This window comes from Aricia agestis, chromosome Z (genome assembly GCF_905147365.1).
Source record: "Aricia agestis chromosome Z, ilAriAges1.1, whole genome shotgun sequence".
Classification (NCBI taxonomy): Eukaryota; Metazoa; Arthropoda; class Insecta; order Lepidoptera; family Lycaenidae; genus Aricia; species Aricia agestis.
This window is the reverse complement of record NC_056428.1, coordinates 8,938,235-9,082,413: the sequence shown is the minus strand read 5'-3', so window position 1 is coordinate 9,082,413 and position 144,179 is coordinate 8,938,235. Positions and strand designations below refer to the sequence as shown.

At 37.3% G+C, this 144,179-nt stretch overlaps 17 protein-coding genes and 1 long non-coding RNA gene across 18 annotated transcripts in view; 10 read left to right on the top strand and 8 right to left on the bottom strand.

Annotated features, from left to right (window-relative positions):
- The first annotated feature begins 6,543 nt into the window (after positions 1 to 6,543).
- LOC121739540 lies at positions 6,544 to 28,170 on the top strand. The gene is made up of 6 exons (XM_042132057.1): positions 6,544 to 7,072; positions 13,444 to 13,858; positions 17,933 to 18,625; positions 20,963 to 21,427; positions 24,710 to 25,197; positions 27,421 to 28,170. Exons 1-6 carry the CDS (start codon positions 6,596 to 6,598, stop codon positions 28,168 to 28,170), a joined length of 3,288 nt encoding a protein of 1,095 aa, XP_041987991.1. The 5' UTR covers positions 6,544 to 6,595.
- Positions 13,207 to 13,864, bottom strand: LOC121739045. The gene has a single exon (XM_042131359.1). It carries the CDS (start codon positions 13,846 to 13,848, stop codon positions 13,276 to 13,278), a length of 573 nt encoding a protein of 190 aa, XP_041987293.1. The 5' UTR covers positions 13,849 to 13,864; the 3' UTR covers positions 13,207 to 13,275.
- A 3,099-nt stretch (positions 28,171 to 31,269) lies between the features above and the next one.
- Positions 31,270 to 32,056, top strand: LOC121739539 (cuticle protein 16.5-like). The gene has a single exon (XM_042132056.1). It carries the CDS (start codon positions 31,270 to 31,272, stop codon positions 32,044 to 32,046), a length of 777 nt encoding a protein of 258 aa, XP_041987990.1. The 3' UTR covers positions 32,047 to 32,056.
- Positions 32,057 to 38,514: 6,458 nt separating this feature from the next.
- Positions 38,515 to 46,100, bottom strand: LOC121739538 (calphotin-like). Its single transcript, XM_042132055.1, has 2 exons — positions 45,272 to 46,100; positions 38,515 to 39,146 (listed from the first exon to the last, which is right to left on the bottom strand). Exons 1-2 carry the CDS (start codon positions 46,088 to 46,090, stop codon positions 38,589 to 38,591), a joined length of 1,377 nt encoding a protein of 458 aa, XP_041987989.1. The 5' UTR covers positions 46,091 to 46,100; the 3' UTR covers positions 38,515 to 38,588.
- Positions 46,101 to 48,262: 2,162 nt separating this feature from the next.
- LOC121739034 (neuropeptide-like 3) lies at positions 48,263 to 56,956 on the bottom strand. Its single transcript, XM_042131349.1, has 3 exons — positions 56,901 to 56,956; positions 49,237 to 49,446; positions 48,263 to 48,499 (listed from the first exon to the last, which is right to left on the bottom strand). The coding sequence occupies exons 1-3, from the start codon at positions 56,910 to 56,912 to the stop codon at positions 48,413 to 48,415; spliced, it is 309 nt and encodes a 102-aa protein (XP_041987283.1). The 5' UTR covers positions 56,913 to 56,956; the 3' UTR covers positions 48,263 to 48,412.
- A 5,783-nt stretch (positions 56,957 to 62,739) lies between these two features.
- LOC121739537 (calphotin-like) lies at positions 62,740 to 71,071 on the bottom strand. The gene is made up of 4 exons (XM_042132054.1): positions 70,936 to 71,071; positions 70,326 to 70,631; positions 67,050 to 67,313; positions 62,740 to 63,028 (listed from the first exon to the last, which is right to left on the bottom strand). Exons 1-4 carry the CDS (start codon positions 70,945 to 70,947, stop codon positions 62,777 to 62,779), a joined length of 834 nt encoding a protein of 277 aa, XP_041987988.1. The 5' UTR covers positions 70,948 to 71,071; the 3' UTR covers positions 62,740 to 62,776.
- On the top strand, positions 64,696 to 65,265 carry LOC121738980 (cuticle protein 38-like). Its single transcript, XM_042131278.1, has 2 exons — positions 64,696 to 64,713; positions 64,795 to 65,265. Exons 1-2 carry the CDS (start codon positions 64,696 to 64,698, stop codon positions 65,263 to 65,265), a joined length of 489 nt encoding a protein of 162 aa, XP_041987212.1.
- Positions 71,072 to 77,992: 6,921 nt separating the features above from the next.
- LOC121739536 (proline-rich receptor-like protein kinase PERK2) lies at positions 77,993 to 79,158 on the bottom strand. Its single transcript, XM_042132053.1, has 2 exons — positions 79,147 to 79,158; positions 77,993 to 78,970 (listed from the first exon to the last, which is right to left on the bottom strand). The coding sequence occupies exons 1-2, from the start codon at positions 79,156 to 79,158 to the stop codon at positions 77,993 to 77,995; spliced, it is 990 nt and encodes a 329-aa protein (XP_041987987.1).
- A 3,582-nt stretch (positions 79,159 to 82,740) lies between these two features.
- Positions 82,741 to 83,570, bottom strand: LOC121739535. The gene is made up of 3 exons (XM_042132051.1): positions 83,551 to 83,570; positions 82,955 to 82,998; positions 82,741 to 82,858 (listed from the first exon to the last, which is right to left on the bottom strand). Exons 1-3 carry the CDS (start codon positions 83,560 to 83,562, stop codon positions 82,741 to 82,743), a joined length of 174 nt encoding a protein of 57 aa, XP_041987985.1. The 5' UTR covers positions 83,563 to 83,570.
- Positions 83,571 to 86,472: 2,902 nt separating this feature from the next.
- LOC121739534 (cuticle protein 16.5-like) lies at positions 86,473 to 86,922 on the bottom strand. Its single transcript, XM_042132050.1, has 2 exons — positions 86,882 to 86,922; positions 86,473 to 86,769 (listed from the first exon to the last, which is right to left on the bottom strand). The coding sequence occupies exons 1-2, from the start codon at positions 86,891 to 86,893 to the stop codon at positions 86,473 to 86,475; spliced, it is 309 nt and encodes a 102-aa protein (XP_041987984.1). The 5' UTR covers positions 86,894 to 86,922.
- Positions 86,923 to 91,024: 4,102 nt separating this feature from the next.
- Positions 91,025 to 91,760, bottom strand: LOC121739243. The gene is made up of 2 exons (XR_006037415.1): positions 91,657 to 91,760; positions 91,025 to 91,261 (listed from the first exon to the last, which is right to left on the bottom strand). It is a non-coding gene; the product is annotated as an uncharacterized LOC121739243 (long non-coding RNA).
- A 1,270-nt stretch (positions 91,761 to 93,030) lies between these two features.
- LOC121739232 (pupal cuticle protein C1B-like) lies at positions 93,031 to 93,586 on the top strand. The gene is made up of 2 exons (XM_042131584.1): positions 93,031 to 93,073; positions 93,374 to 93,586. Exons 1-2 carry the CDS (start codon positions 93,062 to 93,064, stop codon positions 93,584 to 93,586), a joined length of 225 nt encoding a protein of 74 aa, XP_041987518.1. The 5' UTR covers positions 93,031 to 93,061.
- Positions 93,587 to 95,971: 2,385 nt separating this feature from the next.
- Positions 95,972 to 96,751, top strand: LOC121739231 (pupal cuticle protein C1B-like). Its single transcript, XM_042131583.1, has 2 exons — positions 95,972 to 96,012; positions 96,503 to 96,751. Exons 1-2 carry the CDS (start codon positions 96,001 to 96,003, stop codon positions 96,713 to 96,715), a joined length of 225 nt encoding a protein of 74 aa, XP_041987517.1. The 5' UTR covers positions 95,972 to 96,000; the 3' UTR covers positions 96,716 to 96,751.
- A 5,203-nt stretch (positions 96,752 to 101,954) lies between these two features.
- On the top strand, positions 101,955 to 102,795 carry LOC121739234 (pupal cuticle protein C1B-like). Its single transcript, XM_042131586.1, has 2 exons — positions 101,955 to 101,966; positions 102,582 to 102,795. The coding sequence occupies exons 1-2, from the start codon at positions 101,955 to 101,957 to the stop codon at positions 102,792 to 102,794; spliced, it is 225 nt and encodes a 74-aa protein (XP_041987520.1). The 3' UTR covers position 102,795.
- Positions 102,796 to 105,950: 3,155 nt separating this feature from the next.
- Positions 105,951 to 106,959, top strand: LOC121739233 (pupal cuticle protein C1B-like). Its single transcript, XM_042131585.1, has 2 exons — positions 105,951 to 106,069; positions 106,747 to 106,959. The coding sequence occupies exons 1-2, from the start codon at positions 106,058 to 106,060 to the stop codon at positions 106,957 to 106,959; spliced, it is 225 nt and encodes a 74-aa protein (XP_041987519.1). The 5' UTR covers positions 105,951 to 106,057.
- Positions 106,960 to 109,261: 2,302 nt separating this feature from the next.
- Positions 109,262 to 109,968, top strand: LOC121739229 (elastin-like). Its single transcript, XM_042131580.1, has one exon. It carries the CDS (start codon positions 109,274 to 109,276, stop codon positions 109,895 to 109,897), a length of 624 nt encoding a protein of 207 aa, XP_041987514.1. The 5' UTR covers positions 109,262 to 109,273; the 3' UTR covers positions 109,898 to 109,968.
- Positions 109,969 to 111,409: 1,441 nt separating this feature from the next.
- LOC121739230 (pupal cuticle protein C1B-like) lies at positions 111,410 to 112,589 on the top strand. Its single transcript, XM_042131582.1, has 2 exons — positions 111,410 to 111,438; positions 112,316 to 112,589. Exons 1-2 carry the CDS (start codon positions 111,427 to 111,429, stop codon positions 112,529 to 112,531), a joined length of 228 nt encoding a protein of 75 aa, XP_041987516.1. The 5' UTR covers positions 111,410 to 111,426; the 3' UTR covers positions 112,532 to 112,589.
- Positions 112,590 to 141,745: 29,156 nt separating this feature from the next.
- The window catches only part of LOC121739531 (vitelline membrane protein Vm26Ab-like), an 8,481-nt gene continuing 6,047 nt past the window's right edge, over positions 141,746 to 144,179 (top strand). Inside the window, exons 1-2 of the mRNA XM_042132048.1 lie at positions 141,746 to 141,785; positions 143,323 to 143,601. Of these exons, the coding sequence (XP_041987982.1) occupies positions 141,774 to 141,785; positions 143,323 to 143,601 (291 nt within the window). The 5' untranslated portion in view covers positions 141,746 to 141,773. The remainder of the gene's footprint in view (positions 141,786 to 143,322; positions 143,602 to 144,179) is intronic.

Here is a 144,179-nt window from a genome sequence, read left to right as displayed (position 1 = left end):
CCACGGGGATTTGCTTCGGTGGATGGAATCTTACCTATCGAATCGATCCCAGGCTGTCGTAATGGGCGGTTATCGCTCAGACTATATCGAGATGCCCACTGGAGTTCCACAGGGCTCACACCTGGGACCATTGCTGTACAACGCCTATTTGTACGATATTGGTTCGTGCCTCCAACATATTTTGTACTATCTCATGTATGCGGATGACAAAAAAATCTTTTGCAAGATTAATTCGATCCAGGACTGTTTACAGCTCCAAGCAGGCCTTGACAGCTTGTTCAATTATTATACTCGCAATAATATCACTGTCAATTCTACTAAATGCGAATGTATTACATTCACTCGGAAACCAAAGCCCATAACCCATAATTATTACATGAATGGTGTATTAATTCAAAGAAAACGTATCGTTAAGGACCTCGGTGTATATCTGGACAGTAAAATGACTTTTTCGGACCATGTTGAAAACGTAATTTGTAAAGCTTACAAGAATATGGGCTTTGTTTTTCGGACGTGTAAGTCATTCTTAAGCATCTCAGCACTCAAAATCGTTTATTCCGCATACGTGAGGAGCGTTTTGGAGTACAATAGTCCCATATGGTCCCCTCATTACATCATATATAAAAGTCGCCTGGAACGCATTCAGAAAAAATTTATAACTTACCTGACTTACCGCTGTGGTAAAAGATTTGATTCCTACGCCGAGAGCTGCGCTGAGTTTGATCTCTTGCCCCTGGAGCAGAGACATACTGTTTTTGACTTATGTTTACTGTACGACATCGCTAATAGTAAAATAGATTGCCCTGATCTCGTGTCAAACCTTACCTTCCGCACGCCGAAATTCCGCACTAGAAACACCCCCCTACTGCACATACCTGCATCAAACACTAGTTATGGACAGAACTCTGTTATATCACGTATAAGTCGCTCATACACAAAAAATTTTAATTCTGTAGACCTATTTGCTTACAATACTAAAACGAAATTCAAGAGTGAAGTTATAGAAATATTAAAAAATGATACTTAATTAAAGAAAAAAAAAAGAGGAATGAATTTGCATAAACATGTTGTATGTACAAACCTTACATGCGGTACCCTAGTGGTATTTTTCACTGATCCCAAGACTTCGTGTCGTAGGGCTAGGGTGCCGCACATGCACACACACATACACACTTACTTGCACACAAACACACACACACATACATTATATTAATATAATTAATTAGCTAAGACAAAAATATTTTACATTTTATTAAAACCACAATACTGGGAGTTGACTAGCTTATTAAATAGTAACCATGTCAAGACCTTATTGTGTCGATAATAACGATGACGGTCTTCTAATTTTAACTAAATAGTTTTTATTATAATGTTAAATACATAGCACTACAATTTGACAAACAATGTAATACCTGTTACTGGCCATACTAATTGTTACATGTTTAGTGTTAAGCTCCAAATTGTAATACGCTGTTGGTATTCAATAAAGAAAAAAAAAAAAGAAAAAAAAAATAATAATAAAAAAACCCTGGTACCCCTTAAATCAATACAGCTGTGCAGTGTGCACACAATAAATATTTCATTTTTTTATATTAAACTTTATATTTTATGCCAAATTTTAAAGCTCATTTACCCCCCCAATTACACAACTTTACCCATAAACTATTTATCATTGATAGGTTACGTCACTGCACAGATAAAGTTCTGAGTTATTTAATACCGTAGAATAGATATAACAATCGAAAAAAATCGAAACCTAAATGTAAGATGATACCACCTTTTATAGAAAGACTTTTGAGCAAGCGTCAGCGCGATGTAGAAGACGCACGGCGCCATCTATTATGAATTTTTGGAACTAACTTAATTTGAACAAATTTACGCATTTTCACCCCCTGACAACCCTTTTTTCCAGTAAAAAAGTAGCCTATGTCCTTTCTCAGGCTTTAGACTATCTGTATACAAAATTTCATTACAATCGGTTCGGTAGTTTTGGCGTTTGGCGTGAAAGCGAGACTGACAGACAGACAGACAGACAGAGATACTTTCGCATTTATAATATTAGTATAGATTATGTGCACACTGCACAGCTGTTTTTGGGTATTTTGATTAATTAAGGGCCGCGCTACACCGGAATGGCAGCGGCGAGGCGAGCACTTTCAGTGCTGCCATTCCGGTGTAGCGCGGCCCTAAGAGGGGTACCACTTACCAGGGTTTTAAAAAGTTTTTAAATTTGACACAAATTTTGTTGACACCGCGCGCTATAAACTAAAGTACATGCGGACGAAGTCGCGGGCAACAGCTAGTCTATATATATAAAAATGGATTTTCAATAGTGTTAGTAACGCTAAAACTCGAAAACGGCTGAACGGATTGGGCTAATTTTAGTCTTAAAATATTCGTAGAAGTCCAGGGAAGGTTTTAAAGTGACACGAAGTTCACCGGGACAGCTAGTATTATATAAAATTCTCGTGTCACAATGTTAGATAGCGTACTCCTCCGAAACGGCTTTACTGATTTTAACCAAATATGCATATTCAGTGGGTCTGAGAATCGGCTACTGGGTACTTACTTATTATATTGATAAGTGCATTTGTTGAATAAATAATAGTAAATTATTACAACTCGAGACTGACGGCGACCATTGTTTGTGCGACGGGATAGCGATGGACGTTGCCATGGTGACATACTTATTTAGTCACTTCAATAAAACAATACGGGCGAAATACTTTATTTAAATTATGGCAAAGAAACGTTTGCCGGGACAGCTAGTATTTATTATATTATGTACTAGCTGTTGCCCGCGACTTCGTCCGCGTGGACTTCAGTTTATAGCGCGCGGTGTCAATAAAATTGGTGTCAAAAGCTTTTTAAAACCCTGGTACCCCTTAAATCAAAATACCCAAAACAGCCGTGTAGTGTGCACATAATATGATTTTTTTTTAATTAAACTTTTTTATACCTTTTAAAGCTTATTTACCGCACACAACTTAGCTGCATAATGCATTACACAACTTTAGCTTTGCCCAATAGTTAATACCCATAGGCCATAAACTATTTAGTATTTATTATTGATAGACTGTTGTTTCTGATTTCTATGTTGGTACGTGAGTTATTTATTAACATGTACAACAATCGAAAGAATCGAATTATTAACTCAACATGGTACCACCTCTTATAGAAATACATATGAGCAAGCGATAGCGCGATCTAGGCGACTCTTGGCGCCATCTGTTCCAGTTTTTGGAACCAACTTAATTTGAACAAATTTACGCATAAACACCCCCTTACAACCCCTTTTTCCAGTAAGAAGTAGCCTATGTCCTTTCTCAGGCCTTAGACTATCTGTGTACAAAATTTCATTACAATCGGTTCAGTAGTTTTGGCGCTGTTGTTTTTGAATTTGATATCTAATCTAAGTTGGTAGGTGAGTTCTTAGTTAGTAACGTGTATAACGATCGAAAAAATCGATAAGCATAGCTTAACATGGTACCACCTGTTATAGAAATACGCATGAGCAAGCAATAGCGCGATCTAGGGGACTCTTGGCGCCATCTATTTTGAGTTTTTGGAACTAACTTAATTTGACCAAATTTACGCATTTTCACCCCCTTACAACCCCCTTTTCCAGTTAAAAAGTAGCCTATGTCCTTTCTCAGGCTTTAGACTATATGTGTACAAAATTTCATTACAATCGGTTCAGTAGTTTTGGCGTGAAAGCGAGACAGACAGACAGACAGACAGAGATACTTTCGCATTTATAATATTAGTATAGATTAAAATCGATAGACAATCTACAGAATAATGATCAAAAACATCAGTCTCGATCTATAAGACTATGAAAAGTACCAATAATAGAGTCATAATGTGATGATGCATGGTGTAGGGATGATGATGATGATGATGATTAATGTAATCAGCATAGTAGCTTATGCTTTTGGTTCTTTAAACAACGCCGAAGCCCCCAAAAAATAAGGAATTGGGTGTTCTGTTCAGCACCTTCGGATCCATGGTATACCATGGTGTAAAATCTTACTTTTTGGTAGCATAATATGATCATATTGCATCAAATAAAAAAAAAAAAAATTATACGTTCTCATTTGAATTTCAAGAAGTCCCCTGCATTCCTCATAGTTGCCATCATCAGACCACCACTTTTGTGAACACGGTACCAACTCGGAACAGTACCACATAGAACAATAGAAAAATTTTGAAAATCGGTTCACAAACGGCGAAGTAATCGTTGAACATACATAAAAAATATATATCCACAGCCGAACGTATTACCTCCTGTTTTTTGGAAGTCCGTTAAAAATATACATCATTTATTTTTATAGTACGCCATGTACTTTGTACACATCATTTTTCATATTTTTATAGTTACTGCACTTTTTCTGTGAGTGGACTTCGTTACATGGTTATATTTAAAGACATTACATTCCATAAAGTACTCCGGTTAAGGCAGGGAAAAAACTGATAAGAGAGTAAGCCTTTTATGGGCTTCATGTATGATTGAAAGAAGTATCTCTTGGCCTCAATCATAGAAATAGACCATAGTGTCTTGTTTTGTTCTTCGTAGATTTTAATTATATTTTTAGATTATCAAAAAGATAGAGATAAATAGAGAATAATATATTTTCAACGAAAAAATTTAATGCACAGCAAACATTTTATACCACTCAAGGCTGTATTTGTATTTCGAATTTTACGTCACACTACTTCAAAGCATTTTAAACATATTAAGTATTTGACAGAGTAGACAGAATGATATGTCTATTGTGCTTATATTAGCATCTAATTGTCAGCTGATTTGCATACACTTGATTATAGCCCAGTAGCACAATCAGTAGAGTTAGTTAGCCTTGTATCATGTATGGGAATCTGTAATTATTAATTATAGTAATTTTTTTTGCACCCGTGCTTAGAGGAGGTCTTAAATAGCTTAAATAAAAAAAAACTCGACCAAATCCGACGTGTGCGTTAGCCGCCATAATATTGGTTTGAAGATTAAATCTTTTTTTAGACATATCTCCTTTATTTTTTATGTTTTTACGAAAATGCTAGTGACTTAATTTGTTATAAATTTAATTTTCTACATTTTGAGTTCTTATAATTTTCATTGTAAAATCAATATTTACAGAGATAACTGAAAAAAAACAAGTCAAAGTATAATTTCGCTTGTATGTCATTTATTATCGAACTTAGCGAAAATAATTGTAGAAACAAAGTTGTAGGTGATACCTAGATAATTAAATTTCCTACAAATTTAATTTTTTTGACTTTTTTAGAAATCAATATTTAAGCTCCTACACCTATAATGGTAAACGTACCGGGACCCAAGCGACTGGATAAAATTGAATATTTCTGATCTTGAATTAGATCCTAAAACAATTACGGCACAACGTACTTTCACCTGAATCATTATTAAAAAAATAAAAAAAAATAAAGGAGAGAATATAGATAACAAAAGATTGGACCTTCAAAATTAGGGCGGCTAACGCACTCATCGGATTTGGTCGAGTTTTTGAATTTAAGCTTTTTGTGATCTCCTCTAAACACTGGTGCAAAAAAATCTGACTATAATTATTAAAAAAACGAACTCTACTGGGGTATTATGTTTATGGTGAAAGCGATAAAAGTTAAATTAAAAAAAACCAGAGTGTTTCAGTATATATACCTACTTCTGAAGTAAATAGTTACAAAGTCAACATTTGGTCGGAAGCGCGGCGAACTGTACACCAAGAATATTATATTTCGATGACCAAGGTAAATATTTGCTTCTCCTATAGGCACAGAATACATATCTATAGGTAACTCAGAAAGTAGTATATTGTTTAACAAGGAAAATCAAAGGGATGCAGCAAATAAGTTTCCTTTTAGCGAAAAGGGTGCGTTAGGAAACTCAATTTGGGAACGGACATGTATTACTCCAATTTAAAGATCACTGACTCCGTTTAAACGTGAGCTCGCTGTCTATTTTAATCTTCGTTTTATATGTGGAAAGATATCCAATGAGATACTTGTTTGATTGTTTTGGCTTTGAGACTACTAGGTCATTATATATTTTTTGTATCCCAAAAGATACTGAGCCTTAGATATCCATAATCATACGATGTTATGGAGCTATAAATTGACATAAGAAGATATTTATATTTATGCAGGGTTATCTAAATCAATAACATACTCGTACTTGTATCTCATGAGATAGCGCAGAAAAACGCAAGAATTGCAGTACCGTAAGGGCACCGAGCATTATAGTTATCTTTTAGGGTAATATTATTTATTATTATCTACGAGTGAACGGGCTTTGTCACCTAGTCCAAGGCAAACTCGGTATAATAATATTTGATATATCAATTGAAGTCAATTTCTAGCCGGCTAAGGTTCAAATTAGATCTAGCGGGGGTCAGAGCGGCTGCGTCGCCGTCCTACCCTTGCGTCTATTTTCTTTCCGAGTATGATGGTCGACCAACGCCCTATTGCATAGATCTGACGTCACAAAGGCATCTGGAATAACGCCTCAGTGCTTGTATAAAAGGCTAATCCCGACCACCACAGCCAACAGTCACAACTCGAAGTGATAACAGCACAGACCACAATGTTGAAGCTGGTGGTGTTGTGTATCGCGTTCGCCGTCGCGGCGGCCAAGCCCAGCGTGCTGGGAGGCTGGGGCCTCGGCCTGGCCGGCCTGGGCTGGGGCGGAGTCGCCGCTCCGCTGGTGGCACCCGCCGTCGCTGCCGCGCCCCTAGTGGCTGCTCCCAACTACCGCGGACCGCTCTCCCTCGCGCCCGGCCAGCCCGCCAACATCCTGGCCGCCGACGGCAGGCCCCTGGACACCCTGAGCGTGAATCTGGACCGCGCCGCCCACCTGACCGCCCGCGCTCTAGAAGGTGTTCACGTACTGAAGAAGAGGTCCATCCTAGGAGCCCCTCTGATCGGTGCCCACCTGGCCCCTGTGGTAGCCGCCCCCGTGGTGGGTGCCCGCCTGGTGGCGCCGGCCCCCGTCAGCGTGTCCGCCGCCGGTCACATCCTGCCCCTCGGCCTCGGCTGGGGACACGGAGTAGTTGGACACATCTAAATAATTGGCTCAATTAATCTTTAGGACTTGTAAAAATCTGGTAAATAAGAGAGTTACAAAACAACTGTTTTTGGTTTAATTTTTATTCCCCTCATAATCTGGAGGCACGAGAGTGCCCCCGCCAAGATGAGCCAAGCGAAGCGCGCAAGGGCACTACCTACCTTTTCTCGAAACGTTTCGTCGTATTTTTGAACCCTCGTAACTTTGGTTTGGTTTCTCGAGGCTCAGGAGTGCCCCCGCCAAGATCAGCCAAGCGAAGCGCGCAAGGGCACTATTGGTTTCTGGAGGCACGAGAGTGCCCCCGCCGAGATGAGCCAAGCAAAGCGCGAAAGTGCACTACCTACCTTTTCTCGAAACGTTTCGTCGTATTTTTGAACCCTCGTAACTTTAGTTTGGTTAATGCCAGATAGTTGAAATTTTCAAGATATTATGACATGTGTATAATAATTAAATACAAAATGTTTGAATAATGTTACTGTCATAATTATGATTTTGTAGGTGTCCAAAAACCCACAATTTTGGCACTGACTCACCGATCATCAAAACTGCTAGGGTACTTCCTGAAGTCTGAGAAAGCTGAAATTTGGTATGTAACATACTATTAGTACAGAAACAACAAAAAGTATCAAACTCAACCTGAGCTATCCCATCTCCTTAATTGAGCAAAATTAGGTAAAAAATCTATTTTTTGTATGGGAGCCCCCTTAATTTTTAATTTTATTTTAATATTATTATTAAATATTAAAGTACACAATACACATATAACTAACGACTTTGAGAAAAATTCAAGTACCTACCTGTTGCCATTATTGATAAAGAGCAAAAAATGCAAAACGGAAGACGGACGGACGACCGACGCACAGACAACGAAGTCTTAGTAATAGGGTATTTTTTGAATTTTGTTATTCGTCAGTCTTTGAACATAATATATTACTTTTCTGTGGTACTTAACAACTTCTATTTTAAAATAGCCAGGCCACCATTTGGACTAATGTGTAGAGTTTTTAGATTCTTCTCGTACCGCTGACACATTATATTATTATTAAGTATTTTGGCGCGTTTTAGTGTAAAATTAAGGGCTGAGTATGTAAGGTAAGAAACTTGGCTCTACATGATATCTCACTCCTTTTGGCACCACGAACTATATTATGTTCTCATCTTGGCAACATTTTTACATGAAAATGTTTTTGGTGGGATAGCATTAGGCAAAAATATATTTTGCCTTCCTGGCGCTAGAAGAACACACAGATTTACTTTCATCATTCGCAAAGAAGTGGACACAACGATTACAAATCAGACTGAGTGATATTAGATGTTTTTGTATTATTCGTGTCGATCGGCCCAAAGGCAAAATGTCTTGAATTTCTTAGGTAATCGTTTAAACAACCAGCGCAGAACGTAGGGCCGGAATAACGGACTATGTCGCACTATGTTGTGCGAAGTTCATAAAATCATAATTTACATTATTAATTGTATATCCTACAAATTGTCATTACATACATTGCTAGCTAAAAGCCGAGCTTTGTGAGGGCTCGCGTCGTTTTCCTGCGTGGTTATTAATCTTTAAGGCAGTTTTGTTTTACATTTTAATATCATCATGGGTGCCCCGAGTTGGGGATGTGCCTCAGTTAGCTGAAGCACCCCGGGAGTATGTGGGACTCTTACCCACTAAAACCACCTGCGGTTTTCCTTCAGCCGTATACAGAGAGATGTCCTGGATTTGTCTAACACAGAACTCCCTCCACGACCGGCCGGTCTACCTCACAAGGGACCGGACTTCCACCACAGGTAGGGAACGCTTAGGCAAACTGAAGCGTTCCCCTCGGCGCCGGGGCTAGCTAAGTCGGGCAGGTTCCCATCCTGACCCGGAGCCCCGTGGGACGGAAGTTATTGGAGGTTCGAGTTCATAGCGACGTCTCCCGTCCGACGCCGGTGGAGCGGAATGGAGGATGGGTCATCCTCTCTGTTCCGCTCTACGGCCACAAAGAGACCGCCGCCTGCCAGGCCTCATCGCTCTCGAGCATGCATCGAACCATGCTCGAAAGCGAGAGGTCCTGCCCAAGCACCGCCATGAGATCATGGCGCTGTACGGCCCAATTATCGCACACTTCGAGGGTGTGTTGGGCCGTATCCTCCGCAGCGCCACAATCATGGCAGGCTGGCGTAGGCTCCCTCCTGGTGACCTTACACAAATAGTAACCAAACCTTAACTGACCGATTATAACACATCTATATTATAATAAATAAAGATTACTATGTTAAAAGCACAAATCAATAGGCGTGATAGATTTTCCGTAAAGTGTGTACCACAAAAGTGTTCGGATTGTGGGATGTACTAGGGCTCGCTTCGCTCGCCCTGATGAACCAATGAACAATAAAATCTGCGGTTAGTAATTATCAATAATCATTTTTTATGGCCAAGCGATACGATATGTTGTCATAGGCAGTCAATGATTAAACCATACATTCTGGAGGACAAGTATTTTTTCAAATAATTTGCATTGTATGGTTAGTGTCCAAAAGTAATTTTAAATACAAGTTAATTCAAATATGCGTTTAAAGTTCAACTCAATTAGGATTTTAACTTTCTTTTAAAGAAAACTTACGTACAGCTATTATAATTTAAAATAGATTGATATGCTGATTATTAATTTATGGAGGATTTCTAATACATTCTGTTTGTATGCTTTTTTAAGTACATAATAATATTATATACTTACCGTAAATAACTTGGATTATGTTAGTTGGTACGACGCGCGACGGTACCAACTCATTCTTGATTAATCTATATATTAATACGTGAGCCAAAAACTTTGTATCCCTTTTGACGAAAAATGGGGAAGCGTAGGTGAATTAAATTTTGCACAGTTATAGTTTATATGGTGAAGGAGTGCATCGAGCTAATATTATTTTGAAATTATGCTTTTATCATACATTTTTTTTAACTAATATCTATATATTAATACGTGAGCCAAAAACTTTGTATCCCTTTTGACGAAAAATGGGGAAGCGTAGGTGAATGAAATTTTGCACAGTTATAGTTTATATGGTGAATGAGTGCATCGAGCTAATATTATTTTGAAATTATGCTTTTATCATACATTTTTTTAACAAATAAAACATTACACACACTACAACACACACACTAGGAAAATGACAGATTTTTGAGTTATAAGTCTATACATACGAATTATACTCTTTTATTTATGGTTGAAGTCTGTTGACAACAAGGTGACAAATTGAAAATAGATTATAGTTTTTTTATTGAATCTTAAGAGCCCCGGAGACGATCAAACGGTTTGATTCAAACCTTACGTGTTTGATGCAACCGTTTGATGTCAGTTTGAACGGTTTGTCACACGACACTGCGCAGTTTCATTCAATACGTGCTGTCGAGTACACGTCTTGTGATGCAGAAGATGCTCTAGATTCTAGAACGAGGATCGCCATTTTCTTATCTTATGTTTATAACGTTAATGTCCTCTGTCAGAAGAGAAAAAAAAGATATACGTGGGAGAGTCATGCTTTTGCACGAATGGGCCGGCTTGACCGAAGAAATACCACGTTCTCAAAGAAAACCGGCGTGAAACAGCGCTTGCGCTGTGTTTCGCCGAGTGAATGAGTTTACCGGAGGCCCAATCCCCTCCCCTATATCCTTCCCATCCCTACCCTCCCCTATTACCCTATTCCCTCTTAAAAGGCCTGCAACTCACCTGCAGCTCTTCTGATGCTGCGAGTGTCCATGGGCGACGGAAGTTGCTTTCCATCAGGTGACCCGTTTCCTCGTTTGCCCCCTTATTTCATAAAAAAAAAGACTGGTCCAAAGAATGGTATGGACTAACATAATATCGTTTTACCCACGAACATCTACAGAATTCTTTTTTTCTTCTTCATAATCCAGCACTAAACTAAGCCGGGGCCGGGTTTGATCAAACCTTCAAACGCGTCGGAACACGATCAAACGGCGCGTCAAACACAACGAAAATATGAAATTTCATCAAACAAGCTTCAAACACGTAAATGTATGTCAAACCGTTCAAACTAGCTTTGTAAACGATCAAATCGGTTTGAGTCAAACCAAAATTTACGTGTTTGAGTCAAACCGTTTGATCGTCTTCGGGGCCCTTTAGATACTATTAGACAATGCTTACGCGGCCAGTCAGAGATCAGCTGAGTCCCAGAGACAAGAGTTGAAAATAAATTATAAACAAAAAACTTTTTGAAAAAAAGCTTTTATTTAAATAAGTAGTCTAAAGAGAAGAAAATAAATTTCTTCTTAAAAATTTTAACTATTAAGTTATAATCCTCAATATATTATACAATTTGCATGATAATAAAAGCTTGTCGCGCGATTTGTAAATAAACTAGTACCAATTTATATATAACTATATTATAACTGAGTAAATTGATATTATATTTTTATTTTAATAAATTTATCAAGTACTGATAGATTGTTAAGTCTCGCGACAAGCTTTTATTATCATGCAAATTGTATAATATATTGAGGATTATAACTTAATAGTTAAAATTTTTAAGAAGAAATTTATTTTCTTCTTTTTAGACTACTTATTTAAATAAAACCTTTTTTTCAAAAAGTTTTTTGTTTATAATTTATTTTTTGTTTTTTAGTTATCTCTGGCTAGATTTCTGCATGACTAAAAAGTTAAATTTCATTTAACAAAAGTGACCGGATTCAACCGGGCATTTTATGAAACCCGGCTGTCAGTCACGTCATTTCACGTCACGTCACGTAACGTCACCTAAAGTCACGACACGACACGTCACGTCACGTAACATCACGTGACGTCACGTAAAGTAGCACGACACGTAACGGCACGACACGTCACGTCACGTCACGACAAGACACGACATGACACGCACGACACGACACGACACAACACGACTTGAATATTATTTTTCAATTTACTCTCAATGAGCCCTTTTATTTGATACCCATATTGCAAAAGTGCTTTAAAATACCTATTCCCCTATCTCGGCTAAGCTGCCATATTGGAATTTGGATATAGAATGGCATTGCATTCGTTTCCGAGTTACTCTCAGTAAGTCCTTTCATTTAATACCCATATTTCATTTAATATCCATCTATACGTGGGAGAGCCATGCTTCGGCACGAATGGGCCGGCTCAACCGGATAAATACCACGTTCTCACAGAAAACCGGCGTGAAACAGCGCTTGCGCTGTGTTTTGCCGAGTGAGTGAGTTTACCGGAGGCCCAATCCCCTACCCTATTCCCTTCCCTACTTTCCCCTATTCCCTTCCCATCCCTACCCTCCCCTATTACCCTATTCCCTCTTAAAAGGCCGGCAACGCACCTGCAGCTCTTCTGATGCTGCGAGTGTCCATGGGCGACGGAAGTTGCTTTCCATCAGGTGACCCGTTTGCTCGTTTGCCCCCTTATTTCATTAAAAAAAAATTGCGGAAGTGCATTAAAAATAACTATTCCCCTAACTTGGATGAGCCGCCATGTTGGATGTAGAATGAAATTACATTCGTTTTCGAGTTACTCTCAAAAAGCCCTTTCATTTAATATCCATATTGTAGGACTGCATAGAAAATAATTATTTCGCCATCTTCGGCCATATTGGATTTAGAGTGATGTCACATACCATATCGTGCATGGTCATCCAAACTTAACGCGTATGCAAAATTTCAGCTCAATCGGTTAAATGTATCTACCTAAAAATTTAGTTCCAAAATTCCACCGTAACATACATACTTATATACATACAGAGCAAGTTAAATAAAAGCTTTTAAAAAATGTGATAAAGTCAATATTTTTTACAAAATATAGGTAGTAGTCCTAATGTCGTTGAAGCTAAGGTCGAATTTCGGCCATTGGGCGATCTCTAGTTCTAATAATTATGTGAAAGTGTTTCAGTCAGTCTGTACGTCTTAAGAATTTTTTACGCTCAACCTATAAGGGTAAATTATTGTCCTCAAAACGTTTTCAGTCCCAGTAAAGGACATATTATTATGATAAATAGTTTTTGTTGCAGTTAAAGATTCATGACAAACGAGTTCGGACAACTGAATATTATATCTCATATTATTATATAATATTAGGCTTACAAAATATATTAAAACGTTTAGGATGAATAAAATTTTAGAGATCATCAGTTGGAGCTTTATTTACATCAGGTATTTACATCGACAGCTACAGTATGGTCAGGGTGTCAATTCACTTCTTGAGGAAGGTGGCGATAGATGCTGGGTAGGCGGAGTAGGCCAGCGGGCTGTAGGCTGAGTAGGCGAGGGTGCTGATGGGCGCGATAGGGGCAGAGTAGATGGACGGGATGAAAGTGGAGCGGGTGATGACTGGAGCGATCACTGCCGAGCGCTTCTTCAGGATGTGGAGACCCGTCTTGGCGGCGAAGTGGGCCGCGCGGTCCTCGTTCACCTCCAGGGTGTCCAGGGGCCTGCCGTCGGCGCCGAGGATGTTGGCGGGCTGGCCGGGGGCCAGGGACAGGGGGCCGCGGTAGTTGTAGGGCTGCCACAGCGGAGCGGAGTACGCGAGGGGGAAGGATGCAGCGTAGGCGGCGATCGCTGGGGCGGCGATTGGGCCGAGAGCCTTGGCGGTGAGGTGGGCGGCGCGGTCCAGGTTCACGTCCAAAGTGTCCAAAGGCCTGCCGTCGGAGCCGAGGATGTCGGCGGGCTGGCCGGGAGCCAGGGAAAGCGGGCCGCCGTAGTTGGACTCGAACTGGTCAGCCGAAGCGGCCGCGAGCAGGCAGGACAACACCACCAGTTTCATCATTGTGGAAGAGGTCTGTGTCGTCTGAGTACACTGATGCTCCAGTGAGGATGTTCCGCCTTATATACTCGCAAGGACTACGTTGGCCGTGAACATACAACTTTTGATAAGAAACTAAAGTTCAGGCACATAGCTTTCTCAATTATCTTTTTGTTCCTCATACCGCAGGCGATGTTTTTGAACCAGTTCTTATTTTGCCTATTAGTCTCAAGGTACAACGGAGACAGCGAGTAAGCAAAATTGTTTTGTTTAATGGACCTCTTTCTGTACAAATATTCTGAAGATGTTCTACTAGTATGTATTACCAATAAATAAGATTTTAATGTGCCGAAACATTTTTATTTCCCTAGCGAATGCAAATGCACTAAATTAAATTTTTCACATTAGTTAATTAATTATTATTTAAATTTAACAAACACAATACCTAATATTATAAAGTACTAGGAGACACCACGAAGCAATGTTGCTCTAAAATTCGTTTGTAGCGCGGAAACCGTATATTTTTCTGGCATAAAAGGTCTATCCTATGTCCTTTCTCGGGACTCAAAGTATCTCCATAAAATTTCAGCGAAATCGTTTCAGTGGTTCGGACGTGAAGAGGTAACAGACAGACAAACGGACAGATAGAAAGACACACTTTCACATTTATAATATTACTAGCTTTTGGCTGCGGCTTCGCTCGCGTTAAAAAGTATTATTATATACAATCTTTCATCCCCTATTTTATTCCCTTAGAGATCGAATTTATCAAAATCCTTTCTTAGGGGATGCCTACGTCATAACTTCTACCTGCATGACAAATTTCAGCCCTATCCTTCCAGTGGTTTGGGTTGTGCGTTGATAGATCACTATGTCAGTCAGTCAGTCAGTCAATCAGTCAGTAACCTTTGAGTTATATATGTCGTAGGATGATTTGATAAATCCGTGTTTTCGCGAAATCCCTAGAATTTTCGCGAAAATTCGATTTATCAAATCATCCTACGATGTCGTAGGATGATCAAATCATCCTACGACATATACAATGTGTCCCGACACTGGAGTCCTTGAATGTATGAATGTAAGGCATATTTTATTGACAAATTGGCTCTCAAAAATGTTTTCTCACACTTTTGAAAAAACAATTTTTTGTCTAGCTATGAGAGCTAATCTGACCAATATTTCATACGAAAATCGTTATAACTTCTAAGCTATCTGACTTATCATAGAAGTAAAGGAATTTATTTAAGACGAAAACCTCCCCTATCTTTTTAAAATAAAAAATAACCAGTTTAATGCGCTAGGTTTTTCACAAAAAGACATTATTAATAAAAAAATACACGATTTTTTTTCCTTAAACTTTGGTTTTTCTATGCAGTTTATTTCTACGAAATTTATAACATATTGCCTGTGTAAGCGTAGTCCACAAGTTTAGTTATCAAGTATTGGTCAGATTACTTTAAAAACTAAAATGGCTGCCATTTTACAACCGTGAGAGAGAGAAAAAATTTGAGAGCCAATTTGTCGATTAAAATATGCGGTAGATCATAACAATAAAGGATCGGACACCGGTGTCGGGACACATTGTATATTATAATTTAGAAATTTAGAATTTAGATTTAGAAGTATGGATATTATTATTACGGTCGAACAAATATCATCTTCGGTACTTTCATTGGAATATTCGTATACCTATTCGGCGCACAAAAGGTTTTATTTGCCTTTATAATTTTCCATCAATATGACGCGGTTTTCGCTCAATTTGCTAGTTCGTGCGTACATTATACCCATTTATAACAATTTATACTGCGCAGTTACGACGAGGCTGGAAAACATTTCGACGGCGCGTACTATGACAACAACATTTCTGAATGTTAATTATTGAGATAATGATTACAATATTGTATCGGTGAACTGATTTCATGCTGTAACAGCCGAACTCAGAGACATTCACGTTATTGATACGTGGGAGAGCCATGCTTCGGCACGAATGGGCCGGCTCGACCGGAGAAATACCACGTTTCGCCGAGTGAGTGAGTTTACCGGAGACCCAATCCCCTACCCTATTCCCTTCCCTACCCTATTATCCTATTCCCTCTTAAAAGGCCGGCAACGCACCTGCAGCTCTTCTGATGCTGCGAGTGTCCATGGGCGACGGAAGTTGCTTTCCATCAGGTGACCCGTTTGCTCGTTTGGCCCCTTATTTCATAAAAAAAATAACATAATCTATATTTAATTAAAGTTAAGTAATTTAAAAATCTATATATATAAAAATCAATTGCTGTTCGTTAGTCTCGCTAAAACTCGAGAACGGCTGAACGGATTTATCTTATCTTGGTCTTGAATTATTCGTGGAGGTCTAGGGAAGGTTTAAAAGGTGAGAAAAATTCGAATAATTGCCGGGAAAATCCTCAAAACAGCATTTTTCTATTTCCCATACAAACGTTTTCTAAATAAAATGGAGAGTCAATTTGTAATTTATTACCGCTGCATAAAGTTCAAATTCGCGTGCGCGTTGGAGGACCTAATATCGCGTTCTGAAACTCAACAAAAGTGAAAGTGAATCGCGAACGCGACAAAATTGCATAGTCTCAAAATACATAGTACATAAATAAACACAATTTTAGCTAACTTCAGTTGTTACTCTGTCCGATTATTTTTTTATTTTAGCTAACTTAAGTTGTTACTCTGTCCGATTATTTTTTTAATAAGACTATATAGAAATCGAAAGATAAATCTATATATATATAAATCAATTGCTGTTCGTTAGTCTCGCTAAAACTCGAGAACGGCTGAACGGATTTATCTTATCTTGGCCAATTTTGATGAAATTTTTTGTGTGTGTTCGTGGAGATTCGAGAATGGTTTAGATTTACAGTTTGGTCTACTGGAAAATGTTTTTTCAATTAATTTCTTATTTATAAGGAGTTGTTGATTTTGGAATGTTTTACATTAGATCCGGCGGACGGCGCTATCATCGCATTCAATATTATTCTATTTCAATTTTAGTTTGTCCTGACAGATGGTGCTACGATTAATTTGAAAAAAATTTTGTTATTCAATTCATGTGCTGATTAAAATATTAAATAAATAACACATAGGCTACAATTTTAACCGACTTTCAAAATGGGGGAGGTGTTATGTTCGTTTTCTTATATTCAACGATTACTCCGCCGTTGGTCAACCGATTTTCAAAATTTTTCTTTTGGTATATAGGGTATCATCCCAATTTGGTATTATATTCAGAAAAGTGATGATCTGATGAAGGATCCATAAGTAATCGAGGGAACTCCTCAAAACTTATAGGGAAACATATGGTGACTTCGGTTTCGTGAGAAGTATTCTAAGCATATGCTACCAACAAGTAAGATTTTGCACCGAGATATACCTGGTATACTGTGGTTCGGAAGGTGCTGAGAGAATTCCTGATTCTTTATAGATACAAGTTTGGGAGTTTCGGCGTTGTTTTAAGAACAGAAAGCATATGCTACTATGCAAATTACATTCTTCATCATCATCATCATCATCATCATCACTACCATATCATAGTCTTTTAGATCGAGACTCGAGTTTGTCAAGCGATAATTAAAAAAAATCTATATCTACCTAATATTATAAACCTGAAGAGTATGTTTGCTTGAACGCGTCAATCTCAGAAACTACAGGTCCGATTTAAAAACTTATCTCAGTGTTAGATAGATCATTTATCGAGTAAGACTCATCATTTATCGAGAAGGTTATATTATATTATTACTCTAAGACTAATACGACAGAAGAAACTCAGGAAAATGTGGGAAAAACGGGGGAAATATTTTTTATGGGAAAATGTACCTACGGATTCTGTAAAATTTCTAATTTACGCGGGCGAAGCCGCGCGGGACATCTAGTCAAATTAATAAAAATATGGCTGCTGTTAAAGCAGTGATAAATTCCATTGAATTCCTGAATTCGATTTCAAAGTGATCTGCAAATATCACACAGTATTCATTAATTATGCGGAGGAAGAAAGTAAAAGTTACGTAGCAATGAATTCACCAAAACTTGCCCATGGTCAACACGAATAAAATTGTTTCCGATACGATTATAAAAAGCTGCGTGAATATTTGTTCAGCATCAGTGTTCAATCAGACGACACAGACCTCTTCCACAATAATGAAACTGGTGGTGTTGTCCTGTTTCCTCGCGGCGGCGGCGGCGTCGGCCGTCCCGGTGCTCAACTACGCCCTGCCCCTCTACCAGCCCTACAACTACAGGGGGCCCCTCTCCTTGGCGCCCGGTCAGCCCGCCGACGTGCTAGGAGCCGACGGCAGGCCCCTCGACACCCTGGAAGTGAACCTGGACCGCGCCGCCCACCTCACCGCCAAGGCCTTCGACGGCGGCTACGCCGGATACCACCTGCTCAAGAAGCGCTCCGCCGCCTTCATCGCGCCCATCGCCCCCGTGGCGGCGTACGCGGCCTCCTACCCCCTGGCCTACTCCGCGCCCCTGCTGCAGCCCTACAACTACCGCGGCCCCCTGTCCCTGGCCCCCGGCCAGCCCGCCAACATCCTCGGCGCCGACGGCAGGCCCCTGGACACCCTGGAGGTGAACGCTGACCGCGCGGCTCATTTCGCCGCCAAGACCGGTCTCCACATCCTGAAGAAGCGCTCCGCCGCCTTCGTCGCCCCCGTCAGCAACATCGCCATCGCGAGGACCCCACTGATCACCCCCGCCTACTCCTACGCCTCCTACGCCCCCTACGCCTCCTATGCCTCCTACGCCTCCCCCATCATCGCCTCCCCCTACTCCCGATTTGCCTACACCGGTCTGCCCATTGCTGGAATCTACAAAAAGTGATTTGTTGCTGTTACTACCGACGGAAATGTAAATAAATAACTTCTACCCTTAATATGTTTTTTTTCTTCATAATTATTGAGTTGTTATTATTGAATCATAATCAATCAGTGCAGTTGAAACATCCTAAAGATTTTTAGAACGATAATGTAAAGTTGAGAATTAAAAACAACTCCCGAGTCAAAACTCCAAAATCTAAAAAGTAGTGTTTAATGATAGATGTAAACTAAACTTTTTAGCACTGAGCGGGCTGATGACATTGCTAAGAACACTCTTTATTATTCAATTTTGAAACAAAAAAGAAGAAACTACATCAAAATCAGTTCACCCGTTATGATGCCACGACACCACGACAAACCCTCTGTTTTCGTTGGGGCTTATAAAAGTTATACCTACAATAAGTAAAATTCCATAGCGCATGATTAACATCATCCTATTCTTTATATTTCATATTGCGGTTAACCATACTTCCATACTAATATTTTACAAATGTGAAAGTGTGTCTGTCTGTCTCTCTGTTTCCTAACCAAACCGCTGAACCGATTTTGCTGAAATTTGGTATGGAGATACCATGAGTTCCGGAAAGGACATAGGATATTTTTATCCCCAAAAAAATTACGGTTTCCGCGCTATAAACGAATTTAGGCGCAACAGAGTTGCGGGCGTCATCTAGTTTTAAAATAACTTCCATATTATGTGCCCTTACTATAGGGTTTAATAAATCAAAGTTTTTATTTTTCATGAATAAGCTACTTATAGCTTATTCCTACATTTTTCCATTGCATTTTTCAGTCTAGACTAGCTATTATGTAATTTTACATTAACTTTAACAGCTCAGTAGAGTAAACTAAGATTGTGTAGGTCATCACTTCCTTAAACTCCTTAAGAAGGACAATGCACAATAAAATAAATAAATAAAAATATAATACTTAGTAGAGACCATGACTACATCCCCTTAAGTATTATTATCACAAAACAAAATGATAATAATATTTTTTGTATTGGCAAATTCAAGACATTGGAGTATTTCGCATAGAAACATCTAAGTAGTTGGGGAGGGGAAGAGGGGATTTCGGGAGTAGCTCGAGCGTGTAAGATTAAGCTTGTATAGGCTTCCGACATATGTCTAGTTATCATGGTATAGAAATCAGATTTCTCACATGGTGGGTTAAAATTTTTTTTTCGAATATTGAAATTTCATCGGATCTTTCAGATTAAGATAGCTTCCATATAAAGCACTGACGATTCAAAGGTTAGGTAAGCCTGTAGGGACGTTTTAAAATATAAAAAAACAAAGCTTCATATTATTTTCCTAACTAAGCTTCGCAGATATTTTATTTTGCACTAAACTAAATGATTTAGTCCTTGTTGTCTAAAATATATTTATAATAAAACTAAATAAGCATTTTTCTGAATATATTTTCTTTTTCAAAACTTTAAAATGGCTGCAGTTTCTGAACCCACCACTAAAATAAAAAAGGCTCTTATTTTTTCAATCAGTTTTAGCTAATGTAAAAAACCGACTAGGTCTCCATGACGCTCGAGTGACTACAAAATTAGCACCTTCCCCTCCCCTACTGTAGAAGTCAAAATAAGTAACTCAATCATCACTGCTACATCTGATAATTATCAAACATCCATACTTATAAATTATATAATATTATAAATGTGAAAGTGTGTCTGTCTCTCTGTCTGTCTATTTGTTTGTTACCTCTTCTCGCCTTCACGCCACGCCGGTGAACCGATTTTGCTGAAAATATGTATGGCGATACTATGAGATCTGAGAAAGGTCCATACGTAGGATGCTCTTTGTCCAGGATTTTTTTTTATGTCTACTAATAATTTAACACTTTTAGCAAATTGTAATAGCAAAAATAGTATTACAGCTGTAAAGCTCTTATACTTAATGTAGTAATTATTGTACTGCAAATATAAAAATGTGTTCTTGTCTGACACGTTAAAAAAGTGTTTTATAACCACGGACAATAACATTTTTATAACAAAGTTTCATAACACAGTTTTATAGCACTGTGTGAACAGTGAACACTAGTATTGGGCCATGTAATAGCTTGCCTGGAAAATATGACAATAATATTGTAGGGATAGTAATTAAGTTATTGCATTTTAGTACATACAGACTATTCTATAAAAGGAATGAAGCCAATCCCTCATCTACTCGTACTTTGGAAAATTATATTATGTGAAAACGTTACGCAACTTTGAAATAACAAATTCATATTTTTAGGTATGTAGAAGTTATTTATTTACAATTCTGTCGGTAGTAACAGCAACAAATCACTTTTTGTAGATTCCAGCAATGGGCAGACCGGTGTAGGCAAATCGGGAGTAGGGGGAGGCGATGATGGGGGAGGCGTAGGAGGCATAGGAGGCGTAGGGGGCGTAGGAGGCGTAGGAGTAGGCGGGGGTGATCAGTGGGGTCCTCGCGATGGCGATGTTGCTGACGGGGGCGACGAAGGCGGCGGAGCGCTTCTTCAGGATGTGGAGACCGGTCTTGGCGGCGAAGTGAGCCGCGCGGTCAGCGTTCACCTCCAGGGTGTCCAGGGGCCTGCCGTCGGCGCCGAGGATGTTGGCGGGCTGGCCGGGGGCCAGGGACAGGGGGCCGCGGTAGTTGTAGGGCTGCAGCAGGGGCGCGGAGTAGGCCAGGGGGTAGGAGGCCGCGTACGCCGCCACGGGGGCGATGGGCGCGATGAAGGCGGCGGAGCGCTTCTTGAGCAGGTGGTACCCGGCGTAGCCGCCGTCGAAGGCCTTGGCGGTGAGGTGGGCGGCACGGTCCAGGTTCACTTCCAGGGTGTCGAGGGGCCTGCCGTCGGCTCCTAGCACGTCGGCGGGCTGACCGGGCGCCAAGGAGAGGGGCCCCCTGTAGTTGTAGGGCTGGTAGAGGGGCAGGGCGTAGTTGAGCACCGGGACGGCCGACGCCGCCGCCGCCGCGAGGAAACAGGACAACACCACCAGTTTCATCATTGTGGAAGAGGTCTGTGTCGTCTGATTGAACACTGATGCTGAACAAATATTCGCGCAGCTTTTTATAGCCGAAACTGTCATGTTGAATATCGTTGACCATGGGGGAGCAACTTTTGATACATTACAGTACATAATGAGACATAATATTGTACGTTACTTTACATTCTTCGCACGTGTTGACTGCAACGCATGGAGATAAAGCGGATGTATTCTACACATTCATAAAATAGAAAGAAAAGAACGTATTCCCTCTTAAAAGGCCGGCAACGCACCTGCAGCTCTTCTGATGTTGCGAGTGTCCATGGGCGACGGTAGTTGCTTACCATCAGGTGACCCGTTTGCTCGTTTGCCCCCTTATTCAATAAAAAAAAAAGAACTTTTTAGAATTTAGAGATTGGTGCTTTTATAATATTATATAGGAATCATTAGAAAGATTTTCAACTTTAAAGCACATTTTGATTTAGGAAAATATATTGACGATCTTGATAGATACATTTACTGTACTGTATTTACTAAAGTATTCAGCAGATAACTATCCCAAGGATGATGTGAGTACATTATCAAAACGCATACATTTCTTAACTTAGGCGTCGTTAAGAGCGCATATCACCCTAATTTGACTACATACTTTAACCTAGATCTCAAAATCTGTAAGGTCTAGAAAACTGATTTTTTGACACAAGTTACTTCAGTTCATGAAGATTAAATGCTCAAGACGAAAACACGATTACTCAAAAAATGCTCGATAGTTTCCTTTTTACAAAAAACCTTGTTTTAGACACATTTTTGCTTGGATCTTCAAAGTTTGCTGTCTTTTCTTTAATATTTTTTAATATCTAAAAAGGTATTAATAAAACCTAAATTTGCTCAAAACACTTTTTTCATAATCATTATAGTTCGTCTTTTATTCAAGTAAAACTAACTCGGTGATGATTCCGCGCCGTCCTTTTTCACCTGGCATATGAAAGACGGGCGTGAGTGTGAAGAGAGAAGGACGATGTTTGATTTTTAGAGTCAGGTGAGCTCTTAAGAGTAGAACTTAAGTTACACCCAAACGGAACGAAACCGAGCAAGTCGTTTATGCGTGGGAGAGCCATGCTTCGGCATGAATGGGCCGGCTCGACCGGGGAAATACCACGTTCTCACAGAAAACCGGCGAGAAACAGCGCTTGCGCTGTGTTTCGCCGAGTGAGTGAGTTTACCGGAGGCCCAATCCCCTAACCTATTCCCTTCCCTACCCTCCCCTATTCCCTTCCCTTCCCATCCCTAACCTCCCCTTTTACCCTATCCCCTCTTAAAAGGCCGGCAACGCGCCTGCAGCCATTCTGATGCTGCGAGTGTCCATGGGCGACGGAAGTTGCTTTCCATCAGGTGACTCATTTGCTCGTTTGCCCCCTTACTTCATAAAAAAGTCATAATGAGTATAAAATTGATATGTTATCAGATTATCAGAACAAATAATTTGACGACCCTTGAAAAATCATGTGAAATTATCTCTATCTTTATACAAGTCATACTTTACAAGCTGTTTTGTAAATAAACTTACATTTTTTTTAAATTCTTAACAACTGTTGCTATTTTATATTGCAACAACTTTGCATCTCTACATTTGTATGAATACAATATTTAAATTATTAAAAAAAACTATCCTAAATTATATTATTACAAACTAATACTAGGTAATACTACACTACACTACACTATACTACACTACACTATTACTTATAACTAATATAGAAACTAATAACTAACACTATAATAATTTAACCGATTTTGCTGAAAATATGTATGGCGATACTATAAGATCTGAGAAAGGTCCATAGGATGCTCTTTGTCCAGGAATTTTTTTTTATGTCTACTAATAATTTAACACTTTAAGCAAATTGTAATAGCAAAAATAGTATTACAGCTGTAAAGCTCTTATGCTTAATGTAGTAATTATTGTACTGCAAATATAAAAATGTGTTCTTGTCTGACACGTTAGAAAAGTGTTTTATAACCACGGACAATAACATTTTTATAACACAGTTTTATAACACAGCTTTATAACACTGTATGAACAGTGAAGTGAAGTATTGGGCCATGTAATAGCTTGCCTGGAAAATATGACAAAAATATTGTAGGGATAGTAAATAAGTTATTGCATTTTAGTATATACACAATATTCTATAAAAGGAATGAAGCCAATCCCTCATCTACTCGTACTTTGGAAAATTATATTATGTGAAAACAATAAATAATGAATAAAAAATGTTTTATTTCTGAGTAAATTTGAATCAAATTTTTTCAGAATGTCTACCTGATGCCTACCACCGGTTCGGGAACTACCCAGGCGAGAAGAACCGGCGTAAGAAACTCGCACGGGCTCCACTTTTTACCAAAAAAGTGAGAGAAAAATTATTCTTTTACAATTTTGTTGTGTTTGTTTTAAAATAAAGTTTACAATTTTGTAACTTAATATTATATACAATGTCAACATACATAATTGTAAGTCATAATATAATAATGTAGAAGTAGCCTTGCAAGAAGCCATCCTACTCCCAAGATGTGCCATCTTCTATGAAATCATTGACCTTATAATAAGCTTTGGCACACAAACGCTCTTTGACTACTTTTTTAAATTTATTAATGGAAAGATTTTGAACGTTTTCTGGGATTTTATTGTAAAGGCGTATACATTGACCTTTAAAAGATTTACTGACTTTACTAAGTCTGATCACTGGCATGTCCAGCTTGTGCTTATTTCTAGTATTTCTACAGTGAATGTCACTTTTAACTTTAAATTGATTTATATTTTTTCTAACATATATTACATTATCCAAAATGTATTGAGAAGCAACAGTTAGAATACCAATTTCTTTAAATTCATCTCTCAGAGATTCTAAAGCAGACATTTTATAAATAGAACCTATGGCTCGCTTCTGCAGCACAAATATTGTATTATTATTATATAAATATATAAATATTGTAAACGTCATGCAACTTTGAAATAACAAATTCATATTTTTAGGTTTGTAGAAGTTATTTATTTACATTTCCGTCGGTAGTAACAGCAACAAATCACTTTTTGTAGATTCCAGCAATGGGCAGACCGGTGTAGGCAAATCGGGAGTAGGGGGAGGCGATGATGGGGGAGGCGTAGGAGGCGTAGGAGGCGTAGGGGGCGTAGGAGGCGTAGGAGTAGGCGGGGGTGATCAGTGGGGTCCTCGCGATGGCGATGTTGCTGACGGGGGCGACGAAGGCGGCGGAGCGCTTCTTCAGGATGTGGAGACCGGTCTTGGCGGCGAAGTGAGCCGCGCGGTCAGCGTTCACCTCCAGGGTGTCCAGGGGCCTGCCGTCGGCGCCGAGAATGTTGGCGGGCTGGCCGGGGGCCAGGGACAGGGGGCCGCGGTAGTTGTAGGGCTGCAGCAGGGGCGCGGAGTAGGCCAGGGGGTAGGAGGCCGCGTACGCCGCCACGGGGGCGATGGGCGCGATGAAGGCGGCGGAGCGCTTCTTGAGCAGGTGGTACCCGGTGTAGCCGCCGTCGAAGGCCTTGGCGGTGAGGTGGGCGGCACGGTCCAGGTTCACTTCCAGGGTGTCGAGGGGCCTGCCGTCGGCTCCTAGCACGTCGGCGGGCTGACCGGGCGCCAAGGAGAGGGGCCCTCTGTAGTTGTAGGGCTGGTAGAGGGGCAGGGCGTAGTTGAGCACCGGGACGGCCGACGCCGCCGCCGCCGCGAGGAAACAGGACAACACCACCAGTTTCATCATTGTGGAAGAGGTCTGTGTCGTCTGATTGAACACTGATGCTTTACAAATATTCGCGCAGCTTTTTATAGCCGAAACTGTCATGTTGAATATCGTTGACCATGGGGGAGCAACTTTTGATACATTACAGTACATAATGAGACATAATATTGTACGTTACTTTTACATTCTTCGCAAGTGCTGACTGCAACGCATGGAGATAAAGCGGATGTATTCTACACATTCATAAAATAGAAAGAAAAGAACGTATTCCCTCTTAAAAGGCCGGCAACGCGCCTGCAGCTCTTCTGATGCTGCGAGTGTCCATGGGCGATGGAAGTTGCTTTCCATCAGGTGACTCGTTTGCTCGTTTGCCCCCTTATTTCATAAAAAAGTCTTAATGAGTATAAGATTGATATGTTATCAGATTATCAGAACAAATAATTTGACGACCCTTGATGTTGCAATTTACTCATAAAACGCGTCTTTGCATCGCCCTTCGTTTATTTTCATTATAAAATGACCGTAAACGTACTTTCCAAGTAAAAAAAAAAAGTGGCTAATACTAATTTTCGTCGCTATAAAAAAATCATGTGCAATTATCTCTATCTTTATACAAGTCATACTTTACAAGCTGTTTTGTTAATAAACATACATTTTTTTTTAAATTCTTAACAACTGTTGCTATTTTATATTGCAACAACTTTGCATCTCTACATTTGTATGAATACAATATTTAAATTATTAAAAAAAAAAACTATCCTAAATTATATTATTACAAACTAATACTAGGTAATACTACACTACACTATACTACACTACACTATTACTTAGAACTAATACAGAAACTAATAACTAACACTATAATTTAACAATATTTGAACTCATCCAGGCACGCCTTAACGCAAGACATACTCTACATAGTTATAATATTACTGCTTTTACTTTTACTGTAATTACTTCATATAATACAAATTGTACAATTACTAAGTAACACATTACTATACATATTTTATTAAGACAAGGACTGACTGAATATGCCTGCCAATCGACCATCCATTCACCTATTATAGTTATTTACAGTTTTAATTATGTTTCTAGCGTAATTTAAGAAATCGTTTCTCGTTTTTCCTGAGTTTATAAGCTGTCTTAGATTTGTTTCTTTTACTGCCAGTCCACACAGTATCTCTAGGTCCAGCCTTTCTTTGGCATAAATTCATTCAAAACATGTATGATGGTTTCTTCTGCGTCAGGATCACATCTGCAGCTGGGACTGTTTCTGATTTTGAATCTATGTAGGTAGTGGGCGAGGCCTCCGTGTCCGGTCATAATTTGGCTGAATGTATTGTCTAATTTTATATTTCTTAAGGTTTTATAAGCCTCGTGTATATCAGTAAAGAAAATTTTGGTTATGGTATATATATAATCATTCCAATTTGGTACCATATTCATAAAAGTGGTGACCTGATGAAGAGATCCATAAGTAATCGAGGGAACTCGTCAAAATTTATATGGAAATATGTGGTGACTTCGGTTTCGTGAGCAGTATTCTAAGCATATGCTACCAATATATACAAGTTTGGGAGTTTCGACGTTGTTTTAAGAGAGGAAAGCATATGCTAGGTACTATGCCAATTACCTTCATCTTAATCATCATCACTACCATTAACCGTTATAGAACCATGTGTCGTCCCGTTTTGACCTTATTATTGGTAATTTTCATAGTCTTTTATGATATATCACTTAAACCGCGGGTAACACCGCGGGGCGCAGCTAGTTTAGAAGTAATATCAGTCGGTCCTGTGTATTTTTTTTAAATCAGGACTGACAAAAATAAAATGATATGCCATAAGACTACCTAAAGTTTAATTTTTTCTGTAAAAATTTTGGAAGCTTCAGATATTTTTGAATCACTGCGGCACGGTAGGAGTCATCACGGTAGCCGTGGTAACTATTATAAGTAATATAATATTTGAAAGTAAAATATCTGTCCTCCGATGCAGATCAAGATTATCCTAATGGATTGATTTTATTTTTAACTCTCACATACGTAAATGTCAGTTCCTTATGACCTTTTTAAACGACTCTTTGGAGCAAGGAGCTCCCTTCTATAAATACGATACGATTCACTTTTACAACATCAGTGAAACAACACAGACCAACATGTTCAATCTGGTGGTGTTGTGCACCCTCGTCGCCGCGGCGGCAGCCGGCGGGATCGTCCCCCTGACGTACAGCGCGGCCCTCTTCCCAGCCACCACCACCATCAGCAGGCAGGCCAGCAGCGTCATCCACCCCACCCCGCTGATCTCCACCCCCCTCGTGTACTCGTCCCCCCTGTACGCCCACCTCATCAAGAAGCGCTCGGCGGTGTTCGCGCCCAGCTTCATCGCGCCGTCGACGTACATCGCGCGTGCCCCGCTCGTGACCGGCTACGCCGCGCCGCTGGCCACCACCTACTCCGTGGCCGCGCCGCTGACCACCGCCATCGCGTCCCCGTTCTACGGCGCGCACTTGATCAAGAAGAGGTCGGCTCCGCTGCTTCTGCGTTCGAGCTACGTGCGTCCCGCTGTGTACACCACTCCCCTATTCAGGGCTCCCATACGCGTCGCAACCCCATTCTACTCCGCTGCTATAGGCTACTCCGGCCACTTCATCAAGAAGCGCTCCCTGGCTGTGGCGTCCTACATCGCCCCCGCTGCGGTATCGCACCAGTCTCGTGTGGACTTCCGCTCGACACCAGCCGTCGTGTCCACTTCCTACTCGGCCCCGCTGGTCTACAGCAGCTCCCTGATCTCCCACTTCTTCTGAGGCAACATTTTTTGTAAATAATTGGCACTAAATACATGTAATGGCACTTGTGTAATATTTGTATGTAAATAAATAGTGAAAATAATTTTGAGCTTGCTTATATTTTGGGTGAATCAAAAAGAAACATTATGAGACTATCAGTGGTTAGGCAAAGTGTCTAAAATCCAACCGAATGTACTTTATTAGTATTGGCACCGACCTGGATTAGACACGTGTTGCTGCTTACGCATTAGCTCGGCTCCGATTGCACAAATGCTAAGATCCATGTTAACATGACGTGAAAACACATTACAAAAGGGATGAAAAATTACAAGGAGCGTATTTTCTTCTAATACGCATTAACGCGAGGCCATTTTGCTTTGTTGCGTTACGGTGCGCTGGGTTTTAGAAATAAAATACAGTCCCAGTCCACTTTTTAAACCCCGATTCAAATGAGGACAAAACTCCTCATTTTGGTCGGAGGCTAAAAATGAACTGACGTGTGTGTCTGTCTGTCCACCTGTCTATGTGTGTGTGTGTATCTGTCTGTGGCATCGGTATTCATCAGAACTAGCTGTCCCGGCAAGTGTTGTTTTGCCATAAAATGATTTTCCCTGTTTTCCTGCTTTTCTCTTGAAGTTTTTGTTATATTTTTTTATGTTTTATGGACTTCACGGAGCCCGAGACCTTTCCAACGAATGCAAAACCGTGGTACTCGCTTCGTGCGTTCTGGAGTTATAGCGTCAGGAAGGAAAACCCGACTTATTTATATATATATATATATATATATATATATATATATATTAGATAAGTGTCTAAACCATAAAGTTAATATACCTAGCAGAATAGAGCAACAATCTCTAGCTGTCAAATGAAACCAAAATTGGTTTTCATCTGTGTGAAAAATATGTGTACGTATACACTTACACAAGCATGATTGAACATGAATTCTATGAGATTAAATTGTCAACGTGTGGCACGCGTGCCGACTGGACGTCAAAAAAAGAGTGCTGCTGTCATGTGTCACACGTCTCTTTTTACCACGCAGTGTTACTGATAGTGACACCTCTCTTGCTCAGGCCGTTGTTTCTCTATTCCGCTAGGTATATTAACTTTATGGTCTAAACACACCTGCCGAAGTTCCACGGCGGAAGTTCGGCATGATTACGCCAGCAATTTCAGACGCATACAATAAACCGACGTAATTTCGGCATGGTGTATCATCGGTAATTTAAAATACATAGCAGGCGGAATCATACCGAACTTCTGCCGCGGAACTTCGGCATGGTGTGTTTAGACACTAAACACGACACAAGGCGGTAACAATGCAGCCACAAATTAAATATTAATAGTAACGTAAGTACGTAAGTTCATCAGCCCCCACGTTATATCTGTTCTGATATTCCGCCAAAACTTTGCGACCGACGACGCGACATAAAGGCGCTTTTTCTGTGATGGCTGTTGTCACCCGCACGTATTTGCTCCGCATGTGGATTCGACGTGCTACTGGCCACGCATGTATTGCCCGCATGACAGAAAACTTTAATAAAATGGTAAGTAGCGACCAGCAATGGCATGATAGGAAAAGCGCCGTAATTATGGGTAACGCATAATTATTGCGTATCATAAAATATATATTTATTATCAACTAAGTTAATTCATAGGCAGACGGGGGGACCTACGTAATTTGTTCAATTTATGTCAAACCCAGCCGACAGATTATTACTTAGTGTGCTCCGAGGCTTTAAATGAACGTGGACGGGGCGCTGCTGGTAAAGGAGAACTGTCAAAAATGACGTTTTTATATGATAGAAGCGTTAGTTCCTTTTCTCGCCACGTTCATTTAAAGTCTTGTCGAGCTGTAATGTTGAATTGACATAATCCGACTGAATGACGTAGGTCCGTCAACTGCCTATGAATCATTTTTTTTACGTATGCAATCGAAGCATCGCTGCTACGACAACGCGCCGCGACGCAACCGTGATATGTGGCCTCGCTCTTGCTCGTGTCACTGATTAGCGACACCTGTATAAATTGTAATAAAAACAGGAGAAATTATTTTCCAGGATTTGTTTTTGCTGATAAGTATGTCGAAGAGATCTATACTAATATTATAAATGCGAAAGTATCTCTGTCTGTCTGTCTGTCTGTCTCGCTTTCACGCCAAAACTACCGAACCGATTGTAATGAAATTTTGTATACAGATAGTCTAAAGCCTGAAAAAGGACATAGACTACTTTTTTACTGGAAAAAAGGGTTGTAGGGGGGTGAAAATGCGTAAATTTGTTCAAATTAAATGGCGCCGAGCGTCTCCTACATCGCGGTGATGCTTGCCCAGACTTATTTCTATAAGAGGTGGTATCATCTTACATTTGAGGTTTGACTTTTTTTCGATTGTTATTACTTTTTAACGTTATTAAATAACTCAGTACTTTATCTATGCAGTGACGTAACCTTAAAAGTTAAACTTATCAATGATATAAATAGTTTATGGGTAAAGTTGTGTAATTATGGGCCTAAGTAAGCTTTAAAATTTGGCTTAAAATATAAAGTTTAATTTTAAAAAATGAAATATTATGTACACACTGCACAGCTGTTTTGATTTAGGGGTACCAGGGTTTTAATTACTGTAAGTAATTACAATATACAATGCCTAAATACTAGATCTATTCTATGAATAGAAAGCCTGTTGTAGACACGGATACAGGCTTTAGGATATATAATAAGTCAATTTGGACAGTTGTAGACAAGGAGTAGGTCTCATTGTTAATCATACATTACTGCGACATTATGTAAATATCAAGACTATTGCATTATTGATTGTTAACAACAACAGGATCACTGTATTTTATACTTTAGGTAGGTGTAATAAAGTTGTCTTCGACATGTCACAGGATGGCCCCGCTGAGCTTAATTTTGCACTCGATTTTTACCAGTTAATCTTAACGGATTGTTTTGGACCTACTTTCTGTTGCCCTTCGTACGCTTAAAGATCACCTCCTCGACGGCCTTCCTACACTTAATAACAAAGGACTATACTCACGTCCGAGATCAGTCGTATAAATACTGTGCTGCCGATTCTGGGGGCATCAGTTTTTTACCGAAACAACACAGACCAACATGTTCAATCTGGTGGTGTTGTGCACCCTCGTCGCCGCGGCGGCAGCCGGCGGGATCGTCCCCCTGACGTACAGCGCGGCCCTCTTCCCAGCCACCACCACCATCAGCAGGCAGGCCAGCAGCGTCATCCACCCCACCCCGCTGATCTCAACCCCCCTCGTGTACTCGTCCCCCCTGTACGCCCACCTCATCAAGAAGCGCTCGGCGGTGTTCGCGCCCAGCTTCATCGCGCCGTCGACTTACATCACGCGCGCCCCGCTCGTGACCGGCTACGCCGCGCCACTGGCCACCACCTACTCCGTGGCCGCGCCGCTGACCACCGCCATCGCGTCCCCGTTCTACGGCGCGCACTTCATTAAGAAGAGGTCCGTGGCCGCCGTGTACGCCGCGCCCGCCGCCGTGTCCCACCAGTCTAGAGTGGACATCAAGTCGACCCCGGCCGTGGCCTACACCTCGTACTCGGCTCCCCTCACGTACGCGGCAGCCCCCGTCTTCTCCACCTCTATCGTGTCGGCCGCCCCCGTCGTGTCGGCCGCGCGCTTCGTGTCAGCCGCCCCCATCGCCTACAGCCACCTGATCAAGAAGAGGTCCCTGGCGGTCACCGCGTACGTGGCTCCCTCCGCCGTGTCCCACCAGTCCCGCGTTGACTTCAAGTCGACCCCGGCCATCGAGACCACGTACACGTCCTACGCTGCTCCCCTGACTTACGCCGCCCCCGCCGTCTCCTACGCCGCTCCCATCTCCTACAGCAGCCCATTAATCTCACACCTCTATTGAAGAACTTTATAATATGCGACGATGGGTTTTAAATTGTAAAAATAACACTTAATAGCAATTTCTTATCGATTCGGCTGTTGTAGATAATAAAAAAATAATTAAAATTTATACATCTCTTTTCATAATTCTTACAACACACCCTACCTGAACCGAGTAATGGGTATTGATATGTTTTGGACAAATCTTCAAACTTTATATATTGTATGATAAGCTCAGCTTTAGAATTGTCTGAAGATTTTATCGTGTTTGATGTAATATTCTTCAATTTGTCGATAAAATATGCCATAGATCATGACATCAAAGGATCGGACACCAGTGTCGGGACACGTTGTATAGACGCCCACAACTCCCTTGCGCCAAATTTCGTTTATCGATTTCAGAATAAAATAATCCTATGTTATTTACCGGGACTAAAAGTAGCTTCATCTCATACCATATTTCAGCAAAATCGGTTCAGCGGTTTGGGTGAAACAATTATGTCTATTCACAGACTGACATAAAGAAAGACAGACACTAGACAGACACAATTTCACATTTATAACATTAGTAATAGTAGTAGTAAGTATCGATATTGCGATGGCGCCATGCGAAAGCCTCGAGCTAAGATGAGTGTGACGTAGCGTCCATAAATATTCTTCATTCTCTCTGGTTTTCTAACTTTAAACAAGTATTGTTACAAGCTCCTATCTTTAAATAAAATTATATGCTTAAAACTGAAGAAATAGTTACTTACTTAGTGTAAAATTGTGGTTATAACTGAAGCCTAAGTGTTAAGTGTAGGAATTATACTTTACCGACTGTAAAAGTCATACATTTCACTAAAAAGGTACGTGATCACAACGTTATTTTACAAAAATTTTTAATTCCTTTACAAAGAATCAAACCAATTAAATTAAAATTGCAATAACGGAGAACGCAATCGCACAAGAAATTGGTTGAACAGCTGATTTTGACAAGTGACAATTAGCCGTCAAAGCGTTACGTCAAGAGCATAATCGCATAAGAGCATCGACGTGGGAGAGCCATGCTTGGGCACGAATGGGCCGTCTCGACCGGAGAAATACCACGTCCTCACAGATAACCGGCGTGAAACATCGCTTGCGATGTGTTTCCGAGTGAGTGAGTTTACCGGAGGCCCAATCTCCTACCCTATTCCCTTCCCTGCCCTCTCTTATTCCGTTTCCTTTCCATCCCTACCTTCCCCTATTACCCTATTCCCTCTTAAAAGGGCGGCAACGCACCTGCAGCTCTTCTGATGCTGCAAGTGTCCATGGGCGACGGAAGTAGCTTTCCATCAGGTGACCCGTTTGCTCGTTTGCCTTATTTCATAAAAAAAAAAAATTACTGAGCATAGACAATATTATTATTTTTTTACGTCAAGAGATTTAGAACAAAGAAATACGCATATATCCTTTATAAAATATTCTGTACAATGGATCCAAAAATTAAGGCTATTTACAATCTCATTCATAACACATCTCTTCGTCAAATAAATTATATACCCAATGCGAACAATAGGTTACTTGATTTAGTTATCACTAATAGTGAACTGATTGAACTAAATGCAATAATGATCTTCTTCAAATTGACTGGAAACAAATGTCACTCTCTCTTAGTTGTGATGAGTACACCCATTTTTTCTATGACACTCTATACTCATTGATTGAAAAGCACACCCCTAAGGCCAGGGCCCTTTAAAGGCAATAAGTACCCTCATTAGTTTTCTAAAGGCCTTAGAAGACTTTTAAAAGCTAAAAATAAGTATCACCAACGGTTTCAAAAAATTGGGAACCCCCGCGATTATGACACGTTTTCAATGTTAAGAAATAGAGTTAAGAATATGATAAATGAATGTTTTAAATTGTTTAACGAACAAATTGAAAATTAACTGACAACAAATATTAAAACTATTCTGCCTTGGTAAGATCAATCTTAGAATATTGCTCATCACTGTTGTCCCCAATATATCACATACACATTGATAGGATCGAGTCTATACAGCGTCGTTTTTTAAGATCACTGTGTACTAGATATGGGATCGTACGGAAGATCCCGTTATATGAGGACAGACTTAATAAATTCTCTTTAAAGAGTCTTGAAGGCCGCAGACAGATGTTTGACTTATGTAATTTACACAAAATAATTAACGGAACCGTGGACATAGAGATCTTGAATCAGATATCGGTTAAAATTCCTACTCGATCCGTACGTATACCTCAACTGTTTAACATCCCTAAGTATAAAAACAATGTAGCTAAGAATAATCCTGTTCAAAGAATGTGCTCTCTTTACAATAGTATTTGCTCAGATTTTGACATATTCCATAGTAATCTATGCTCATTCAAAAAAGACATATTAAAATATAACTTAAAATCCTAATCAATAATATAGTGACATATCTACGACAATAATAATCATTATTAAATTATTATATTATCTATTCATGTTTATAATAATTCTCTATTTGACATCTATTCAATTACTTATTATGATTTTGTTTTTGTGTGTACAAATTATAATTCTGACTTTTTGCTATATTAAATTGACATGTTTAATCTTAATATAATTTAATTTGCAATAATATCTCAATGTAATAAAATAAAATAATTATTATGTAATAAATATTAGTTATCAGAGTTTTAAGTTATACTCAGAAATTTTGTTGTTAATGTAATAATGTAGGTAGGTACTTTGCTTGAAAATTATTGTTACTTAACAATCACACAATATATAATTCATTTAAGTAATTGTTCTTCAGTTTAGTAGTTAATAATTTCATAATTTCATATTGTATTTTGTGGAGTTTTGATTATAAATGCCGTGTCACCTGCTAAGGTACGTGCATTAGAAAAATTTATAATAATTAATATGCTTATTTTAATGATATTTCGATGTATGTGCTGTTTGGTGTCCTGATTAAATAAATAAATAAATATTCGTGACGGTGAGGTAACGGTGTTTGCGCATCAAGATCAAGTTCTCTGCAACAGTTTGTTACATCACGGTGCGACGACCTAATGCAATTATTCATTTGAATGTATCGATACACGTGCGTTTGTGGTTGGTGACTTGATGTTGTAAAAAGCTCTTACGAGGGTTTATATGCGGCCGCCCGGACGCGCGGTTTGGCGGCTATGGCCGCGAGGTTACAAGCAAATGTATGTACATGACAGCGCGACTGCGCCGCTTTTTAAATAAATCGTTATATACTATTGCTTGAGATCCCGGGGTATAGCAGCCAACCCTTATTTTTAATTTTTAATACAGGCAGGAATAATTTTATTGTCTCCAAGTAGATACGCTGTACACAAGAGCTGAACGTATACTCTTCGTTACCCGATAGGACGGAAATAAATGGACTTCGATGATATAGCCATCCTATTAATATGTCATAATATGTAATTGTTTTTAGACAATCAGATGGTCTGCCATCACGACCTAACTTGGAAATATTTTTTTTTTCTTGCGTGAATTGAAACGCATTAAAGTGCTCTAAGGTTCTTAACCAGTGAACCACGGAGGCGACTCTATCTCACAGGCTACGAGTCATCTTCATAAACTTAAACAAAAAGATAAAAATAACATTATTACGTGATCATTTGAACGAAAATAATCCATATAGCTTATATTTACATTGGAGTAGAAAGGAATTTTAAATAATCGAATGGCGTTGCTAACAAAAACCATCTATTTGCGGAAAACTTTAACGATTGTTATATCTATTGTTAAATAGGCGAAACCAATAATTTGAAAGGGTATTATGAATCATAGTTTTATATATAAATACACTGAAAACTTAGCACAGTATCATTCAGCAGTAAGGAACTGTTATCGCAGCAATGTTTAAGATTCTGTGCCTGCTCGCTTGTCTGCTTGTGTGTCATGGATACGCCGTACATCCAGTGCCTTTGGTACCTACGGCCCATGTGGTACCAGCGCCGATCGTTACTCCAAACCTGAACCATGGGTACTACGGTTATGGATACGGAGGAATTATACCCAAAGTGCACCACCTTTACAAGAGATCTCCGCACTACGTGAGTCCCCTGGCGCATGTTTCGCCCGTGGTCTTTCCACCGGTGGCTGTGTCGCACCAGGCGCGAGTTGACGCCCATACCGCGCCAGCAGTGGTTGCTGCACCAATCGTTCCTGTCGTCAAGACTCTGACGCCGTATTTCAGTCCCCTGGCTTACGGCGTAGGACACTACGGTCACGGCTATGGACATTATTAAAAGTTAAACGTGCCTCTTCAATACTTACTCTGGAGTTTTTAACTAAATAAAGTGAAATAAAACGGCTGTTGTATTTTTTATTCATTTTAAAACACGCTAAAATTAACTAAGCTTTTCCATAGAGTCCTTATAAGCGAGAGGCTAATTTCGAGTTATAAGTACCAATTTTCATTATATTTTTGGAATGAACCGATTTTGTTTTGGGTTATATTATATTAATTAGGTAATTCATAATTATTATTTAGTTTCTTACTAATTATTTCATAATCAATTTTTTATCTTTATTATAACGCAACTTAGAAAATGTATACTTTAATCGGGAAATCTTTGAAGACATTACACTCATATTTTATACACATATTGTACTATATTCAGAATATATACAATATTCTAATACATGTGTGAATTTTACGATAGGAAAATTTTAATATTTCCTTATTCATTTTATTATTTATTCACTGGTACCAAGTTCTAGAAAAAAAGTATTGAACATGCTACTACAGTTTTAGAAGAAAATATAATGAAACACGTGTTGAAATTAAACAGTTCGAAGTTAAGTACAATATTACTAGTATAAATTCGAATTAAATCCAAAAGTTTTGCTGGTTCATAACAGGAATTAAATATTTGAGTATTAAGGGTCGGTTGTTTGATCACTAGTAAAAAATTACTAATAGTATCCGTAACCATTAGTTAGTTGACTGTAGTTAAACCTTGACCCGTTGTTCAAATAGAAATACGTTGTTTCAACTGATTTTTGACTTTAGTTAAAAGTAACAATCGTCAATTGTGTTGCTATTAGAAGGAACATGGGGAACCCAAAATTCTGCCGGGAGATTTTTTTTACTACTGGTAATATTGTTTATGAAACGTCGGCTGTATAGAACCTTTTGCGCTCACGCACAACCAATGTTCAAAGAACAATAGCTCTTAAAGTATTTGACATACGGACGTAATTGAAACTTAACTCAAATTCTTTGGATATAATAATCAATAAAGATGGGTTTATTGGGTCATGGGGACTCTTTCTGTAAAAAAATACAATTGTTTTTAATTTTTGCACGTGTTTTCTTTATTTTTTAAAAACTTTATGACTTATTTAAACTTTTTGCATAAAAATGCCCTTTTTTGTGTTTTTATGGTAGCCAGAATTCAATATTTATGTAATACAGCACTGTTGTTGTTGGTACCTACTTACCTATTTAGTAAATAGTATACAATGTAGACTTAATCACTTCAGCAACTATCCAAAGTACTGTTTCTTTGGACATTCTAAACCTTTCGAAAAATTCGACTTCATCTCAATCTTCTAGCAGCTAGCTGCACAATTCTAGAGCGAAATGTTTGATGATTGATGATTTCTTCATCAGAAGAACTTTCCGAGTCATCGAAATGTATAAGTACATTTAAATCCATTATTTTTTTATAAAAGCACTCTTTTTGTGCAGTAAAGTATCTCAACTTGACTAGATATTATCCGCAACAACAAACAAATCAAACTAATGGTCAATGTTAACTACCCAGTCCGAGCGTAGTCAAATTATTTAACAATTTGTCAAAAACTTTTACTACAGTTAGCTTAACTATCGATTGAAAAACAACATTTTGTAATTTTTAACCAATAGTTAGTTTAACTAACAGTTTTTAACTATTAGTAACCTTAACTAGCGATCAAACAACGGGCCCTAAGTCAAATAAATATTATGTATATTGTAGTTCGGATTTTTTTATGTTTGTATATATTACAAGGTGTAACAAAACTAAGCGATAATACTTTAGGGTGTGTATGGGCATATAGAGCTGGCTGTGAAAGTAGCAGCGTTGAAAGGGTAACTTTTTTTGCTATTGTATAAAAATTTTCATGACGCTGAGGCGCTTGCTCATGCAAATCGTAAACATTATTTTGCTCTTTCAGCGCTGCTATTTTCACAGTGAACTCTATGTAAGGGACATATTTATAATATAGACACAGACACCCTACAGTATTATCACTTAGTTTTGTTACACCTTGTATTAAATGTTTGTATCGGCAGTGCTTGCTACTCTTGTAACTAAGTTATACTTATTAAATGGTAAATACTATAATTACCATTAAAAATATCATGCAGGGTGTTAGTCCTACGCAAATGCGAATAAAATTATAGTATATATTATATTAAGGTCTATTCTCATACATTATCCATGCAAGCTAGTTAATGAAACTTAAGTAATAGGGAAGTATATAAATTAAAAACAGTTTTACATTTTATGAAACAGATTTATTTCCGCGGATTACATTTTAACTAGTGTGATCAATCGCTACAATTTGAATTAGTAGGGGTGGACGGAGAGGGCCTTGAGACCGGTGGAGGCGTAGGGCGAGTACGAGGCGTAGTAGGGCGAGTAGCCAGTGTAGCCGGAGTAAGCGGACACCAGGGGGCTGGAGTAGGCCAGGGAGCTGTAGGGAGACAAGCCGTAGCTGGGCAGGACCGCTGACGAGTAGGTCAACGGTGTCAGGGAACGCTTGGCGAGATGGTGACCGGACAGAGCCTTGGCCTGGAAGTGGGCGGCGCGGGCGGCGACTACCTCAGGGGTGTCCAGGGGCACTCCGTTGACGGGGTCGAGGACGACGGCGGGGGAGTGAGCGGGCTGGGCCAGGTACCGGTATCCAGAGGATACTACAGACGGGTAGGCCAGGCCGTAGCTGGCCCCGTAGTAGGACGGCACCAGGGCTGATCCATGCACGCTGTACTGGGACTGCGAGCTGACAGCCGGGTAGCTGCTGTAGGCCAGGGGCAGGCTGTAGGCCAGCACGCTGGGTTTAGCCGCGGCGAGGGCGAGCACGGAGAACAACACCACCAGTTTCAACATTTTGGTCTGTGTTGTTTTCTATCGATCAAATTGAATCGACTGATGCCGAAGACTGATCCTCCGAGGCTTATATACTCGGAGCTGGCCCCCGAAATAATGTCACCGAATCACCTTCGTGATTGATATTTAAATTGTGTTGCCTTTTTTCTAACATTGTTCGTCGCTCACAGCAGGAAATATCGGTGTAATGGTAGCGGTGATTAATCCTAGGGCCGACATTTTATTGGCCGCTAATAATTGTAATCTCGATTTACGCAAATAAAAACCAGTTATAAATAGACGTTACTTTGTCTATGCTCGTTACCCTGGCAGAATAATTGGCAATAAAATCTATGAAAAAGTTAATGGTACACGAAATCGCTGTATCATAAATGTTAATTGCTCCAAAATAATTAACTCGTTACACTTGTAGGTCCTACAATCTCATAAGATTTTCCCGCGCAGTCCACTTGAGCTACGTAAAGGATGTACATGCGATACCAGTAAGTATTTTTATCTTTGGAAACTCTTAGTTAAATCCATGAGCCCAGGTACATATCGCAATACTCCCCGTGAAAATGACACCTTTAGGATGTTAGCATCCTAGCGCTTATAGTTAGCGCTTAGGTAAGATGCATTCCTTATGATAAAAAAGCTAGGCCTCTACATCCGTTCTGGATGATTTATACAGTATTTTTCAGAGCGAAGTAACCACCCCTTTAAAAAACTGTAGTGCCTGGGACAAGATTTTTTAAATGACCGTATGGTTGCCCAAGCGCATACGGCATTCTCGCATCATAGTCGGCCTAGTCCAGAGGAAAGAATTAATATATTGTATATATATGAATATAATATACTGTGATTAAAAAATACTAATATTCTTTTAAGTCCTATCCTATGTTATGTAAATGTGAAAAAATCTGATTATGAATATGAAAATTAAATACTGACAGATTGTTAAGTCTCGCGACAAGCTTCTATTATCATGCAAATTGTATAATATATTGAGGTTATAACTTAATAGTTTAATTTTTTAAGGAGAAATTTATCTTTTAAGTCCTATCCTATGTTATGTAAATGTAAAAAAATCAAAATATCTAGAACTCGCCTTTCACTCTCAAGCTCTACCGGAGCTTCAAGTAAGTAGTTAAATTTTCTGTTAAATGTACCATGGGCGTATATTGTTTAGTATAGTTATGCCAGTCTTCCCCAAAGTGGGCGATAACGCCCCCTAGTGGGCGCTGAAGGTCTAAAGGGGGTGTCCCAGAAAAAAAATGGAGGCGTTGTGTAGAGGCTTCGGGGATGATTTATTTCATCTGGATACATTTTAAATTGAAGCAATGGGTAATGGGGGCACTAAAACATAATTTGTTCCCAAAGTGGGCAGTAGACAAAATAAGTTTGGGAGCCCCTGAGTTATGCCAAGTTAACGTGAGTCAGATAATGTTAGCTAACATAACAATGTTAGTAATACTCTGTTGGCAAGGTTTTACGTACCTGACAAAATAACGTATCGTAACGTAACGTAACATAGGTACCTAACGTAAGTCATCTCCTGCCACCAATTTCTCTTATAGAAATCTCTATACGAATATCGTTTGTTTTTCTCTCTAATGTGTAATTACAATACATATAGACCACGTGGACAGGTTTAGTGCTTGTTTGTACACTAGGGTGTCTTGGGCGACGAGTACTAGGTCGCACGTGCTGGGAACAATGCATGGAGACTGCGCGTGTACGCGGTGAATATGGAGCAAATCCTCTTAGAGTTGCAAATAAATCTCCACACTTCATGTAGAAGCGTGTTACTCAATACTTGTTTTTGTTATTGGATGGGGCTTGATACTATGGGCTATGGCCCAAACGACGAGATAATATAGCCGAATATAGAACCTTCGCCTTTTAAGTCGATTAAAAACAATGAAATAATTTGTACGAAAATTTGTGTTTGATTTGCGAATACGGAGCAATTAAAAATATTCAAATGCTTAGAGTAAATAATATAATAATGTACTCAATACTAATTAATACATAAAAACCTATAATGGACTCATCTCTATATAATATCTAATCTCTATATTATAATGGACTCATCTTATATATATATTTCTCGTGTCACAATGTTAGGCCCATAGACATAATATATACTGTCGTAAAGACCACCTGACAACTCGAAAATGCGTGACCATTTTTGATCTGTCAATGTGTGCGTGTGCTAGTGATGTATATTTTACTATCGATAGTATAGTATTTTGCTATCGATAGTTTAGTCCGTTCGAGTTATTTTACCTGAGTTTCTATAAGAAATAAATAATATGCAACTTTGATAGATTTGTATTTCAAATTAGGTATCATAAATTTTAATTGGCAAAAAAAGGTGACGATTGAAAAGTAGATACACATTTTCTTTTGGAATGATTTTTCAATCGTCGGATATGTTATGACATGAGGTTCTTATAGGGGTAAATAATTTACACTTAACACATTATAAAGTTACTTATTTATTACTCAGGTAAAATCTATCTGGTAAATCAGTCCTTACATTGAAAGTAAACGTTGAAAGTAAACAACACACATAGTATATTATATTTTATCCTTAAATTAAATACATATTATAAAATATCATAATATTTTATTACAATTATTTTGAACCGACTTCCAAACAGGAGGAGTCTAGACGTTCGCCTGTGGATATATTTTTATGTATGTTCAACGATTGCTCCGCCGTTTATGAACCGATTTTCAAATTTTTTCTTTTGCTGTACATTGTATTGTTCCGAGTAGGTATCATGTTCTTAAAAGTGGTGGTCTGGTGATGGAAACAATGAGAAATCGAAGTGACTCCTTGATATTCAAATGGGAACATATGGTCCCAGAAAACGTTCAAAATCTTTCGATTAATAAATTTAAAAAAGTAGTCAAAGAACGTTTTGTGCCAAAGCCAAAATGATTTCATAATTGATGGCACATCTTGGGAGTAGAATGCTGAATGACTGCTTGCAAGGCTACTTCTACATGACTTACAATTATTATGTATCTATCTATGTTTACATTGTATAATTTTTAGTTACAGCATTGTAAATTTTGTTTTAAAAGATTATTTTTTTTCTCACTTTTTTTGGTAAAAAGTGGGCGTGCGAGTTTCTTACGCCGGTTCTTCTCGTCGGCTTAGTTACCGAACCGGTGGTAGGCACCATGTATTCTGAAAATATATTATATATGAGATTTTTTCAGAAATAAAGCAATTTTGATTTTGATTTTTTAAAACACCAACTGTAAGTATAGAAAACGTTAAGGACAGCTAAAATGAGTAAAATTATTATTTTTAAACAAAAAATTAAAACCGACTTCCAAGGTAATGACAATAGTAATATTATACTTAAATGAACTAAAAAGTATTAAATAATTCTTATTCTGTACTCAGTATTAATTCTGTTCTCAATCTTCATTATTTTGCAATCGGTACCAGCTAACCTAATCGCCAGTTCTCTGACAGAATAGGTATAACAGCAACTTATATACTTAGGACTGGTACCGACTTCAAAATTATGAAGATTGAGTACAGAATAAGGATTATTTAATACTTTTTAGTTCATATAAGTATAATCTTAAATGAACTAAAAAGCATTCATTGCTTATAATTGCTTATTTTTAATAATTGCTTCAGTAACAAGTGCAACAGTATGTCAAACTTACTGGCACAAATAAAGTTGGGATAGCTCCTTTAACCAAAATAGTATTTATTCTAATTTTTCTTTAAAAATTTTCAATGAAATATTTGCCTACATATTGTTGAATTTTTCTTGGGATTCCAACCAACACGCCCAATTAATTTCAGCCATTTTCCTCTTATTAGGGGATCTTGAGGGAATCTGTAAAACAAATGATTATGATATATAAATATAAACCTTCCTCTAGTTTTAGAGTCACTCTATATTATAGTAGTTATATTATATTAGCTATATTATACTATACTATATTATATTAGTTAAAATAAGATAATATGTCCTTTTTAGTCCGGCCGCACATTTTCCGAATTTCTGATCACAAAAATTCGGACGCCCCGCCCCGCTCATACATTTTGACACGTCAGAAATTCTTTTAGTATGATGGGTCTACAACAAAATGTATGAACAGAGTGCGTTCCGCCGGGCGTCCGAATTTTTCTGATCAGAAATTTCGGATAATGTGCGGCCGGGCTTAAGGTGATAAAATATATAAAGGTAAATGATTTTTATTTTAGATTTATGTTATTGTAAAATATCGATAAGCATATCGATAAATTTGATTCAAGCACTAGCGTATATGTAAGAAATTTTGATGGAAAATTTTTCTTCAAAATTTGTGTAATATAGGAACAATAGTACCTTTAGTTACGCAAAATATGAAAGTAAAAGGGAGGATTCACAATATTTTATTTGAAATAGAGAACTAAAGACCAGAATATAGCAAAAATAAACACATCGTAGCAATTAGGACATGAAGATTAATTACGGGTGAAATGTATATTTTTCAGGATTATTCCTATGATTTACACTGCAATCACTCACAGCACAAGTTATTATTGTTATATATAATAGTATTTGTTGAAAATAACATACGATTTAAATAATAAATTGCAAATACCGAAAGGGCTTAAAAACGATTGACGACTTTTGACGACCTGTCAAATAAAAGTTGTTACAATTTTCATTAGACTGCCTCTCTCTTTTCATCTTGTTATAATTCCATAAAGGATTTTCTTCTCTCTCGCACTCTTTGTTGGTCTTTAGCATTATATTATGTCTATGGTTAGGCCACGTACTCCTCCGAAACGGCTTTACTGATTTTAACCAAATTTTATATGCATATTCAGTGGGTCTGAGAATCGGCTACTGGCACAGAATATATATTAGTTGCTACTGGGTACTTATTATATTGATAAGTGCATTTGTTGAATAAATAATAGTAAATTATTACAACTCGAGAGTCGAGACTGACGGCGACCATTGTTTATGCGACGGGATAGCGCTGGACGTTGCCATGGTGACATACTTATTAAGTCACTTCAATAAAATAATACGGGTGAAATACTTTATATGGCAAAGAAACGTTTGCCGGGACAGCTAGTATTTATATAATATTATATCTCATCACTTGAAAAATTGCTGAGGCACTAAAGCGTTTTTGTATGGGACAGCAGATTTTGTGTTTTACTAACAGCTGATATTTTGTTCTTGGTATTGAGAATTTAGTTTATTTTATACAAAATAAGATAGATACTAGATTAGTATGGACTAATATTATAAAATACTGATATTATAAATGCGAAAGTGTGTCTGTCTGTCTGTCACCTCTTCACGCCCAATCCGCTGAACCGATTTTGTCGAAATTTGTTATGGAGATACTTCGAGACTGGGAAAGCACTTAGGGTACTTTTTAATCCGGAAAAATGCACGGTTGCCGGGTGATTTTTGGCGCAACGCAGTGCGGGTGTCATCTAGTACAACATAATATCAGAATAAAGCATAACTATATTGCTCGATCGAATCATAAGACTTATAATTTGCCCATGAAAATTAACCCATCGATCGTGGAATAACGAGACACAATAGCTTATCTATTGTTATCGCGGCCGGATGCGGCTGCTTAGGGCTTCATGAATTAAGTAGCATTTTTCCTTTATAAGTTTTTATAAATGAGATCAGATGTTCCTATGTTTATTCAGTATTCATTGAAAACAAAAAAATCAAAGAAAAAATCTATTAAGGGGTCTTAACAACAATAGTAATAAATTCACTAGAGAAATTATTATCTTCGAAAAGTTATTGCATAATAATATACAATACGCTTTTTATTTAAGTCACTGAAAACCCTGGATTAAAGTTTTTTTATTATTTTACTAGGTTTACATATTTTATTGAGTATGAAATTTTTAAAATAACCCCAATTTCAGTCGAAGAGATACCTACATAGATACGCAAATTTTTATTATTGGCAAAAAGACGAGAAAATGTTACAGTGTAGATACACTCGATTTAAACTGGGTGTTCCCTGTTTAGTTAAAAACTAATGGGGTGTAAGTAAAAAGAAAATTGTTATATTTTATAATTTATTATTATTTTTAATTGTCGTTCCCGACATCTGAACTGAGGACGGAGTCCCCACCTTTCCGGTGATGCTTACAAGTAACGGACGATCGGGGCAGAGGGGTAGGTGGAGTAGAACCCGCTGTAGCCGGGGTAGCCGGAGTAGAAGGCGGGGGCCGCGGCGTACTTGATGGGAGTGGCGTAGGAGGTGATGAGGGGGGCGGGCACCACCAGGGAACGTTTCTGGATCTTGTGGGCCTCCTCGATCTCGGCCTTAGCCTCGAGGTGAGCGGCGCGGGCGGCGGCGACCTCGGGGGTCTCGCTGGGGGCCTGGGGCAGCTCGGCGGAGCTCTCGGTCTGGACGGCCTGGGCTTCAGTCTGGACGGCGGTGACGGCGGGGGCGGGGCCGGCGATGGCCACGGGAGCGATGGCGGCGGCGTTCAGGATGGTGGGGTAGTTGATGCCGTAGGTCAGAGCTGGGGCGGAGATCACGGTGCGGTACACGGGCGCGGTGGCCACGGTGCTCACGATGGCGGGCGACGACTTGATGTCGAGTCTGGACTGGTGGGACACGGCGGCGGGGGCGGCGACGGCTACGGGGGCAGCGGCGTAGGCGAGGGGAGCCTGGTAAGTGAGGGGAGTCACGTACGAGGGGGCGGCGACCACGGCGGGCTGGGCGACGACGGCGGGCTGGGCGACCACGGTACGGGCCACGGGCTGCACGAACTCAGTGGACACGACGGTTGGGGTGGACTTGACGTCCACGCGGGACTGGTGTGTCACGGCTGAGGCGCCGACGTTGTACTGCTGGGCGACCACGGCCGGGCCGTAGCCGATCACTCCGGCCGGGTAGATCGCGGACGGCTCGGCGGCGGCCAGCGCCATCACGGAAAGGAACACCACCAGCGAGTTCATCGTGGTCTGTGTTAGTTCAGGTATCGAGGGGAAACTGATGCTTTCTTTCGGGGAGCGAGCGTATATATACGCGGTGCAATATCAAAACGAAAAAGTCAAGATCAACGTGTTTCTTACTCATCGTTCGTACTATTTCAAATAATTGGGATTAAACTAGTTCTTTGCTGGTTGAAATTTAAAACACATACTCACTTTACTTGAAACTAAATGGTCGTGTAATTAATGGATACAATGTAGACATTTAATTGATTACTCCATTTTTTATTAAATGTTAAGTTTGAGGGTAAACTAGCTCTATTTAACCAAGGTAGCCAGCATTTAAATGAACATTTTGGAATTTTATTATTAGTTACTAAGGAGGTGAAATCGTGTAATATAGCAGGCCAGTAAATGTTTCTGGATGGAGGCTCTCCCCAATGTCTTCCATTCCTACACCATTCGTACACCAACCACCCTGGTTGATATCCATACTAATCCACTTCCATACTTAGGGCCTGTTTCACCACTTTCTGATAAAGTGCCGAATAGGCTATTCACAACTTTTTTGACAGATTCTCCATACTTGATCTGTCAAGTTAACTGGTGAATAGCCTATACGGCACTTATCAGGAAGTGGTAAAACAGGCCCTTAATATTATAAATGCGAAAGCGTGTCTATCTATTACCTACATCTTCACGCTCAAACCGCTGAACCGATTTTGCTGAAATTTGGTTTATAGGCACTTTGAGTAGAAAGATAGAAAATAGGATACTTTTTACTTTAGAAATATGATAAAATAAAAATTCTCGGAGTTTTGATAGTAAGCAAGTATTTAAGAAACAATAAGGCTAATAAAAACATAACCAGACTAAAATATTAGCTTTTTCCCAAGGAACATACCTATTAAGTTTTGAATTTAAAATATACAAGGAATACGAAATATCTTTTAAATAACATAATATCCATTGTTATAAAGCAAAATTAATTGGATGCTTCATCAGGGTATTCCATAAAGATTGAATGCAACAGCCAACAAATTATGGTTGTACACAAGGTACTTAAATTTTACGGTACCATACAGATGTTGAGTACAGGGAATATATCGAGCAGATTTTACGATTATTGTGAGACGACCAAATGTTAAGGTTCCTACGAGCTGGCCTTCAGAACACTTTTATTCTGCCTGTGTACTGTCGCTAAAGTATATTTGAAGAGATGTTACAACGCTGTGCATAAAACAATATGCGGGATTAGGTACTCTCATTAATCTTTCACTATTATATCTCCTTGCATTTTATAAAATTAGCGAATGCTACTGGTTATTAAAAACATTGACATATTTTAACATTTAATATTAACATAGAATAAACTTTTTTGATTTCTAATATCTTAGTCGAAATTATGGAATGCAGATTGTATTTAATATTTTGTTAAAGATTAAAACTATTTTGACAGTTACAATAAAATCATTTCGGTGATGGAGATACGAAGGATACTTGTGAATTATTTAAATTAATATTTTATAATATCGGTTTCATCAGCTCTACACATATTATATGTATCAGCTATTAGGCTACGTACAGGCGGTATGCGGAAACTCTCCCACTTATATGGAACTGGGTTTGCCCGGTGATATGTGGTTTGTAACTTTGTACTCCACAGGTATAAAATTACTAAAAAACAACCATCTAGCTGTTTTAAATTCGGAGCCAGGTACGACCTGACTCTACAAAAAGGATTTATCAACATCGGCCTACTTAGTAAAAAGTTCTGCGTGGTCATACAATATACATTATACATACTGATCCATAATCTTATATCTTTAAATGAGCAATTCTTGTCAAAATAAATCGATCTAGCTAGGAATCATTTTTATAAAATGTCATTTTATTCGAGTTTTATCGAATACCGAGCAAAGCTCGGTCAAATAGCTAGTAATATTATAAATATGCAAAAGTGTATCTGTTCATTTTATTTTATCTCAATCTCAACAAGCTTAAACCACAATAGATATAACTACCTTAAACTGCTGAACCGATTAATGAAATTAGGTTACTGATGACTGATGAGTCATGACATGAAATATGACATGAAAGATACAGCATCAGTTCATAATTTAAATTACATAAATTAATATTAAATATGATTGGGTTTCCATGGGAGTAGATGAAAAAGATAAAATCTATTACATAATTTATTTATCCAAACTCAAAATTTTAACAAACCGTTTTTAACATTCTAACCGAAGCATGGTGCTTGACTGTTGCGTTCCTGACGACTTGGCCTGGTGTTGCGGCCTGTGGCCTATGGCCGGTGACCGTTGGCCTGGCATAGCCTGTCGCTTACCATCCGTGGCCCAGGCCGGCGAGGACTGGGGCGTGGGCGACGGCAACGGGGGCGTGGGCTACAGCCACAGCTGGGGTAGCGATCTGATGAAAAAAAATTTATATATTTTCCTGAAACCTTTACTTTATCTAAGTTTAATGCAGCTTTCGATTTGGTTCAATTCCCATCAAACAGTAAAATGGTATTTTCATCGTTAGGTACTACGAGTAATAAAAACTAAGGAAAAATAACTCCGTCAAAAAACATGCTCCACAATACTTGTCAAAAAAGTGTACCTTAGGTACGGTACACATTTCAATACATTTGCAATATTTAGGTGACCTTGAGCGGTACTAGGCTGACGTTACATGACAGATCAAAAGGAACCAAATTTAAAACGGTAATAGGTGGTAATAGTATGGGAATTATGATTCCTTAGTTTTTATTATTCGTAGGTTAGGTATCTATCCTAGAAAACCTTTAGTGGGATAAGCGTGGTTTAAAGATTTCATAACTTTAACTCGTTTCTACATTTTCAATTAAACTTTAGTTATTCATTCTCTAGTTCTCACAGCGAGCAATAAGGATGGGACATTATTTGCACGAATAAAATCATAAAACTTTTAAAGGACTACCCTAACTAATAATAAAAAGATCGACGTTGTAGTTACATAATGTTTTGTTCTTGTTTGCTAATCACGTCTTTTCTGACGTATCAAATAGCTGATATCCAACATTGCATAGCTATAAAGCCTGCGTAGAGGTAATTATTGAGTACTTACATCTTTTACCAGTAAGGGGATGTGTCTATAAGTATCAACTAATGCCCATTTCAACTCACCCTGACTTGGTTGGCGTAGGAGGTGGCGACAGGTACGGCGTGGCTGACGACAGGGGCGGCTCTAACGATGGGGGCGCCCAGCACAGGGGCTCCCCAGGGGGCAGCACCTCCCCAGGGGGCAGCACCTCCCCAGGGGGCTGCGCCTCCCCAGACACCACCGACGAGCCCGGGGGCGGCGGCGGCTACAGCCAGAAGGGCGGCGAATACGACCTGAAATGGTTGATGATGACTATTAATTATTCAAGCCCATACGCTCACCGGTGAACGAGACACAATAGAATATCTATTGTTTCTCGTTTACCGGTTCACCGTTTTCCCACGATCGACGGGTTAACTACAGATTTTTGCTTCGCTTGGAATACCATAAAAAGGAGCCTTATTCTACAAAAGAATAGACAAAGTCTTCTCTGTCATAATTTCTATTCTTTCTCATTTCGGAGCTACTTCTAGTACTAGTAGTATTATAGTAGTTTAGCTATTCTAAATAAGTAGTTTCGTACGAAGATAATTTCCTTGGATAGAAGGACTTTAGTGTTAAAATAATCGGCCAAGTGCGAGTCGGACTTGCGCACGAAGGGTTCCGTACCATTATAGACCAAAATTAGGCCAAAATTGTGTTTTTTGTATGGGAGCCCTCCTCAATTTTATTTTTATATTTTATTTTAATATTATTATTAAATATTAAAGTAAACATAACTAAGGACTTTGAGAAAAATTCAAGTATTTACTTGTTGGTATTATTAATATAGAGCAAGAAAGGCCAAAAAAATCACGTTTGTTGTATGGAGCCCGCCGAGCCCCCCTTAAATATTAATTTTATTTTGTTTTTAGTATTTGTTGTTATAGCGGCAACAGATATACATAATCTATGAAAATTGCAACTCTCTCGCTATCACCGTTCTTGAGTTACAGTTTGGAGACAGACAAACGGACAGACATCGAGGTCTCAGTAATAGGGTCCCGTTTTTACCCTTTGGGTACGGAACCCTAAAAAAGACATAAAGAGTAGCGAGACTATGATAGTCAAAGCACCAAAACATTTTTTTAAAAAACATAATACAATATGTAAAAAAAAATAAGATTTAAAAAAAAAGTAACAAGCCGTGTGATATTTGTAAAATTCAAGTTTTTTAGAATCTTAGTAAATTCGCTACGAATCTCCTTAGTTTCCGAATTTCTAACAAATTTAATTTATTGATATTGCGACAATTACACTTTTTGCCGGCAAATATATTATATCTGGCAATTATTTTTAATGTAAAGTATTAATATTTAACGAGAGGGAGTGTTCTGAACAATGTTGCCAAACTAGTACTCGAAGCGATATGGCTCTGTTTCCTTTCTAGCGATATTGTCGGTTACTAGCCACGATGTAGACGCGTGTAACGTGTTCTAGAATGCTATGAAAATATAGATTTTAAAATTATAAGACACTTAGTTAAGACGCTCCTTCTACGGATATGTCGTAATTTACCGTTTTTAGAGCCATATTAACTCATAATTTGAAAGCTACAAAATGATAATAAAAAAACAGCAATAATATACAGTATAATATGAATTACGGTTATTTGAAACACACGCCAATAGATCGACAATTTCATTAACAATTTTATGTTAAAGATCAATTTTGAACAGAAGATAAGTAAAAAAATAGGAACGCGGCAAATATATGGACAAGGTCGTATGCTCAGGGGATGGCCTTAATTAAGAATTTTATATTAAAGCCTAACATATTATTATCGTTTTATATACATATTTTAGGCGTTTGTTTTTGGAATGTAATTTTCATTTTTTTTAACGTACTTATATTAATTGGAAAACAGTAGGAATACTGGAACTACCGTGAAAAGCTTCGAGAAATGATACAAAGTATTCAAAGTCCCTTTTTTTAAAACTTTAGCGATTCGATAGCACATAATATATAATATGTTTTGCAAATAATAATAATAAATTCCTCTTTTATTTAGACAATATAAAAGTAATATAATTTCGTTATTTGACTGTCGATACAAAAAGTGACTTTGATTTGTGTACTTTGTAGTGGGCGTGAAATACTAAGGTGATAGACAAACGGACATCCGCATATTTATACATAAGTACATAATAAGGATCGATATAAATAAGGATAAAAACGAGCCATGATTGCCACTACTGCATAAAGGAAACATGTTGAAGTCGTTACAATTACTGACTTATGAGGCAGTCTTCAAAAGGTTTCGGTCTCGTAATGGCATTATTAATGTGGCATGGAACACAATGATACTTGATTAAGTACAAGAAGTAATTTAATATACGAAAGAAACTTGTCGAAGAGCGGGACAATCACCACTACATTATTCCTCGTAAATGGATAATTAATTTATTTGCTACTTTAAGGCGATGCGCATATTTTATTTAAAAGTATCTGAAATAAAAATTACTGGGATAATATTTTATGGTTAAATTTTTGTTTATAATAAATACGTAGTTATTTAAATACTTATGTTATCCCTTTTATAGATGAGATACTTGTGCAGTGCAGTTGAATAGTTAATACTATTCAGCTTTCGCTGTTTTTATTTCTCATGTGACTTTTTCATTATGCGTGAAAAAACATGCAGGCGCTGTATAGTTATTTGCTGTGTAAATAATTGAATTGAATAAGAGGGAGAGAACTTATTATAATTATTTGTAATGACCAAGTATTGGGTATTGTATTATAATACATAATAATTCTTTACTGCCAAGGTCAATAAGACTCCTATCAAATTACTTAGACATCAAGGTAAATAGTATTATTAGTATTTTGTTTTCTGTTTACAAACATTTTAAAAATTAAGATGTCAAATAGTGCAAAATCAAAAAAATCATAATCAAAAATATTTTTATTCGGAGTAATTTTTTTACAAAAACTTTACCGAACGTCGATACTACGGTGCCTACCACCGGTTCGGGCATCATACTACTTTACATACTGCAAAATTCGCTAAATAGTGGAAATAATTAACATTACTTATATATTATGGGAACAACACCCTAGAGTCATTTTACCCACAACACATTAATACACAAGAACAATAATTATAATTGCCTAATATTGCATCCGGCCTTTTGAAAACCACTGTCTAATGAAATATAGTCTCAAGTCTGGCTATATTTTAGCCGGACGAGAGTTAAACCCAGTGTAAAAATATGTATGAAAAATTTTTCATATTTGACGCGGACGAAGTCGTGGGAAATAGTTAGTGAGAAATATATATCCAACAGATTATAATACCCTTTCTAAACCTGTTTATTGAGGATAGCTCCATAAAGTAACGTTAATTACTATTGATATTGTGAACATAAGGTGCAAAAATAAATATACTAAAATAATCGTAGCTCAGCTCCGATATTACTTAGAACAATTTTTTTTACTAATATATGTTTCTCTAATATAGTGCTACAAAATAGCTATGATTTTATCCCTGGCCGCTGGAAAAAAAAATGACGCCACAGGTCCATACAAAGTTACCCAATGCCCTTTCAATTTGAAATATTTCCCTAGAATTACCGGTGAACCCACTTTTTTTTGGGCTTAAAAAGTCGCAAATCGTACAAAGAAATTGATAAGCAGTTTTTTAGATGTTTATCTATGATACAAAGTTACCAATTCTGACGAATTCTCAAAAATTGAACCACTTCCGGCAAACATTACGTATGATAAATGGAAATTTTAAAATGAATTATTTCACGTAACTTGTCGGTAAGGTACCTATTGATTTTTTTGGTATTAATCGATGCAGGGTGTTATATTCTACTATATACCTATGTCGAATTTAGGTCAGAATCTTTGAATTTATAAATGTTATATACATCCTTAAATAAAACGTAACCTCATCCTAGACTACATTTATCTATTAAAGTTTTAACTGCATTAGGTGCAGATGAAGAGAAACTTTTGAGCTACCTTTTGCCACTAATTTCTTCACTATTAAAAAAATAGTGTTATAAACAAACACAAAGTAATGTAATTAATCCAAGTATCGAGTAATTAATCCGAGTAATGAGTAGTGTGGGCTTGGCCTTAATGCGATGATGGCGGAAAACATGGCCGACCTCGAGCGGCCGTTGCCCATCCCTTAATGTCAAGTTCACTCTCTGGAATTGGATCAAACACTGTACTTTCACTTGAAGATAATAACATAATATTTTTATAATAATATACTGGTTATAACAAAAAAGTGATCACTTTAGGATGTGTATGTGTCTCTTATACAGAGTTCACACTTCACTGTGAAAGAAGCAATGCTGAGTTATGAATGGATTTGCCTATTCAAAAGTAAAAAAAAACTCTACTACGGTTACGAAAACTATACTCATACACACCTTAAAATATTATCACTTTATTTTATTACACCCTGTATTAAAGTGAATACGTTAACGAGGTAAAGGAGAAAGCTTTGATTATATTATTTTGTTTGCAAAGGGTTCAGTTTTAGATTCTACAGTAACTAGATAAAGAAGAAAGATCTGAATGATTTTCACAAGGTCTGAAATTACTAGACTGATTATTATTATTGTAATAAGCTAGTGGCTATAAAAGGAAGGATATATTATCTACTAGACGTTGTCCGAAACTCTGTTGCGCCAATATTCGTTTATCGCGGGGGACTGTACATTTTTGCGTTATAAAAAGTATGTATGAATAGTATTAGTATGTATAATAAATAATACAAATATTGTACTAGCGCAAAATATTTTGTGTAAAACAAAGGATATTCATAAATAATCGGCCAAGTGGGAGTCGGGCTCGCGCGCGAAGTGTTCCGTAGGTACCGTCATAGAGCAAAAATAGGCCAAAAGTTGTGTTTTTTGTATGGGAGCTGTAATCTGTGAAAATTTCAACTTTCTAGCTATCACCGTTCTTGAGATAAAGCCAGGAGACAGACAGATGGACAGACAGACGGACAGACAGACATAGAAGTTTTAGTTATAGGGTCCCGTTTTACCTTTTCGGTACGGAACCCTAAAAACTTCTATCAGCTTTATTTTGTATTTTCATGAGTCCAGGTAAAGGTCATAGTGTACTTTTTATCCCGCAAAAATGTACGGTTCCCGCACGATAAACGAATTTTGGCACAACGGAGTTGCGGACGTCATCTAGTACCATCTAAATCAAAATTTTACGAAGTGGTGACAAAATAAAGATAAACAACAGGTCAATCACCTATCGAGCATCGAACTGTATATTTGGATTATACCAAAACAATGTTATGCAAGAGGTTATTGTCTAGGGCCCGAAGCTATATATAGGTTAAATCAGTAACCGGACATTTTAGTCAAATGAGAACCGCTGAATCTATCTTAGGGCCACACCCGATAGATCGTTTCAATCCATTGGTTTTACGTTCATTTTTTTCTGAAACTTGTTCAATCGTCATACCATAATTGCATGCCAAAAATTATATCATTATTATAATCAATAATCAGCCAAGAGCGAGTCGGACTAGCCGTTGTAGAGTAAAAATAAGCTACGGCTTATTTTAGTCCGTTTAGTAGTAAAGGTTAAAAAAGTCCCGTTTGTACCCTTTGGGTACGCCCAAAGGGTAAAAACGGGACCCTATTACTAAGACTTCGATGTCTGTCCTTCTGTCTGTCTGTCTCCAGGCTGTATCTCAAGAACGGCTATAGCTAGACATCTGAAATTGTTTACACATTGTGTATTTCTGTTGCCGCTATAACAACAAATACAAAAATCTGAATTTATAAAATTAATTTTTGAGGATACGTCATACAACAAAGCTGTTTTTTGGCTTGTTTTGCTAAATACCAATAATGGCAACAGCTAGGCACTTGAAATGTTCACAAAACATTCAATTGTAACTGCTTATACTTTTATAATTAATAATAAAATTAAAATAAAATAAATAACAAAGGGGAGCTCCCATACAAAAAACACAATTTTAGCCTATTTTTGTTCTATGATGGTACGTAACCCTTCGTGCGCGAGTCAAACTCGCAATTGGCCGATTTTTTTAATGTTCGTTGCAGTCCAAAGATGGTTTATACGGCAAGAAAAAAATACCCGAAAAATTATTTAAAATTATAGAAATTTTAAGAATATTTCACCTCCAAGAATGGTTCTGATGATGTAACTTCACCGCTTTTAACAATTATTAAAACTTCATAGATATAGATGGGACGACGTCCCTCGGGACGGCTCGTTTTAAAATGTAAATCAATCAAACAAAATGCAAATAAATTAAACTAATGCAAAATAGAGTTAAGAGGAGGCCACCGCCGTTTTTTCATACAAACGCTGTCCTCTGTTTCCTCCCTGGATAATGCCGATAGAGTTATGATTTTTTTTTCCTGAATATCTATGGCCACTATTAGCATGTTAGTAACATAATTTTATTATTAAAAAAGATAAGAACGTCCAAAAACCCAAAAAAAATGGCAAGATTTTCCTCTGTGTTTAAACACCCAGAAAACTAAACTGGCCAAAATATACAAAAAAAAAAAACATAGGAACACAGCTCAAGCCTTGCTTTAATTGTTAATGAAAAAAGTATTTAAATCGGTTAAGTTTTGGAAAATCAGCGGACAACGAATCGAAGATTTTCTGTTCTTATTTATTTATTTATTAGAACTTTTGTCGTGTTGTCTTTATCGCGCTCTGCGGTGGGAGACTTGAGATTGGTGAGACAGCAATACATTTTCAAATACCTATTTTCAATTTCTCTCGCCCCTGGTATATCCTCTTAAGATTTTCCTTGATTTTCTAACACAACGCCAAAGGCTTCAAATTACTGGAATCGTTGTTTTTCACACATCGTCCGTGTTTGTGACTTTTATTGAAAAACGAATTAAAGCCCGTCACAGACTTAAGCTATAATATATATTAATATATTTATAGCTAGACATATTTTCTATACTAAATCCACATGCCACAGAAACATATATTATAGCTGAGTGTGTGGTCACGCGAAATTAGTATAGAAAATATATATTAATATGCCGAGCTATAAATATATTAATATATATTATAGCTAAGTCTGTGACGGGCTTTAATGAAAACCTTTTCGAAATGTTTTATGTTAACTTCAATTTTCATTTCATAAAAAAAAAACATAAACACATGTTTAAATTATGATCAAATAATTCTTCTCATGAAGAAAAATCTGCAAATTTAGAGTTTGATGTGTAGTGGCCCTTGTATAGTTATCGGAAATGATTTAGATTTGGTAGGGCTTTGCACGTGATTGCTGAGTTGCTGACATCTTTCGGGGTCGATGGCCTCACGTTAACACTGCCCCGAAATACACCTTGTGATATCACGTGATAGTCACGTGATTGTAACGGAAGAATTATATTTAAAGTTATTTGTCATTGTTCCAGAAATAAAAAAGATATATTTATTTTGGTAGAAGTCACTATAGTTTCAAGAATAGTATTTAAAATAATTATGAAATATATTCTAGAGAAATATAAACTATTTTTAGGTTAGATCTAGAAAATATATATTTTGCGAATGCAAATTATAACAATGAATTTGATCCTAAATGCAAATGATGTAAAATTGATTAGAAAAACTCCTTTTCATCGCTTTTAGAACCATCCTTTTTGTTGTAATAAAAAAATTATATTTTTAATTTTAAATCATATTTTTTACTTTATTTTTAAATATAAAAAAATCTTACCAGCTTGTACATATTGGAGAGATAGGGTGGGTCTCGGTGAGGCAAGAAGGAATTAGGACTGAATGTGCCAAGTACTAGGCACTGCCAGCTTTTATAGTACTTCGACACATAGCCCGACCAAATCCGTCTAACCCTACCTCCAGTCCTAGGTCATCAGAACAGCCTAGGGCCATGTAGGTACAGTTGTGTACAATCACTAATACGAACATTAATTGAACATAACCAGGTGTTTGAGTGATACATGGACTGTTTTTAGGACACGGACTTGAGATAAGTAAATCTAATTCGTTTGAGTATGCACTGTATTCAATAATGTCCAGTATGTATAAAAACAAATAATTTGTTAAAGAAACATTTTCAACTGTAATCAGCCAGAGACACGTTTTTAAAAATATTGTGATTTTTTAATTTAAGGGTACACTATCATGACATTAATGATTAATGCAACGTGCGGCGAATATAAGCCGTTCAAAACTAAAATTTGCTACATACACTTATTTAAAATGCATTTCATGGCATCGCCACTTTACCTGCATAAAAATCAACATTTCAGCCAATCCCAGCTATTTCTGCCCTTTGAAACTAATTAGTAATTACATAATATTCATGGTAATAAACAATAATTGGTTTCAAATGAATCTGTTCGTTTTGCACTATACAGAATGATAAATTACATTTTCTTCACCATTTATCATTATGAATCGATATTATTAATGTCATGGGTCATTTAGTGGATAATATTATGCTAATTATTATGGCACTATTCTGCATTCCATATAATATAATAATTGGAATCCCGGAATCGGCTCCAACGATTTTCATGAAATTTAGTATATAGGGGGCGGGGGCGATAAATCGATCTAGCTAGGAATCATTTTTAGAAAATGTCATTTTTAGAAAGCTCGATGTAAAGTTTCATCGAAATTCGAACTCGAACTCGAAAATGTAAAGTTTCATTAAAATCCATCCAGTAGTTTTTGCGTGAAAGAGTAACAAACATCCGTACATAGTACATACATCCAAACTTTCGCCTTTATTATAATATTATAGGAAGGATTTAACGCACATAGTGCCAAATGTTAATTAATAGCACTTATTGTTTCATGTAAATAAGTTATTAGATAAATACATCATAATACTTTCTGCTAAAATGAGGCAAAATATCGCGTAATTTGCGTACAAAAGAAATTAGGGACGCTTACTACCCACAAGTCTAGAAATCTTTATCATCAAATTGGGGAGATTTTGTAAGCCAGATATGAGACAACACCGACCTTTTTTTATACACAATTAGATAAGAGAGATTCTATTTATTACGACACCTACAGATTTGTCCTGGATCGCTCCAGGAAAATGGGAAAATTAAATTTGCGAATGCGAATCGGACTCGCGCACGAAGGTTCCATACTAACTCGTATAGAGCGAAACTTGGCAAAAAATGTATTTTTTGTAGGGTAAATTAAGGCGTAGCCCCTACCCCTTAATTACCTATTTATCTATATATATATATATACATATATAAAACTCAAAGGTGACTGACTGACATGGTGATCTATCAACGTACAGCCCAAACCACTGGATGGATCGGGCTGAAATTTGGCATGCAGGTAGATGATATGACGTAGGCATCCCCTAAGAAAGGGTTTTGATCAATTCTACCTCCAAGGGGTTAAAATATGGGATGAAAATTTGTATATAATAATACTTCTTAACGCGAGCGAAGCCGCGGGCAAAAGCTCGTTGTATTTAAATTTTATTATTATATTTTAGTAAAGTATAAATACAACTAAGAATTTATGAACATTTCAGGTCTACCTGTGGCCATTACTGATACCGAGAAAAAAAATAGCAAAAAAAATTGTTTTCTTAGTACTTTCCGTACGATAGACGTGCTTCTTAAATATTTAATTATTTTGTTTTTACTTTTTAGTATAATTTGTTATTTTAGTGGCAACAGATATAGACCACAGATATAACAGCCAGGAGACAGATAGGCGGACAGACATCGAAATCTCAGTAATAGGGTCGCATTTTTACCCTTTGGGTACGGAACCCTAAAAATGTCTCCCATGGCAGATGAAAAAACATTTTGCCCTATTTCATGTTGCAGCTTACTTAATATCTGTTTTTATTTTGTGTTTTCGTCATATTTCTATTTAAATATAGATTGTAAGGTTTTGTGTATAAATTCAATTCAATTAAAAGTTAGTACTATGAATTGACGGCGCATGGTAAAACTTGTATCTAAAGTTTATATTGCGCCGTATATCATTGATTTTGTAGCTTTTTCATTGATAGATAAATTATTTTAAAAAATCCTTTTCTTTGCCCAACTTTGCGACAATGACGCCGGGTTAACTTCTACCTAAAATAATTAGGTTAGGTTAGGTTAGGTTAGGTCATATTGACCCGAGGCGTGTTTACTTCGTCATATTTTATCCTTGCATAGCTAGAGATACAACCCCCTTACACCCGCCTTGCTGTTACGGCTAGAGCTACGCCTCGTGTGAAGCACGATACACGCGTACCGAGTAAAAACGGGTCAATATGACCCGACGTCATAGTTGGTGTAGTATTTTCGTGACTAACTCGTATTAGTATTAAAATATTGTTTTGCCTTATTTTTAACGTTTTGAAGAAGAATGTCATTAACCAACAGTCCAGAAAGGATTTAAGTGTTACGAGTATTAGAAGAGCTAGAATTTGACAATGATGAGTTTCAGGCTGCTTTGGGCATTGAACTTGAGGAACACGTATCTAGGTAAAAGTGAAAAAAATCCTGAAACTTACAAATGATATGAAGTCTGTTCATCTAAAAAAGATAAAAATACACTTCACATATGCACAGCATGTCCAATTTTTATATACCATGGCATGATTACATATTGTGATAACTGTAGTAGTTCTATAATTCTAAATGAGGAAGTAGAAGACTGATTCCTTTTTATTTTCATGTAAGTAAGTTATTACAACCTCTCTTTAATTTCATCAATAAATTTTTCCCTTCATAGGTAAGAAAAATTTTGCGAAAATATAAAATTAACGTACAGGTTAAGTTTTCAAGGTTGATTTTGCATCTGCCGTAAAGAAAGCTAATAAGAAAAATATTTATAATATAACACAGAGCTTTTTTTTTTATTTTATGCATAATTAAAGTCCTCTTTTTAAATAAATAATAAACAAATTGTAGTGGCTTACTTAGTTTCATTAAAAAATCATCAACAAAGTTCGGGTCAAAATGACCCGACGTCATAGTCCATGTAATTATTTTCACGTCATTGACGCCGGGTTAAGATGCAGGTGTTTGTTTCCTCCATCCGGGTGTCCCTTGACACTTCTCAAGTTTTTTATCTACTTTTTATATTGATACTAGAAATAATTTATGTGGCAAAACAACATTTGCCGGGTCAGCTAGTAAAGACATATTTTAAAGTCTTCTGTTTATGTCTCTCATGTGTCTTTCCAATCCACGTGACAAAGACAAGCAGACTTTGTATAGAAATTCGCTATAAAATATTTTTATCAGTTAGGGTATAACTTTACCTCTCGACAGTACACATTTAATGCAAGTTGCTTATTGAACTATTTTTAATTATTTATGTCCATATTTTAGCCCCGCTGGCTTTCGGTATACAACTTTGTAACACTCGTTCTGTCCACAAAAACGATATACGACGACGTAAAGTTATTAGCAATTTTATGGATATAATTTATACATATTCTGTCGATTATTTATTTTGTAAAATTGTATTAAACGGTAGGCAGTTACATTTTGTGTGGATGCTTGTCAAACCAATATCTTTATCTATACTACACTCGGGCTAACTTGTCGCTAGCGGTCATTGACTCCCTGTCAAAACTTGTAATTTTCCATATAAACCGCGATTGACAATGAAGTGTCAGATATTGTAAATCGTGGTTTTATATGGAAATTGACAAGTTTTTGACAGGGAGTCAATGACCGCTAGCGGCAAGTTAGCCCGAGGGGAGTATAGTTACACATTAAAACGAGAAACTATTTTGGAAATGACAGACAAATATTATCTGAGTAAAAAAAAGGTTACTACTTCACTCGGATTCTGAGACTTTTTGACACGAGTTTATCTATTTAACAACACTTTTGGTTAACGCCAACAAATAGATAAAATTTTGACACCAAATTTGAAAAACCATAAAAGAAGTTTTTTGTGCCATCCTCGAAGATGGCGGACCTATTTCATTTGTTTGCTTAATGTCAATTTAATTTTGGTCGAAATCTGTTGACTGGGTTTGACATACTTAACGCTACTAAATTACGTAGGTCTACCATCTGCCTATGATTTTTTAAAATGAAATAAGGGACAAACGAGCAAACGGGTCACCTGATGGCAAGCAACTTCCGTTGCCCATGGACACTCGCAGCATCAGAAGAGCTGCAGGTGCGTTGCCGTCCTTTTAAGAGGGAATAGGGTAATAGGGGAGGGTAGGGATGGGAAGGGAAGGGAATAGGGGAGGGTAGGGAAGGGAATAGGGTAGGGGATTGGGCCTCTGGTAAACTCACTCACTCGGCGAAACACAGCGCAAGCGCTGTTTCACGCTGGTTTTCTGTGAGAACGTGGTATTTCTCCGGTCGAGCAGGCCCATTCGTGCCGAAGCATGGCAAATCAACTTCTCTGATAGTATTTATTATATATTATTTTCTAGTTTCTGGACCCTTCGATAGCTATGTCTATTACACTGCATATTGCATTGATATTGCATATTTACGGTGTCTATGTGGATAATAAGTAATCTGAAATTAAATTCAATTATATATACACGCGCCATTACGTATGCGTGCAATAATAAATAGAGTTTTCGTATAAGGGACAGCTTAATTAATAGTTTCTTGCTCGTACATAATAATAATATGGACAAAAGGACGGATACATTTTTACAGTACCTTAGACTAGGAGTTTTTAAATTGTAGCCTTTTCAGTTACATCTTTTTAAGCACATGAGGAAAGTTATTTTTTAAACTCTTTTACTATTTTATTTTACTTGCAAACTCGTGCGAGTATAATAATTAATGCCACGTGTAGGTAAGAGATACACACTACTGTCTTTTTAGTTGCATCTCCAATCTCCATTCTCCAAGCTATGAAAAGTAGAAAAAAATTATAAAGACAATTTCAAAGCGGACGAATCCGTGTAAAACTAGGTGTTTTATAAGTCATATGAGCATGTTCCAGTTTAGATCAGGGTATTTCAATGACACCAGGCCCTTCAGCCAATCCGTTTTCTTTATTGCTTCTTTATAAAATCGCCGTTTAAAATGTATGGAATTGACATAACACGAGTCGAACATCAACTTCCTATTATCGAACGCTTATGTCAATTCCATACATTTTGATCGGTGATTCTATAAAGAAGCAATAAGGAGCGTCTTGGCTAAAGGCTCAGCTGAGTTGTTATCACGTGTGTGATACCGTCAAACAGCTCAAATATCTGGGTCGCCGCTCCGACAATATTTAATAACTTGTGTACGACCTTCCATTGCTATGTGATTTATATTGTCTAAAGAATTCCTATTGGTATTGAAGGTTTCAGAGTTCAATTTTGTAAGATTCGTATTTTTACCCCTGTGCTTATGAATAATATATTATAGTACGTTATATAAGTTTGTATTATAATATTTTGTCATAATCTGTCAAAAGACTTTTAAAACGTTTGATTTCTGATAATTTGAAAAGCTTATTAATGAGTACTATATTAATGTTAAATCCAAGGGGTTAAAATCAAGCACAATAAACAGTGTTAGTACAATAGAAAAAAAAACAGTCAATTTTATAAAATTTAATTCTAGGTTCGTTTATAACACAGCTTCGAGCAAGTCACTAAGTAATAATCACCAAATCTTAAAAGTAGTATGGGGCGGGGGCGGCGACGTACGGTGCTGAGGCTACGTAGGGGGCAGGAGCGGCAACATAGGGGGCGGCAGCGAAGGCTTGAGTGACCACGGGGGCGGCCACAGCGTGGTTGACAGCGTGCGCGGAGTAGGAGCTGGCGTAGGGTGCGACGGCATACGAGGGGGCCGCTACCAGCGCAGCCGGGGCGGCCGCCAGCGGCAACACCCCAGCGCTGGCGGTAGCCACGGCGATGGCGAGGATCTGAAAATCAAGTTTAAAATTAGAATATTTCGGAACAATCTAATTCACAGACAGTTTCAATGTATAGTCGTTATCTGAAAACAAGTTTAACTTAGGAACATTCTGTAACATTCTATTGCACAGACTGATTCTTCTCCTTAGTCGTACCCTCATGGCTGAGGGACGTGACCACCAATATTTGCTTTCCGGGATAGGGTCCACATGTCTCTGTTTTTGGCCTGATGCAGTGCCTCCTGGAACGTGCAGTCTTTCGTCAACGTCTGCGGCCTTGACAATCGCGTCTGTCCGACAGACGCACAGACTGATTACAGGACCCGTATTATGTCGTTTCTTGGAATGTAAATATAGGCATTCTTGGCATTATTAAAATGAGATCGACAAGGACCTTTTAGCACGCGGTAATTTTTGGAACGAATATCTTGTAGTGACACTTTATAGACAGTGGTTGCATAATTTGAGACACTCACAAGTCACACCCCCTTTACAAAGCCATCTAAGTGGTAAAAGATCCTTGTAGGATCCATTGAGCTCGAATCAAAAACTTTTTTTTTTAAACTTATTGAAGATACTTACAAAGAATTTGGCGATCATTTTGCTTGGCTTAGTGACTGCTGTTCAGGATGGACAATCCTACTGTGCCATCGTATAGATAGTATCACAATATATACTTTGCAAGAACGGCGTGAAGCAACGGTACGTTGTAGGAATACTTAGGACGTTGTTGGCAACACAGTTTTTGACCCGCGCACGGTCGACGCATTCTAATTTGGACTCTGTGCACATCAATTTCACTGTTGGTTATATAATAGTTAAGTGACATCCTGTCGGTTTAAATTTCATGAACATACAGGCAATCAATATAATATTATCTATTATCCAGCTGTTAAAGATAGTAATCATATCTGCACCCGTAGCACGGCTACAGTAGAAATACGAAAGTATAGACAAACAGCGAAGATAAACTGAAGGTGCCGTTCCGATCTTTACCCACGATCGACAAAAATTCAATTAAAATGCCACTTTATGACATAGACTATAGTCTACGTCATAAAGTAGGATTTTAATTGAATTTTTAGGACTACAGTCTATCTCTCTCTATGTCGTAAAGTGGCATTATAATAATATTTGATTGGGTGCTGTTATGAACTTTTTAGATAAACATTGTAAAGACAATAGACATATTGCATGTTGATGTCAAAGATTTTACTAAAACGAATTGTAATGTTAACAAGAAAATTTTGCTTTCGGCTCTACTTAGAATAAGAGTAGAATAAAATAGAATAGAAAAAACATTATTAGACCCAATATTCCAGAACAAAATGATGTCTAATATTAATAGAAAAGTATAAGTATTAACCTAACACGTGCTAATTACAATATTAAGGTTTACCTTAGCATTCAATTTGAACTAGATTTACGCGATTGAAATTTCAAAAGGCATAAAAATTTCACCGTTCAAAAAGTTTCTCAATTGAGAATCGAATTCGATCCAATTCTGATGCGAGGCCCCGCGAATCCCAATTGACTGACCGCAATTCGTCATTTGTTCATTTCCGTACGTATTTTGAATCACAATAAACAAGGTATAAAAAGCTAAACACTTTCTTAATAGCCACACAACACCTCGTCTTCTCATTAAGGAAGGTCTTCCCTACCAATCAAGCAAAATGGTTTCCTTCAAATCTGTGAGTTCTTACTTTTATAGAAAAGTCAGCTTAAATAATCAAACAACCTAAACTATTTATTTATACAATATTTTTTTCTAGATCGTGCTTATCGCAGCAGCTTTCACCATTGGTGTCGAATGTAGCGGGGTAGCAGCCCCGTTGGTAGCCCAAGCTCAAATTGGCTACGCTCATGCTGTGCCACAGAACATTCCACCGTACGCTTCACAAGTCAACCTATACAGCAGGGCTGCTCAGTTCTTGGCTGCTCCAGCGGTCGCTGCTCCTTTGGCTGCACCTGTAGCTGCCCCAGTCGCTGCACCCCTGGCTGCGCCTATAGCTGGACCAGTACCAGCGCCTTTGGCCGCGCCTCTACCCGTAGCTGGTCCCATCGCAGCGAGATACGCCGCCCCCTTCGCATCACCATACTTCGCAGGACCTGCTCCTTACGCCGCAAATTTCGGATACCCCGCTCCGTTCGCCCCTGCTGCATACGCGGCGCCCTACCCCTATGCCGCTAGTGCGCCCCTAGTGCGCTCACCTTTCGGTGTCGCCCCTGCGTTCGTACGGTAGATTTTAAGTAAAACTGTAGTTGACCTTCCTACGTAAAAGACTTATATGTTGTTATAGTTTGCCATTAACATAATAAAATTTTATAAATAACACTGTTTATTATTGTATGTTTAAAATTATCATTGGTGATTAAAAAATAAAAATGTTTCGAGAACAAGATGCGAAACTTGTTCTCGAAAAATAAAAATTAGTAAATTTTAAAAAGTCTCGGTGGGAATGTTACATTTTTCCCTTAAAAATGACAAATTACAAATCCCATTTTATTCTGGCTCGAGTATATTCAATGCACAAATAAACAAAATATAATAAATATCTCTTTATTAACGAGAAAACGAGAGGAGGATTATAGGCTTAATGGGTGTATAATAATATTATTATGTACATTGGACACTTCCTAAAAACTGTGATCTAAATTATTGTGACACTAAGAGATAAGGTTATTAATTTAATCAAAATCTTTTATCTTCAAGATTAATCTTAACCTTACCTTAAGCCTTAGTTAAGATTAATTAAGGTTGTAATCTTAATTAATCTTAACTAAGGCTTAATATTCATACATGGATAAATATCAGAATTAGGGACTATTTACTATATTAGAATTAATAAAAAAAATACACTCCCCAAGCCCAAGCTTGATGGCCAGCCACAAAAATTCATAATAATATAAGAATTTTGACATTCAATAAGAGGTTTTGAGTCTTTGCCTCTGTAATAAAATTAGGCTATAGATATATCAAAATATAAATTAGTTACATAAAAATAACTAATCAGATCAATAAGTAATTACTAATTTGTAGGCAAAACTGCTATTGCTAGAAATATAATGTTATGTTTTATCTCATTAAGAAAATGTGATGTTTCTATTGCAAACACATAATTAATAAAATTATTGTTATGTTGTCTAACTGCCGCACTCAGAGTGGACCATTAATTACTTTTAAATGTAATTAATTCAAAATTTTGACATAAGCCCCATACATTATCTGTCAAACTCGTCATTAAATAATTGAAGGTTAAACATAATCAAATGTCTCTGAGTACGGCGGTAACTCTTTAAACTCTAAAGGATGTTATATTTTTATCGTTATACATTGTTTTGATAAATTATTTTTAGATTAATGTTATGTAAATTATGTTACTTTGATACTTACATTGAAAAGCGTAGGATTCAGCCCACTTATATTAATCAAAATATGGAGGATCTAGCAAATTATATTTTCATTACGTCATTTGTTTCAATGCGGCTATAAAATCCACACACAAACCTAAATCACTTGGGTTAAAACAAAAAACGTGAGATAATCTTTGATTTTTTTTTTATTACAAAGGACTAGTATAAAAATTAACAATAACAATACTAACACACATAACAAATATTTACATCTTCACTTTGATTACATCTATAAATTAGACTAAAATTATTTCCACGCTGGTGCTGGAAACGCCGGGGCAGGGAAAGGGTAGGGTGCCGCTCTAGCCACGGGGATAGGAGCTGGTGGCAAGACTTGAGTGTGCGCGGAGAAGACAGGTCTGATGATTGGTGAGAAGGGAGCATGAAGGGCTGTTCTGGCAAAAACTGGTGCTGCGGGTAACGCCGGGATTGATGGAACTATTCTGGGAAGAGCTGGGATAGACGGTATGAACCTGGGTAAGGCTGGTACTGGAGCGGCAAACACAGGTGCGCGTGCTACTACCCCACCAGGCCAAACGGGAGCTGGCGCTGGCAAAAGAGGTGCGGGAGCTGGCAGAAATGGTGCTGGAGCAGGTAAAAATGGCGCAGGAGCTGGCGGGAACGGCCCAGGAGCTGGCAGGAACGGTGCAGGAGGTGGCAGGAACGGAGCAGGAGCTGGCAGTAATGGCGCAGGAGCTGGCAGCAACGGCGCAGGGGCTGGTAATAATGGCGGTGCTACTGCATGTATTGATCTGATGCCATTAGGAATGTTGTAGAACGGAGCATATCTGACTATAGGCACCGAACGCACGGCTGGCACTAAGTGTCCTATGCCGCTGGCTCTGCACGTTGCTATGAGGGCGAATGTGGAAATAATCTGTAACAAAACAATAAATAAAGTTAATATCAATTTCAAGTGAATTTCAAATGAATATTCTGAAAGGCTAGATTGTGAAAACTGTAGTTAAAAAAAATGGGATTTTTTAATTAAGTCTACTTACTAATCTAAGTGAAGACATGGCTTGAGGAAGGACGGCTTGTTAAGTCGAAAGGGTGCGCGGTAGTATATTAATGTATGGATCACGATGCGTTATATACCGCACTGTTGCAAGCATTACGTCTATATTGGTCACAATTTCACTTTCCTTCGGCAGGACATGCGGTTGGACACCAAATGGTACCCGACTACTAAATGCGCCACACTTGACCATCGAAGGTAGCTTATGTAACAGTTAAGTGTGTTTATAGGTGATTATGACGCCATTAGTCAACCAATAAGCAGTATTGTTTAGTGATGGCTCCTGCACCGGAGTTGCCGCACGAAGCATGTTAGGCAAAACTACGATTATTTAAGTGTGTTTGTTCTAAATTAGCCGAAAACTAAACATTACATTTTGAATAAAAATCAGGATTTCTGAAACTAACTTAAAGATCTCAATGAAAAATATCAGGTACAAGAAGATTTTAAGTCAAAAAATAAGTTTTTGTTGAGGCACTATCAGAAATATTTGAATTTTGATTTGTAGGCAGACGGCGGGACGATGTTATTTGGTTATCAAGCTTTTTTTTTTCTTTTTTTTCGCAGTGAAATGCTGTGTCGCATTCGACGCAGATTTCAATTTCTCTGATCATACAAAATGTACAAATCGTCGTTGAAGTTCGCAACTTTTCAGGAGAGAAAAAAGGAATTGAATTTTGTATAGATATCATACCTACTATAATATGGATTTACTATTAACTATTTTATGAGTTTTTGGTGGCCGATATGATGTGTTCCTGATTGGTAAAAAGATGCGTCTTCCGATTTTCTAGCGAATTGCATCAAATGTTCAGATAGGCAAAAAGTGACTTACGTGATGTTAGAACTTCAATGACGAAATGCAAAATAAAATTGATTCATTTAAAGCTGATCGCATATTATTTTGTCAGCACCGTACGCGTCAAATGCACCGCATAGTACACGAAATGCGGCGAATGCGGTGCGGACGAAAGTGCGAGATTTCATATCATTTTATACAACGAATTCTTAAATGTGCGGTCACCTTTTTGTAGATGGGTCGTTTTGGTGCGTAAAACAATACGAATTGAGTTACATAAATCACGCAGATGCCACCTTTAAAATATCGAGATGTTCCGAATGATGGTGCAGACGGAATACATAATGAGGGAGTACGAATGTAGGTTAAAGCTTAAGATTCCAGCCGTATTGTCTTTTGCGAATAAGGGTTTATATTTTTCTGTTTGTACAGGGTAGACCCGACTTACCCAAAAAGTGTGTTCTGATTACGAAATTTTAAGGTGGTAAGTATGTCTCGGTGTTGTGGATTACTATCAAGCTAATTTTTTTGTGAGTAGCTTCATTTTGATAAGACGAACAACATTTTTATCTCCGAAAAATCTCGAAAGTAGTAAGTAGCTAATAGATTCATAGAAAATATTTTATACCTTGAATTGATGGTCCTAAAATATGGACTGTTTTATTTGTAGGACAATGTTACTCTTAAATTATATGACTATAAGGATATACGGATTCGACCAAACTGGAGTAAAATTTTACTCGAGTATAACTGTCTCCTAATCTAAGAGTAAGTGGTTTTGCGTTTTTCGAACTTCTAATCCAAGAATGAGGTAATTACACGAGAGTAAATATTTACACGGACTATTTTGGTGGAGTAAATATGAAACTGAGAATAGTTGCACAACAGGGTTCAACTGTCACGGTCGGTGTCATCATATTGTACCTTATTTCTGCAAATAAATGATTTCTGATTCTGATTCTGATTGTGAACTATAATTGACATTTTATTTCATACTCTTTGAGTAACTTGGTAAAATGCAAACGATAATACCCTAGAGTAAATTAAAGGAGTAAAATTATTCTCATGATAGTTATACTCGTGTAACTTCAAGTTTGGTCGAATCGGGCCTTAATCTATCAATATACAAAAAATCAGCTCGTTAGGGTTCCGTTATAGGGTTCTGTAATCAACAAAACTTGGCTGACTACAGAACCCTGAAACGGAACCCTAACAAGCAGATTTTTTGTATATTGATAGATGTCATATAATTAACTATATGACATCTATCAATATACAAATTAAATTACAATTTAAGAGTAACATTGTCCTACAAATAAAACAATCCATATTTTAGGACCATCGAGTCAAAGTATGAAATTCTTTCTATTTCTGTTAGCTACCACTTTCAAGATTTTTCACAAATAAAAATGTTGTTCGTCTCTCTCGATCAAAATGATGCTACTCACAAAAAATTAGCTTGATAGTAATCAAAAAAATTTTGTTCTAGAGCTCGCGTACTTACTATAAGTAAAGTTGTAACTTAGGAATTTTATTACATTGCATTGCAATCTACGGATTCCAGCAAAACATTCCTCTTACCGACCTTAATATTAGATATTTGAGCTTAACTTGTTGTTATAAATCTGTATTGTTCTTGTTTCACTGGTTTGTCACCTAAACCAGAACAGTAGCGTACTCAAATATATACTATCTAGATATAACAGTTTAATAATACTAACATATTAATATCACAAAGCAAGTCCCAGCTACTAGATTAGTATATCTATTATTAGAAGCTATAAAGTTAACCAATTTATGGTATATTGACAATCGTAACTATTAAATAAGGTAATAATTATTATAGCTTGCGAATGACTATAAAATTATTTGTAGATACATTAAGTTATGTATATTTTTTTACAACCAATATGGACACTATTATATTACTCAGTAATACTTAAATACTTATTTTTATTTAATGTTTATTTTTAAATAAACAAAAAGGATTTAATTAAATATACAAATAAGCATAATATGTATAAAATTTATTGGAACATCAGTCAATTTGTATAATTAGTTTAATATGCTACAAGTGGTGCGGACGCGTAGTACGGCGAGTAGGGGGCGTAGTAGGGCGCGGGGGCGACCAACCTGGCGGCAGCGACAGGAGCAGCGAGAGGGGCAGCGACAGTGTAAGGGGCCGCGACGAGAGGAGCGGGGGCCACAAGGGGTGCAGACGCGACGAGGCCGTTGTAGTTCCTTGCCACGTATTGTGAGCTTGAAGCGGTGACGAATGGGGCCGGTGCAACCACTGGTGCTGCCGCAACCAGAGGCGCAGCAACCACGCTCGGCGCGGGCTTGGCTACAGCCACAGCGATGGTAGCGAGGAATACGATCTGAAAATAAATTGTTATTTTAAAATGAGCTAAAAGACGAGTATTTACAGTTTTATACCAATAGTTCGACATCTGAAACTTCAAGTTAATTTTCATGTACTGTCTAAAACATAATACTCGTAGCACTTAAAGGCAGCAATATTTTCAAATTGAATCAAATGATGGAAACAAGCAAAAGCTTTGTTAATGCTACTCGAATTTTAAACATCTTACTACAAAGGAAGGTTTCTAACTGTTCAAACTACCATACGTGGTATGTAAATAAATAATCAAGCTTTTAGAACAAGCTTCGACTTTCGCTTACCTTTCCGAACATTGTTGTTGTGTTTATCGGTGGATGCGATATGTGATCGTTGTCAACGTATGTACCTTTTATACGAAACTGGAGGATTCACCTTGCTGGTTTCGTCACAACCGTTGCGTTGCCTTGTTAGAATCTGCGCACGCGCATTACGTGCTTCACGTCAGTAATTGCAGTGGCAACTTGTTTGAATGTCAGGTTCAGTTACATCACAAATTGAATAATTGCCATATTGTGTAGAGAACTAAATTAGGTTAGGTTGGATGACGTCTGATTTCATTTCATTTGCGGGCTTTATAATGTAGTGTTCCACACTCTCCATCCCATTTCAAACTCGTAACGTCGCGTTGCCGTGGTTAAGGTACCTACGGATGATAACTTATTGTTATATAATTTAAGTAAGGTTATTGCAAATCTTTACTATTTGTAAAGACTAAACGAGAAAGGATGCAATTTTCGTTATATCAAAACTGAATTGGCAACAACTTTCAGCTTTCGCGTTATATCAACTATTATCTATTCTGTGGTTATATCCTTGAGTTTCAGATTTTGTCTACTATGCCCTTAAAAGTTTTTCCAGTTCTTACCCCTTGAGTATATGTAACCCTAAAAACGCTCTCTTAGTTTTACAACTTTGTTGTTATAAAATATGCAATAATTATATTTCCTCGAGGCCAATAATAACGTGATAATCGTAAATATTAGGATACTGTCTTATTTTATACATTAAGGTCCTGTCTTTTTCCTATTAAAAGAACATCAGTCCGTGGGACGTAGATCAGTCAAATCCTGCATTCATCTGATGATCGATGGACTTCACACTATACGTAAACACAAGGGACCAGATTATATCATTTTCAACATGAGTTCACCGACCTCAGCCATTAGACGTTTCTTGAAATATTGCCTTTTGTCGAGAAGGGTCTCGACTGCTGTTTTGTGGAATTGCCTGCTCCGATTGTGGCATCCATTTTCCCGCAATTTGGAATGTTTCGTCACTAGAATTCAAGGGTTGCGGTAGCGATTAACTTCATTGTGATTAATTTCGTATTTTCATTAAATGTGACGAAGGTTTTGAGAGCTGAAATTGTCTTCTAAACATGTAAATAATATGTACCTTTCATCTCTATACCTTTAAAATAAGTAAATTAATTGAAGACGTAAGTGGATGAACCAGATAACTAACATTTTATAAGATAAGGACAATTAGTAATTTTTTCCCCTATAATTTCAACAAACCTTGTAATCAACCTACTTCAACATCTGCCTAATATATCTGGGTATACATAAAATACTTACATTTTTTTTTTCAAATAAAGGTTTTTATAAACCATTTTTCGGTTCCTATAATAATTAGATCAAACTTTTCTTACAGTTTACTTACAGCAGAAAAATATTTAATTTAATAGTTTGTGCATACACCAATCATTTTTATTACAGGCATTAACATTTTTTTTTAATGAAATAAGGGGGCAAACGAGCAAACGGGTCACCTGATGGAAAGCAACTTCCGTCGCCCATGGACACTCGCAGCATCAGAAGAGCTGCAGGTGCGTTGCCGGCCTTTTAGAGGGAAAAGGGTAATAGGGGAGGGTAGGGATGGGAAGGGAAGGGAATAGGGGATTGGGCCTCCGTTAAACTCACTCACTCGGCGAAACACAGCGCAACACAGAAAACCAGCGTGAAACAGCACTGTTTCACGCTGGTTTTCTGTGAGAACGTGGTATTTCTCCGGTTGAGCCGGCCCATTCGTGCCGAAGCATGGCTCTCCAAGTATATACATAATTAACATAATATCTAAGTTCATCCATATTAAATATCTTCTGCCTTCGTGTTACAATACCTAAAACACAAAGGGCTTCATCTTTCTTTGTTGAGGTTAAAAAATTATAAAAATGTTTGTATTCTAAAAAACACAGGCTAAGAACGCGTCAGAGCGCCTTTCAAGATAAGATCTCTATTTAGGGGGTGTCGAGCTTAGATGTAGGGTACCAGTTAAGAGTCGTGTTCATCACAGTTGAATGCTTTATAATATAAAGGTAGACGTTATCACAATGCTGTTGTCGTTATTTTTTTATCTATATAGTACGAGATTCATTTTAATTTTCTATCAAAATTTAAAAAAATCGGTGAGCAATTAATTAACAGTTCCTGTTTACACCCGGCAACCCTAACGTTGCGGCTGACTAAAAGCTGGCAACCAATATCACATCATTTTCTTTCAAATGATGTAAAAATTAAAAAAAATTGTTGCAAGTAATGTAAATATTTTAAGTACTTACATTAAAACTAATAACCTGTAATTAGTACAGGTGTAAACTTACTTGCGGCAAATTTTTGTAAGGCAATCCAACCTTAATCTACTCCATACATTCTTAAGATTACTTTAAAATATATTTCTCTAAAAATCTAATAAAAAATATGAGCCCAGATAGAAAACAAAGACTTCGGTTTTATGCAAATGTGATTCCTGGCAGATGCTAGAGGCTTCTTTTTATCTACATAGTGGATAGGCTTAGAAATTTATCATTTCCATTATTGTAGATAATTTTTCTTCCTTAATCCTTATTATTAAAAAAATATAAAAATACAATATCGACGGGTGAAAGCGAAAGTGGCGTATCTCGAAAAACCCAACTTTACAGTAAAGCCAAAAAACTTTTTTAAAAATTCATAACTTCTATATTTATCAACATAGAACGTTAAAAATTGGAACGTATTTATATTAATCTGAGGCCTATACGATGAGTTTCTTGAAATTGTTCTAAAGTTGATATTTCATTGATTTTTAACAAGTTACGACAAAATATTTTTCTATTTTATGCAGCAGAAATGTTGTATCTTTGAGAGGAAATGTAAAGACAACTTAAAAAAGCAATTTTTTTTGAGCGACGGATCTGTCGTATCTCAAATATGACATGCTCCTACAAATTTCATTTCGCCGTATCTTGTTTACTTAATTAAATTGCATTACAACTTTTGGTTTAAGTGCAAAATCGGCGACAGACGTTGTTATAATGGAATGTTGTATCTTAAAGTGCATGAATCGTTGGTTTTAAAAGAATGTCATTATAACATATTATAAGAAATAATACGATTATTTACTTTTATTTGTTTATAATATAAGAAAATAAACAGGGAATTTTACATGTGTGCAGCAGAAAATTACGTGAAAAACGCACGGTGGAAGACTGCCACTCATTAAGGTGATGAGTGGCAGTGAAGAATGATGGCGAAAAGTTGCAGGAGCACTACCTGTGATATAGCCGATAGAGGAATCAGAGTGCAGCTACATCTCGGCGTAATTCCAAGGGGTCAAGCCTGTTTGAAATACTATGGCAGTCAACAATTCAAGCGGCTCTTCGTTGGATACGATCCAAAGGGAGTAGTTGGTATTTGGCGCCCCTGTCCAGTTGTAGAGTTGTAGACGTTAGCCCGGACTGGAATACTGTCTCGCTCTGTTAAAAACACCAAGCTTTTTCGAGGCTAGCTTGGCTTCACCCTCTAGATGACCCCGGAACTGGACTTCGCTCGATATGTTTACGCCAAGTATTTCAATGCTGGGGGAGATTGTTAAGGAGGTACCTTGAAAACAAGGAGATATATGACTATTGGTGACTTTTTAGTGGTGAACGCGTAAACTTGTATCTTGGCGGGGTTGAATTGGAATAAGTAACGTCGATCCTATGCAGAGACTTTCTCCTGTGAATTCTCTATTTCAGACACAAGTTCGTTTCGACTCTCAATGACATTTAGAAAAATAAAGGGGGAGCTGGTATATAGGGCATCAATTGTACTATCATTTGCATAGCAATAAATGCCGTTGGTCTGTAACATGTCATTGATCTGCTAAGAAAAATGTGACCCATTTGCATAAATTCTCGGGGAGCCTATATTATGGAAGCTTTTATAGCAGCGCTTTTTCCAAACCCTATCAAAGGCCTTTGTAATGTCCAAACTAACAGCCAATGTCTCTCCCTTCGACTCAATCACCTGAGCCCAACGATGAGTTAGGTACAAGAGATCACCAGGTGAGCGACCCTTTCGGAACCCGTACTGTTTGTCGCTTAGTAATCCCAAGCCGCCTAAGTATCGAAAGAGCTGGCTATTGATAATGGATTCCATAATCTGCGAGAAGACGAAGGTTATAACGATTGGTCTGTAGTTGGAAGGATATGAGCGGTCACCTATTTTGGGGATCGGGTACACCAAAGCTGTCTTGCAAGAAGCCGGGACAATGCCAGAAGTGTAGGAGAAACGAAAAAGACGTGTTAAGACTGGAGCCAACTCTGGAGCACACTTTTTCAACACAATAGAAGCCTCTCTACTTTCTACGAGGACGGGTTGGGGTCCTTAGAGAGGAGGAAGGTCGAGTGCGGTGTCCCACAAGTTTCGCATCTGGATGTGTCTTGCTTCGACTGGGTCCTGCGGTGTGCTCTTCTCTCGGGCATATTGCTCGTCTGTTACTGCGACCACACCTATGTCTTATTCCGAGAGAAGACCTTCGAGGAGGCTGCGCGGCTGGCTGAGGTGGGAGCATCCCTCATTGTCAGCCGTATAGAGTGGCTTGGGCTTTGGGTACGCCTAAGCAAGCCCGAAACCCTACTCTTCCGCGGACCCGGGAGGAGAGGTCCCCCACCCGGAGCACGACTCCTTATCGGAGAGATGGAGGTCAGAATGAGTCTGACGCTTAAATGTCTTGGACTCATCCTGGATGGGAGGAGGACCTTCGGCCCACATTTCCAACAGTTGGGACCGAAGGTCGTGAGGGTGGCGTCAGCGCTGGGCCGGCCTCTGCCTAATATAGGAGGGCCCAGCAAAGCCTGCAAGCGGCTTTACTCTGGGGTCTGTCAGAGTATAGCCCTGTACGGTGCCCCAATTTGGGCAGATTCCCTCACCGCTCGTAAGAATATATGAGAGGCCCAGCTGCGAAGAGCGCAGCGGGTCTTTGCGGTGAGCGTCCTGGGCGGCAGCCACTGCCCTAGTGGAAAACCCGGCGTGGGAGCTTGTTGCGACGGTCTCTGCCGAGTTGCACCTCCTCGTTTCAGAGAGGTCACGGGGCGAAGACCTACATTGGGAGGAGCTCCGGCGGGTCCGAAAGCTGGGATAGCAGTGGCTGTTAAGGAGGTGGGGTGAGGGCCTGGCGCAGGCCCAGTACGGTTAACGTACTGCTCCGGCTCTGCGTCCAGTTCTTGCGGCGCCGCAAGAGAAAACCCCTCACCTTCCGCCTTGCACAGGTACTCACTGGACACGGATGTTTCGGTGCGTACTTGTGTAATGTCGCCAGGAGGGAGCCAACGCCAGCCTGCCATGAGTGCGGTGCTGCGGAGGACACGGCCCAGTACACCCTCGAGGTGTGCGTTTGTTGGACCGTGCAGCACCATGATTTTTGGCGGTGCTTGGGCGGGACCTCTCGCTCTCGAGCATGGTTCGCTGCATGCTCGAGAGCGATGAGGCCTGGCAGGCGGCGGTCCCTTTCTGCGAAACCGTCCTTGCGTGCGAGAGGATGATCCATCCTCCGTTCCGCTCCGCTGGCGTAGGATGGGAGTACAGAGGCGTCGTTACGCGAACTTCCAAACTTCTGTCTAATCAGGGGCTCCGGTTTAGGATGGAAACCTGACCGGCTTAGCTAGTCCCGGCGCCGAGGGGAATGCTTCAGTTTGCCAAAGCGTTCCCTTATTTTGGAGGAAGTCCGGTCGTGGAGGGAGTCCTGTGTTAGACATATCCAGGACATCCCTCCATATACGGCTGAAGACAAACCGCAGGTGGTTTTAGTGGGTAATAGTCCCACATACCCCCGGGGTGATTCAGCTTAACTGAGGCACACCCTCAACCCGGGGCACCCATGATGGGTTGCCCTGCCCATCAAAAAAAGGCCCACTCTGCTTTCACTACACTTGAATAAGCTTCATTTATGACACGAATAAACGTGCATTGATACAATAGTGATAAGAATACAGCAACAAAATCGTTTTCTCAAATCGACGCTCGCGCATCAACTAACAGGCGTTAAGAACGGCGTATAATGAGCGCCGGCGAAGGTATCATAGAGGGGCGGGAGGAAAATGAAATGTCATTACTTATCACTGTATACATAACTCAACTATATTCGTTGGTTGTAAGTATAGGTTTAAGATTAAAATTATGTATTTAAAATGTAATAACTTTTTGATACCTATGAAATATGTATGAAATAAATTGTCGTATCTATAAAAGTACACAACATTTCCCGCAGCGAAATGCGAATGTTGTATTTTAGGCGACAGAAATGTCGTAACTCATTCAAATCAAATTCGAGCGTTAAAAAACCTGTGTCGTATCTTTTTCTAATTTCTCACGCATTGTCGTATCTATCTTTTATTCAAAAATTGCAGTTTTTCGTCTAGTTACGACAATTTTTTTTAAGGTCTGTGCTAAAAGGTGGTAAAAATCCATGGTCGTATCTTTACTAGAATTTATCGTAGAAAGACGAGATATAGACAATTCGATGCAGATTTTTTTTTATACAACAATCAATTAAAAAGTGATTTTGGCCAAAATTCAAGTTACGCCACTTCCGCTTTCACCCGTCGATATTGCGGGAATCAATTATTGTTGGAAGTGTCAATTATTTTCTTTATTATTTTATTAATTTCACATCAAACGTCTATGGCTCCCGAAAGGAAGGTCGTTGACCGCATCAGCCTTATAAAGAATTGATAAATGATATTAGTCATAAGATTTATTTTCCATTTTAGAATCTTCATGTTTTGGGTAGCTAATCTACCTGTATGACCTATTATGCCTTATGAAACTTATCCTTACTCTTAAGATTCTATAATAGCAGTTATTTGCAATTTGCATCACAAGAAAAAAGAAAGTGCTAAAAAAGAAGAAAATAAACGTAAAAACATAAAGTAATTTATTATATATTTACATCCTTAAATATTTACAGTGACGTGCTAACAAGTGATTACTACTAAATTTACATTCATTTCTTGACCTCATTACTCGTATAAAGTTTTTAATCGAGGCCCAAAAATAAATCTAAATTGAGGAGTAATTTGGCTAAGTAATAAAATTACAGTCGCGGCGGCTTCGACGCAGGCCTGCTTATTGGCCTTATAGTGGTCTCTTCCACATCTCTCGATCTGCTCCTGATATTTTGTGGATTTCTTTGTACCTTTCTAGAAGCTTGCGTGGAGGCCGGCACTCTCACAACTCGTGTTCTGTACGAAACTGGTCTTATTATTATCTTAGCCGTCTTTGGTATGTAAGTGTGAACGTGAGGAACCGCTTTCAGGGCTAGGTGATGGTGGCCATGGTGGTGATGATGATGATGGTGGAGATCCAACGGAGGTGGAGCAATATACGCCAATGGGACAGGAACTACCTCAACGCTGGTTTTCAGTTTTTGGGGCTTCTGACGTGGTGGCGGTAGGGGGAGACCGTAGTGCTTGAAATTGACGTTCTCGTTGGAAGGTAACGCTTGAGCGAAGCTGTTGTCGATGTTCGAGGGTAGAGCGGTTGTTGATTCCTGCTCCTGCTCTGTCGTCGTTTGGATCGTGGTTGAAGTTGGTGTGGTCGAATCCGTGTTGAAGTTGGTGTCAGGTGGTTGAGCTAGCCCGAAGCCTGGTGGGAAACCGAACGGAAAGGGCGGTAGGAGGAACGTAGCAACAGGGGCGGCAGCGTGTGCGGTTGCGATGGCTATAGCAATATTAGGATCAGCTGGTAGCGGTGCATTCGTGGGGTTCGCTGGCACTGCCGTGGTTCTGGTAGCTTCTACCACCACTGGCGGTGCTGGTGCGACTGGTACTACTTGCGGTGGTGCCTGAGCTACGGGGAAAACTTGTAGCGGTGGAGGCGGGGCTACAGGTACGACTTGTAATGGCGGCGGAGGAGCTACCGGTACCACTCCCAGCGGTGGTGCTACCAGTCGGTTGTATGTCCTCTCGAAGTACTGTGAGCTGGAAGCCGTGACGACGGGGGCGGCTCCAACTGGTAATTCATGGTGGACTCCAGAGCCTAGGACTCCGCATGCTGCCGAGAGTAGAAGAACCTGAAAAAGACATAACGTACTAAGCTTTTGAAATATTTTATGGGTAGTAATTCGGAAGAAGTAAGAAATGTTTTTTTTTTAATTGATGATAGTGATTTAATTAAATATTTATGTGATAATTATAATAACACTAGATAAGACGCAAATTCGGCATTTTTATTAAAAAAAAGAACTACCGGCACTATCATAGTTGCAACGTCCCCCAGTCCGCTTATCGTTATGAGCCCATTAGAAAATGGCGCCGTCACTTATATATAGGGTGTAACAAATTTTGCATAGCAGTGTGGCAATGTGACCTGCGTACTGGAATACCAAATATTCAATGGGCAATGTCGGACCTTGATGGCTACAAAAATCGTCTTCATTTTACGACGCGCGAATAATAACTAGACGTGGGCATTTGGAAAGTGATTAAGTTACAACGCCCTTTGCACCCAAACACTTCGATAAACTGGCTGGTTTGATACAACCTACAAAAAGCTGCCCACAAATGAGTTTTTTTCCACTGACTGAGGTATTTCAGGAAACACAAGGACTAAAGAGTTCTAGTCATAGAAAGACACAAAAATTCCTCAGGAAACATCAGCAAATTTGCCTCACTCAACTAAGTATACTCACGTAGCTTCCTAATAACTAAATACAAACGCAAAAGCTATGAAATTCGACCAGCTCGGATAATTTCAGTACGGTACCTTATTTAACTTTGATTACTACTTTGTTATTTGATTCGTAGCAAGATAGAACCTACGCTATTCATTCAGGTTATGTCAAGTCAACGTGAAGTGTGAGCTGGACTTGATACCCGTAACCCGACCAAATTACGTAAACTAGCCATGCTGCTTGAATCATTCAAAAATTCACTTCTCTGCTCTTTTCCCGGTCTATTCAATAAACAATAAGTTTTGAGTTGGCTATCACTGCCTTTAAAGCTAAGTGACATCTCACGTTTTCCTCTTCATTCTCGTGTATAAATGTTTGTTAGTTTTTCGCCTTCCCTCAAAACATGATCCAGGAAAATTACGCATTCTTCTCATACTGCAATCTGCATAGTAGTTGGAGGAGGGGAAGAGGGGATTTCGGGACAAGCTCGAGCGTGTCAGATTAAGCTTGTATAGGCTTCCGACATGTGTCAAGTTATCATGGTATAGAAATCAGATTGCTCACATGGTGGGTTAAAAACTTTTTTTAATATTGAAATGTCATCGGATCTTTCAGATTAAGATAGGGGATGCTTAGTTTACCCTAAAGAAGCTTCCATATAGAGCACTGATGATTCAAAGGTTAGGTTAGCCTGTAGGGACATTTTAAAATATAAAAATTAAAGCTTCATATTTTCCTTTTTAAGCTTCGCAGATATTTTATTTTGCACTAAACTAAATGATTTAGTCCTTGTTGTCTAAAATATATTTATATTTTACCTAAATAAGCAATGTTCTGAATATATTTTCTTTTTCAAAATTTTTGGCTGCACTGGTTTCTGAACCCACCGCTAAAATTAAAAAACGCTCTTATTATTATTTTATCAGTTTTACCTAATGTAAAACACCTACTAGGTGTCTATGATGCTCGAGTGACTACACAATTAACACCTTCCCCTCTCCTACTATAGCATTCACGTAATTAATATCAAATTCGCACTGCTGACATAACAAAAATATTATGTTTACACTTAATTATAATATTCCGTTTTCTTTTTTAAAATACTAATAGAAGCTATTTTTCTTTTTTTCAGTGAATGATTTAAAAAATTTGAATAAAATGCTTAAGAACTAATACCAGAAAATGGGCAGCAATATTACCTTATGATTTGGAGAGTATATTTTATTGCCCTTGCCCTTGGAAGCTCATAAATTAAAGTTACTTACTAGTTTTTCTACTTAAATAAAAAATCGGCCATGTGTGAGTTGGACTCGCGAACGAAGGGCTCCGTACCACTTTAGAGAAAAATAAGAAAAAAATGTGTTTTTTATACGGGATCCCACCTTAATTTTTAATTCTAATTAAATTTTACTGTGAATTAGTAAAATATAAATAAAACTATAAATATTTTGTGTACATTTCAGGTGGCTACCTCTTGTGATCATTGATACCGAGCAAAAAATTTAAAAAAAATCCCGTGTTTTGTATGGAAGTCCCGCTATATTAATTTTATTTTGTTTAGTATTTGTTGTTATAGCGGGAACAGAAGTACCTACATAATCTTCTGTGAAAATTTCAAATCTCTAGCTATTACCGTTCTTGCGTTACAGCCTGGCGACATACATACAGACGGACAGACATCGAAGTTTCAGTAGGTCCCGTTTTTACCCTTTGGGTACGGAACCCTAAAAAGCAAGTATTACTTTTGGAGCTTACGAAGTTGTCTTTATTAATTGCGTATTATATTAGCAACACACAAAATCAAGGTTTAGCCGTTTAGTTTGCAAGTTAAAACAAAAGCGCTTATCTATATAAGAATTCACATACTTAATCATTAATAATATTATCTCTTGCGATCGAGATTTTATTTGCAAGACGTATTTGTTTATTTGCCAGTGTCGATAAATGGTTGAATAATATAGTTTCGTGTATTAAGTACGATTAAAGTTTGAAACACATGTACATTTTGTTTTAAATATCCTGTAGACATTTAAAAGCAATGTTTCTACAAAATGCGTACAATTTTTTTTGGTCACCTATAAACATTAATAATTTCAATCAACGACTTTGTCGTGAAAATACTATTTGTAAATTATATCGCTAGCTTTCTACAGGTTTCTAAAAAATATTCATTAGCAACTTGTAACCATTTTGCTCTCAATAGGGCACTTTATATGCGAACCTCCTATCGAAAATTTTGCAAAATTAATTTTCCCTCCCTTTTGTTCTACTCAAGTTTTTATTAAATAGCTGTTTACAGATTTAGTAAATAAGGCGGAAATACAAGGTACCGCTTAGAATACTAAGAGCGAAAATTATACTGCTCGGAGCATTGAACTGTACGTCGTTTATCTTAATTTTAGGTACAGAATTCGGCTTAGGTGAAGCAATTCTGTTATGTTCTAAGAAATACACAATATTATGTTTACAGATTAAGCTTTAGATTTGTGGAACACCTAAAACATTCTACAGGCTGTAACAAAACAAAGTAATAATACTTTAGGCTGTGTATGAGTCCCCCTGTCACAGTATTACAATATATCTTACAATAATATTGTAATACTGTGCCCCAGTATAGAGTTGAAGGAAAGTAGCAGTACTTAAACTTTTTTGGAACTATGTGTTATGAATTTATGAATCACCTCATACAAAGGTGATTCATAAAATCATAACACTCGGACGCACAGTGTACGGAGGAGACGAAAAATCGGAAATTTTCTATTTTCTTCCATTTTGAATAGGTATTAGTATAATGAATGCAGCAGTAGAACACCCGCGTGTCAATTTGAAATAGTTTTTAAGTTTAGCGTTTTTTTGCGGCACACAATAACAGAAAAATGCCGTTTCAGCGCTACTTTTATTAGCGAACTCTATTATGTGTCCCTGAATGCCCTGAACTTTTTTTACTTGTTGCATATAAACTAGAAGGCTACCAAGAAGTATTTTAATTGAGTCGCTACAAGGCACGAGCGCCTACCTAAAATTAACTTTTGACAAACTTAAGTAAATTAAATGTTCTTATTAATTTAAAAATAGTTTAGTGGATTACGAATTCAGGATTATTATGACTTGAATGAAAAAATAATGGATAAATTAATGCAATGAAAATTTTATTTGAATACCAATGGGGCTTAAACAGCTACAACAGCGGGGGCAGCAACGTATGGGGCGGCGGCAGCGACGTAGGGGGCAGCGACGTAGGGGGCAGCAACGTAGGACGCGGCAGGAGCGACGTAAGCGGCCAAACCGTTGTTGATACGGTGGTAGTACTGGGAGCTAGACGCGGTAACTATCGGCGCTGGTGCTGCCACGAGCGGTGCTGGTGCAGCCACGATTGCGGCGCTGGGCTTGGCAGCGGCGATAGCCACCAAAGCAAAGATCAGAATTACCTGTATTGAAAAACATTTTATCAGTAACCTGTAAGTAATAATGGGGATTGTCCATTTTTTTCTAATTTTGCTTATTACAAAAACATTTCGAGGAATAAGGTCAGTGATCGTTTTTCTGTATATAAAAGAAAAAAATACCCATTAGTTACCTATATTTTTGAACAAATATGTTTAACCTTAGTTTGACCTTCAATGGCGTTAAATAAGCAATAATTCGACCAACGTTACATTCCGAACTTTTGGTAAACTTCTCGTATCAGCTTTCACATAATGAAAACTTGCATTTGACGAACCAGCCATTATAAATAAGATTGAAAGGAAATTTAAGACACTACAGAGGTCAATTGGCCGCCGGTGATGACGTCAGAGCGAAACTTTAAAAATTTATTGAGAAAAAACTAGCCAATGAATTTCAAAATTATTTAATTTATATTCTTAAAATACCCTATTTTAACGAAAAAATATATAAAAAGTACATGTGATTTTTTTTGGACAATGCCCATTCTGTAAGAAATTATTTATACATGAATTGTCTGTAAAACTGATACTTACGATTTTCATCATTTCTGATGTTTGTGTACTAAGTGTGAGTACTAAAGTGCTGCTCAGTTAAGCTAAGTCTGAGATTATATAGCAAGCACTAAATTGTGTCGCAATGAAAATGGTCGCGACCTCTGTTTCTTCAATTGTTTAATATGTATGATCGGTAGTGCTACTCTTTAAATTTTTAGCTCTGAAAGTGATTACAATAAAATATTATAAAGAAAAAACCGGCCAAGTGCATGTCGCGCCACGCGCAATATAGGGTTCCGTAGTATCGCTAGTTTTTTATAATTTCTGTATGGTCAATGAATGTACATTTATAACGTGTTGTACACTACTAACAATATCATCTCAGTTACGTTCAAAGGAATTTGAACGAAAAGTTCCTTTATACTTCGCCGAATATTTTTTTTAGTTGATCGACTATAATTCAAAAACTTATGAATCCTTCTTAGCCGTGATAGTTTTCCTTTTAAAATGAGCATATTTCCTACCCTCGTGAATTTTTTCACATTTCCAGGAGCAACCGTTTAGCTGGTACGAGTAGAAGGGGGGACACCGCGGGCTCTAACGATTTTTTCCACTTTAATCAAATCAAATCATTTATTTCGGGCATCAGAGGCCCATAAAACATATAGGTACTTAAATCTAATATACATATTTAATATATAATAAATACCTTAAAACTAACATACATATTTTATTTCTACTTAAAAAACTAATACTGTCACGCCGGCGACATGACTCGTTTCGTTCCGAAGTCTCCCCCGGAACCTCCGGTAGACCACATCCATCTGCCAGAACTCCGGCGCCTCGAAAGTCGACAGAAGATCCGTCGGTACTCTCACCACAAAGGAGCTAAAGTTAACTTTGTGACGAGACTGCAGACGCTCGACCCTCAGGCGCAGTGTCGTCTTCTCCGGATGTAGTCCACGACATCCTCGACCTCCATGGACCAGAGCAGGCGGGATATGTAAAGGGGCGTTGCGGGGACCTCGCTAAAACTTCATATTTCACAAAAGGATCCCTAAATCGGAAAATGGTCATGGAATAATCATAATATTTAAAAAAAAAACTAACCAACGACACCTCACGCGATGGGGTGGACGCAGAAAAAATAAATCATCCCCGCTTGATGTGTATGGGAGGTACCATAAAAAATTAAGATTTTATACCTAGTAGTACCATTTTGTCGGATGTGCATTCATGCCGAATTACAGCTTTGTAGGCCTAATAGTCTCTGAAAAAACCGCGGACAGACAGACAGGCGGACAGACGGACGGACAGATCGAAACTAGGGTTCCTTGTTGACTTCGGAACCCTAAAAAGTAATAAAAATTACTCATACAAAATTTTAATACTCATACAAGATTACTTCTTAATTCACACATTAATGAAATATCTGATTTTAGTTAATTTTATTAGGACTTCGCCTATTTCCTGATATTTTATTAAGTGAAATAATGTATTGCTTAATTCTAAACATAATTGATTTTACTTGTTTTAACGTATCGTACTCAAAATTTATACTTATTTTAGACCACATTAAAATATTTTCGAAATCTGCTATACAAAATTAGGGCGACAATAAATTTTATAATCTATGTAATCAGGCAATTTATCTTATGAAATAATCTTAGGGTGGAATATACCACCACAATGGCCGAAACGTCCCAGGTCCTAGGTCCAGGTCCCGCAGGGGAACTCGGGGTGGTGGTGTGGGGACGCCACCACGGGCGCCACCCATTGCACCGAGTCCCGAGACGGTCGTGATGCGCCTCATGTTCCTGCGTATCGCGATACAATCGGAGGAGCCTCGGGCCTCTGTTTGGCCTAGGAGGTTAAAACCTCCGATATAGAGAGAGGCCTGCGTAAATTAAGCAGGCGTTGCGCTGTCGGAACTGTGGAGTAATGTTCTATGGGACCCGTCCGGCGTCCATCATATCCGTCAGCAGCAAGAGAAGGAAATTCGCAGAGTTTTAGTGGGTTTTAATTTCATAACATTATTTTTTGTGGTATATTTATAGTTAATCAAATAGTTAATTTAAAAATGGTGGTACTAGTCACTTATATTATAGGTTTATTTGTTTTTTTCGCCACACGATGCAGTGCGGCGGCGGTGCGGTGCGACTGACCGGTGCAGCTCCAGTTTCCTACTTATAAAAATATATGGTAATACTAATTGGTATGACATGGTATCGCACACGGCGCCGTCCAGTGCGTTTCGGCGCTGCACCACACGCACACCGGAATCGAGACGAGGCGGGGAGGGGTGTACGTAGGGCAGTCAACAGCGAACGTGATGCCCGCGACGCATGCCCTCTGACCGTATCCAAAACTTCAAAAATAACAATATTGGCGTTGCGTTCCTTGACGCTGATGAAAGTTGATGACGAAAATTGAAGATGAAAGTGCACAGAGTGGACATAGCTAATAGGGTTTTATGAATTTTGGCGCAACGGCATTGCGAGTGTCATCTAGTAATTTATAAATTTTCTGTTCATGTGCTGTACTTCACTAGTAAGTAATTAAACTCATCCTAAATGGCTGGACCGATTTTCATGATATACTTTTTAAATTTAATCCCAGTTGGGTTAACTCTACAGTGAATTCATTGTAATTAAATTCAAAAAAATTAAAAATTTTGTCTCTTTCGTCGAAAACATATTTTATTAATATTATGCTTTTACATCCTTAGGGGTGGGCTTCATAAAATCTGTTCTTAGCGGGTCTAGTGTTTATAACCCTATAAGGAATTTACCTGCCAAAATTTCTGCCATAATATTTGTAGATGTAGTTTCCAGGTTTTGTAATTAATACTGGTATTTGGCTTTTGTGACTTTTTTAGATATAAATGAATAAAGATAGTGTTGGTAGGTTCATAAGTCATTTATTATATATATCACAGCATCGCTCAATGGATTAAGCAGTTTAAGCGGCTACAACGTAGGGAGCAGCGGCGGCGACGTAAGAAGCGGGAGCGGCGACGTACGGAGCAGCTGCGTAGGACGCAGCAGCGGGGGCTGCGACGTAGGGAGCGGCAGGCGCGACGTAAGCGGCGGGGGCTGCGACGTAGGCGGCGAGTACATTGTTGTTTCGGTGGTAGTATTGCGAGCTGGAGGCGGTTACTATTGGCGCTGGAGCTGCCACGATTGGTGCTGATGCGGCAAAAAATGCTGCGCTAGGCTTCGCAGCGGCCATAGCCACTAGGGCAGACATGAGGATCACCTGAAAATAACCAAATATAAGTTGAATCATTATGTTATCTAATCAAGTATTCGATTTCGATTTTCTAGATATTTCGAATTGAACTTTTTATTAATTGATATTTTACACTTACAATTTTCATCATTTTGATGATTAAAGATGCTGCTGCTAGTACAGAAGTGATACGGTATCAGTGTTAGTGGTCATTTTATACCTAGTAGCTTCTAAAAGTGTGTCGCAATAGTCTCCAAACGTGGCTGCGTCTCTGGCATTGGCAGTGCGTGATTTGAATCTGTTCCACATTTCGCCACTGGTTGGGGCATTGGGCATTATTCAATGACTCGACTTGGCTCCAGACAATTCTATTTTTAAGACACATCACACAATACATAAACAATATAATGTTGTACTTAATGTTTCTTTTTTTTTAATTTAGGATAGGTAGGTAATTACCTACCTCTATTCGGCCTGTAATTACTTCACTAAACATAAATTTTCACGAGTCAAGCCCTTACGTGCCGAAGTATTTCCTAGTCTATTTTTTTTTTCAATAAATATAAGGTAGCAAACGGGTCACCAGCACCCGTGCAGCATGGCTACAGTACAAGTACGAAAGTATTGATAAACAGCGGAAATAAACTGAAGGAGTCGTTTCGATCTTTACCGCGGCTAGCCGTAATCGACAAAATGGCCATAAAATTGCAAATATAATAAATATATTTTCAAGCAACTTGCAAAACTACACGAAGAGTTATAAGGTTTTCCGAACGAAAAAGTATTTCAAAAAGATAAAATATCTTAATATATATATTTCTTGTGTGCGTGTGTATGTGACTGAACTCCTCCTAAACGACTGGACCAATTTTGATGAAATTTTTTGTGTGTGTTCGTGGAGATTCGAGAATGGTTTAGATTTACAGTTTGGTCTACTGGAAAATGTTTTTTTAATTAATTTCTTATTTATAAGGAGTTGTTGATTTTGGAATGTTTTACATTAGATCCGGATGGACGTTGCCATGGTGACATAATTATTTAGTCACTGCAATAATAATATGGGCGAAATACTTTATATGGCAAAACAACGTTTGCCGGAACAGCTAGTATACGTATATAATGTTTAAATTAGATTTTCAAGCCGGTATCCTGACAAAAATAAAAACTTTAAAGCCTCTTTTTAGGAAAATGTTTTGCTTTGACAAAATTGCATAGAATTTAATGTTAGAGTGCTTATTGGCGATCGATTCCATAATACTATTTGCGAAAGACCGCAAGTAAAGTCTGGTATACCCCCTGGAATGGGATCTCCATTAAAAACTAAATCATAAATCAGTCTTACAAAACATGTTTGATGTATAATAGCCACGAAACTAAAACAAAAATAATAGCCCCCATTTTATTTAGTTTTTAGTATTTGTTGTTATAGCGGTAACAGGAATACACTATCTGTAAAATTTTAGAAGTCTAGCTATAGCGGTTCTTCAGATACAGCCTGGAGACAGACAGAAGGAGAGACAACGAAGTATTAGAAATAGGGTCCCGTTTTAATAAGGGTTCCGTAGTCCACAAGGAACCCTTATAGTTTCGGTCTGTCCGTCCGTCTGTCCATCTGTCCGTCTGTCCGTCCGTCTGCCTGTCTGTCTGTCTGTTTGTCTATCCGCGGTTTTTCTCAAAGACTATAGGACCTACAAAGCTGTAATTTGGCATGAATGTACCATCGAGGAAATTAATTCCTAGGCAGTTGACGGACCTATGTAATGTGGTCGCTTGTGTTAGTTCAATGTTAGCTGTGATCGATCGGATGGGTTTGACTTAAGGCTTCGGCCAAACCTACGCGACCACGCGACTGCGAAGCGGGAGCGTCAATACAAAACACACATTTGACAAGTTGTCAAATGTGTTTTGTATTGACGCTCCCGCTTCGCAGTCGCGTGGTCGCGTAGGTTTGTTCAAACCTTAACGCGGCTAAATTACTTAGGTCCGCCATCTGCCTAGGAATCAACTTCTCTGATAGTACGTATTAATGATGCTGACAAAATGGTACAAGATTTTTTTATGGTACCTTCCCTACACATCAAGCGGGGATGAATTTTTTTTCGCGTCCACCCCGTCGTGTGGGGTGTCGTTGGATAGGTTTTTAAAAAATATTATGAGTGTTCATAGATACTTTTCCGATTTAGGGATCCATTTGTGTACTATTAAGTTTTAACACATCAAGCCCCATAAACTCACCGGTGAGCGAGACACAATAGAATAACAATAGATTTCCAAGTATACATGATCGAAGGATTAAAGTGGAAAAAATCGTTAGAGTCCAGTGCCCCCCCCCCCCCCCCCCTCTACTACCAGCTAAACTTCTGGAAATGGGAAAGATTCACGAGAGTAGGAACCTAATATTCTGAATTTAAAAGGAAAACTATCACGGCTAAAAATCTTTGAAAGTAACTGAGATGATGTTTTTATACTCCACTCGGGCTAACTTGTCGCTAGCGGTCAATGACTCCCTGTCAAAAACTTGTCATTTCCCATATAAAACCACGATTGACAATATCTGACACTTCATTGTCAATCGCGGTTCATATGGAAAATGACAAGTTTTTGACAGGGAGTCAATGACCGCTAGCGACAAGTTAGCCCGAGTGGAGTATAGTAATGTAAAACACGTTATAAATGTACCATCGAGGAAGTTGATTCCAATGCAATTGACAGACCAACGTTATTTGGTCGAATATGTCAATTCAATGTTAATTGTGATCTGTCAGCTGGGTTTGACGTAACGCAACCAAACTACTTAGGTCGCCGATTTGCATAGGAATCAACTTCTCTGATAGTACATTCATTGACATACAAAAATTTTAAAAAACTAGCGGTACTACGGAACCCTATTTTGCGTGTGACCCGACATTCACTTGGTCGGTTTTTACTCTTTGGGTACTCTAAAAACTCTAAAAAAGCAAGAGATAATAATCTCTTAACAAGTGAACTACATGAAAAATCCAGATCTCAAAATTAGATGGATGTAACTTCAGAAGGCAGAACAGTGAAGTTCAAGTTACATCTTAGAATATTAGGCATCAAACTAAAACCCTAACACGTAAGTTCACGTAACGCCGCATGTAAATTCGTATTTATATTGGCGATTACATATAACTAATAATACTCAGTATATGTTTAGAATATTACGCAACATGATATGGGACATACACAGGACAGGCTGCGCCGGATATATGTTAGCACCAGACATATTGCGTAATTATTACCTGTGAATTCGCTCGTACATGACTTTGACAATACAACCCTTTGACCTTTTTGATCAGGGATAATCGACCTTCGGCACGCAATATTGTTGACTTCCTTACTTTTACCACAGAATAGATAATAGTACGTAAGTACTTTTACTCCGGATCGAACCATTGATTTTATTGAATCGAGTAACTGATAAATGGGCCAGAACGCCCTGGAATATTGGTACAGGTTCCCTAGAACATTTATTTGACCTGATTACTATCAAGCTAATTTTTCGTGAGTAGCTTCATTTTGATAAGACAAACAATAATTTCCTATGCGACAATTCTCGAAAGTGGTAGCTAACAGAAATCGACGTAGAAAGGATTAAAATATATTTCGATTTGATCGATTGTTCTATTTATTTGTAGGACAATGTTACTCCTAAATTATATTATATCTACCTTTGATTATATACTACCTATTAACCTATCAATCAGGTGGTTAGGGTTCCGTTTTAGGGTTCTGTAATCAACAAGTCCTCGTTGACTACCGCGGCACCCTTTTAAGGCGAGGATAAACCCCAATTTGTTATTCCGCTACTTCCGGTTTACCTAGTTCCAATATAATAACGAAGTTTTAAAAAATTTGAGGTATAAAGCACAATATTTAAAATACCTTAAACCATAAACATTTTAATAAAACTTAACACTTTGGCTGTAATTAATTTACAAACTCACCTCCGATAAAAATCTATTTCATCGAAATATAAGTATTAACTAGGATAATTATACATTTTATTTGAATAAGTTGTTAGTAAATGTATATTAAAAATTCTTTAACCGAACAATTTTGTTTCTTAATGTTTATTTCCAAAGATATTAAAAAAAAAAAACATGAAAAATAGAGAAGATCTGCTCGAGTGACTACAGTTTTATGCTAAGCTCAAATGAATCTTATTGCGATGCGTATACGCTTGGTCTTTGGTTGTGTGCAAAGTTATCGTTTTGGATTGAGATTAATCCCCGCCTTAAGGACTTTTAATAAAAAACAATTTGCAGTATATAGTCATTTTATTTCGAATCCGGTTTATGACGTCATATTAGTCGTAGTAGTGATGAGTGTGGTAATGATCGTAGTATGGCGCATACTCGTAGGTGGAGTAGTAGTCCGAGTAGTAGACCGGAGCAGAGTACTCTACTACAGGCGAGGAGTAGGATTCTACTGTGATCGGGTATTCCACTACCAGGGGCTTGGCGGCGGCGAAGGCCAGGAGAGCAGCTACCACCACCTGAAAGAAATTCATTAGATTTTTGCTTAGTGATTTTTATGGTTCCGTAACCAAATGTTTCTTAAACTAACTTCTTCATTACCGACTACCTTATATGGGAACAAATATGAAAACGCGAAAGTTTACATGTATGGATGATTTTTATCAGACACTGTGTTTTACACTAAAGTCTAAACACACTCTAAACATAATATTTTATTCTGGACATATTATACAATATTCCATAAGCTATGTTGATTATTATTTCAAGTGAGTGGATATTCTGCAATCGGCATTTGAATTGAGTGGCAAAAAATAAAATAAAAAGATGTCCTTTCAAATATTATGGAAAGCAACTTTATCATACAATATTTTTTTAATTAAAATTAATTAATTAAAAAAATTTAAATACTTACGAGTTTCAGCATCTTGGAGATCGTATGTATTGAACTGATACAATTTAATGATGGGACATCCTTTTGCTCCCTATTTATATCCTGTGTATACTGTGGACCGGATAGCGGAGGTGTATCCTTATGGAACTTAGTTGGTATGGTGCACACGCGTCAGCCTTCGCGTCACTATGTTGAGGTCAAGGGTACATCATACCATAATGTAGAGCAATAATAACAATTGTAGCACAAAATCTTGGGGAATTAAGATTATTTTGTATATTTTAAAAACAGTTCTTCCACATTATTAATTTTAATATTACCTAGATCAGAGGTTCCAAAACTTATTTTGCCTACTTTGAGAACAAATTATATTTTAGCGCCCCCATTGTTTCAATTTAAAATTCATCCAGATGAAATAAATCACCCCCAAGCCTCTACACAACGCCCCCATTTTTTTCTCGGTCCCACCCGCCCTTTAGACCTTCAGCGCCCACAAGTAGGCGTTATCGCCCACTTTGGGAAAGGCTGAACTAGACCCTAGGTTAGGGAGTCTAGATCCAAGAGGCCTTAAAGTAAGTGTGTGTTCAGTAGTTCCACATTGTGGTGTAAAGTATTTTTGGAAAACATTTTCAACGAAATGAAAAGAAGCTAAGGCTCTGGAATGGGTGTTGTTTTATAACAAGTGTGGCTAACCTGTCTTTCGTGACCAGGCAAAAAATATAAATAATTCGACCAGACTGTACAATGACCAATAAGCTAAACTATGATGTTTAGACTCTTTCGTTAGTAGACAGTAGATCTTAGGCCTAATCAAGTTGGCCACTCCTGCTATAAAACACTGTATTTACGCTAACTTGTGTCTAAACTACAAGGACTGAAGCTAAATCAATCCGTATAAAGATAGCTTGAGATTTGAAATAGTAAATATATCTTCTAGGTAATTATTTTCATAATAATCGGGTATAATAAAATATTAATTAAACATCTTGTAAATCATTTAGTGTATTTTAAACTGTTTGTCATCAACTAGAAGAGAATGTCAAGTGGTATTAATTAATTAAATTAGTACAGAAAGTGCTAAAAATAAAATTACTCGTAAAACACTACTAAAATATATTTAAAAAAAACTAGGCCTTTTCAAATAGTGCATGCCCTAGCTAGAATTTTTAATGCCCAAGTACATACGTACATACTAAGTTTCATAAAAGCTGTAATGATTCTTATCAACATGATAACTAGATAAAAGCAAGCAGACGGCTGTGGTTAGCCAAAAAGTGTTATAAACGAATTGTTCATTCCGGTCATGCGGTGCAAGGATATTACTTCATAGCTCACAGTATCTTGAATATAAAAAGGTCGTGACTGTGATTCGAAGCATCAAACACATTTGTCCTCTCGTGACAAAATCACATACAAAAAAATCAAAATGTTCAAATTAGTAAGTGTTGATTTTAAATACAAGTTTAAAAAGAGTTTACGATTATATTTAAACTTGAGCATATTATAAAGTTACGATTAATAATTACGAATAAAAGATAAATTTAGAATCCTTTTTGTTCTAGGAAGTAAAAGTTAAATGTGGATCAAATATCATGTTGTCTCTCGTTCATGTGTTTAGGAAAACATGCTTCATAGCTTTTTATTAATTATACGTTCATGAGTTCAATTAAAATTATTATCAAGATACCTGAAATTATTGATATTAAGAAAACCAACTTTAATTATTATTTCTTTTCAGTTCCTCCTCGCCTGCGTCTTGGCTGTGGCCGCTGCCAAGCCCGGCATCGTGCCAGTGGCATACACCGCGCCAGTAGCGGCGGCATACACTGCGCCAGTAGCGGCCGCCTACACCGCGCCAGTAGCCTACTCCGCCTATTCCGCCTACACCGCGCCGCTAGCCTACTCCGCCTACACCTACGCTTCACCCTATTCTTACTACCTGCGCCGTTAAAACTGGACGATTGCGAAGAATAATGACAATAAATGATTTAAACTGATACCCAACTTTTTAATTTAAGTATCAATATCATTCACAAGCAAGACTGAAAGTATTAACTAAAGTTACGTTTACCAGGATGGAGAATCGACTATTCAGATTATTCTTCTTTAGGCGAAATTTTACATACTTTATTTTAAAATAGTCCAAAGCAGAAGAAATTATTATTTTTATAAAATATATTTACTAAAGGACTTAATCCAATTATATAAATATGTAATATCCTTTTGTATATGTTAGTAAAAAGTCTATACTCCGTAGCTTTATAATTGCATTATATCTATCTAATAAACGTCATTGTTTACATTATTTTAACACCTAACTTGTATATGCATTCAAACAAAGGGCTCCTCCAAGTGGAAACAACAATTAACGATTTTCTCATAAACAAAGCGTTCATAACGTAGTACGCAGTTTTCAGATGTTATTACTATCAGAATGTATTTATAAGCATAAGTTATATGTGTGTAAGTTATGACGTACTATGGCCGTTATTTGAGGAACGTCGTAGTGTTTAATATTATGTACTACCAGGGACCGGCACTAATTTACTGTCGATTATTTCCAGGCCACACAGTTGGCTACGAGTTTCATAATTTCAATAGCATGTCATACTTTTCCGAAATACGAAACACTACTACGGAAAACTTATGCCCGATTTACATTATCTTAGTGTTTAGGAGAGTATTTTAGTACAACTTGAAATGCAAGTTCTTTACTGCTTCAGCGCGCTGCGATTGAACGTTTACATTTTTTCCAGTATTATTATCTATTTTGTAGTAAAGTATCATTTCGATGCCACAATGAATGCTTACTGTAGTTATGGAACAAATTTTATTCAACTTGAAATTCAAGTAGAATTCCTGTTCTAAAGCAAGTTCCGCTTACATTACATGTTTCAACTAAAGTATATCTTACAGCGCTTTGCTAAACAGTAAGATATTATGTAAATCGGGCCTTTAATACCACGCGCCCTGCGCGTTTTAGGCGGGAGGCGTTAGTCACAAAATTATTAGGGCGAGGCCAAAGCAGCGTAATTTTGTGTGACGTGTGTCTTGAAATTTACATGAAAACATAATATAGTGATTTTACCTTTTTCTAAAGGATTTCAAGCACATACTACCAAAAAATATGGATTTGCACCGAAGTAAATATATCCTGGTTCCGAAGGTGATGTACAGAACTCTTCAATCATATTTTACCCTTTGGGTCGGGAAGCCTAAAATGGGGAAAATCATCTATATTTTTATTATTATGTTGACGCGGACGAAGTCGCGGGCAACAGCTAGTATTATAATATTATTCTAAAGAAATGTTCATGTAGTAACCGATTTAACACAATTTCATTCAATTACACATAGTAGATATACATAATATTTTCAGGCAGGTTGATCAAAAATATTCGGCCAAGTGCGAGTCGGACTCGCGCACGAAGGGTTCCGACTTCCGTACCGTTCCAGACCGAAAATAAGGAAAACATTGTTTTTTTTTGTATGGGAGCCCCACTTAATTATTTATTTTATTTTTATTAATTAAAATTAAAGTACACATAATTTTATGATTGAGGATTTTGTGAAAATCTCAAGTGTTCTATATTATGTTGCCATTATGGATTACGAGCCAAATAGACCAAAAAAATAACGTTTGTTGTATGGGATATTTATTGAAATAATATTATTACTCAATTATTGTAATTGTAGTCTCACTTAGGTTTGTTACACAATGTATTGACGGTTCACGGTCCTAAGCCTCTATTCATGAAAAAAACGAGCATTTAAAAAAAAATGCTGGTTTGCCACTTCATCCACTTACATCTTTTAATTATTTTATTTCTTCCTTTACTCGCAACTAGCCACTATGAATATTAAAAACAAAAGAGCACTTTGGGAGTGCCGACAGAAATAAAAAGGAAACACACAACTAAGAATACATTTTGTACTAGAGAAAGACATAATAATTATTATTACTTCCTCTACTACGCTTCGCCGGCAGTCTACCATTCTCTCTGCCACTGTCAATGCGAATTTAACATTTCTTACCTATCCCAGAATAAATTTAAAACTTCGCCAAAGCCCAAAGCTTTTTACTTTAAAATAATATTTAAAATAAATGTAGCTTTATATGTAAAAGGAGTTTTATTTAAAGCATCTTAATTATCTAGGTGTGAGGTTGTAATGAAGACGTAACATTATACAGTATACTGCATACTACTCCGACAAGCATAATAACGGATAAAATATAATTAGTATTCCGAGCATACGGCACAAGGTTGTGTCTTCATTGACCCAAAGTATAAAACCGTCCTTTGCCCGATAGTTCTCATCATTCAGATTACATTCGCTACAGTACGAACTCCTAATCAAAACAAAATGTTCAAATTGGTAAGTTTATAATATTATGATTATATTGATTGTACATACCTCTGCCTGTGCCTCTGCATACATTATAGGCTCTAAAGCTTTTTAATGTAGTTTTAACTTAAATCTTTTTAACCCCTGACGAAACCCCTCTTTTTTCGTCAGGGGTTAAAAAGGCTTAAGTTAAAATGTTATAAAATTGACGTGTTTTAGATACTACGGTGCCGAGTATCCAAACAGGTGGACTGATTTTGATCTAGTTTTTTTTTGTTTCAATCCTACCATCATCGAGACTATTCTCAGCAATAGTTCATCAACATCAGCTGCCTCACGGCTGAAAAAATTGATTAATTTAGTTCATGAAAAGTTGTCAGTAACTTTAAATGTCAGTATAGGTGTCGATTCGATATTTTGATTACTGATTTATTTCACTAAGTACAATTTAGAATCGAGGATTGTTGGTCTTAATCGAAGATTTTATTATTTAAATTTAATATGTTTTTTCTCCTTTTAGTTCCTCCTCGCCTGCTTCCTGGCTGTGGCCGCCGCCAAGCCCGGCATCGTGCCAGTGGCATACACCGCGCCAGTAGCGGCGGCATACACTGCGCCAGTAGCGGCCGCCTACACCGCGCCAGTAGCCTACTCCGCCTACTCTGCCTACACCGCGCCGCTAGCCTACTCCGCCTACACCTACGCTTCTCCGTACTCCTTCTACCTCCGCCGTTGATTACTCTATGACCAAAGCCAAATAAAAGTTTATTTACATTAAGTTCCAAGTGGTTGTCTTATTTATTCTAAACGCTTTTACGTTTGCTTTTGGAAGCAAGAAATTTGAAAACAAAATAATAAATATGAAGTAACTTTTGTGTTTCCGCTAATTTTCATATTACGTCAGTTCGCATAACATAATAACATTATTTCCTTGAAATTCATGTATGAGAGAAACACTTTTTATAACGTTAGTGCAGTAAGCTTAACTTTGCTTACCTGCCAGTTACTGCATAAGTTAAACTTTAACTTTTAGTTCAATTTTACTTCTAATAAATTACCTTTTGATAGACAAGGCTAAGGTAATAAGAAACTAAATTTAATCCAGTCTCTTCAAAGCTACTATGTCGGATCCATTACATTTATTACCTAGCTGTTGCCCGCGAATGCGTCCGCGTCAACAGAATATAACGAGTGGGTTGCACCACATGCGTAAGGGCCAGGCCACAACACTGGGTTGCGGCGTCGTATCGTATTTTTGCGTTATAATACGATGCGTTGTCACAACGCAAAAATGTCATCAGAAATCTCGCTGTCGCGTTGCAAATTTCCACGATACGACGCCGCAACGCACTGTTGTGGCCTGGCCCTAGAAGCCAGTCCACGATGTTGCGTCTACGCAGCGCGGCCGTTGACGCATAGCCGGCCACACGGGCGCTGCGTCATCGCAGCGTTATTACGAAGCAGTCTTAACGTCAACACCCCCTCCCGCTTCGTCTTGGGGGCTGCTGCTGCAGCTGTCCGTCATATTGTGTGCGTTGCGCGCTGCTGTCACAACGCAGCGCGCCGTGTGAACACCTTGTTTATTTGTATGTAAAACAACGCAACAAATAAAAATGTCCAAGTGACATTTGTAAAAGTTGAAGTTAATGGGGTTAAGAGTAAAAAAAATCGGACAAGTGTGAGTTGGACTCGCGCACGAAGGGTTCCGTACCACAGTAGAGCAAAAATAGGCTGAGAACTGTGTTTTTTTGAATGGGATTTAATTAATTATTTATTTTATTTTTATCATTAAAGTACAAATACATTTGAGTATTTCGTGAATATTTCAAGTGCGTATGTGTAGCCGTTATTTGTATGGAGCAAAAAATTGCAAAAAAAAATCACGTTTGTGTATTGGGATAAAATAAATTAAATATTTAATTTATCATAATATTAATACGCAAATGAAAAACTTTGTAACCCTTTTTACGAAAAATGGGGATATGTAAGTGCATGAAATTTTGCACAGTTATAGTTTAAAGGGTGAAGGAGTGCATCGAACTCATATTATTTCGAAATTATGCTTTGTTCATACATTTTTTTAACAAATAAAACATTACACACACACTACAACACACCTACATGAGAAATGATAGATTTTTTAGTGACAAGCCTATACATACGAATTGTACTCTTTTATTTATGGTTGAAGTCTGTTGACAACAAGTTGATAAATTGAAAATGGATTATAGTTTTTTTTATTGAATCTAAAATACTATTAGACATGCTACACGGCCAGTCTGAGATCAGCTGAGTCCCAGAAACAAGAGTTGAAAAAAAATGATAAAGTCAATATTTTTTACAAAATATAGGTAGTAGTCGTTGTAGTATATTATGTCGTTGAAACTAAGGTCGAATTTCGACCATTGGGCGATCTCTAGTCATAATAGATCACACACACAGAATACACACAATCTGTGAAAATTTCAGAAGTCTAGCTATAGCGGTTCTTGAGTTACAGCCTGGAGACACACAGATAGACAGACAGACAAACGGACAGACATCGAAGACTTAGTAATTAGTAATAGAGTCCAGTTTTTACCCTTTGGGTACGGATCCCTAAAAATGAATCCTACTAATATTATAAAGGCAAAAGTTTGTTTGGATGTATGGATGTATAGATGTATGGATGTGTGGATGTGTGGATGTATGGATGTTTGTTACTCTTTCACGCAAAAACTACTGAACGGATTTTAATAAAACTTTACAATAATATAGCTCATGCATCAGAATAACACATAGGCTACCATTTTAACCGACTTTCAAAATGGGGGAGGTGTTATGTTCGTTTTCGTATGTTCAACGATTACTCCGCCGTTTGTTAACCGATTTTCAAAATTTTTCTTTTGGTATATAGGGTATCATCCCAATTTGGTATTATATTCACAAAAGTGGTGATCTGATGAAGGATCCATAAGTAATCGAGGGAACTCCTCAAAATTTATAGGGAAACATGTGGTGACTTCGGTTTCGTGAGAAGTATTCTAAGCATATGCTACAAACAAGTAAGATTTTGCACCGTGGTTCGGAAGGTGCTGAGAGAACTCCTGATTCTTTATAGATACAAGTGTGGGAGTTTCGGCGTTGTTTTAAGAACGGAAAGCATATTATGCTACTATGCAAATTACATTCATCATCATCATCATCACTACCATAATATTATACCATGCATCGTCCCATGATTATGAGCCTTTTCATAGTCTTTTAGATCGAGGCTCGATTTTGTCAAGCGATAATTTAAAAAAATCTATACCGTACTTAATATTATAAACCTGAAGAGTATGTTTGCTTGAATGCGCTAATCTCAGAAACTACAGGCCCGATTTAAAAACTTATTTCAGTGTTAGATATCTAAAGGTAAAAACGGGGAAAATATTATAAAGGGTTTATCTCACGAACTACTGGAGCAATTTTTATAGCAATATTTGGCACTTATATAGAGTAGACCACGTGAAAGGAGTATTTATAGCCATTTTTATTCGAAAATGTACGGTTTCTGTGAAATTCCTAATTTACGCGGGCGAAGCCGCGCGGGAAATCTAGTAGGAATTTAATGTAGAGTTATAGAATTTTATCCCGACAAAAAGTACGTACGTCCTTTCAGTAGGTAGTATACATATTATAAAGTAGTATGTTTGAATGAATAATCAGTCAAGTGCGAGTCGGACTCGCGCACGATGGGTTCCGTCCCGTTATAGAGCGGAAGTTGGAAAAAATGTGTTTTTGTTTTTTTCTTAAACATTTATTTAATTTGAATTTTATTATTAGTTATGAAAATACAAATATAATTAAGAATTTTCTGAGTATTTCAAGTGCCTACCTTTAGCCATTATTGATCACGAGCAAAAAAGGCCAAAAAAATCAAATTTGTTGTAAGCCCTACTGTACTTTAGTATTAATTTTTGTTATAGCGGCAACAGAAATACACAATCTGTAAAAATTCCAGAAGTCTATCTATAGCTATTGTTAAGATACAGCCTGAATACAGACAGACAAACAAACGGACAGACAACGAAGTCTCAGTAATAGGGTCCCGTTTTTACCCTTTGGGTACGGAACCCTAAAAAAGCTTTACATATTTATGACACATTCACTTTTCTTTGAAATGATAACCGCTCATTGCGTCATTGTCGCGTACCTGTATCTATATAGGGTACATAGACGTAGCCACTAGCCGTTTCTAAGAAATGCGGCTAAGAACCTTTAAAGTTTAAATAATTAAAAAATAAATAAGTGCCAACTAAATTAAATAATATGACAACGATTAAAACCTTAAAATATTTTAACTCTTTCATAAATTAAATGAAGCAGTTGTGTATAATCCCACAAAAAAATTACGTATTGAGATAATATGAATGCAGTCATGTTATTTGGATCATTTAGAACAATACTGCTTTAATAACTTAACACCAAATTTTTCGTGGGTTAATACATTAAATTTGTGTATTAAAAATTATTATATTAGAAAAATTTATTAGAAAAATTGGTCCCTAATCATTTAATGCTTAACGACCAATTTATTCCTCAATTAGACAAACGTTGCAGAAGGTATAAGACATTTCATAAATTCATAATGCCATTTTCGGACAAAGAAAATATGTAGATACCATACATTCCTTATTGGCAAATACAAAAATGTTCATCCTGGTTTTTAACATAATATTATAACCTTAAAAATTTATTACATCTGACACTAAGCTTAACAGTTAACACACAGACGTACTCACATTTTCTGACCTATAAATTATGTTATTAAATCAAATTAAAAATAAAATTTGTGCTTAAAGTTAAAATTTGCATTTAAAAATTTTAAAGACAACTATTATAGTTTTGTGCATATTTTGCAGCTGTGCGTTAAAAAACTACATCTTCAGGAAAATTGCCTATTAAAATTAGTACTTATTCAACTATTTTAAAAGCAGATCATGTGTAAATTACATATTTTATATTTTTCTAGACATTGAATTTTTTAGACCATCTTGGTATTTTTATGATATCGATTAATCGAGTAAATCGAGTTAACGTAGTCCTCTGATTCCTCCTTCAAAATAGAGCATAACTATTTTTTTAGTATAATAATATCTTCAGGAAGAGTGAGTTTATGCCTCTATGTTTTTATTTTATCTTAAAGATCTTTCAAATTTGTTTTATGGTCGGTGGATACGGGGGAGTACGGGGCAGTCATATTTGCTTTGCGATTTTTGAAGGGTCATATTTTTTATTTATTAGTAAATTTAGAAAAATCGAACGTAGAGGCATAACTTTACCAGATCCCAATATTGTATAAAAAAATCACTTGTCTAGATACATTGTCCAGGGAGCAAATTGGGGAATACGTTTGTATAGAAAAACAGTGTTAGCGTTTCCTCTTAACATAATAATTTTTATTTATATGTAGATGTTTTACACATACACACACATTGTCCGAATTCTGATCAGAAACATTTGAATTCCGCCAGATCGCCACCCCGCACACTATCCGAAAAATCCTTCCGGCGAGTTCGAGCTCACTCGGCTCAATACAAAATGTAAGAGACAGCGCGGATGTTCAGTACGTTGTACGACATTTCTGTTTCTGATCAGAAATGTCGTACAATGTGCGGCCGGGCTTATCATTAGACAGACAAGGTGTGACGACGCAAGCATTCACAAAGCTAGGCTTTTAGCTAGTTATAATCAAAATCGACCCTGAAATACGTCGTACCAAATTCTTTGACCTTCACCCTGTCAATCCTAACATCAAATTCAGTTTAAGGATAATCGATTTAAAATCTCCTAGTAATTAAAGCAACATCAGATTCAGTATTCAAAGCATGCGACACACGATTGTTTCTTCATTGGCCCGAAAGTATAAAGAGACACAGTAAGGAGTATTTGGCATCACTCAAAGCATTGCGGCCACTGCCTTTGTTACAAACAAAACATCAAATTCCACCATGTTCAAATTAGTAAGTTTTGTATACGTAGAAAATAACTATATACAGGGTGTAACAAAAATAAGTGATAATACTTTAGGGTGTGTACGTGTTCCTTGTAGAGAGTTCACTGTGAAAGTAGCAGCGCTGAAAGAACAAAAAATTTTTTCACTTTTGTATGGGGAAACTCGTGACGTTCGGGACCTTGCCCATACAAAGTGAAAAAACTTTTCGTTGCTACTTTCACAGTGAGCTCTCTACAAGGAACACGTACACACCCTAAAGTATTATCACTTATTTTTGTGACACACTGTACGTAATTAAAGATATGTTATAAATTTTAAAATATAAAAAGAGTTAAGTATAACAACAAAAGAAATTTGCATTTTTTGCAAAAATTTTCAACTATCAAAGCTTTGAAAAAGCATGTGAAAAGAGTGTTACTACACTTGATCTCTTGCCAGTCATATTGGTTTTCCATTCCACTAAGTTTCGAAAGTACAGAGAGTAAAGTGTGCTACAGTGTATAACGCACACTGCATACACTTAGGCAATATAAAAATAAAAATAAAACTGTGTGCCGTTGCTGAAATCAGCTTTGGCAGCATACAATAGAGGTTATATTATTAAGATTTTTTGTTCTTTCAGTTACTCCTCGCCTGCTTCTTGGGTGTGGCTGCCGCCAAGCCCGGCATCGTGCCAGTGGCATACACCGCGCCAGTAGCGGCGGCATACACTGCGCCAGTAGCGGCCGCCTACACCGCGCCAGTAGCCTACTCCGCCTATTCCGCCTACACCGCGCCGCTAGCCTACTCCGCCTACACCTACGCTTCACCCTACTCGTACTACCTGCGCCGTTAAAACTGACTGAGAAACTAATAAAAAGAAATTCATGATCTATTCTCGGTATTTTTCTTTACATACTCCTTTTAAAAAACTCTGAGCCTTCACGTTTCAGTTGACATTGACTTTGTTAATGCTATATCGTCCAAAAAAAGTAGTTTTTCGGATGACTTACTACTTACTACTCATTATTTTCACATAATATTACAATACTTAAACGTGGTTTGACTTAAAAACCTTTAGTTTATTTTATATTTAATTTTAGGCTTTTCAACCACACCAAACAAAGCCACACCACACCACAGCCAAAACAAAATATGACGGCTGTTGGCGAATCCGGAAGAATGCCGAAATTGAAGAACTGGTGGCCCAACCCAATATAATCGGAGAAACAAAGGCTCACCGAGTCCGTTGGCTGGGCCACGTGGAAAGAATGGGAGAGGATCGCGGGGTAAAAAGAGCGTATAAGGGCCTGATTCTTTATAGATACAAGTGTGGGAGTTTCGGCGTTGTTTTAAGAATGGAAAGCATATTATGCTACTATGCAAATTACATTCTTCATTATCATCATCATCACTACCATAATATTATACCATGCATCGTCCCATGATTATGAGCCTTTTCATAGTCTTTTATCTATACCGTACTTAATATTATAAACCTGAAGAGTATGTTTGCTTGAATGCGCTAATCTCAGAAACTACAGGCCCGATTTAAAAACTTATTTCAGTGTTAGATATCTAAAGGTAAAAACGGGGAAAATATTAGAAAGGGTTTATCTCACGAACTACTGGAGCAATTTTTATGGCAATATTTGGCACATATATAGAGTAGACCACGTGAAAGGAGTATTTATAGCTATTTTTATTCGAAAATGTACGGTTTCTGTGAAATTCCTAATTTACGCGGGCGAAGCCGCGCGGGACATCTAGTAGGAATTTAATGTAGAGTTATAGAATTTTATCCCGACAAAAAGTACGTACGTCCTTTCAGTAGTATACATATTATAAAGTAGTATGTTTGAATGAATAATCAGTCAAGTGCGAGTCGGACTCGCGCACGATGGGTTCCGTCCCGTTATAGAGCGGAAGTTGGAAAAAATGTGTTTTTGTTTTTTTCTAAAACATTTATTTAATTTGAATTTAATTATTAATTATGAAAATACAAATATAATTAAGAATTCTCTGAGTATTTCAAGTGCCTACCTTTAGCCATTATTGATCACGAGCAAAAAAGGCCAAAAAAATCAAATTTGTTGTACTGTACTTTAGTATTAATTTTTGTTATAGCGGCAACAGAAATACACAATCTGTGAAAATTCCAGAAGTCTATCTATAGCTATTGTTAAGATACAGCCTGGATACAGACAGACAAACAAACGGACAGACAACGAAGTCTCAGTAATAGGATCCCGTTTTTACCCTTTGGGTACGGAACCCTAAAAAAGCTTTACATATTTATGACACATTCACTTTTCTTTGAAATGATAACCGCTCATTGCGTCATTGTCGCGTACCTGTATCTATATAGGGTACATAGACGTAGCCACTAGCCGTTTCTAAGAAATGCGGCTAAGAACCTTTAAAGTTTAAATACTTAAAAAATAAATAAGTGCCAACTAAATTAAATAATATGAAAACGATTAAAACCTTAAAATATTTTAACTCTTTCATAAATTAAATGAAGCAGTTGTGTATAATCCCACAAAAAAATTACGTATTGAGATAATATGAATGCAGTCATGTTATTTGGATCATTTAGAACAATACTGCTTTAATAACTTAACACCAAATTATTTTAGAAATTATATTAGAAAAATTTATTAGAAAAATTGGTCCCTAATCATTTAATGCTTAACGACCAATTTATTCCTCAATTAGACAAACGTTGCAGAAGGTATTAGACATTTCATAAATTCATAATGCCATTTTCGGACAAAGAAAATATGTAGATACCATACATTCCTTATTGGCAAATACAAAAATGTTCATCCTGGTTTTTAACATAATATTATAACCTTAAAAATTTATTACATCTGACACTAAGCTTAACAGTTAACACACAGACGTACTCACATTTTCTGACCTATAAATTATGTTATTATATCAAATTAAAAATAAAATTTGTGCTTTAAGTTAAAATTTGCATTTAAAAATTTTAAAGACAACTATTATAGTTTTGTGCATATTTTGCAGCTGTGCGTTAAAAAACTACATCTTCAGGAAAATTGCCTATTAAAATTAGTACTTATTCAACTATTTTAAAAGCAGATCATGTGTAAATTACATATTTTATATTTTTTTAGACATTGAATTTTTTAGACCATCTTGGTATTTTTATGATATCGATTAATCGAGTAAATCGAGTTAACGTAGTCCTCTGATTCCTCCTTCAAAATAGAGCATAACTAATTTTTTTTAATAATATCTTCAGGAAGAGTGAGTTTATGCCTCTATGTTTTTATTTTATCTTAAAGATCTTTCAAATTTGTTTTTTGGTCGGTGGATACGGGGGAGTACGGGGCAGTCATATTTGCTTTGCGATTTTTGAAGGGTCATATTTTTTATTTATTAGTAAATTTAGAAAAATCGAACGTAGAGGCATAACTTTACCAGATCCCAATATTGTATAAAAAAATCACTTGTCTAGATACATTGTCCAGGGAGCAAATTGGGGAATACGTTTGTATAGAAAAACAGTGTTAGCGTTTCCTCTTAACATAATAATTTTTATTTATATGTAGATGTTTTACACACACACACACATTGTCCGAATTCTGATCAGAAACATTTGAATTCCGCCAGATCGCCACCCCGCACACTATCCGAAAAATCCTTCCAGCGAGTTCGAGCTCACTCGGCTCAATACAAAATGTAAGAGACAGCGCGGATGTTCAGTACGTTGTACGACATTTCTGTTTCTGATCAGAAATGTCGTACAATGTGCGGCCGGGCTTATCATTAGACAGACAAGGTGTGACGACGCAAGCATTCACAAAGCTAGGCTTTTAGCTAGTTATAATCAAAATCGACCCTGAAATACGTCGTACCAAATTCTTTGACCTTCACCCTGTCAATCCTAACATCAAATTCAGTTTAAGGATAATCGATTTAAAATCTCCTAGTAATTAAAGCAACATCAGATTCAGTATTCAAAGCATGCGACACACGATTGTTTCTTCATTGGCCCGAAAGTATAAAGAGACACAGTAAGGAGTATTTGGCATCACTCAACGCATTGCGGCCACTGCCTTTGTTACAAACAAAACATCAAATTCCACCATGTTCAAATTGGTAAGTTTTGTATACGTAGAAAATAACTATATACAGGGTGTAACAAAAATAAGTGATAATACTTTAGGGTGTGTACGTGTTCCTTGCAGAGAGTTCACTGTGAAAGTAGCAGCGCTGAAAAAACAAAAATTTTTTTCACTTTTGTATGGGGAAACTCGTGACGTTCGGGACCTTGCCCATACAAAAGTGAAAAAACTTTTCGATTTTCAGAGCTGCTACTTTCACAGTGAGCTCTCTACAAGGAACACGTACACACCCTAAAGTATTATCACTTATTTTTGTGACACAGTGTATGTAATTAAAGATATGTTATAAATTTTAAAATATAAAAAGAGTTAAGTATAACAACAAAAGAAATTTGCATTGTAATCAATTATTCAAGTCCTAATGGATCCTAATAATTTTTCAAGTCTTGACTTGAAAAATTTTCAACTATCAAAGCTTTGAAAAAGCATGTGAAAAGAGTGTTACTACACTTGATCTCTTGCCAGTCATATTGGTTTTCTATTCCCATAAGTTTCGAAAGTACAGAGAGTAAAGTGTGCTACAGTGTATAACGCACACTGCATATACTTAGGCAATATAAAAATAAAAATAAAACTGTGTGCCGTTGCTGAAATCAGCTTTGGCAGCATACAATAGAGGTTAATTATTATTAAGATTTTTTGTTCTTTCAGTTACTCCTCGCCTGCTTCTTGGGTGTGGCCGCCGCCAAGCCCGGCATCGTGCCAGTGGCATACACCGCGCCAGTAGCGGCGGCATACACTGCGCCAGTAGCGGCCGCCTACACCGCGCCAGTAGCCTACTCCGCCTATTCCGCCTACACCGCGCCGCTAGCCTACTCCGCCTACACCTACGCTTCTCCCTACTCGTACTACCTGCGCCGTTAAAACTGACTGAGAAACTAATAAAAAGAAATTCATGATCTATTCTCGGTATTTTTATTTACATACTCCTTTTAAAACAACTCTGAGCCTTCACGTTTCAGTTGACATTGACTTTGTTAATGCTATATCGTCCAAAAAAAGTAGTTTTTCGGATGACTTACTACTTACTACTCATTATTTTCACTTAATATTACAATACTTAAACGTGGTTTGACTTAAAAACCTTTAGTTTATTTTATATTTCATTTTAGGCTTTGCAACCACACCAAACAAAGCCACACCACACCACAGCCAAAACAAAATATGACGGCTGTTGGCGTATCCGGAAGAATGCCGAAATTGAAGAACTGGTGGCCCAACCCAATATAATCGGAGAAACAAAGGCTCACCGACTCCGTTGGCTGCAATGATATTCTATGTTACTAACGTAACGTATTACGTACGTACGTATTTTAGAAACTCATTGGTTGGCTGGGCCACGTGGAAAGAATGGGAGAGGATCGCGGGGTAAAAAGAGCGTATAAGGGCCGTCCAACAGGCCGTCGTCCTGTTGGACGCCCCAGGTATCGCTGGAGAGATGCTGTTGAAGCTGACCTGCGTGACCTTCAAGTCAGTAACTGGCAGGAGGTAGCGCAGGACAGGGCTCAATCGCTGAGCCAGCGGAGTTAGTTAGTTAGTTAGTTCTTTTCAACCACACACCACAAGAATAGTCAAGCAGTAATTATTATTAAAATATTTGTAATGATTCGGCATAAAACTTTAAACGGGGCAATTACAATAATATATTCTCTTAAAATAAAATTTATTCATCACTACTTCAAAATTTTGATCGAAATCATCACAACAATCAATTCAAGAAAACCTAATTATTTTAATTAGAACTAGTGGAAATTTTCGTCCTTTATTTTCTAAAGAATCAAAAAATACCGAATTACATATTCACGAGCATTTATTTTATTGTTCATAAATATAATGAAAAAGCAAAATACCTGCGTCAAGGCTACACTTAATATTATGTCAGCCCCAGGCGTCCGGTCCTGACACGTCTTGATACTTTAACTCCATCTCTGTGTCGTGTTTACTCTGTTCACCCTGGAACTTTCAATTCTTGTATCGGACAACACAACTGATAGTTTCTTATACAACTTACAGTTCAATGAACTCACGCTTTATTTACTTTGATATTTTTAAAGGTATATATATGGTGAAAGAATCTCGTTTTCCATGAAAACTCTTAAACGGTTTGATATTATTTCTTCTCCATACCCTCTTCATGCTCAAACCACTGAACAGATTTTCCTGGAAATGGATATACTTTGAGTCCCGAAAAAGTGTACGTTTCCCGCACGAGAAACGAGTTTTTGGCGTAACAGATTAGCGGGCGGCATTTATAATATTAGTTTATAATATTAGGATGGTTTCAGCTTACAGTTCAATAAACTCATGCTTTATTTATTTTAGTATAAAGAGGAACGATCTCTATACATCTGTAAAGGATCAGACAGCGTTTTCCATGAAAACTCCTAAGCGGTTTGATTTTATTCTCAATAACCAGCAAAACTGAAATATAATGAGACCTCAACCCTACCGTCATAATATTGTTGTGTAAAAATACCTTACTTCCGCATTGAAAATGTGGGAGCTCCAACATTTGATATTGAATTTACATAATATATTCGTATTATATCGGCTGATAAGGACTTTTCGTATCACAATATCTTATAGCCTACGCGGTGTCAACGCACTCATCTGCCAATTCCAGACTAGAAGATCGACTTGTCCATCGTAATTGTCTGGACTATTTCTATATTCATTCATAAAAAATAATTTAGAATAATTTGGAAAAGATGAAAAAGACATTAAAAATGATCCATTTTAATGAGTTGTTTTGAAACATTTTATTGGCGCCAATATTTTACCTCGTAGTAAAAATATAGAGTTTGTAATTTACTCGATTTTGTATCTAGTGATGTAAAAAGTAAGAAGTCCGTATGTAAATATTATATTTAGATTATCATTTAATTACAAACAATTATTATCCTTTGAGTGAATGTGCTTTTGTCGCCTATTTCAAGGTAAACTCGCTGCAGCGCGAACAACGTCGCTACTTCTCATAGGCCTAAGGTTCAAATTGTTGCTCTATTTCATATTCGTCGCCTACTACCCTTGTATCTATTTTCTTTCCGAGTATGATGACCGACCAACGCCTTATTGCATAGTACCTGACGTCACAAAGGCATCTAGAAACTAATCTAATCCGTATAAAAGCCCTACGATTCTGATTCGACAGCAGTTGCAGTACACAGCACAGACCACAATGTTCAAGCTGGTGGTGTTGTCTCTAGCGTTCGCCGTCGCAGCGGCCGATCCCAGCGTGCTGGGTCTCGGCGGGCTCGGGCTGGCCGGCCTGGGCTGGGGCGGGCTCGCGGCCCCCCTGGTGACGGGCGGAGTGATCGCGCCCGCTGTCGCCCCCATCGTGGCCGCCCCCAACTACCGCGGACCCCTCTCCCTGGCGCCCGGCCAGCCCGCCAACATCCTGGCCGCCGACGGCAGGCCCCTGGACACCCTGAGCGTGAACCTGGACCGCGCCGCCCACCTGACCGCCCGCGCCGTCGACGGCGGCGTCCACCTGCTGAAGAAGAGGTCCATCGTCGGCGCTCCCCTTATCGGCGCCCCCATCGCGCCCATCGCCCCCATCGGGGTGCCCGGCCTCCTTGGTGGCCGTCTGATCGCCTCTGGTCCCGTCGGTATTGCCGGTATCCCGGCCGGTGTTCACCTGCTGAAGAAGAGGTCCGTCATCGGTGCCCCACTCATCGGCGCCCCCATCGGTGTACCCGGAGTACTCTCGGGCCGCTTAATCGCCCCTGGCCCCATCGGCATCGCAGCCCCGGGGCTCGTCGCCCCCGCTGGTCTAGGCTGGGGTCACGGATTAGTAGGATAAATCTAATCATCTATCTCATCGATTAATTAAATAGCTCAAAGACCAGGCAATAAAAGAGAGAGTTACCAACACAATTTCGTATACTTTGCATACCTTATAACTCCATAATACGACTAATAAGTAAGCAGGTACATCTAAATGAAATTTTGGTCGGTACTATTACTACTCTTAAGGGTCTATTACACAGAGAGCGGTCACGCGGTCAAGGGTAAACCCTTGCATGTGCAGTCAGTTTTTAGTTCATATTGATGTTGCTACGTTTTAACCCAAAGCTTTTTGAGTTGGACCAAATTCCATTCTATTCAAATTCAATTCCGATCTAAGCAGGCGATGCTGAAAATCCTTCTAATATTATTTAAGACCGATTCAATTTCTTTATAAAATAATATATCGTCAAATTCTCCCAAAAAATTAGGATGACAAAATTGCGTCCTCCTTAGGAATTCTTCCAATTACCGCATAAATTGTAGCAAGGTTAAAACACGGGAGCACAATAAAAAATGAAATAAGAACAATAAACACAGAAATGGTCCATAAACTGTTGCCAAAAAGTCATAATGTACGCATTATCACATAAGGCTCGGTACACATTTTGTACCATTTTGGTTTTTATCTGCAACGAGGTGACAGGTGTTTATTAGGATTTTTAGTACCTAGCTGTCAACATTAGTCTTAAAATTGACCAATGATGGCTCAATGTATCTTCTGTGACACAAGGTACCTGCGCTAATAAGACTGTATGAACATAACAAAGCTCTAACATTGCAAGTGGCACTTATTATTACCAATGTGTTAATTGTAATGATATTAGTATAAGTACAATATTTTTGAAGTCTGTCGCTATATCTATAATATAAAAATGAGTCGCTGAATGTGTTGCTAAGCGCAAACTCGAGAACGGCTGAACGGATTGGGCTAATTTTAGTCTTAAAATATTCGTAGAAGTCCAGGGAAGGTTTTTAAGTGACACGAAGTTCACCGGGACAGCTAGTTTTTAATAATGGCAGCTTGGCTAAAAGCTCTAGTGATGATATAGGACTTCATTGACACAACCTACCAATTAAAAGTAGTTTTAAACGTCGTAGTTTTTAAAAGATAAAGATAATATTATTTCAATTATCCTTGGTGCGAAAAATCTAAATAATAAAATAACAATAAAAGGATATGGACGAACAGTCCATAGACGGCCACATTTTTTTAATAAAAAAAAAAAAAAAGATAAATATGCGACAAAATTTCGAATGCGTTTTATAATCTAAATTCCACAAAAAAGAAACCAAAATGCCTCTAAATACTTTGTCATGCTTTACTTGTATAATTAAACATTAACTTGTATATGCCCACGTCTGATCGTATTCAGCCAGTAACAAAATATGTGGTCCCACCCTTAGATATGTGATTGTAGTCTATTGTCTCGCTTAATATTCCGGGCATGATCACGACACTGCTTTTTCATTGAAGCTTAACTATAAAACGGTCTGCCAGCGTTTGTATGTCATCAGTCAACAGTACTCATTCCTCAAATCACAATGTTCAAACTGGTGAGTACATTTTGTTTGTTTTGATTAGTTGGTTGACTTTTTTCGGCTGTTACTACTACACTAAAGGCCGTTCCCAATATTTAATCTATCGCTGGTTTTGCCCTACTAGAGATAGGAATAACTCACATTAGACATTAGAGACATATATTTTATGTCAATTGTGAGCTATTCCTATCTCTAGTAGGGCAAAACCAGAGATAGATCAAATATTGGGAACGGCCGTAAGAGGCGAATATTAATAACTGTAATTAAATGAAGATTATGATATAAGCTCCATATATTTTCTGTCAACCTATTCATTTTAATTAAATGAGTAAAAAGTTAAATCATCTCTCTATCGTGTCTCTAAATGCAACCATTGGTCTTGAAAAATAAACACCGAGTGACTGCGCTGAAAGCATACGAGTACTAGAATGAAATATTTAAAGTCTGAATTCTAACTCAAATTTTTGTTTACATTCTGACTCCGATATCACATTATAATAGTTTCGAAGTCAGAGATCAACCAACCTGTGCCATCCGAGTTAATATCCTAATTTGTGTACAATATTCATTGCCTGTAAACAAGATGTAAGTTTTTGGGATATCAATAAACGTATTATATTATTTAAAAAAATATATTATGTTAACGACAAAATATAAGTCTGGTAACCTATATTTCTTCCAACTTAACAATGCTATTATTAGCTTAGTCTATTTAATTTCAACAAGAATATAATTAGGACGCTTAGTCGGCAAAATTATAATACAGTAAATTAATATTGTACAAGTCTAGCAAGCTAATATGAGTGGTTTCTAATATTCGTACAATTAGGTACCTGCTGTCGTACTAAAAAGTATTTTGTTATAATATTATTAAAAGATCTATTTTTTTCAGTTCCTCTTCGCCTGCTTCTTAGCTGTGGCCGCCGCCAAGCCCGGCATCGTGCCAGTGGCATACACCGCGCCAGTAGCGGCGGCGTACACCGCGCCAGTAGCGGCCGCCTACACCGCGCCAGTAGCCTACTCCGCCTATTCCGCCTACACCGCGCCGCTAGCCTACTCCGCCTACACCTACGCTTCTCCATACTCAGCGTACTACCTGAGGCGCTGAAGTGTTCACGACGACAGAATTATTTGAATATGGATTCGATTAAATGACTATGGTATTATTGATTATCTTTTTCTCGTCATCTATATAAAACCACATTGCTGTTGACGTACGTAGTATAATGTACAATTTAATTTAAATTAACCTACTACAATTATTATTATAATATAAAACATATGAAACATTTTTTTTAATAAAAAAAACATTATTAAAACAAATTACCCAATTAATATTAAGCCCAAAGATTTTTTTCTGAATCTTACAATAGACTTACATGTTTTAACTTTTTCACTTTGATGTTCTCAACTCCAACTCATAAACCACTTAAATGCTCAATTCCATAAACATAACACATTACATAATATAATATAAAGAGCTTAAATGATTTAAAAAGTAACACTTGGTATTTAGCATTTCTACCAATAAATAATTATATTATACGATCGAACGTTAGAAACTGAAAGGAACGGCCAGATAGAGAAAAAAACATACCTTCTTAAGGTTCCGATGCAATATCAAAACTAAAACGATATAAGAACTTAGTTTATAATAAAATTTGTCGTATGTCGTAACCTTAGCTTTAAAAGTAAACTCTTAAAAAAGACATCAACGACATACTTGCAATTTCCAAACTTAAATCTTACAATAATAAAATAACTTATTTTCTATTACCTCTATTTATTTTCATATTTCTGAACATATTATTTGGTATACCACATTTATGCATATATAGTATATAGATAATATATGGCTGCTGTTAAGCATTGGTGTTTCATCCCACATAAAATCGGGTTTTGAGTTAATAATGCAGTTTTGTTATTTATAACATAAGGTTTACGACAGTGAAATCCATTTTTTTGAAAACCCACTGTAGCATATTCTAGAGTACAAAAATGCTTAATGCTTATTCCTCTTAGTGAGGTTTTGTATACAGCATTTATGTACTATGTTTCTAAAATGATTTGCGCTTAAACCGCTGAACCGATTTAGATAAAATTTTGTATGCGGATACTTTGAATCAATTAAAATGACATTAGATACTTTTTGTCCCGGAAAATGTACGGTTCCCACGCAGTCAACAACAATGAATTTGGCATAAGATATCGATATTGAGTAAGTACATGTAGATATTACGTAAGGTTTTGGAGAAGGACATAGGATAATATTTTTTATCATGGAAAATGTTCGGTTTTCACGCTATAAACTTTATTAATTTGCGTTTAAGCTGCTGAACCGATTTTGATTAAATTTAGTTAATGTAGAAATAATTAGTTTATCACGTGCAGAGTTGGGCAAAAAGTAATTAGTAATTTTAATCAGATTACAAATTAATCAGATTGATGAAGTAATTGTGCATCTGAAATTACCCGTAAGTTGATTAATAATAATATGTATAAAATGTATTCTAATTATTTTAGTTTGCAATTAGATTAATAATTTAATTAGACTAACGAGTATTTCAATAATTATGCCCAATGTCCAATGCTGGTAATTATAATAAATAAAAAAACTCCCACACCGATTTCGGGGCGGTGGCCGGTTTCAATAAAACCAAGCCAGTTACGCAGGAGTAATATCATAGTGCCCAAGTGTGTGCGCAATACACAAGAGCACTCTGGGTTCAATGAAACCAGGCCAGTTACGCAGGAGTAATTGTATAGTGCCCAAGTGTGTGCGCAATCACAAGAGCACTCTGGTTTCAATGAAAGCAGACCAGTTACGCAGGAGTAATTTTTATAGTGCCCAAGTGTATGCGCAATACACAAGAGCACTCTGGTTTCAATGAAACCAGGCCAGTTACGCAGGAGTAATTTTATAGTGCCCAAATGTGTGCGCGATACATAAGAGCACTCTGCGGGAAGCACGGGAAGGGAGGAAGAAGCGGGAACTCTCTGTCCTTTTCCGATACATAACGTATCTGCATACCAAATATCATCAAAATCCATGTAGCGGTATAAGCAGAAATAATTTTATTTAACGCCTGGGAACCGTACATTTTTCCGAGACAAAAAGGATCCTATGGCCTTTTCCGGGACTCAAAGTATCTCCATACCAAGTTTCATCAAAATCTGTTCAGCGGTTTAGGCGCAAAATAGGAAATTTTATAACGTGGTAACCGTACATTTTTGAAGACACTAATTATCTTATGTCCTTTCACAAGAGTCAAAGTATGTGCACACCAATTTTCATCAAAATCGGTTCGGTGGTTTAGGCGCAAATAATTTTTGTTTATCATACCTTTTTCCCGGATATAAAGTATCCTATGTCCTTTCCCGAGACATAACGTATCTGTATACCAAATATTATTATCGAAATCCACGTAGCCGATAGCGGTATAAGCTGAAATCATTTTTATTTAATGCCTGGGAACCGTACATTTTTTTAATAAAAAGGACCCTATGTCCTTTCCCGGGACTCAAAGTATCTCCATACCAAATTTCAGAAGAATCGGTTTAGCGGTTTGGGCGTGACAAGGTAATTTTATAACATTTTGTTAAAATTAAAGCACTTTTTGTATTGAAAGAACAAATCAGAATTTTGCATTTATGTGAAATAGCACAAAGGACATTAATGCTATGTAATAAGCCCTATAGCAATATTGCATTAACCATTTTTATACGTTTTCTCTTAAAACTGAATGTAAAATTAAAATGTTTTTTCATAATCATAATCTACGCATTTCAACAAAAAAAAATGATACCGCACAATAACATTTTTTTGCTTAAAATAAGCAGAAAATAAAGATTATTCCAAAAAAACTTAAAACACCGATTACTCAAAACTAGTCCGATGTGGGATGACACACCAATGCTTAACAGCATCCAATTATATACCTAGATAATAATGTAACCTTAAAATAGAACAGCGTACCCGAAATGTATAATTCAAATTGCTTTTTAATTGAGATGGGATATAAGAGTGCGGTAAAGACCGACTTATTAAAAGCCCACGCAGTACAAAAAGATCACTTTTAGACCAAAACGAGCTGACAGAACTTTGACCTGCTCTTAATTTAACTGTTTATTAGGTTTCGTACCGAGAGTGTAAAAACTATAGAAGTGCCGAGTGCATTGGCAACTTTTGGGAGAAAAAGACAACTAGCGTTGTGTCGATTTTTTTTAATGAAATAAGGGGGACAACGAGCAAACGGGTCACCTGATAGAAAGCAACTTCCGTCGCCCATGGACACTCGCAGCATCAGAAGAGCTGCAGCAGGTGCGCTGCCGGCCTTTTAAGAGGGAATAGGGTAATAGGGGAGGGTAGGGATGGGAAGGGAAGGGAATAGGGTAGGGGATTGGGCCTCCGGTAAACTCACTCACTCGGTGAAACACAGCGCAATCGCTGTTACACGCCGGTTTTCTGTGAGAACGTGGTATTTCTCCGGCCGAGCCGGCCCATTCGTGCCGAAGCATGGCTCTCCCACGTCTAAGATTTGTGAATTTCTTAGTGCTCTCCATTTTTAGGGTTCCGTACCCAAAGGGTGAAAACAGGACCATATTCATGAGACTTCGATGTCTGTCTGTCCGTCTGTCTGTCCGCCTGTCTGTCTCCAGGCTGTATCTCAAGAATCGCTATAGCTAGAGTTCTAAAATTTTCACAGATTGTGTATATCTGTTGCCGCTATAACAACAAATACTAAAAACAAAATAAAATTAATATTTAAAGGGGTTTTAGGTTTGATCCCGGAAAATGTACGATTCCCGCGTGATAAACAGCTTTTGGCGCAACGAAGTTGCGGGCCTTATACTCTAATTTAATTTCAAAGGACACAGACAAAGTCATCTGGGTGACAACATCGAAAGAAATAAATATTATAGTTAAAATAAACTAAAAACACGCTTTTTATAGAAAACCAAACTAAAAAATTGAAAATAAATTTTAATAAATTAAAATTAAGAAGTGTTAAAATTTTCAATAAATATAAATTAATAATAGTGTGAATAAAAAAAAATATTTTATTTAAAAAAAAGCGTGGGGTGCATGGTGTCAATAGTTATAAATATTTTATTGACAGATATGAGTAGCATGATTATCATTTTGATAATATCTTAAAAAGCACCCCACGCTTTTCTTAATCTAAAAAATCGCGCTTTCATAAATAAACCAAAGTATGGTTTATGAATGAAGGGAGAGCTACCAGAGGCGCAGGCTCGTCGACATGTGTATTCTGCCCGTCCTAACCTACGGTGCGCAAACTTGGTCATTGACTGATTTACAAAAGTCCCAACTCGGGGTTTGCCAAAGAGCAATGGAGCGCAGTATGTTGGGAGTAAGTCTTCTGGACAAAATAAGGAACACAATACTGCGCTCACAAACAAAAATCACGGACGTAGAAGTTAAAGCGGCTAAGCTAAAATGGGATTGGGCTGGCCACGTTAGCCGTATGCATCCCGACCGCTGGGCAAAGATATCGACAGAGTGGGTACCTGAAGATGGAAGACGCAACCGTGGCCGGCCTAGGAAAAGATGGCGCGATGAGCTGGAGGCGTACCAGCCGGGCTGGCCAACGGTGCCGCTGGAGCGAGACAAGTGGAAGACCCTGGGGGAGGCGCGGGGCGCCCAAAGAAGTCGGTTACAAACAAACATACAGGTGAAGCTAATAAAAAGCGTATAAAAAAATGTATATTCGGTACAGTGAGCGCCCTAATCATACGCAATTGTTCGTCCTCACATGAATACTTTATTAGGTTTCAATCCAATATAATTCTCTCCATCTCCTTAGATAACTGGGGAATCTTATATAATTAAAGACGTGAGTTGAAGAACACGATAACTAACATTTTGTAACATACGAATATTTACTAATTTTTTCCCTTATAATTTGAACAAACCTTGTTATAACTTATCTACTTCATCACCTGCCTAATGTATCTGACTATACATAAACGCACGATTATTTTCTTTCAATCATTTTTCCGGCCCTAAAGCCTCCATTTATGCAAAAAAATTGCATTTTTTTACAGTTAGTTATTGTGTTCTTCCACTCGCGTCTTCAATTTAAATCAACTTTATTTGTTAAGTACGCCTTTATGTTGCCCTTCGTTGGCCTGTTATTATATTCTGGTAATGCTCTTTTCATACTCTAAAATATTTTATTTTTTGAGCGTTATTTACATTGAAGTTACGAGGCCTTTTAGCGCAAAACTTTTTATTTACCATCGAGGAAATTGATTCCTAAGCAGTTGACGGACCAAAGTCACAATAGACATAGTTCTGTCTAATCTGCCAAAGTCATTTGGTCGGCTTATGTCAATTCAATGTTAGCTGTGATCGGTGGGTGCGACCAAATTACTTAGGTCTGCCATCTGCCTAGGAATCGACTTCTCTGATAGTACCTAAGTCCAAGCCAAGAGAAGATTGTATTCTTGGAGATGTTTAGGGACCCTTGTAAGTTGTAGCTTAGGGCTCTAAATAGTTTACGCAGTTGAGACGATGGAAGCTACGCGTATTTTGGTGAGGGTATCCAGCGTGAAAAAGCACTTTTAAGGCGGGGATTAATCCCAATCCAAAACGATAACCTTGCACACAACCAAAGACCAAGCGTATACGCATCGCAATAAGATTCATTTTAGCTTAGCATAAAACTGTAGGTTCTCGGGCGGATCTTCTCTATTTTTCATGTTTTTTTAAAATATCTTTGGGAATAAACATTAAGAAACAAAATTGTTCGGTTAAGGGCATTTTAATATAGATTTACTAACAATTTATTCAAATAAAATGTATAATTATCCTAGTTGATACTTATATTTCGATGAAATAGGTTTTTATCGGAGGTGAGTTTGTAAATTAATTACAGCCAAAGTATTACGTTTTATTAAAATGTTTATGGTTTAAGGTATTTTATATATTGGGCTTTATATCTCATATTTCTTAACACTTCGTTATTATATTGGAACTAGGTAAACCGGGAGTCACGGAACAATAAATTGGGGTTTATCCTCGCCTTAATGAATTTCCTGTATGTGACAATCATTACGCGTAGTTCATTCATGAAAAAGGTCTTTTCTTATTTTTAAAGCTGAGTAATTGTCAAGAAGATTTTTTTATTATACTTAGGGCGGATTCGACCAAACTGGAGTAAAATTTTACTCGAGTATAACTGTCTCCTAATCAAAGAGTAAGCTGGTTTTGCGTTTTTCCAACTTCTAATCCAAGAATGAGGTAATTACACGGGAGTAAATATTTACACGGGCTATTTTGGTGGAGTAAATATTAAACTGAGAATAGTTGCACAACAGGGTTCAACTGTCACGGTCGGTGTCATTGTGAACTATAATTGACATTTTATTTCATACTCTATGAGTAACTTGGTAAAATGCAAACGATAATACCCTAGAGTAAATTAAAGGAGTAAAATTATTCTCACGATAGTTATACGCGTGTAACTTCAAGTTTGGTCGAATAGGGCCTTATTTGACTAACTGTCGCACTAAGGTAAAGATTATAATTACAATAATATTATTATGCCAACAAGGTATCATAGTACTTAGGTCAATCACTTAATTATTAGTAGGTCAAACAAGCATTTAATTATGTTGATTTCAATTTGAAGACTTTTTCCTTATCACTCCCTAATATAGATTCCTTATGCGTACTGATGAGCCTTCAATGTACGTAGCCTTCGTTGAGTTAGTATAAAATTCTGGTCATCCACACATTGTATCAGTAGCTCGGCAGTAGCAAACAAACATACAAGATGTTCAAGCTTGTAAGTACAATAAAAAGCATTTATCTATTAAACAGTAGTTGCATGTAATTAGGTACTTTCTTCGCTTAACATATTATTAATTTTGAAGAGTTTCCATTACTGTAGGATACCTACTTAAAAATGTTGACAGTAGGTAAAGAGATGTTACAGCTTTTCTTAGTCATCAAAATATCTTTTAAGAGTTTAGTGCAATTCTAATAATGTTGAAAATTACTATCCGATTGTCAATATTTCCTTTTAATATTGATGCAATGGGGTAATTAAAACTCAAAACTTTAAAAGTTAAAAAAAATCAGTAGGTCAACATTATACTTTTGGGTAATTTTAACCTGCAGTATCAGTTTAACTTAATTTTAATTTCAAACTTTATTAATATTAAAAAACTTTGATCTTAACACTATAAGATAATTTTGTTTTAAATAACTTTTAAGTATGTCAGTAAATGAAAAATGCAGGTTGTATTTTGTTTAAGTTACGTGCGCGGGTTATAGTTAAGTAATCAGAACATTTGCCAAGTCTAAAATAATGTAACAGAGCGCCTGCATTGCAGCAGTTTATATTTTAAATGTTACCTTTTTTCTGAGTGCTTAAAGTTAAATGTTTAACTAAAATGTTGTAGTATAGAAGCTTATAAATGGTATGAGTAATTATTAAAAGTTCAATTTGTACTGTTCACTGGCAATACATCATACTGTTTAAAGTTCGTGACAGATGTAATTTCTATAGAAATAAGTGAATTCTTACTACTATGGGCCTGTCCACACGTCCATGTTATGACGTCGTCAACGTAGTACGGTTCGTTGTCGGAACGTGAAAATGTACGTTAACGTAACGTAAAAATGCACGTCACGATGTAGCAACATTGTACCCACCATGCCTTATAAAACTGCTACATTCTTCACAAATTATAGATAATTTGTGAATTATCTAGAATTCTTCATATTATGGATCGCACAATACGTATTCTGAAGTCGGAGAGAGAGATTTAAAAAAAAGACGTAAAATGTTGCTATACCGTGACATGCATTTTCACGTCACGTCAACGTCGAAACGTGGAGACGTGGACAGACCGTACAAGGGCCGATTTTTCAATCGTCAGATAACTTTTACCTGAATAAATGACACTTTGACATTTTTTCCATATAAAATCTGTCAAAACGCCAAATTTATTCCATTGGTAAATATCTGGCGATTGAAATACCAGCCATAACAATTTTTAAGAATCCAAAGTTGAAAAGGCGGCAGTATGTTTCACATATTAGTTTAAACAAATCCTTCACCCATAGTAACGCAACTATTTTGAAACTTCATTTTTTTATTTCTTTTTCCACAGTTCGTATTCGTCTGCTTCTTGGCTGTGGCCGCAGCTAAGCCAGCAGTGGTGGCATACACCGCGCCAGTAGCGGCGGCATACACTGCGCCAGTAGCGGCGGCCTACACCGCGCCAGTAGCCTACTCCGCCTATTCCGCCTACACCGCACCGCTAGCCTACTCCGCCTACACCTACGCTTCTCCCTACGCGGCGTACTACGTGCGTTAAAAACTCGACACCGATGACTTCTGACTCTGACTTATTAATTACGGCTGAAATATATTTATTTGTTCATCACGCTTAACTTGACTTTACATTTGCCATTTTCCTCTCTCTATTCAACTAAAATTGTTTGGAAGGTGCAAAGAGAATCAGAACCTTAAGAGCTCACCTGACTCTAAAAATCAAACATCGTCCTTCTCTCTTCACACTCACGCCCGTCTTTCATATACCAGGTGAAAAAGGACGGCGCGGAATCATCGCCGAGTTAGTTTTACTTGAATAAAAGACGAACTATAATGATTATGAAAAAAGTGTTTTGAGCAAATTTAGGTTTTATCAATACCTTTTTAGATATTAAAAAATATTAAAAAAAAGACAGCAAACTTCGAAGATCCAAGCAAAAATGTGTCTAAAACAAGGTTTTTTGTAAAAAAGAAACTATCAAGCATTTTTTAAGTAATCGTGTTTTCGTCTTGAGCATTTAATCTTTATGAACTGAAGTTACTTGTGTCAAAAAATCAGTTTTCTAGACCTTACAGATTGTGAGATCTAGGTTAAAGTATATAGGCAAGTTAGGGTCATATGGGCTCTTAAATGTAAGCCAAAATTATTTCAGTAGATATTTCAATAGACTTACTTACATTACTATACTATGTGATTTCCCTTTAACACAACATAACTTTATGATTAGGTATTAATACCTAATACCTAATCATAAAGTTATCTGTGATGCGTTTAAACGCATCACAGTTCACACACTAGAATCTAGATAATCATTAATCATGTGAATGACTGCATAATGGTCTCCACGCCGATTCCGATGGATTTTATTGGAAATATTCTGGCTACAGTGACATAGTAGGTCTATATATACCTTTGGTTCGCACTCGAGAGAGGCACAGATTCGATCCCGAGTGGAAGCGTGTACCAATGAGCCATTTTCATATCTAAAGTGTTACGTACGGTTAAGGAAACATCGCGAGGAAACCCGCACATGCATGATCCCAGACGTCCCAGCTATTCAAACCTCTGGACTGGACCCACTTTGTTGCGTTGGACATTAAAAAATCACGTCCTAGGCACAGCAGTATTTGAAGAGTGGGGACATTTAAACTATCCACAACGGATGCAAAGGCCTAAGTTTTTGAAGTAAAACTTCTTTACGCACTTGGGGAGTAAGCTGGCAAATGCGTGACGAGAGCGTTACGAAAAGTGTGATCGGGTTAGGCGAACGGAGAGGTGCGCGCGCATTTTTTCTCAAACTTCTGTACATATGGATGGAGCTCAAGAAGTTTTACTTCGGTTGTGTGTTCTAAAGCACACTTGTTGTATTCGCTTATTCTAGCTAGGTACTCATCTTTAGAGTACCCTAATATGAAAGTAAATTATTTTATGATTATAGTTTGTGCGTTTAATATGATGATATGCGTGGCACATTATAATTGACAATAGTAGGGAAGTGACCTAACAAAAATTAATCGATAGTTTAAAAATATCGAATCACTTCGTAAAGGAATTGCAATCGAAATTATCGATTTCGTACTGACATTTCAGTGGTGCCGGCGATTTAAGATGGCCGCCCTTTTTTATCGATTTGATTTCGATTCAACAGAGTCAATCTCTATTGACATAAGTTCTTTCATGCATATGACATTTTTCAAATGTTTTCGTAACAATAATTTTATACTCCTATTTCACAGTTAATATTTATAATTTTTATTAATAAGTTAGCATTTAGCATCTTTTCATTTTTATTCATTTACAATTATAGGAAACATTTGTTTTTATAGATGGAATATAATTTATTACATTTTGATTTTTTTTTTGTTTTCTTGTAAAAAACCCGTAGCAAGGAACATGAAAACTGTCACCCATATCATCTTAGAACGCACAAACTATAGGTTATAAAATAATGTTAACTGTCGTGATATGATATCACAAAATTGCATGCAAATCGATTTCAATTTACTCTATAATCTATGATATGATAATATAGTTCGAGGAATCCCGTCATTTCATTTGTACCGAGCTTCGAATATTAATTCCTAGAAGTATGTGTAAAATCTGATAAAGAATACAAAACTATTAAAGACGTCCTATTGACTTACAACATATTAATATTAAAAGTCTGGAGGTTGTGACCTGGTTTAAAAATAGAATTGTGAATTAAATAATTGAAAATATCCCTTCTTTAAAGAATGGATATTTTCAAAGTTCAAACCCCTTTTGACAGGTCGTTTGCATGGCAGTATTTTTGTAAAAATAAATCGCCTGACAAAACTAATAAATATAAAACTTATTAAAACTAGATAATCATGTATATTTACGGTTTCTCGGCAACAGTTACGTAAATTTGAAATCAGGATTTTCGGGCGCTTTTCCTGTCCGTTTCAGATCCGCGCGCGGGCGATAATTCGCATAACAAGAAAAACGCCCAGTGTTTTTTGAGAAAATTTATTTACATAAGTCCTATAGTCTATAGTTTGTGCGTTTTAAGATGATATGGGTGAAAGTTTTCATATTCCTTGCTACGGGTTTTTTTTTTACAAGAGAACAAAAAAAATCAAAATGTAATAAATTATATTCCATCTACAAAAACAAATGTTTCCTTTAATTATTGTAAATGAATAAAAATGAAAAGTTGCTAAATGCTAACTTATTAATCTATACTAATATTATAAATGCGAAAGTATCTCTGTCTGTCTGTCTGTCTGTCTCGCTTTCACGCCAAAACTACTGAACCGATTGTAATAAAATTTTGTACACAGATAGTCTAAAGCCAGAGAAAGGACAAAGGCTACTTTTTAACTGGAAAAAGGGGTTGTAAGGGGGTGAAAATGCGTAAATTTGGTCAAATTAAGTTAGTCCCAAAAATGCAAAACAGATGGCGCCAAGAGTCCCCTAGATCGCGCTATTGCTTGCTCATGCGTATTTCTATAAGAGATGGTACCATGTTGAGATGTATTTTTCGATTCTTTCGATTGTTATACACGTTACTAACTAATAACTCACCTACCAACTTAGATATCATTTATCAAATTAAAAAAAAACAGCGCCAAAACTACTGAACCCATTGTAATGAATTTTTGTACACAGATAGTCTAAAGCCTAAGGACATAGGCTACTTCTTACTGGAAAAAGGGGTTGTAAGGGGGTGTTTATGCGTAAATTTGTTCAAATTAAGTTAGTTCCAAAAACTGGAACAGATGGCGCCAAGGGTCGCCTAGATCGCGCTATCGCTTGCTCATATGTATTTCTATAAAAGGTGGTACCATGTTGAGTTGATGTTTAGATTCTGTCGATTGTTATACATGTTATTAAATAACTCACTTACCAACATAGATATCACAAAATAATGTAAGTTGTAACGCTAAAATATAAGCTTGGTATAAAAAAGTTTAATTTTAAAAAAATCTTATTATGTGCACACTACACGGCTGTTTTGGGTATTTTGATTTAAGGGGTACCAGGGTTTCGAAAAAGCTTTTGACACCAATTTTATTGACACCGCGCGCTATAAACTGAAGTCCACGCGGACGAAGTCGCGGGCAACAGCTAGTATAAAATTATAAATATTAACTGTGAAGGAGTATAAAATTATTGTTACGAAAATATTTGAAAAATGTTAGATGCATGAAACGGAACTTATGTCAGTAGAGATTGACTCTGTTGAATCGAAATCAAATCGTTAAAAAAGGGCGGCCATCTTAAGTCGCCGGCACCACTGAAATATCAGTACGAAATCTATAATTTCGATTGCAATTCCTTTACGAAGTGATGATATTTTTAAATTATCGATTAATTTTTGTTAGGTAACTTCCCTACTATTGTCAATAATTATAATTATGTGTCACGCATATCATCATAAAACGCACAAACTGTAGTGGTGGATGCCTGGATGTTCTCGTGGCTACGACAAGGTTGGTGCTGAAGGTATACCGCAGAGTTTTTGTGGGTAGGGTAGGGTACTACCATTTGTTTTCTTTTAAAAAAATCTTACAAGTGAACCATGCACTTTAAACAGAGTTCAAAAAAGAAGGTTTCTCTATTCGACTATACAGGGTGTAACAAAACTAAGTGATAATACTGGGTGTATGGTATAAGATTCGCTGTAAAAGTCGCAGCGCTGAAAAATTGACTTTTTTATTATTTTTGTATGGAAAAATTCATGATACTGCAGGGGCTCTTGCGCATAGTCAATAAGGGACACATATATTACACAGTACACACGCTAAAGTATGATCACCTTGTTTTCTTACACCTTGTATAATATATTTTGTACGCGGATAACTTCACATTTTTTGTAACGATTTTAACTACAACGATAATTTTTATGTTGGAAAGAAGACACTTAGGATATTGTTTGCAGTCTTTTTAAGGGTTCCGTAACCAAAGGGTAAAAACGGGACCCTATTACTGAGACTTCGATGTCTTTCCGTCTGTCCGTCTGTCTCCAGGCTGTAACCCAAGAACGGTTAAAGCTAGAGAGTTGAAATATTCACAGATTGTGTATTTCTATCAGGGGCGGATCTTGAATTTGTGGGGCCTTGGGCTAATACTGCTTAGGGGCCCTACCTAATTACTCAACCAATTGACATTTTGACAAGAAACTGTTTTCTGTAGTGATGTAGGTATATCTATATTCTATACTAATATTATAAAGCGGAAGAGTGTGTTAGTTTGTTTGCTTGTTCATTTGAACGCGCTAATCTCCGGAACTACTGGTCCGATTTGAAAAATTATTTCAGTCTTAAATAGCCCATTTATCGAGGAAGGCTATAGGCTATATTTTATCACGCTAAGACTAATAGGAGCGAAGAAATAGAAGAAAATGTAGAAAAAACGGGGATAAATTATTTGACAGGGCTTATTTGAACGCGCTAATCTCAGAAACTACTGGTCCGATTTAAAAAAATTCTTTCAGTGTTGAATAGCTCATTTATCGAGAAAGGCTATATTTTATCACGCTGAGACTAATAGGAGCTAAAAAATAGAGGAAAATGTGGAAAAAAATAGGAGGAAATATATTTGAAAGGGCTTATTTGAACGCGCTAATCTCAGGAACTACTGGTCCGATTTGAAAAATTATTTCAGTGTTAGATAGTCCATTTATCGAAAAATGCTATAAGCTATATTATATAACGCTACGACTAATAGGAGCGAAGATATAGAGGAAAATGTTGAAAAAACGGGAGAAAATTATTTGAAAGGGCTTATTTGAACGTGCTAATCTCAGGAACGATTTGAAAAATTCTTTCATTGTTAGATAGTCCATTTATCGAAAAAGGCTACAGGCTATATTTTATCACGTTACGACTAATAAAAGCGAAGAAAGAGAGGAAAATGTTGAAAAAACGGGAGGAAATTATTTGAAAGGGCTTATTTGCTAAGGGCTTATCTCAAGAACTACTGGTCCGATTTGAAAAATTCTTTCAGGTTAGATATTCCATTTATTGCAAGAGCCTATTTTATTTTTATGTATTTATTTTATTTATTTATTTAACTCAGGCATCTTGGCCCATATAAGCTATATTTTGTCACGCTACGAAGGAGGAGCGAAGAAATAGAGGGAAATGTGGAAAAAACGGGGGAAATTATGTGAAAGGGCTCATCTCACGAACTACTGGAGGATTTTTCCTGTTATTCGGCCCTCGTAAATTAGATATTTCACAGACAAATTAATTCATAAAAATAGCCTACGATCCTTCACGTGGTCTACTTCTTATCTGTGCCAAATAACAGAAAAATGCTGCTCCAGTAGTTCTTGAGATAAGCCCATTCAAATAACTTCCCTTATTTTTTCATATTTTTCTCTATTTCTTAGCTCCTATAAGTCTTAGATCTTATAGCCTTCCTCGATAAATGGCCTATCCAACACTGGAAGATTTTTCAAATCGGAGCAGTAGTTTCTGAGATTAGTGCGTTCAAATAATCGCTGTCAAATAATTTCTCCCCGTTTTTTCTACATTTTCCTCTATTTCTTCGCTCCTATTAATCTTAGCGTGATAAAATATAGCCTCTTACAGCCTTCCTCGATAAGTGGGCTATCTAAGACTGAAATAATTTTCCAATCGGACCAGTAGTTCCTCAGATTAGCGCGTTCAAACTAACAAACAAACTGCAAATTCTTTTATTTGGTCATCGCATTGTGAAATAGAAATTTATCGAAAGAACTGATATTTTTTAAAATCTAATTAAAGGACTTTATCGTAAACGATAAGAACTGATAATTGATGATGACATTGTTGTTCTGTATTTGTTTTCTATATACGACATCCTTGAGAAAAAACGCTCTGCTCCCGTGTATTATATTTCTCTATGGCTCTGCTTTACAGCTAGTGATCGGCATCGTTAAAAAATCTTTAAGATGGTATAGCAGTTTAGGAAAACATCAACAAGTTTCTTTTCATAAATTAGCCAAAAAATTTCACTGCAAGAGGTGTAAGACTCTGTCTTTGACTGCAGTAAGTAAGATTTTAACTGAATGCACTCATTCACTAAATGTTCATCTACGGCATTTGGATAATGCGCCAACCTTATGATCGGATTTTTTTTAATTCTAGATAATTTTTATTATTGACAATATCGTCTATTGGTTTCAGTTCTGTTAGGGGCCCTCTGTATTCGCGGGGCCCTGGGCTGCAGCCCAAAAAGTCATATAGTAGATCCGCCCCTGATTTCTGTTGTCGCTATAACAACAAATATGAAAACAAAATAAATTAAATATTTTATTTATTTTATATTTATCCCATACAACAAACGTGATTTTTAAAACATTTTTTGCTCGGTATCAAAGATGACTACAGGTAGGCACTTGAAATGTACTTTGCTATAAAATGGTACGGAACCCTTCGTGCGCGAGTCCAACTCGCACTTGGCCGATTATTTTAATTGAATAATGCTCCGAGTGAATCTTCCAGTAACTCCAGATCCATTCAATGAACAATGATTGATTAACTCATAAGTCATACGTAACTTACGAGTATAAGTACGATTAGTCACACTTTAGTAGTCTCATATCAGTAAATATTGTCTCTTGACACGGTTGTAATTGGTGACGTCATCACTGTACTCACTCCACTTGTAACATTACAAATCGCAAATCATACTCAATGATTTCGACCTATTAACATTAAAGAATTAAGGCCGAATACAAGGTAACGCAATTAATACAATCATTTAACGGTTTACGGCAAAAAAAAAAGAAAAAAACCCATAGGTTTTCCCGCGCTCCGCAATTACTAGACTATTGATTGTTCGGTTGCGGGCAACCCGTGGGTAACCCCGACACGGCAGGTGACGCGCCGGTAAACCTGAACATTGTTTTTTAGGGTTCCGTACCCAAAGGGTAAAAACGGGACCCTATTACTAAGACTTTGTTGTCTGTCCGTCTGTCTGTCTCCAGGCTGTATCTCAAAAATCTTAAACCGCTATAGCTAGACTTCTGAAATTTTCATAGATTGTGTATATCTGTTGCCGCTGATAACGACAAATACTGAAAACAAAATAAAATTAATATTTATATATAAATATTAATATTAATATATAAATTAGTATTTTCACATACAACAAACGTGATTTTTTCGGCATTTTTCGTTTTTTATCATTAATGATAAAGGTAGGCACTTGAATTTTTCACACATTCGTTTGTTATTAGGTGTACTTTAATATTTAATAATAATATTAAAATAAAATAATAATTTAAGGGGGGCTCCCATACAAAAAACACAATTTTTAGCCTATTTTTGCTCTGTATCGGTACGGAACCCTTCGTGCGCGAGTCTGACTCGCACTTGGCATATTTTTTTGCAGACGACCTTTGACAATTTACTAATTGTTTAATAGGAACCAATAAGTGGGTTTTGAAAAAGAGCAGACAATTTAATAAGTACAGTATGTAAAGTAGGAAGAAGTTTTAGTAGAGTGATTTAATTTATATCAATAAAAATTAATTTTAATCTCGTTTGTCTCGCTAAAACTCGAGAAAGTCTTAACCGATTTGGCTAATTTTAGTAAAGAAATATTCGTGGAAGTACAGGAAAGGTTTATATTAGGAAGAAGTTATACGAAGTTCACCGGGTCATCTATAGTTACTTAATAGTTATTGAATAATATTTAGGTACACATTCGTGTCTAAATTTTCTCTTTTTAGCTTTGTAGCACTATAAGCTTAATCCCCACTCCCGAAACTTCGCCGGCTTGGCAAATTGACACGTCGGTTAAGCAACCTACGGGTTTTAAATTTGGAAGAAATTTCTAGAACTTCTCGGCTACGACGGTAGCTGAAACGGGACAAGACTCGCTCCAGGGCTTGATTCCGTATCTGTTTTTGCATCCAGCCAGTGTGCAGCCTTTTGTATAGTCAGAAGAACCCCACTATAACTAGGAGTTAGGACTAGGATCAGCAGGAGAATGTTACTCTTGTGAAAATGCTCCGCTGAAGCCCTCGCGTGATTGTCGCCGCCAGCAGTCTGGGCAATCACCACTGGTTCTCTGCTCTGCGTTTTGCCTATAATCTTTGAACTTCGATTGTGGCCTAAATGGCAGGATTACGAAAATGGCAGGTCCCTTCAGGAATATGACATTCAGATTTAAGTCACATTTATATTTTATCAGCACGCACGCGCCGAACGCGCCGCATTTTAGAATTCGTTGTGTGAAATGATGTGAAGCCTCGTACATTCGTCCGCACTCCGCACCATACGCGCCGTGTATTAAGTGCCTGATAGACGAACGAACTTAAAGTACGCGGGTTTTAAGTTCGCGAACTTACTCGGCTCGCGTCGGTGACACACGAGAATCGCTCACACTGGATTACCATGCCCCCAGGCTCGTGGCTCGCGGCTCTTTGCTGACACACAGGCGATTAAGATCGTCGTGCCATAAGTCCGTGTACTTATTCGCACGTCCGTCACCCCCGGGTTGATTCAGACCGCAACGCGACGCGTAGATGCATTTCTAAATTAGTATGGATTTGACAGATTCGCAAGACGTCTGACGCAATTGAAATCTGTCAAATCCATACAAATTTAGAAATGCATCTACGCGTCGCGTTGCGGTCTTAATCAACCCTAATGCGGTGCGTTCGGCGCGTACGGCGCGGACTAAAGCGCGATCAGCTTTAGCATGTTGGATGGTAGAGTTTCCAATCAAAGATTACAATGATGGCGGGATCGCCGTGAGTTTTGACCGTGTAACGACGAACAGGCACTTCGAGAGAGGTCAGGGTAGATCATAAAGTTAATATACCTAGCGGAATAGAGTAACAAAGGCCTGAGCAAGAGAGATGTCACTATCAGTAACACTGCGTGGTAAAAAGAGACGTGTGATACATGACAGCAGCACTCTTTTTTCGACGTCCAGTCGGCACGTGCCGCACGTTGACGATTTAATCTCATAGAAATCATGTTCAATCATGATTCATGCTTGTGTAAGTGTATACGTACACATTTTTTTCACACAGATGAAAACCAATTTCGGTTTCGTTTAACAGCTCGAGATTGTTGCTCTATTCCGCTAGGTATATTAACTTTATGGGGTAGATGGAAAAGACATTAAGTCTGAATGAGTCATGACCCTATGTATTACAAAAAATACATACTTACTTAATGTAAAATGCTAGAATATTGAAAACTAGATGTCCCGCGCGGCTTCGCCCGCGTAAATTAGGAATTTTACAGAAACCGTACATTTTCCCATAAAAAATAGCTTATGTCCATACTCTCTTCACTTGGTCTACTCTATAGAGTATATCTGTGCTTGCAAAATTGCTCCAGTAGTTGGTAATTTCTTATATTCCCTCCGTTTTTCCCACAGTTTCCTGAGTTTCTTCGGTCGTAGTCTTAGCGTGATAATATTTAGCCTATAGTCTTACTCGATAAATGAGCTATCTAACATTGAAATAAGTTTTTAAATCGGACCTGTAGTTCCTGAGATTAACGCGTTCAAGCAAACATACTCTTCAGGTTTATAATATTAGGCAGGTATAGATTTTTTTAAATTATCGCTTGATAAACTCGAGTCTCGATCTAAAAGACTATGAAAAGTACCAATAACAGGATCATTATAGGCTCATAAGTCATAACCATGGGACGATGCATGGTATAATATGGTAGTGATGATGATGTGATGATGAATGTAATTTGCACAGTAGCATATGCTTTCCGTTCTTAAGACAACGCCGAAACTCCCAAACTTGTATCTATAAAGAATCAGGAATTCTCTCAGCACCTTCCGAACCACGGCGCAAAATCTTACTTGTTCGTAGCATATGCTTAGAATACTTCTCACGAAACCGAAGTCACCACATGTTTCCCTATAAATTTTGAGGAGTTCCCTCGATTACTTATGGATCCTTCATCAGATCACCACTTTTGTGAATATAATACCAAATTGGGACCATACCCTATATACCAAAAGAAAAATTTTGAAAATCGGTTAACAAACCCCCGGAGTAATCGTTGAACATAAGAAAACGAAAATAACACCTCCCCCATTTTGAAAGTCGGTTAAAATTGTAGCCTATGTGTTATTCCGATGTATAAGCTATATTATTGTAAAGTTTCATTAAAATCCGTTCAGTAGTTTTTGCGTGAAAGAGTAACAAACATCCATACATCCACACATCCATACATCCATACATCTATACATCCAAACAAACTTTCGCCTTTATAATATTAGTAGCATAGTGTATACTTACTTGCGCTGTTGGTAGTTGGTACGTTGAACGGTTAGTAAGAATTAGTGATAAATACACATTTTATAATATTATATTATATTAAAGAACATACAAGCCAGGTTGGCCGACGGTGGCGATGGATCGGGATGAATGGAAGGACTTGGGGGAGGCCTTTGCCCAGCAGTGGGACAGCATAGGCTCTTAAAAAAAATTAAAAAAAATTAAAGAACATACACACCACAACTAATGGATGTAGCTGTAGCTTGTGCGCGAACTCCTCCAAAACGTTAAACGGCTCAACCGATTTTAATTAAATTTTGTATAAGTACGTAGGTACATCCGTTCATTAGGTACAAACAGGCAGCGGGGCTAAAATAGTCGCATTTAGCAATTCCTCTCAATCAATTCAGCAAATAGGCCTGAGAGTTTTTATCTACTTTATATATAGGTAAGTATACAAGAAATAATTTATATGGCAAAACAACGTTGCCGGGTCAGCTAGTAGGTAATTGTATAATTTTCCTAACCTACCGCAATACAATCGATAGTATATCAGCGATTACTCAATAAGTCGGTCGTATAAAGTCAACGACACATTACTCATCGGCGCGGCATTGCGCCTATCCGGGAACCCGTGTGGAAATCCCTATCCATAGTTAAATTACCACGGAATTCAATATAAAATGATCCTTATGTCCTTAGCAAAAAGGTCCTACCAAAGGTAAATTAATCACCTGACAATTTAGTCCATTCATAGTTAAATTACCTCGGAATTGCAATCAAAATGTTCCTTATGTTTTTGGCCAAAAGGTATCGCAAAAGGTAAATTAAACCCGACTACCTGCCATAACCTGATTATGTCTGCTGCGGGTTGTCAGAATATGCGGAGATTCCAATAATTAGGAATTTATAGAAATAACAGACATTTTATAACTTGAATTTCCGAGTCTTCTTTTATTACTTTGATAAAAATGCATATTTAATTGTTAAATAAGGCTTAAAAGGCTTCGGTTAATTTATCGACAACGTGTTTGAGTTTATTTATTTATTTAACTCTTTATTGTACGGAAGAAACACATAAACATACAATTAACATGGAAAGACGACACAAAGGAACTGCTTATTTCTAAAAGAAATCTCTTACAGCAGCCCTACGAAGAAATACAATGTAAAAGATAGCAGATAGGTCGTCAATCAATAGTTATTAACTAATTAAACTAAATAAATTATAAACACTTACAACAAAATCAAAGAGTTTGTGCCAAAGCTTTATAAAATAAAGTGAATTCATAATTTATTCAGTTTTACTGCCGCACTCCGATACATTTTAATGATGATTAAACTTCAATTTAATAATTTATATAGTTTGACAGCAAGGTATTGTCAAATATTAAATTAATCTTCTTATATATAAAATTCTCGTGTCACAATGTTAGGCCGCGTACTCCTCCAAAACGGCTTTACTGATTTTAACCAAATTTTATATGCATATTCAGTGGGTCGGAGAATCGGCTACTGGGTACTTATTATATTGATAAGTGCATTTGTTGAATAAATAATAGTAAATTATTACAACTCGAGACTGACGGTGACCATTGTTTGTGCCACGGGATAGCGATGGACGTTGCCATGGTGACAATATACTTACTTATTTAGTCACTTCAATAAAATAATACGGGCGAAATAATTTATATGGCAAAGAAACGTTTGCCGGGACAGCTAGTAGTATACAGGGGGTAACAAAAATAAGTGATAATACTTTAGGGTGTGTACGTGTTCCTTGTAGAGAGTTCACTGTGAAAGTAGCAGCGCTGAAAGACCAATTTTTTTTTTTCACTTTTGTATGGGGAAACTCGTGACGCTCGGGCCCTTGCCCATACAAAAGTGAAAAAAATATTTGGTCTTTCAGCGCTGCTACTTTCACAGTGAACTCTCTACAAGGAACACGTACACACCCTAAAGTATTATCACTTATTTTTGTTACACCCTGTATAGTTAGACAGCAAGATATTATGGGGCTTATGTCAAATATTAAATTAACTACATTTAACTAAATATTAAATAAGGTTCCACTCTGAGGGGGCAGTCAGATACATTTACCGATGATTAGACTTCAATTTAATAAAGAGTTTGACAGTAATGTATTGGGCTCATGTCAACATCTTGATTTAATTATATTTAAGTAATTAACCTGTCTAGGCTACCGCATAGCAATTGAACATTTATTGTGTCTGCGATACCCACGCACGATGTAGATCTTAATAATTGTTAATATTCGTTTTTTAATGCGGTGGTATACTACTCTTCAGGAAATACTATTCAGTATATAAATACTCTTCAGTAAATAATTATTGTAATAGAATAAAATAGTACCTAGTTTGATTAAGATTGTAAAATAAAACATTTTATAAAACACAACTTTTATTATACAAAATATAAATTACTCTCACACATTTATTAACTTAAAGCTTCTTATGGCTATTTTCTTAGATAAATGATTGGTCTCGCGCCACCTCGGTCACCAATCGTTCATCTAAGGGCTATTTTACTATTACAGTATTATTTTCGTATACCTTGTAAGTTGTATATTTTAATTTAGCATCATTATTATAATAATACTAATTCCGAACTACTATTAATCGTCACAAACAATAATGCACGAATTTCATTTCACATGATTGCATCAGAATAATTATTTCAGTTACAACTGCATGCTACAATAGTAGATCACAAAACTCAACGTTCGATGAAGATAATTTAACTATAAACTTTGTATCATTTATTATCACTTTTAACCAACTTTCAAAAAGGAGGTAGATTCAGTTATAAGACGTATGTATCGTCAATTTCAGAGGCATCCTTACTTTTGGACGGAGACATTTAGAAAAATAGACCTCTAATTTTTCAATACATACTTCTACGTTCGTGCTCTACGGTGTCCCTTGCGTAGTCTTCTCATGAAAATGTCCTTGGAGTTTCTATTCCGTTTTCTATGTCTGTGCTCCCTCTTCCTCCTTTTATTTTCACATTCGCAGGTAATCAAGGGAGATATCTCGCCAGGTATCACCGGGAAGTCCAGCTCGTTCTCTATCCTCACCGGGAGGCTGAGGAACTTCCTCAACTCCTCTATCTCACTCATCCTCTTATCCTCAGGGCACTCGCATGTTTCCGCCGCCCCGATCACCACCATGCACAGAAAAATAACGATTTTGACGACCATGTTGCGTAGTGCGCGGCTCGCAAAGATTGGAGACCGCTTCCGATTGCCCGCTTTTAAATACTATTCTGAGTCACAGACTTCGGAAATTTTAATCCGCTGTTTCACTAGCAGAAGCGTAGCGTGGGATCCCTCGGTGGGGCCCCGTATATTACGTTTGGAAGCCTTTGACTTTTCACAAAAACTAAAAAAATTAAAAGAAATATTAATTTATCATAATATCAAGCAAACTGATATTATTCTCTTTTGTATCTTTTAAAATAAAAAGGGAAGCTTTTAATAAATTTTAATTAAGCACTTCGGGGGCCCTCGTGGCCCGGGGCCCCCGTATGATACGGCAGATACGGCGGTAGCTATACGCCCCTGCTAACCAGACAGTTCATCGGTACAGTTTCGACCGCAAATCAATTAATTCTTAAACGAGCAAAAATTGTGTTCCTAATCCAGGTCCACAGTGGGATGGTAAGAATTACAGTTATCATAACAAAAAAATTTGAATCAATATATTACACGTCAATAATGCGGTATACCGAATAATATTGTGGTTTTGAAACGGTATGCGGATGTATTTAAAAATCTAATTAGAATTTGGCTTCGACTGCAATCATTGTAAATGTAAAGAAGTGCTTCTGCAAATAACTAAGTATTGAATAACGTTTAAGCGTCTTGTTGTGAGTTGTGACTATGAGAATTATTGCGGTTTTAAAAAGCGTTCGAGGTTTTTACTCCCAATAGCGTTTGGCATAGTTAGAATGCGACCTGACGACCTAACTAAGAGTAACTAAGACTCAAACCTATAAGCCGTTGCATTTATTTGTCTAATCAGTTTTTTACTGAAAGTTTATAAAACACTGAAAATATAATATTTTTAATTTAAAATTAAACTTTGAATCCGCAACCCAATAACTTCAATTTAGAATTTTCTTTGCAAAAGGGGTTAAAAGGTTTAGTAGAGATGTGCCGACTAGTCGGTAAAGCCACTATCCGGCCACTTTTGTAGTCGGCGACTAGTCGGCGAATAGTCGGCAAAAAGCGCCGACTATCCGGATTTTTAAGTTTTTCATTTTTGCTATTACATATTGGAATTATATTAATGAAAAGCCTTAATTATTTATAATGTGAACTCATATTACACTCAATCACTCACAACATTTTAAAATTAAATGAAGTGTTTCTGAAGTTAAACTTGCTAGTAAAGATTTTTTTTAATATATTTTTAACAACAAATTAAGTATGTATTATTAAATCAAGATTGGATACAGTACATGAAATATTTCCCGAAAACCATGCTGTATCATAAAAATAAAAACAAAAAAAATTGTAAGAAGTAAACATAACACGATCCGACACCTTCGCAGGCGACGTGTGTGACTTACCCGCGAATCAGCAGTATTAAAAAAGCATTACAGAAACTTGTGAAACCTTGATCGGCTTGGCCGACTAGTCAGCCGATTAGTCGGCTGCAAAGAAGCCGACTAATCGGCCGACTAGTCGGCCAAGCTGATCATGGTTTCGGAAGTTTCCGTAACGCTTTTTTACTGCTGTTTCACGTCGCACACGCCGCCTGCAAACGTGTTGAATCGTGTTAAGTATGTTTACTTCGCGTACGTTACTTTATTTTGTTTAGCTATGATACAGTTGATGGTTGTCAATAAATATTACATGTACATGAAATGTCGATTTAATAATACATACTCAATTTGTTGTTAAAATTATATTTACAAAAATTATCTTAATATTATAATAATCTCCTTACTAGCAAGTAATTTCAGAAACACTTCATTTAATTTTAAAATGTGTAAACACTGATTGAGTGTGATCTGAACATATTATAAATAGTAATCAAGGTTTCTCTTTAATATAATTTCAATAATAGCAAAAAAGTAAAAAAGCCGACTAGTCGGCGCTTTTTGCCGACTATTCGCCGACTAGTCGCCGACTACAAAAGTGGCCGGATAGTCGGCTTTACCGACTAGTCGGTGACTAGTCGGCACATCTCTAGTTATTACTGAAGTGACGGACACGGCCGGCGAATAATCCGTCATGCACTTCAGTTATTTCGTTCAAGCGTTTCGTGTATTGGCCATACGGGACATTTAATTTTAAGGACTACTCAATATTTTACAAAAAGTTGCGCGTGACTCTATTCGCGAAAATTAAATTTCCCGGAAGCCGCACTCTCTCCCGCAATAAAAAGTAGTATATGTCCCTTCCCGAGGTTTAGTCATAACTCATAAGTCATAACAATCGGTACAGCTGTACTCTTGGAACCCATTATCTATAATGTAATAATACTAAAAAGTTTCAAGCTTTGTTTTAAAGTATTACTCGAATACTAGCAGTTTAACGTGTTAATTATTATAGGTGATTTGGAAACAACTTCGCAATTTTTTTCTATCGACAAAATTGTATGCTATCGTGGTTTTGAGTAACATAGTCACTAGTGTTAGTCCTGAAGTTTGCTGCATCTTAATTTAACATTCAGTTTTTCATTAATATTGTTTTTACAGACGATCATGTAAAGCAATTTGATCCAATAGTACTACATAATTAATATCTCAATTCGATAGTGAATTACACCTTAATAGGTACAAAAATTATCATTTTTTTTTATTAAACATAAGTACTTATATTATACCTATCTACGCAAATTATAATTTTTGTTTCTTCGTTTAATACGTCAGATACTGTACGTAAAACAACGGAACCCCAATTTTCGTATTTAAATAACCGCCGCACTTAGAGACATTCTTACTTATTTAACTTTAATTTAATGTCGATTTGAGTATAAACTCCACACTTGCCTCACATACAGTTCCACCACAACCTTAATCTTCTGCCTTTAAGTCTTTAAGTGCGGTTGTTAGACTTTCAATTAATTAATTAATAATAACAATAATTTATTGAATCATCAAAACTAATTACACATTAGAAAACACTTAGGTACAGGTAAAAGTTTGACATTATAATAATTTTGATATTTAGCCCGGCAGCACATTGTCCGAATTCTGATCAGAAACAGTTGAATTCCCGCGCCACCCCGCACACTATCCGAAATATCCTTCCGGCGAGTTCGAGCTCACTCGGCTCAGTACAAAATGTAAGAGACAGCGCGGACTTTCAACTGTTTCTGATCAGAAATTTCGGACAATGTGCAGCCGGGCTTAAAATGTACATTTCAGGAAAGTCATCTGTGTCCAAACTAGATCAAGTCTGTATTTCGGACCACAGTGCTCTTCTGTTTGCAATGACTGTATAAAATAGTAGAAGCAAGTTGTAAGCTAAGTTATTTTTTACTCATTTAACAGTAATTAAATTAATTTTCAAACCTTTCTGCAAAATTGGGTCAGCGGTTTGGACGTGAAAAGGTAACAAACAAACGGACTTTCGCATTTTTAATAGTGTGATTGAATTCGAAGTTTGACACGTTGCTTGGTTTGACGATTACGTATTGTGAGAATAAAATGTTAGCGGTCGCAAACCTAAAACTCTTTATAAGATTTAAAGAGGCGAAAAAACTGGTGTTAAAATATGATTTCTAAGCACTGTGTTTAGTAGAAGCTTAAATAAATATTAGTTAGTAACAAAATCTTAAAAATGTTAACAGTTTAGAATATATTTAGCAATGTTTTATTTGATTTTGCTTTTAGAAACAGATAGGAGGCATTACTATTTTATAGAATAGGTACCATCGAAAAAATTGATACATAGGCAGATGGCAGACCTGGGTCATTTGGTCGGGTTATGTCAATTTAGTGTTCGATGTCACCTTTACCTATTTTATCAAGATATCATTTATTTGATAATAATTAACTTTATTTAAATCACCACTTTTCAACAATTATTATTCTTAGTTCATAATGCTTTCGTTAATATAAGTGCCGCAATTAGAAAATATTAAAAAAAACTAGATGTCCCGCGCGGCTTCGCCCGCGTAAATTAGGAATTTTACAGAAACCGTACAATTTCCCATAAAAAATAGCTTATGTCCCTACTCCCTTCACTTTTCTACTCTATATCTGTGCTTAATATTGCCATAAAAATTGCTCCAGTAGTTCGTAATTTCTAATAAGTATTTTTTCTTTTTTCACACCCGTTTTCAACCCGTTTTTCCCACATTTTCCTGCGTTTCTTCGGTCGTATTAGTCTTAGCGTGATAATATATAGCCTATAGTCTTACTCGATAAATGAGCTATCTAACACTGAAATAAGTTTTTAAATCGGACCTGTAGTTCCTGAGATTAACGCGTTCAAGCAAACATACTCTTCAAGTTTATAATTTATTAAATGTAATTTGCACAGTAGCATATGCTTTCCGTTCTTAAAACAACGCCGAAACTCCCAAACTTGTATCTATAAAGAATCAGGAGTTCTCTCAGCACCTTCCGAACCACGGTATACCAGGTATACCTCGGTGCAAAATCTTACTTGTTGGTAGCATATGCTTAGAATACTTCTCACGAAACCGAAGTCACCACATGTTTCCCTATAAATTTTGAGGAGTTCCCTCGATTGCTTATGGATCCTTCATCAGATCACCACTTTTGTGAATATAATACCAAATTGGGATGATACCCTATATACCAAAAGAAAAAAAAATTAAAATCGGTTAACAAACGGCGGAGTAATCGTTGAACATAAGAAAACGAACATAACACCTCACCAATTTTGAAAGTCGGTTAAAATTGTAGCCTATGTGTTATTCTGATGTATAAGCTATATTATTGTAAAGTTTCATTAAAATCCGTTCAGTAGTTTTTGCGTGAAAGAGTAACAAACATCCATACATCCACACATCCATACATCCATACATCCAAACAAACTTTCGCCTTTATAATATTAGTAGGATATGATTTCTGTCTGTTGGTGTTATAGTCTCTGATATTATTTTGTTCGTAGTTCGGCTTAACGGCTGCATTCAGGGATACTTAAAAGTAGTTTAAATTTTCTTCATACTTTGTATCAAAACCTTCGCAAGGTCACTTCATCCATAAGTTCATTAAATACATTTATTTATTATATCTCGAGTGCAATTACTGTAAGCACCTAAGCAGTAACATTTTTGTTGAATTTCGACAGTGAAATCAACGAAGGCTCGGCTAAGCCCTAGACGTCGCGCCAAGAACGGAAACTCACGCGTTCCTTGCGTTCCAGAGTCCAGACGCATTCGTTGCATCAGTTCTCCGAAAACCAGGGGCAAAATTAGCGTTTTTTAAGGGGAAAACCAGCATAAAAGTATGTTCACTTGAACTGTAATTGAGATGAAAATCTTTCTTATTCTATTTATTTTACTTTGATGCTCTCAAGGCAGCCCCTAAACCTACAATTACATTAAACAATATAAGTACGATTTATTTTACAATAAGAGTGAAAGGTGAAGCAATATTTAATATTAAACCTATACCGTTAATAATATTGCACAATACGTAACATTAGGCAATAAAATGTATCATCTAAAAGCCCGCTTAGTCACTTATTAAAAAAAAAGTTGATTTAACCTATTCGTAATATTTTGTAACGATATGTAGACTAATTATAAATATCGTACAGTTTTATGTGGCGCCAAATAACAAAGGTCCATCCACTCTGTTTATGCCGTATTTACGAGGCCAACATTGCATTATATTATAATATCTGTTTGACCTTTGATAATAACAATCACTCAAACACTTGTCGAAATAAAAGCGATAGCTAATGAGAGTATTTTATGAAAATGTCATATCGCCCAGGCGATTCGAAAGGAAGCATCTCAGGGAACCTCTATAATTCATACTAATAATATTATAAATGCGACAGTGTGTCTGTCTGTTAGCTCTTCCCGCTCAAACCACTGAACTGATTTTGCTGAAATTTGGTATGGGAATACCTTGAGTCCCGGGGAAGGACGTGGGATACTTTTTATACCGGATAAATGTATGGTTCCCGCTCGATAAACGAATTTTGGCGCAACAGGGTGGCGGGCGCGGCGTCATAAACCCAATAAAGGGGGTAAGGACTGATCCAGTTTAGAGCATTGACCTTTTTCTTTGTTGCAACTACGTCTGCCTACGGCGAGTAAACAAAACACGCGCGCAGTGACCTCTGACGCAACGGCGAGCGAGCTCCGCATCGTAAGTCGGATGTGGCATGCCATAGAGAGCCAGCAACGATATTGTGATGATAGATGGGAACCATAGTTCCAGTTAATAAGGTAGTGAATCATGCGCGTTACGTCAATATATGATTTAATTGGTTAATTAATGAGAAGACATATTGGAAATCATGCGTCATTTGTTACGTAACATTTACACGTATGGGCTGGAGTTTTTAACAATCTTGAGCAAGGCCTAAAGTAATATTTTTGCAGATTTAGCGGGCGGAGTTTCAATTACTATTTCGACATTGTAGAATAAACTCATGAGGCGAAGTGCATCAATACTAATATTATTATTGTGAAAGTGTGTATGTCTGTCTGTCCGTCTGTCTGTCTGTCTGTTACCTCTTCACGCCCAAACCGCTGAATCAATTTTGATGTTTGGTATGTAGATACTTTGAGTCCCGGGAAAGGACATAGGATACTTTTTTATTCCGGAAAAATGTACGGTTTTCGCACGATAAATGAAAAAGGAAGTTGCGGGCGCCATCGAGTATCGAATACGAATAATTTATTGGCTGCAATATTTATTTTAGTACAATATAATATTTTCTGTAATCTCGTCGCATCACATTATCGCGGTAGATCTGTAAATATTGAGCAATAAAAACTGTCATATTATAAGCCTTAATTAATAAATAATTATCTACGTACCTGCTTATTAACTAATATAGCAATTAGCATGAAAAGGTCACAAACAGATAGCAGTAGTTGTATTTTCACTTAATTTATAATATTAGAATAAAATTTGGAATACCTACTGAAGCTAAATCCAAAAATATACTGCTTGGTTACCTCTCACATATCATCGTTTAGTCTTGAATTCGGAGCAGAGCCATTCCTCAGTGCAAGTTAGCAAACCCCTAAAATCATGCCAAGAATAATTTAAACTATTTTAAGAGTATTTAAACCATTAACACCATCCAACATGCATCACTTGCAGTCTTAATCGAAGCGAAAAGCATACCACCAAAATGTTCAAGCAGGTTAGTACACAAAACCTCAGTATATTTTTACTATTACCACTGATTACTAAATAGTTTGCTATTACTTACGAGTATATTATGTTAATTAAACAGTAAACATTTAGTGTTGTTGGGGACTCAAAATTGTGATCTACGTATTTATAACTAGTTATATTGCTTACAACTGCGTTGCTCAGAAACGTACATACTTTTGCCGCATTATAAACTATTCTATCTTCTTTCTCGGGCCTCAAAATATCTTAATATTAGATTAATTTATTTCATCAAAATAGGTTCAGCAGTTAAGGTGTGAATAGGTAACAGACATACTTTAAAATTTATAGTATGAGTATGGATTGGCTATTTTAAGTAAATCAATATTCAGCCATTCCTACAGGATGATTTTGCACGTGGATTACATCGGTGTCATGAGGTGTTGACTGTTGATATGAAACAGCTGCCACTCAGAATGATACCAGCCATTATTCATAACTCGGTCATTAATATAGCATACGAGATATTGACAGAAGAGTGGGTGTAAAACGGCTGTCCATCAAGTGAAACTTTACAAGATGGCGGCGTTAAGTCTTATTTCGGCCACGTGCCAAACAAGCGAAAACGAAAAGATTTTGGGTGAGCCAAAATCTTTTCGTTTTCGCTTCGTAATAGAATCGCCGATGATAATGTATGGAATTGACATAAGCGTTCGTTAATATGACGTTGACATTCGACTCGTCTTATGTCAATTCCATACATTTTGATCGGCGATTTTATAACGAAGCGAAATCGAAAAAGTTTCGGCTAAATGGCCTTGTACTCGTAGGTTTGTCTATGACGACAATAGCACAGTATAGCAATATCAGTCATATTGCTATACTGTGACAATAGTTTACTTTTTTCCACTTGGTATTGATTCAAAGTAACGCGGATCATATTATGTATCTTTTCAAGTGTAATTCTTTTTTTATCGAAATAATGTTCTTAAGTATATATTTTTCTTACAATAACTCTTCAAATTTTCTCGACCTCTCTAGCTTAAAACGTCTATAAAACCTAACCTCGAATTGCTTTGGGGAATAACTTTAATGTTACTACAAAAGCGCGTTTTTATAACCTTTATAATAATGAAAATTGTTTCTTTGCTATATCTAAACTGTGTCTGCTGAGATGAAACTTACTAACCCTTCTTTCTTTAAGCTAGAAGATGGTAATCTACTGGTATCTCTAACCGCCGTACTCAGAGCATATTTTAATTACGTTTAACCTTCAATGTAGAGTTTGACAAATAATGTATGGGGGCTTATGTAAAAAAAAATATTAGTTACATTTAAGTACTTAATTAATGTTCTAAAACTTTGTTTGAGACTTCTATGCTGAGTCTATGAGAAATGCCCCATAACAATGTTATTTTGCCCATATAAAAATTAAAAAGAAAGTACAAAAAACAGTGCTGTACTACTTTAACAATAAAATCTATGTTATAAGGGATACAGTACACTCCCTAAAGTATTATCACTTATTAGTTTTACCCTGTATATTTTATTCTTATTTTTTAAAGATTATCTTCGCTGCCCTCTTGGCTGTGGTCGCCGCTAAGCCCGGCATCCACTCCGTAGCCTACCCAGCGGTAGCTGCCGCTTACACTGCCCCTGTTGCTGCGGCTTACGCTGCCCCTGTGGCGGCGGCCTACACTGCCCCTGTTGCTGCTGCCTACACCGCCCCTGTTGCTGCTGCCTACACTGCCCCGGTCGCTGCTGCCTACTCTGCTGCCTACACTGCCCCCGTCGCGTACGCTCCAGCCTACTCACCCTTCGTCTCAGCAGCCTACAGAGCGCCAGTGTTTCTTAAGTAGTTCATAACGATGTACCTGACATAAATAAATGATACCAATGATATAACAAATTCTTTGTACATTCATCGTGTTTTTATAAGACTCCTCATAGAGCAATTTTAAAAGGCATGTATTTAAATCAATATCTATCCTTTTCTCGATCAAAATATTTGAAAGTTTCACCAAAAATACTCGTACTGACTTGCACACTAATTATGCACCCTAAATAATGCGAATTCAGCATACTATTTAAAGTTATTTGCGATACTGTTTTACTGAACGAATAACTATTATTAAAATAGTATACCTAACAATTCCTTAGTTCAACAAACATACTACAACTTTTTAAAGGAAAATCATCACCTAAATTACTTTTAGGAACACCATTTATTCTAAATAAAACCCAATTTAATATTTTATGTTCATAATATAATTAAGGACACATAAAAATCATCAAGTGCTAACTTAACATGGACAAAACTTTGGCACAGTGAATGGTAACTCAGTTTATAAACAATAATAATAAACAATCGGCAAAGAGCGAGTCGGATTCGCGCACAAAGGGTTCCTTACCGATATATTGC

Bases quoted from the DNA above. Each gene is read 5' to 3' on its own strand.
- LOC121739540 (XM_042132057.1), top strand. From the start codon at position 6,596: ATGTTGAAGCTGGTGGTGTTGTGTATCGCGTTCGCCGTCGCGGCGGCC. The intron at 18,626-20,962 runs GTCTGCCCATTG...CACTTTTTGTAG, and splicing joins CTCCCGATTTGCCTACACCG to ATTCCAGCAATGGGCAGACC. The intron at 25,198-27,420 runs GTTCACTTCCAG...CGTAAATGTCAG, and splicing joins AGGTGGGCGGCACGGTCCAG to TTCCTTATGACCTTTTTAAA.
- LOC121739045 (XM_042131359.1), bottom strand. From the start codon at position 13,848: ATGATGAAACTGGTGGTGTTGTCCTGCCTGCTCGCGGCCGCTTCGGCT.
- LOC121739539 (XM_042132056.1), top strand. From the start codon at position 31,270: ATGTTCAATCTGGTGGTGTTGTGCACCCTCGTCGCCGCGGCGGCAGCC.
- LOC121739538 (XM_042132055.1), bottom strand. From the start codon at position 46,090: ATGAACTCGCTGGTGGTGTTCCTTTCCGTGATGGCGCTGGCCGCCGCC. The intron at 39,147-45,271 runs TAAGCATCACCG...TTTGATCGATAG, and splicing joins CCCCGATCGTCCGTTACTTG to AAAACAACACAGACCAAAAT.
- LOC121739034 (XM_042131349.1), bottom strand. The intron at 48,500-49,236 runs GTGAGTTGAAAT...TTTTTTCATCAG, and splicing joins CCTACGCCAACCAAGTCAGG to ATCGCTACCCCAGCTGTGGC.
- LOC121739537 (XM_042132054.1), bottom strand. The intron at 67,314-70,325 runs GTAGCATATTAA...GTTTTGTTACAG, and splicing joins ACTACGCGTCCGCACCACTT to ATTATTTCCACATTCGCCCT. The intron at 63,029-67,049 runs GCTCCTGCGCCA...CTTGATTTTCAG, and splicing joins CTCCTGGGCCGTTCCCGCCA to ATCCTCGCCATCGCCGTGGC.
- LOC121739535 (XM_042132051.1), bottom strand. The intron at 82,859-82,954 runs CAGCGCCGCAAT...CCGTATCAACAA, and splicing joins GCTATCGCCGCTGCCAAGCC to CGGTTTGGCCGCTTACGTCG.
- LOC121739229 (XM_042131580.1), top strand. From the start codon at position 109,274: ATGTTCAAGCTGGTGGTGTTGTCTCTAGCGTTCGCCGTCGCAGCGGCC.